Raw genomic sequence first — 121,896 nt, forward strand, 5'->3', positions numbered from 1 at the left:
AATGCGAATTCTGGTTGAAGAGAGTTCCTTTCCTTGGTCACATTCTGTCAGAAAATGGAGTTTTAGTCGATCCAAGTAAGGTGCAAGAGGTTATGGACTGGAAGGCACCGACCATAGTTCTTGAGATTAGAAGTTTTTAGGATTAGCCGGTTACTACCGTCGTTTTATACCAGACTTCTCGAAGATTGCCAAGCCTATGACAAGTCTACTACAGAAGGATCACAAGTTTGTGTGGATAGAGGAGTGTGAAGCAGCTTTCCACACCTTACAGAAACTGTTGACCACTGCTCCTGTTCTAGCACAACCAGATATCGAGAAACCATTTGATATGTTTTGCGACGCATCGAAAACTAGATTGGGCTGTGTTCTTATGCAAGAAGGAAGAGTCATTGCTTATGCCTCACATCAATTGAGAAAGCACGAGGTCAACTATCTGACACATGATCTTGAACTTGCTGCAGTCGTGCATGCCCTAAAAATTTGGAGACATTATCTACTTGGTAATGTGTGCAACATTTTCACAGATCACAAGAGTCTCAAGTACATTTTTACTCAACCAGAGCTGAATATGAGACAGCGAAGATGGTTGGAATTGATCAAAGATTACAACTTGAATGTGCAATATCATTCTGGAAAGGCCAATGTAGTGGCAGATGCTTTGAGTAGAAAGTCACATTGCTTGAATGTGCAGCCATTACTTGAAGATGGGTTCGATCTGATGCATCTTGCTATGTTACATAATATTCAGATTAGTTGCTCTTTGGAGAATAAGATAATAGAAGGACAGAAAACCAACAAGGGGATATTCCACATCAAAGAGAAAATAAAAGAAAAGCCATCAAAGCACTTTAAAGTGGATGAACAGAGCGTGTTGTGGTTTGATGACCGTCTTGTGGTTCCCAAGGATTGAGAGCTTAGGAATAAACTCATGGATGAAGCTCACCTTTCTAAGCTATCTATCCATCTGGGAAGTAGTAAGATGTATCAAAAACTAAGACCTCGTTATTGGTGGACCAAAATGAAGAAAGAAGTTACAGCGTATGTTGCTAGATGTGACACGTGTTGTAGAGTGAAAGCTATTCATATGAAACCTGCCGATTTGTTGCAACCTTTGTTCATACCTAGTTGGAAGTGGGATAATATAAGTATGGATTTTATCTCGGGAATGCCCACTACTCAAAAGGGACATGATTCGATTTGGGTGATTATGGATCATCTTACCAAGACCGCTCATTTCCTACCTGTCAAGACAACTTATCGACCACCTCAATATGCCGAGAAGTATATTGCAGAAATTATGAGGTTGCATGGTATACCAAAGACTATAGTATCTGATAGAGGGCCATAGTTCACGGCTCACTTTTGGGAACATTTGCACAAAGGCTTAGGAACTAGTTTGATTCATAGTACCGCTTATCATCCTCAGATAGATGGTCAGACTGAATGAGTGAATGCTATTTTGGAGGATATGTTAAGAGCCTGTGTGTTGTCTTCTAAGGGATGGGAGTCATGGTTACCCTTAGCTGAGTTTGTTTACAATAATAGTTATCAAGAAAGCATCAAGATGGCTCCATTCGAAGCTTTGTATGGCAGAAAATGTAGAACACCATTGAATTGGGTCGAGCCAGGAGATAGAAGGTATTATGGTATTGACTTTGTAGAAGAGGCTGAGAAGAAAGTTCATATTATTCAACAAAATATGAAGGTGGCCCAATTGCGTCAGAAAAGTTATGCAGACAGAAGAAGGAGACCCCTTATGTTTGAAGTTGCTGACTATGTTTATCTGAAGGTCACACCAATGAAGAAGAAATGGTTTGGAGTTTGAAGAAAGCTTGCAGCTAGATTCATAGGACCATACAAGATCTTGGAAAGAAGAGGTCCAGTAGCTTATAAGTTAGAGTTACCTGAGATAATGAGTACCGTCTTCCTAGTTTTCCATATATCACATCTCAAGAAGTGTTTGCGTGTTCCAGAGGAAAGAATAGAACCTCGAGGCATCCAACTCAAATCAGATTTGGTGTATCGTGAGCAACCAGTCCGAGTGTTAGACACTAAAGAACGTGCTACTCAGAATAGTGTGGTGAAAACATACAAGATACAGTGGGATCATCATGATGAGGGAGATGCAACTTGGGAAACGGGAGAATATCTACAAAAAGCTTATGAAGATTTTTATAACAAATGGTTCGTAACTCAAATCTCGGGACGAGATTTTTATAAGGGGGGAGGGCTGTAACACCCCGGTGTTATGAAAGCATTTAGGCACTACAAATCATGCATATTGTGCATCATCAAGCATCCTAATCATACATACCTAATCATGTAAATAATAACTAAAACCATGCTTCAAAACATATGAAACATGCTCATGAAACATAAATGTTGCATACACTCGTTTAGAGTTATTTTGCCCTAATTATGCTTGCTAGGTTAGTAAAACATGTTTGGCTATGATTGTAAATCATCTAGAATTATTTAGCACAAATTTTTGGAGCAAAGTTTGTATCTAAATTATTGCCAAATTTTGCTTTAAAAATAATTCTCCAAAATTAGGGTTTTGAGTTAAAATTGACTTTAATTTTATAATTCAAAATCTAGCAAGAATTGGACTTTGGTCATAAAAGAAAAAGTTGTAGAGGATTAAATTCTAAGCAACTTTTATTTTTGGGCCATTTTCAAAAGAAGTCATTTTCTTATTCAAAAGGGTATTTGAAAATTGCTATTTGAAATTTCCTTGAAAATTGAAAATTGAAAAAAAATGTTTCTATCCTTTCACGGGCCGCCGCCTCGCTTCTCGGCCCACGGCCGAAGCCGGCTCGGCCTGCCTCCGCGCCCGCCGCTCGCCTCGGCCCAGCCCAGCTCGCGCGTCTGGCCTGCTCTGTGCCGCGCCGTGCCTGTTCCCGTGTGCCACGCCTGACCGCGTCAGGGCACGCTTGCCGCGTGGCCGCCATGCGCCGGCGACGCACGCCGCGTGGCAGCCACGGCCTGCCTCGCCCTCCAGTGCTCGCCTTCTTCTGCCCAACAACGCTGCGCTCTCCACTCCATTCCCTCACTCACTCAGCAGCAGCGACCGCAGCAGCAGCAACGACCACACGCGCCACGAGCTCTGCCACCAGCTCCCTCGTCGGATTTGGCTCGCCCGGCCACCACAGCTCGCCGTCGACCACTCTGTCTCGCCAACAGCTCCGCCTCCACCCCGCGCACCCTGTGCTCGCGTTACTTCACCATGGTAAGCATCCCTTCCTCGGGAATTGCTCGCCAGAGCATGGCCAAGCTCACTAGTGAGCTTCGCTCCCATGGACTCCCCTGCTCTGCTTCCCTTCTCGCCTTTCCTTCGCGCACACAAGCACCGCACTACGACGTTGAGTCTCCCGAGCGCCTCCTTTCACCATACCGTGGTCGGAGACGCTCCACCGGCGATGACCCGTGCCGCCGCTCTGCCATTGCCATCAGCGAGCCTCTCTCCCATGAACCGCCCCTCCCTATTCACCTCTATCCGACGCGGTTTGTCATGGGGAGCATGTTGGTGCCCTCTGTTTCGCCGGGGACCTCGCCGTCGGCGAGAGCCGACCGGTCAACGGTGGCCCTGCCTCGGCTCTGGCTGACGCGTGGGTTCGGCCTGACCGCGGGTCCCATGTGGCAGCCCCTCTGGGTGTACAGCACCGGGTGCACCTAGCAATTTTGTCGGCTGGTTTTAAAATGAATTTAAGAAATGCTTTTCAAAATTCTGTTAAATGCTTTGGAAATTTATAAATTGCTCAAATTTGCTCCAAATTTGTTGAAACAAATTTTGTTGTGTTCCTTGTCACCAGATCTACATGATAAAAATATTGCATGTTATTTTTGAGATACTTTTCTGTAGAGCTTTATTTAATCCTTGATATTGCTGATATCTTGTAAAATGTGTAGTAAAACTTATATGCTTCATAAAAATATGCTTCCAAGTGTGTTATTCTTCTTATGTAATGTACTTCCTAGGAAAAATATATGCCATGCATGTCCTGTAGAAAAAGTATGAGGTGTACTTCAAGTGCCTTTAATGGCTGATTTTTGTTATTTTTGCTAGAGAGCAAAAATTTTATAAAACATGCATGTGATAATTTTTGTACAGTGATTGTATGCTATGAAGATCATAGGAAAAATACTAAATCTATTGTTTGACACTTTTCACAATACAAAGTATTTTCATGCTCATATTTAGGTCCAAGCTTGTCATTTTTGTGTAGGCTATTTCACTTATTCAAATGCCATAAAAATTTGATGGTAGACTACTTAGGGCAGTACTGTGCTATGGTAATTTTATAAGATTTTTCTAAGCTATAGAAATAGATGTTGTTATTTAAACCTATTATTAACTAAAGTAATCAAATGTTGCTTTGTGTATGTTTAAGAAATTAGTGAAGCTTTGATGTATCTTTGAAGCATTTAATGAGATGTGTTGACTTAGCATATTAGTAGTAGAAGAGAATGCAATAGATGACATGTGCTTGTAGTATATGTTCTTGGATGATGTTGGCTACCTTGCATTCAAGCATATCCATTGTGTTCATTTCATCCGATGCACTTTTTGCATAAGCACTTACACACATGCATCATACAGGATCACAAACTGAGAGCCCAGTCGTCATACCCGAGGAGCCTGAGGAACAGCTCGAGGTGCAGCCGCAGGAAGTGACCGAAGCCGACGAGGAGGACATTGAGGAACTTCCGGAGTGCCCCCGATCACCGCCCGAGCTCCTTCGAGAGAGGCAAGCTCCGGAGCATTTTCTCCCCGGTTTGCAATTATTAATTAAATGCTTTACTTTAATTGATGCATTACGTTCAGGAGTTGTTTGCAACCGTTGCTGCATTATACCTTGTCTACCTTTGTTATACTATATCCTTGTTACCCTGGTATCTGTAGTCGAGTCAATACTTAGCTGGCTTAGACCGGTAGAAGTCGGGTGATTTCCTGTCACCTGTGAGCTATAGGTGGTTACCTAGATCTGCTTGGATAACTATGTAGTCATGGTATAACAAAGTGTTAAATGAAGTTGAGACCGGACGGAGACTTATAGAGTTTTGGACTGTAGTGCTTTCTGTCTGTGTTGATTAAGGACCGACCGTTGTTGGGCCTTGAGTCATGTTGAACGCATGCCTTACATTTAGTAGGCCAAATAAAGTACCTTTCGACCGTAAAGCTGGGAGATTATTCGGGCCGAGTAGATTGCCCGCAGCGCACTGTGCCAGAGCAGGTGTGGTAGGACATGGGGGCGAGATGATAAGACCAAAGTGCAGTCAGTCGGCCCCCGGGTACATGTGGTTTCTGGCAAACTCAAGATTCCTGGATAGTTGACTCGGTGACCAATACCTCACTTTAGCGGGTGAGTAAGGTTTGTGTAAGGAATAAATCACCAGCTGGTTAGGAATCGATTCGAATCGCCATCGCTCCTGGATAGTGAGCACTTGACTTGAGTGACTTCATCGTAGTAATGTTAATGGAACACTTGGACAGTTATAATGAATATGACATTATGGAAGTTGTTAATGATCATGGGTTATCATTATTTGCTTAATCATATGTTTGCTCTAGTATAGGTGCAAATCTAGCCGACAGATTAATAATAATTAACTTAACAATAATGCTTTTGGAAAGGTTCTTGAAATAATAAAAATGCCTCTTTTTGCAAATGAGTCAGCTACCCTACTATAAAGCCCTTCATAATCCTTGGTGTCACCTTATTTTCGGTTATGTCGGGTAAATCTAGCTGAGTACCTTCTCGTACTCAGGGTTTTATTCCCACTTGTTGCAGATGGGCAGATGTATTACGGCTACTGTATCAACTGCCTTTATCCTACGATGGGTGATGCTTAGGACCATGGGCATGGTCACTCCTTACGTCTCGTCTGATGCTTTTGTTGGAGATGATCATTAGCTGGCACTGTATTTGAACTCCGTATGAGTGTGTGTGGTTTGAACAAATGGCTTCCGCTACTTTTATTCGAACTCATTTTGTAATAATTATGTTTAAACTCTGATGTATCTGAGATGCGAACTTTTATGTAATATGTGATGGTGACCGCTAAACTTATTACGATCTTGGCTGGGATGTGAGTTGGTTTGAAATCCTTCGTGATTTCACGGACTACCGGGTTATATGGGCTTAAGTTTGCTAAATCGTCTGCTCTGGCGGATGATTTTCTTACTTAATTTCATATAATTGGTCGGTTCTGTTACAGATCTCGCCTAGCGGCCAATTTTGCGAGAAAATCAGCGGCATCGTTGTCCATTCGGGGGACGTGATGCAACTCGATCCCCTAGAATTTGTCCTCAAACTTGCAGACCTCCTGGTAGTATGCTACCATGAGGGGGGGGTTTGCAGAAGGACTCCTTCATGACTTGGTCAACGACCAATTCTAAGTCGTCGTGGATGTAGAGTCGCATAGCGCCGAGCTCGATGACGATGCGTAGCCCATTCATGAGGGCCTCGTATTCCACAGCATTGTTTGAGGTCAAGAAATGGAGGCGGATGGCGTAGCGAAGCCTGCTCCTGTCTAGGGAGATTAGAACCACTCTAGCCCCCGAGCCAGGCGCCATTACGGACCCATCGAAGTACATTATCCAGTACTCATGGGTGACGTCCAAAGTCGATAGCTGGACCTCCATCCATTCGGCAATAAAGCCTGCGAGAGCTTGAGCCTTAATAGCAGTACGGGGGATATACCTGATGTCATGGCCCATGAGTTCGAATGCCCACTTGGAGATCCGTCCCATGGCGTTGCGGTTGCAGATGATGTCTTCGAGCGGGTATGAAGTGACGACCATGACTTCATGGTCGGTGAAGTAGTGCAGGAGCTTTCGGGTCACCATCAACATGGCGTATAGGAGCTTCTGCACCTAGGGGTACCAGACCTTGGGGTCGGTGAGTACCTCCCCGATGAAGTATACGGGTCGTTGGACCTTAAGGTGGCGTCCTGGCTCCTCCCTTTTGACGACCAGGGCGGCGCTCACCACATGGTTTCTTCACTTGACTTATCATTTTATTAAACATTATCCATTATAATTTAATTCACTACGATATTGGAGATTATTAGAAGTGTACTTTGATTTCATTTCACTTTGGTCATCGATGAACTTAGGAGTAAAATTCTATTAATGTATGTTGAATTTAACATTATACATTTTAAGTTGAATTCAGTAAATATTCGATAGAAATCTAAATGCGAGACATCCGTTTTGTATTTGTATTAAAAAATAGCTACATATGTATTCGAATTCAAATTTAAATATGTTAAAAAGTGATATGAATCTGATTTCATATGATTCCAATTCATTTTCAGTCCTAACTGCGTTGGTGGTCTGTAACCTACGCTACGAGGGTTTTTTATAGTCAGGTCATGTAATTATCTTTCTTTTAATAAAATACTAAGTTTGCGGGAAAAAAAGACCTCGGAGATGACGGTGTTTCCATCGGCGTGTTCAGCAAGACCTGCATCTCCTCGATCTTGCTGGACGCAGGACGCTGGTGTGTGGAGTCGTCACTCTAGTTCGATGGACCGTTCTACATCCCATCGAACATAGGCCGGTACCTAGCGCGTCAGCCAAGGGGAATTGCTGGTGCCTCGACATCCGATGGGATAGGATTTCATCGGACGTCATCGAACGGCCCAGCAGAAGCGCGCCACACTCCCACCATATCGCTGCAGTCCGGATATTCAACATCCGATACCGTATCTGTATCCGAATACTCAAATCGCATATTTATGATGTCGATATCCAATCGTATCCTATCCGACATTGTTGACATTATCCGTATTCGAATCCGAATCCGGACAGAAATATGAAAACAAATGTAATATCGGTGATATCTGTCCGTATCCGATCCGTTTTCATCCCTAGTCCTTCCTCATATGCCTCGTCTCGCCATGCACGCGTACCCCGTCCCCGTCCGTCTCACCCCGCGCGGACGAGACCTGGGAGCTGGCATGAGGACGGGCACGCCCCGTCCGCAAGACCTAGGCGCGCCGCGTGCCCCATCTACCGGCCCCCAGCTCGCCGCGCACCTTCGTGCGGCGCCCGGGCCGTGTCTCCATGACTCTAAACAAAGTACCTCTAAAACACAAAATACTTGCAACATGAAAAACTTGAATGCAACATACCCCTCCCTCCCAAGCTCTTGCCTTCTGGTTGGATGGATGAAGCGGAAGCGGAACCTAGGCGGCGCGCCACGGGTGCGGTGCTTTGTAGCCAACTGCCACCGCCCACCCTCTTCAAGGCCCGGTACGAAGCGGTGCGGTAGCTTGCCCGCCAAGTCACCAGGGAGAACCTAAGCTGCCAGCGTGGCTCTCAAGTATCAAATGGTATAATAGTTTGCCGGTGCCCAGTGTAAATCTATAGATAATTTTATTAGACGGCTCCCATCGGTGTCTTTAAATAAAAAAAATTAAAAAGTGACATACATCCTGCTACTAAAACTTCAAAACACCAAAAGAAGAAAAGGTTCAAGTTATAATTCTCATTGTTCAAAGGCAATCATGTATCCCAAAAATGACATCCGATGCACTGTAATGAAATACGCTCAGCAGTTTCAACCACTTCACAAACAGAAATGCAACTCCACGTGCCCTGACTACGAGGATTATTAACATAAATATCAATATTAGTATTTTTATAGAATTAATCAAAGCTTAAACTGATTGATTTTTTTTGAAAAAAAAACAAGAAGCACATTTTCTTTTGATGGAGAAAGTAGGTCCCCACCAAGGAACATGTTTGGTAACACAAAATGAGGGTCCATTTGGTTCGCCGGCCTCCAAATTAGCTCCCTATCAGACATGTCGTCCTGGCCTCAGGCTGTGATCTAGGCCCCAAGCCACCGATATCAGACGCCTATCGTCCTTGCCTCGGGCTGTGATCTAGGCCTTGTTTATATCACCTCCAAATTCTAAGTTTTTTCACTTTCTCTCTATCACATCAATTTTTAGCCATTTGTATGTAGCATTAAATGTAGGTAAAAAAAATAACTAATTGTACAGTTTAGTTCGAAATCACGAGATGAATCTTTTGAGCTTAGTTAGTCCACGATTGGATAATATTTAACAAATAAGACGAAAATACTACTATTCATCAGTTTGAAATTTTTTGCAATCTAAACATGGCCCTAGGCCCCAAGCGACCGATATCAGACGCCTAGGAGTGATGTCTGAGCCAGACAGCTCCACCAAGGAGAAAATCAAACAGGCCCCTATAGAGAATGCTAGGTAACAGTGTTCTTACTCTACCAAGAGAGGATCTGCAGTGGTTGCATCGGTTCAAGAGGAGAGAGAGAGCAAAGTTGTCAGAACAGAGAAGTCGACTTAGGCCCTGTTTAGATTTAAAAAATTTCAACTTAAAATGTCACATTGAATCTTACGCCATATGCATGGAGTACTAAATATAGACGAAAAACAAAACTAATTGCACAGTTGGGTGAGAAATCGCGAGACGAAACTTTCAAACCTAATTAGTCCATAATTAAACACTAATTACCAAATACAAACGAAAGTACTACGGTATCCAAAACCAAAAAATTTTGTCAACTAGACGCGCCCTCTGCCAAAAGAAAGCACAGTGGGCCCCATGTAGTAATAAAAAAAGTATTTCTCTGTCCACAGCCTGGCCTAATGGCCTTGTTTTCTCACCCGGCCCAGAGCAAAGTCTGTACTTTCCTCTTTTGAAACTGTTCTTTATTCAACAAGAGTCGACGTACGGACGTTTGTCTAGAGGAATTTTAGAGAAATCTGAATAAATTTAGAGAAATTTATGAAAAAAAAAATTATTCTAGATTAAAAAAGAAACAGATCAAGCTAAATTTAAAAGCACATGAACGGGGCCATAATCTTGCACTGGTTCATTTTCTCTCTCCTTCATGAGTCGCCTGCTGCAGTGGTTGAATCGATTCATGAGGGCACCACATCAGCCAATGAGTCGGTTTGCCAAGCCCCGTGGAGAAGCCCTAACTGTGCAGCAAGTAAAAGAGAAGCAATAAATGCTCTTTCTATTCTAAATCATGTCATTCTAGCTTTTATTATGTATCTAAATATGAAATGTATTTAGGTACATAACAAAAGCTATACAACGTGTTCGCTGGTTGGTTTCTGAGCTGGTTTAGGCTGGCTGGTGCTGGTTTGTTGTGAGAGAAAAACACTGTTGACTGGTTGAATAAGTCTGGCTGAAACCAACGAGCGAACAGGATGGCCAGAGCTATTTATAATTTAAAATGGAAGGAGTAATATTTTTAATTCTTAGCCCCGGTGCCAGGCATTTCTAAGGTAACTCCGCAGCTCCAATGTATTGCAGCCGTTGTAGTTCCATTCATTCTATCTCTTCGTCGCACCTCGTTAGAACTAACGTTGGAGCTGCTCTTAATCATCGTTGGCGTAGATCGGACGAAAAGATCGGCCGGTTCATCGCCTGACGGCCTGAGGCCTGCCTCGACAGCACCACGAGACACGCCCTTCTGTCTACCGGCAACGGCTGCTCCGCGCGCGCGGCTGCCGTCGTCATTCAACACCCTCCGCTACAAGATTCACTCATAGACTATTGAAAACAATGTGTTTAAAATTCCAACACTGATGGGTACTATTGCAAACTTGTTTCTCCCAATATGCACTGCCCTTTTTAATTAACACATCCAGCGAAAACTATACAGTGTGTTTAAATGCTGATGGAAAGTTACCCGTTCCCTAAACTACCAATTGCAAAGTTGCCTCTTCCAGATATATTCTCCGTGTGCCTGTCGAAATTCGATGGCTATGCAAATGCACAAGGGGGGGGGGGAAGTCTACTTTTGAACACCTGTGATATTTCTAAACAACATTTCTAAGCAGCCAGTTTCCAAGAATTGTTGTCCTTTACAAGCATAGCTCCCAAGTCTTGGAGGGGTGAATATTCACCAGGCAGCAAACATTGTCTGAGTTTCCAGCGGCTTTCATGTCCCTACTCAATTTAGTGTACATGAGTCACGTCAAGGAGCTATCATTTTACATCTCCAATTCCCTGGAAGAACACCATAATATGATCCACAACTTCAACATTTGCACTGTTTGCTTTGTAGACATTCATAAGAAGTTGATTTGGAAGAATAGTTATATGTACCTCAAGCAACAGGGCTGCCCATGTCATGAAAACTGACATTTACATGGCAACATCATCAGGTTGTTGGGGGTTGGCTGCTGCGACTTGACGCCTTTGACGCTCTCGCAAGTAGAGGACAGTTACAAGGCAAGCAAAGAGAGTCAAAATTGTTGCATTCCCTTCATCCATGAGAACATCTTCCACCCATTCCTTAACAACAGGGTATATTTCTGGAAGTGAATCGATAAAATGAACCTGAAATTTGGAATTTTTTTAATCAAAACAATTGCCGATATTGTAACAAGAACGAATGCAAGCACTTGCCATGAATTGACTAAAACTACAAAGCACATCAACATGCAACAGGACCCAGGCTCAATATCGCCTTGTTCATGCAGTGTAGCCTAAACAAGACAACATGTGGCACACCATACTCGAAACTAAAAGCAGCTCATGAATTGGGGCTTGTTGGGTCATTTTATTTTCCAAAAAACCTTTGAAGGGGAAAAATTCTTGCATTGTACTATACAAGAATAGAGTTGACCCAAACCTTAGAGCTACAAAGTTAATTAGAGGAAAAATAATCAAAACCCTGAACAGAAAAAGTAGTCCAAGTGGCCTGCAACGCTTGAAAATTTGCCCAAAACTTTCTTGGGTTGCTTTAGAAGTACTTTCCTATCTTAGTGCTAAAACTTTCACCAAAATTCCAAATTAATATATTTGTGCTGCGTCGTATCTTTGGAATCATAGACTCACATTTTGACTGTTTCAAATCTGGGATCAAAGTTCTTCCAGTCTGCACAAGACACCTTACTATCCATAGATCTTCTCCAACTTCATTACACAAGGGGTTATTTGTTTTTTTGAAACAAAACAAGGGGTTGTTTGTTTCACTTTTATTTCCACAAATCCATCAAAGTTCATCAATTGAAGACTATTAAAGGTATCTTATCACTGCCAAGGCATCAACACTACTGCTTGTCTCGATAGAAGGTTGAAATCCCTTGGATTATGCTAAAGAGTTAACTATCCAAACCAGAACATAAGGGTTACCAAATTCTTGAATACTCCCTCCATTCCAAATTATAAGCCGCTTTGACTTTTTTTAGTACATAGGTTTTGCTATATATCTAGATATAGTATATGTCTAGATACATAGCAAAATCAATGTACCAAAAAAGTCAAAGCGGCTTATAATTTGGAACAGAGGGAGTAACTTTGAACTTTGAAGTACTGGAAACTGGATAATAAAGGCTAAAGAACATAAAATCAGAATAAAGTGCCAAAATATGGGGCAACAAAACGACAATATTCAAGTATGCATGTGTCAAGGACAGGAAATTCGTTGTAACCAGCTTATTGTTTTTGCTGAGTCCAGTCCAAGGCAATACTTTGTATACCAGTGTGTTTAACATCAGTATGTGGCAAGTTAGTCCCACTCGAAGTAACTTTAGATTAACAGTTTTAAACCTTTTTATTATAATCATGACACTTGACAACTCCAAATATAGGAATAACTTAGAAGGCTTTCCCAACATATCATTTAATGGACTGGAGACTAAAGTTCATTGAATACATTTGATATAAGTTACTGGGAACTGGTCGATAACTACAAGGTATCAGTAGCGCAACCCATTGGGAATTGGTACAGGAAAGAGTTTTGGCACAAACTATTAATAATTATACATGTTTCAAGTGAAGCCGTAAAGCACAAAACAAGGTATCCCATGTGAAAGTCACAGTAGCATGTCACTTGTACTTACTACATACAGAAAATAATGTCTTACCAGAAAACTGTCTGCATAATTCTTCCTTAGCCACAAACTTGTTAGTGCAAGCATGACAGGGAGCTTAGCAGCTGAATCCACCTCAACAGCTTGATCATAATATCTTTTTGCCAAGTGCAAATCAAGGGGAAGTCCATGACCATGCTCATGCATGTACCCAAGGTTAAAAATAGCCTGAGCATTAGACTGTGACCGAGCATGCATATATGCCTCTGCTGCACGTTCGTAGTCCCTTGCTACGCCCTGTACAGAGAAATACAGGTAGGTGATGCCATATTGCCAGTTTCTCAACAAATGCAGATTCTCCAAGTAATACCACATGGAGATATTTCACTTTCTTATCCAAATATTTTGCTTCTGAAATTTGCCTAAGAAAACTTTGACATTTTTTTTTTTAGAATTACACAGTACAACGCAGACGATCACAACACGCACGCACCCTCACCCCAATGAACACACGTACGTAAACCCTACCCCTAAAAGCACCTCCGAAGGACTGGTTTGTTCAAATGCATAAGTTGCCAGAAAAAAGGTATTTATATCGATGACATCAGTCATAAGTAACTGCAACATATATTCAAATAATTTCCAAAACTCATAATTTCAAATCAATATATTATTAACCGTATTTTAAATGATTGTACAAATAGTCAAATACACGATGGTCATGCTAACAGGTACACTAATAGTGTTTTCCACAACAACAAAAAAAACTTTAGCCCAAATACTTAAAAAACATATGTGAACCCGCTGAAGATACTAAACAAAAAAGCTACAGTCCAAAAGGAGTGCATACAGATTCAAAATTCTAGCACAAGCGGCCCTAACCAACTTATGTATTTTAAAAAGTCAGATGACTGTAGTACATACCCGACCATAGTAGTAGGCATCGCCAATCAACAAAGCAGCATGCTCATTACCCTGCTCGGATGCTTGCCACCACAAAGCATGTGCACGAAGATGTCTTTCCATATCTGTGCAATAACTAGATTCTCCCATGCAAATACTTTGATCACCATACCTATCCAGAATCCAGGCAGCATTGCTCTGTGCAACCTCATATCCAAGATCTGCCATTCTGGAATACAAGAGCAATGCTTTTCCAACATCGCCTTTCAAGTAAGACTCCAGAGCCCATCTGGACAGTGAACTCCAGGGTCCCCTCTCAGCAACAGACTTGTACAGCATTGTTGCCTGAAACAAGAAAATAGTAAGATGATTATATACTTGATTGAGGCATCAGAAGTTATTGCTTTAGTTGGTTCATGTTTCCCTATTTGTATTATTAACAGATTAGTATCAAAAAGATCAATCAAATTGGCATACTAGAGGATTTCTCCAAGTCTTATTAATTGAGATATGCATTTCAGCATGTATGCCTTCTTTTTTTTACAAATCTAATTCAACTATAACTATACAAATGAAAAAAAATACAAATGGGAAAACACATGTGCAGTCTTAAAGGTAAAGGCATGTACCACTATCAAGATACAAAAATAGGAACAGGAACAGGGGCTTATTGCTGCCTGATGAAACAATCAAGACGGCATATCTGAAGAAGGAAGTCAGTGTGCATATGACCAATGGGTGTGCATGTGACAAAATTCCTCACACCATGGTACTTCAGCGATTAGCGTAATGTCTACGGGCCTGTTTGGCATGGCTCTGGCTCCTTTAGAAACAGCTCCGGCTCCTCTAAAGAAGCAGCTTCTTTAGTGGAGCTGAAACATGTGGATAAACGTTTGGCAAAACAGCTTCTCCTGTTTTTTTTTTAAGAAATGGGTAGAAGGGGTCAAATGTCCATTGTACCCTTACCTATTTGACACATGAGTTATATATTTGACCTTAGTTTTCAAAGTGATGTTCATACGAAATAAGCAAATGTTCATGATAAGAAAATAATGAATAACCCATGATTGAGTTTGAGAGGCAACTACAAACTGGAGACAGTATGTGAAATGATTTTTTGGCACTGTAAACTCAATGACTGCTTTTAAAAGGCGACTGGACACTTAATGACTACTATTAAAAGACCCTCATTAGGATTGTTTTGGAGGCATGTAAGATGGGTCAAACAATCACAAAAATCCCGACCCACTATAATTCCTTCCCTTAATCCCATAAAGCAGCCCATTGGCACCACATGTCCAAATAAGCGCAGGAGCAAGTGTTCTGCTTCCATTGGCCAGACACCCAGACTTCAAGTTACCGTCGCTGCTGATCTTTCAAACTGCACCAAAGCTCACCTCCAACAACAAAGCCTTTAAGTCCCAAACAACAACAACACCAAAGCTCACCTCCAATGGGGAAATAATTGTGTGTGTGTGTGTGTGTGGAGGGGGGGGGGGGGGGGGGGGGGGGGGGGCGTGTCTATAGAGCCTTGATAGCTGACAGGACCCCTCCCTGCAACTCCACATGTCTGTTGCTCGGCTCCACCACCTCATGCCAACTTTGCTGGCTGCTGCTACTTGTTCCCCCTGTTCCCCCTCCATGGGCTGAGAGAGAAAAGAGGTGCGCTGAGAGAGAGACGAGGGCTGCACCCATCTTTTACCTGTGGGGGCGGAGCTGAGCAAAGCCAGAATTTTTCGCTCCCTCGTGCTAACACAAACGGATTTGGCTCCAGGCTGCTCCAACAGCAAAGCACTTCGTTTGACCCTCGTTCGGTACAGCTTCATCCAAAGCCAGAGCAGAAGCTCTTTGAGAATGAGGAGCCATACCAAAGGAGGGCGTAGTGGTACTATAAGAGATAGGTCGCAGCTGGCAACAATAGCATCACCAGAAAGTCACTAGGCTGCAGTGGGCTGCTGCTCCGGCAGGAAGCAGGCAATGATGCTTGCAGGCATATGTCAAGTTTTCATAGCCGTTTAAATTCTGAAATATTTACACAAGACTCTTGAGGCATATACATAAACAGTTCTGAACAAAACAACTTATGTTATTAAGAGGAGTGAATGCACTGCAAACTTTGGATTATCCTCGCGGGGGAGGAAGGACGAAAATAGAACTTCTGTTTGTCTTCAACCATTTATGCTTTTAATGATGATATTGCTACATATGTGATTTTCTATTCTCAATAAAGTATGTACATATACGGATATACCTATGGTTACATAACAATTTCTAAATTTTTTTGGGGTGTTTTACTTTGAGATTGCTTTATTAACTTCAATATTTTCTCTAGAGTACCCACTGAATACATTCTATGTTTTATGGAAGAATCTTGTCTCTACACACCAAAACATGAAAACACTACGCACAGAATCAATGTAAGCAAACAATTCCTACCCTCAGGGGATCAATCAAGAAAACAAAAAAGACCTATCAATATCAAACGTGATTAGCCAACGTTGCACACATTCTTCGGTCTATATAACTCATGAACCAAATTTCTACCTAAAGCCTTTTTACCAGGGATCAGGATAATCTGATCACACAAAGCTCATGGGGCATCCTATTTACCAGTCGCAATTTAATTTAACCAACAATGCAACAAAAGAAGCTTAGTCATTTACCATATGGAGATTCCTCTTAAGACCAATGCCTTTCTGGAACAGCTTCGCCACCTGATAAATAGCTTTTGGTTGCCCAGCATTAACTGCATGAAGCAAGAGATTGCATGCTCTAATTACATCCCTCTTTACGCCAATACCCTTAAGGTACAACACACCAAGGTTATAATGTCCCCCGGATTCCTTATTCTCGGCTGCAAGTTCAAAAAGTTCCCTTGCCTGCAACAACAAAAAGGATGGCAAGTTCCTAAGTTCATGAGCATTTGGACTAGATATATTACGTGAATCATTTTTTAGTTGCATTTTATGCCTCTGTTGCCAAACCTAGTGTACTAGTATACGGTTTAGCCCCCCCCCCCCCCCCCCCCCCCGCGCCCCCCACCCACACTCTTTTGTTTCCTTTATCTTCTTAATAATGAAATGATACACAGCTCTCCTGCATTTTTGAGAAAAAAAAAAGTACATGGTTTCTTTCTTTCTTTCTTTTGAAAGAGTGGTTCTATGTATTTATCTCAAAAATCCATAAGACTCACCCGCTTCTCCATTCCACTTTCAAAACTCGTTTTCACATGACATGCCATGCCATAGATTCAGTATGTGGTTGACCACATGTCCCATGTAATTGGTGTTTGCTTGTCAAGTTAGCATCAAATTTGGTCGATCTCATGGCAGAATGGTATACAATTAGTGCTGGTAGGACTATAACAGATAAAGGTAACACTAATATGACCGCCTGTGCAAATATACTTGTGTATTGAATGAATTCACAAACACTAGCAATTATTCAACAGCTAAGAGTGCATAACTGAAAGGTTTCTCACAAGAACGTGTCTCCATGGAGACCTAAAACAGGGGACACCCCAAACTCTAAGACATTATAAATATGACCCCTAAATATAATCTACTAGCAAGAGAATCCGGGGACATGATATATCTGTAACAATACATGTTTTAGCCTTAAACTACTAGGATAAAATGATGGAAGCTGGACACCATACATTAAATATGAAAAATAAACAATACCACTCAAGTTTTGCTTCATAACAATTATGCTTTGTGATGTTAACATGAAAAATCATGTCGACAAGATCAATGGTACTCTTGTGGCGGGTTCCATTGCTATTAACAGGTCACTCATTTAAGTACATCTCTACGGATAAGTTACGCATAGAAGTATATTTACCAAAATAAAGTACAGATAAAGTTAATCACCTACAAAATTTAATGACAATTAAGAAAGGACAGTAGAGGCTAAAGAGAAGTGTAAATGGGAAACATTTAGTTCCAACAGTGTTTTAAGTTTTCTAATGCTCAGCTATAGATATGCAATTGTATCAGAAGTTCTTATACAGCATACTTACTTTTGTCAAGTTTTTCTTCTCCACCCCATAGCCTTTAACATATAGATAACCCAATCCATTGTAAGCTGAGTAATGTTGCTGCTTTGCAGCAAGTGCCAACCACTTGTATGCTTCGGTATAGTTCCTTTCAACTCCAGCACCTCTAGCATAGATCTCACCCAGAAGCTCCAATGCTCGTGTCTCGCCTTTCTCAACAGCCTTAGAAAACCAATGAAATGCTTTTCCATAATCACGACGGAGCCCACGTAGTCCATAGTAATACAGAAGCCCTAATTTGTACATGTTAGCAGCATTGCCTCGCTGTGCCTGGTACTCTGTGATTTGGAAATCTTCATCGTCCTCACCCCGGGACTTCCTCAAGGCCTCTTTATTTTCTTCAGTCCCACTGTGAAGACGGATTGGTTCAATCACTGGTGGCTCCTTTGATATCAAGGAGCTTGTTAGGGCAGCTTCTGCAAGCTCAGCGTATACTATAACAGCTTCTTCATACATCTGAAAATTAAAATGATAGGATTTGACAGGTTGAGCCCAATTTAAACACCAATAGAGTGGACTGGAGTAGAACAAGCTACATGACAATAATTGGGTTAAAAATAACTAGTATAGCATATATATGACAATTAACAAGGGTAGAAACCGTCCCAAAATGATAAATCCAGAGGACTGCAAAGAAATTATACTGAATCAGATTGAGCAACCCCTATTTTTTTATATGAAGTAAAGCTTATTGCGATAACCACTGATTGTGCAATACATGCAAGCAACCAAAAAAAATTAAAAGCTAGGGCAAGAAGCTAAACTCAATATTTTTAAGGTAAAATACTATCCCTCATTCTGTTTCATCAAAAGAAACACAACAATTTACAAGAGAACAATGCATCAGACATCCAATGTCTGGATGCAAGATAAAAAGACTAAACGTGGTTAAAGCAGGCTGCTCACTGGTACTCATCAAGAAAAAAATCATCATGGTTAGTAGTCATAAATTTCGTCAGCTCGATTATTGCTTCTTAAATTACCTCCAACTTGTAAGATGACTTTGTGTCACGGAAAGCATTAGTTCTAGAGAAGAATTTGTAGACCTACCATTACATACAACCCTACAATGATGAAGAGGGAATCTGATTCTCTAAGGTGTAATGTTTGTGCACAAATTAAAAAAAATGATGTAGTAAAAATAAGAACCGCGCTACAAATTGGCAAAGACACTGGCCTTGCAATTTCTACCAGCAAATAATATCGAAGTCTACACCCAATTTCAGCAAGTGTGACTACCAATTGATTAACTGAAACAACTTGCAATTCTGATGCCTGTTCACCCCAGGGAACTTGCACTGTTCGCTTGGCTAATAAGCTATGGTTGAAAGTACCGTTGGTTGATTCGTTGTAAGAGAAAAATACTGCTCGTTGGCACGAAAGCTAACAGGGCGACCTTTAACAATTTTATCTACCCCAAGCACGAAAGCTAACATCTGACCCTAAAACCTCGTTAATTTGCAAGTTCGCCAACAAACTCAAACATTCAACCCCCAATTAGAGTACGCAGATTGTGCGAGTGATTAAAAGCAAACGGTCTTGACCACCTCACCTCCTGGCGGAAGTAGGAGTACGCGAGGGCCATCTTTGACTGGAGATCTCCCGCGTCGGCGGCAAACTTGTGCAGCAGGAACGCGAGCGATCGGGATGCTGGGCGCGTCATCCCGGCGCCGGTGAGGAACGCCAGCGCGGACTGCGCGCCCGGGTGCCCCGCCTCTGCCGCGGCCTCGATCTGCGCGGCGGCCGTGGCGAACGCCGCGTCGTCCCCGTCGGACGCTGCGGAGAGCATCGCGCGGGCGCCCGCGACGAAGAGCGCGTCGGCCGGCGAGTCCGTCTCATCGCCAGAGGGGGGAGGGCTGGTTGGGTCGAGGAGGGGGACCCAGGATGACGGGGAGAGGAGCGGGTCGGCGGCCGGCGAATCGTCGGCGAAGTCGTCCCACCCGTCGTCGTCGGCGGAGTCGGTAGAGGGGAGGGACGGGTGCGCGGCCGAATCCTTGAGGAAATCCTCACCGGAGAGAACCAAAACGAAGGGGCGCACTGCGGCAGCTGGGCGAAGGAGAGAAGCGGCCACGGCGAAGGTGACGGCGGCGACAAGGAGGAGACGGCGGTGGAGGCCGCGAGCCATCGGGGAAGGCGTGTGTTTACGAGAACACGAGATCCCACCCCCGTTGTACAGTGGGTTGGGACTTGGGAATTAGGAGCAGGGAACCGCGTCGCTGGCAGGTGGGGCAGTCGAGCGAGCAGCTTCAACCTTCAAGGATTGTGACGTGGAGATAGGACACGCAGTGGAGACGTGTCCGTGCTCCGTGATTGGCTGGACGTTTGGGCCTGGGGTGGATCCGAACTGGAGGGATTTTGCTTGGGCTGTGCTCTAGTGTCTTCGATATGGCCCATCGGCCGATGATTACTTCCATAGTTTTGCTTGGGGCTGGGCTGCGTATTTCGCAATGTATATATATATTTTGTCCTTTTATTTTTTATCAATATATACAAAAAAAGGTATCTGGGTCCTTTTTCATTTTTTCATGATTTTTGCGGTAATGCTCAGGGGCAAGGCGTCCGTGTGACCGGACGCCGCCTTTCTAGGTCTGCGCGTTACTGTCTCCCGACTCGTTCGCCTATCACGTGCTTTTCTACGTCGTGTGGCCATCTGCCCATCCCAATCTACATCGCCGCCGCAGCTATCTCCCCCACACACGCCCCCATCCTGCGCCGCGCTGCCCCACTCCGCCTCGTCGCCGCGGCCATCCCTCGCCGCGTCGTCCCACTCCGGCTTGCCACTGCGGCCATCCCTTGCCGTGCCCCACTCCATGCTCGCCCGTCGCGACCACGGCATGCACCACGCCACCAGGAGAAGGTCGTCGCCGGCTGGGACAACGTCTCCCACGATCGGCCAAAGACACCACGACAAGAAGAAGCATATGTTGCAAGCGTATACTTCAAGTGTTCAGATGTATGTTGCAAGTGTTTCACATTGATGTTGCAAAAGTAGATCGGGATGTTGCACATGTTGTAATGGCTATACCGTATGTTGCAAATGTTTGTTCGAAATGTTTCATCTGTTTCAAACGTATGTTGCAAGTGTTTTCATGTTTCAAGTGTTGGATGGGACGGCCGGAGTCACGCGGCACACAACCGCTTGTGGGGGTGCGAGCGCAATACAGAGCAGGTGCGGGAAGCAGATGTAGACGCGGGCGGTCCCTGCCTGCGTGATATGAAGCGGGGCGCAGGTGGTCCCCGGTTGCATGCGGGAAACGGAGTGGAAGCGGGCGGCCCTGTGTGCAACTGGTGGCGCGGCGGGGCGAGGCGTCCGGGTGATGCAAGCACGAGAAATGGAGGAGGCGTGGGAAACAAAGAGGCACGTAACATAGGGGATAGGAGCGTTGTCTGGATGTCTGGACGCTAGCATCCCTGTTTTTCTCCTTTTTATTTCTTTTTTTGCGCATTCCAGCTTCAGCATTCAGCGAAGATTATAACACAAAACCAGTATCCCACTGTTCCATTCCATGCAAAGATGCCATTTAACAAACAACATGTTCGCTTGCTGGCTTCAACTAAAGTTTATCAGCTATGGCATAGTATTTTCCTTTTACAACAAACCAGCATCAGCCGAGCTTATCAACCCAGAAACCAACCAGCGAACGGGCTGAAACAGAAGAGGCACACTGCTTCGATCGAACAAACAACAAAGCTGTAGTACGCTTTACTAACATGCCCATTACCCACACGTACATCATGCCTGACCTACCAGTTGCATACATACAGAGCACATGAACCGTATATCCATCGAACACGCTGCGTGCGCTGCCACACGATTGAGTTCTTGCACGATCTATCGGACCACCGATGATACAGCACTTATTCATGCGTGGCCGGCCGGGCATGCACTTCTTCAGTGCTCAACTAGCGTTGACGGTCATCTTCATCCCCATCCCGCAGTGCCCGTTGAGGCTGCAGATGAAGTAGTTGGTGCCGGGGCCAAGCGTGACGCGGTCGCTCCCCGAGCTGTACGGCGTGCCGGAGGACCGGCAGCCGGAGTAGCCGCCGGCGTCCACGGCCACCACGTTGTGCACGGAGGGGTCGTAGTTGAACTCTGCATGCAGGAAGAAAAAAAAACCATAATAAGCGTTTGTTTGGACTTTGGAGTGGAGACCACCAAAGCTGCTGCCTGTGATGAAATGGTATTGGCTTGCTTGGCCACTGCTCACCGAGGACGTCCCCGGCGCGGAAGCTCTTGCCCTTGGACCAGTTGTCCGCGTTGAAGGACCAGTCGACCCTGTGGGTGGCCGCGTCGGCGACGCCGAGGAGGAGGCAAGCGGCGAGCAGGCCGCCGAGGGCAAGCCCCCGCGTCGCACTGCCGCTTCCCTGAGCCATAGCGATCGCTCCTGCGCTGTTTCTTCGGGCGCTTCTGTGCTTAGAGGCAGAGCAGAGGAGTGTGCTGCTGCTTTGTGTTTGAGCTGCTGTGATGGCTGGACAGAAGGTGGGGGTGCTTCTATAGAGGCCAGAAAGGGGCCAACCGGGAACCTGGATCCATCACGACAGCCTCCGGTTATTATATACCAGAAATGCGATGGTGGTTGTACCGAATGCTACACGGCGCGCATGAAATGTCCTTCCACAAAAGCTGAGTGAGGACTGAGTTGAGCCTAAGCTCTCAGTCTCTCGCTAAAGAAGAGCCATTGCTACATGCAGCAGTCAAAATTTAGAACGCATTCCCTAGCCTGTTCTCATCGTTTACTTTGGCCTTTGGCCAAAACCAACAGCAACCTTTTCACGGGTTTTCTGCTAGGGTACCTCGATCAGATTACCCGGCAATCTTTGTACTGCTCAAATTATACTGGATCTTTCACGTCACATCTAGCTAGACTGGTGAATTGGTGAGTCACAAGCGCCAAAAAAAAACTGCATGGGGAACCGGCGAACATGTGCATTGTATTGACGAGTGTTTCTGTGGTTGGTGAACAGATAACTGGTTTTCGGGAGACTGCACGGCAAGGGCCAAACACAAGTCTTTGTAGTCTTATGAAAATGCTTCGGTTTTCCACTTTCCAGTCGCTGTTGCGAAGAAATTGTCATACTTGCATTTCGCAAGGAAGATGTCATCGTTGTCGAGGTAACTCAGCTAGCATGATTATGTCATCGTAGCAACTAGCAAGTTGTGTTAAAAATAATAGCAATTTAGCGACACATAAATTGATTCCGAAATTGAGAAAAAGAACAACAACATGTTCACAGATGTGTGAAGTAACGCTAGCACTATGATCTGATATAAACTCAGACTCACTAGTGCTACTAGCAGAAGAAATATTAGAACGAACAAAAAAAAGTATAGACATTCCGTCGGCGCTAAAGATAGCGCAAATGTAGACGAAGCAGACCGTCGATGGAGATCCGCAAAACATCGGCATAGAGGGAAGAAGACGTTCAGCAAGCAGTCGCGGCGGCACTTCCCAAAAACCTGATACGCCCCTACCCCGTGTAGGGACACGGGGAGACTTAGGCTTCGGAGACCTGCTCTCCCGACGCCGATAACATGTCGCCGACGGGGTGGGGAAGACGGCGGCGGCCCAGCACAGTGGTAAAAGGAGGAGATGAATTGTTTATATCGAGGACGACGTCTCGTCCCAATATATACACGTGTCGTAGCTAAGGAAAGTTAGTTGACTAGAACAGTTAAAGCAATCACCATTAATACGAGAATAATTGCTTGCCAAAATAGGTCAGCGTAATTTTAATTTCTCCATACATGCAAAAAAATTGAGTAGCAAAAGAAAGCTGCGCACCTGCAAGAACGAAGCGAGAACATTGCCCCGTCCCGCGAGACGTGTCAAGGCAAGCGTGTGTGTTTCTTCATTTTTCTCTCCCCAATGGTTTCAACTAATGGGAGACAATTCAACTATTTAAGTTAGCCTCACTCCTAGAGTAACAATGTGGACTAAAGTCCCCCACCATAGTACCATACCATGCATGTGTGAGTGGACATTTGAAATTTATTTAGAATTATTATTTGAGCCAGCCCTGGGTTCGAGTCGCGGTCTCCTCGCATTGCACAGGCGAGGGTAAGGCTTGCCACTAACACCCTTCCCCAGACCCCGCACAGAGCGGGAGCTCTCTGCACTAGGTACGCCCTTTTTATTATTTGAGCCGGCCCAAGTCTTCTAACAACTTCAGTTCGTTGTGTCGAAGTACACAAGCATGTTTCAGCAAATGTCCTTCGATCAACAGTATATGTCGTGAGAAATGCACGTGGCTCTTTGTCCAATCTGCTTGTTGTTTTAGCTCACGGAAACTGGCTCACTCGAACAAAGTAGCTAATGCAATGACGGCTCAAGGCTACTTCACTCATTGGCTACCTTTTAGGTAGTATCCCAACTTTGTCAAGCTGTTGCCCACTTTTTTTTTTTTTTTGACCAAACAAGCTGTTGCCCACTTGCCACCGAGAAAAAGGTTTTTTTAAAATGGGATAAAAATTAGACGCTAACGCAGCTGGTTTCTCAGACTCAAGTCGCTTCAAGTTTTCCTCTTTTTTTTGCGACCCTTTTTTTTTTAACAAGCACTCTGTGCGTGATTGAGTGTCCAGGCGATAAAACACACTCAGTTTTCTGAAAATATAAATAACACCAAGTGGCTCAGTGTTACTTAGCTTGTTCAGATAGTCAGGTCCCAAGTTGACAAGTTCTCAAATTGGACTACCATTCTACCAAGCTATGGTTGATTCGTTGGAATGGATTTGATCAAGGGAGGTTGCCCCTGATGTAACCAAAATTGTCGTTTCGACGGCCGCGAGATCACAAGCGTCTGGACCAACGGGTACCATCGATCACAGGAGAGCATACACCAAAATCTCGCATCCTCGCGTACTAATCAGGATTTGGCCCAGTGCTAAGGTCGAGATTCGAGAAGGACCCTCCATAATTGTGTCGAAACAGGACGAGAAACCCGTGACATGCCTCGACGCCACAGGTGACACAGGGCAGAGCCGATCGGTGAATGTGAGTCCCCGTCCTGTAGCTTCGTATTGCTGCCATTTCTGCCCTCGCACTTGTCCTGTGCGAAGGAAAACAAAGAGCTGAAGATTCTTCGGAATCGATCAAGTTCCTGCGATCATCGTGACGATGTTAGGACGACAGTACAGTGAAGTTTTTCAGGGAACCAGAGGCTGAGAAGCTGCCATGGTGGCTAGCTGGTGATCACTGTTCAGTTCAGAGAATTTGGCGCTGGCGAGGAACAGGAGCATCAGGTTAGGTGCGCCGCCCTGACGGCCGCTCCATGAGCTTTTAAGCTGTTCACGTGTCTGTGCTATTTCGGGGTGTACATGCGCCATCTTTTGGTAGGCTCGTAAGGCACTTTTTGGTGGTTATTAATCCTGTTTGTTCTCCCGTACAAACACTGTAGGATGTGTTTGGCGCGGCCTCTAGCTCCAGATTCCTTGGTTAGCCTGTGGCCTTGCGGGGCTGTGACAAGGTGGACCTGCTCCAGATTCCAGGTTTTCTAATTCTGGTGTTCTGAATCAACATGGAGAACCTTTTTGTTTTTGGGAAATGTTATCCCCAAAACGACTTGCAACATGTTGCTAAACTAAAATTTAAGAGTTTAAATTAAAAACACAGATCGAGAATGACACCTACTCAGGCCACCAAAAGTAGAACGCCCCAATTTCTCCTCTCAGGTTCTTATTCCTGGAGATTCTATATTCACATAGGAGGCCTCTACTTTTTAGTTTCGGACATTTATCTCTCGACGCCTGTCCAGGACCATGCTTGCCCGAGCGCTGAAGCCACCGCCCTACACTCCACCGATTTTTTTTAATTTAAACACTTTTTAAAAACTAATTTTAAATCTAACACGGCTGTTTTTTTTAAACTAACATTTTTGATCGTGTCTATTATCCTGGCGCGGCCAAATACCTGTGCCGCGTCATGCATGGTGACGCGGCACAGGGCTGACGTGGCGGTAACCAGGTCCGCTGACCGCTGATGGGGCAGGTCCTGCCGCGCCACCGATCTTGGCGCGGCAGTGCCGCGCAACGGAGCATGGCGCGGCTGCGCCAAATAAAACCCCGCTGCCAGTCATGCCTGCCCGAGCAGCAAGCAAGCCTGGCCGCCGCGCCCGCCGCCATCCCGGAACGCGTCGCGTCGATAGTGGGAGTTATTATAAGTATTGCTTAACGTAAAGTCAATAATGAATTTGTTTCTATATTTTGTTAATTTTTTTCATGGCCGAATAGAGAATTTGATAAGCCAATGATATTTTTGGCCCCATATTGTAGGATCGGCGGCGACGCGATCATGGACCCCGGCTTCCTCGACCCCTCGCGCAAGACGCCGGCCACCGGCGTCGAGATACCCTGAGACTGCCGGTTTCCAAACTAGTTGCTACTTAATCTCGCAAGCAGTGATGACGCGACGCATTGAAACGGATATGAAGCAAATAACATAAGTTGACAAGCTGCCACGTAATATTTTAATTGGTTTGACATAAGTTCGACATAACATAACCAACTAAGCCTGCAAGTTTCGGACGCCAATAATAGTTTGACCTAACAAACTAAGACCCAGGAGTGTAATGATCCCTCGGACGCCTTTGCCTCTTTGGATTTGTTGGCAACACATTGGAAGTGTAGCCAACATCGGTGTGGTCGCGTTGTCGGTGCGTACGGCTCGTACCCTGCAAGTATGTGATATGCACGATTACTTAGAATTCTTTATAATCGTTAGTTCATGTAGCCTACGTATTTAAAGAAACTACCTTTGTTAGTACCTGTGAGGCTCCTTGGGTACCAAGCGGGGCACCACCTAGCTGAGACATGCCGATCTCATCATACGGCCAATCTTCCCACTGGTCGTCGTCGTCCTCCTCGTCTTCGGTTGCAGGGTCCTTGCCAGCGCTATGATGTGATGGTGTACGCACCGCGAAAGTGGCACATGTCATCTACTGAGAAGAGCCGGCTGGTGTCCTCAAAGAGACTGAAGACGTGGCACCCGACCGCGCTGAGAGTGACGGTTCCTCATAAATAGTGTCCATGCAGCTCAACTTCTGAGCTAGCTTCCTGCATCTCTTCTTCACCTTCTATATAAATAGACGTTAAAGTTAGTGCATTTCTCAAACGCATATACACTGAACAAATATTTTCGGAACGGACAAGTTTATATTTACCTCTACAAAAACCGTGAGAACGCCTAGCCCCAGCCCTCTAGACTCGTGAAGCCGGTACGCTGCTTCGTTGGACACCCTCGACAATTATGTCGCCTGGGTACAGAAACGCGGTTGAACAGTTTGAGTATACATACTTAATACCAGATGGATAATAAATTATACCATTTAAGTATCTTACCACGTATCTTTGTAGCGGGGCTCTCTGTAGCTGTGTGTCCTCTCTAGTGGCAACGTCGTATACATCTTCGATCATATCTTCCTCCAAATCCTCGTCAATCGCTTCCTTAGTGTACGGGGGCTTGATATGTGTCTTCGTAGGCCTGTGAAGCCAGCGCAGGTACTCGTCAAAGGTGTGTTGGTCGTGTGGAGGACCCACATGGACCGGCTACCGTTCCCTGGTCTCCCATAAGTGGATGTGCGCGTTGTGTGTCACGCGCCAATTCTTAGTCTTGTATCTCTTCCTGCGGTCATACCTGCAACAAAATGATGTTAGTTGTACCACACACACCTCTGAATTGTAGCTCTATTATTAATCGATAACTCACTCGTGCAATTCTTGGTTGGTGGAGTAAAGCGGTAGTGGGCAGCCTGTCATTCTTCCAAACTGTATGTCGACCCTGATGGGCAAGTGAATCTCGACCACATGGAAGAAAATAAAAGGGACGTTGCAGCGATACTCGTCTGACTCATCCCTAGTGACATGACTGAGATAGTACTGGAGCTCTGGAGCATCCCAAGGACACCAATGCACCTAAAATTTCGTAATTGAGTTAGGTTGTGATATAGTGTAGATCGAATAAGACATAGGTATGATAGTAAAGAGAGCATAACCTGGTGCTGTGTTAGGACATCGAGACCGTCCGTGTACTCCTTGTACTTGCGCCTCGTATTCCCTCTAACTAACTCTGATTCCGTCTAGATAAACAGAGCTGTAGGGAGTGTATCCTGCCCGTTCCATTGCTGCATTGAACACGATAATGAATTAGCCATTACTAAACTCATCATATGTAACCATATCGAAGAATATAATGAACCAAAGTACTTACCGGTAAACTAGTACTAAGTGGCCTCCGAACAGGCCATCGTTCCCAACACCGAACCTGGAGTAGGTACGAGCAACCCCAAGGTTCACGTACACTGAGGTGTGATGGCAGGCAATGCATAGCTATCGATACGTCCATGCCAGGACTGCGTTGCCCTAGCTATACGCTGCTATGTTCTCCCACGGCTGGCGTAGTATGTCAAGGAAGATCTAGCTGATAGTGTTGCCCGAGGCGTCTGGGAAGAGAAAAACACCAAGAAAGTGCCAGAGCCAAACTCGAGCGAACCTGTCGGTCTGAGCCTCCTCATCCTGTGGGTCCAAGTAATCAAAGCGCTCCGTGATCTAGGACAATGAAACATCGGAAGTTTTCCTGAAATTACCAAACAAAATGAGACCCGATGGCTATAGGAAAGCAATGCAAGTATTAAATAAGCTTTAATTTCTCACTTATTTTTCTTGGAAGCCTCGTCATCCGGTGGAAGAAAGCCAGTAAACTAAGACACCAACTCTCTCCGGTGATAGTTGTCAACTATCCCTATCACTAGAAGTCCCCCCAACCGAAGGCCAAAAATAGCCTTCACGTCTTGCATGGTCAAGGTCATCTCGCCACAAGGTAGGTGGAACGTGTGGGTCTCAGGCCTCCACCTGATATAAGAATAGAACAACTGTTACTTGCCTGAAATTTGTTACAAGAAAGTTTACGTACAAAGAATGTACTCGCACTTGTCTACAGCTGCAGTAAGTAGAGCTGGGTCAAGGGGCGAAAGACCGTGGTTGACAACACGGACAAGCTCGAGGAAGCCGGCACGCCGTATGTACGGCGCGTAACACTCGTCCCACTGGTGCGCCCTGGTGTGCGTGCGGGACCTCAAAGGAGGCAAGGCCACCTCTGCGTTGTTGTCACTCAAGATATATGCTCGGTGCTGGTCGTCGTACTCCACCTCAAGAATGGGGTACAACGGGTGCTGCGTGGGTGGGGCCATCCTGTTACAAATTGATAAAAAAAAGCATTAGAGTATTCAAATTAACAAAATTCAAATTAACATTATATAGCATTATAAAATTTGAACTACTTGTTATGCAATACGAACACAATATGAAAGCACGTGTATATATTCAAAGTAACATTAATATACATATCACGCACTTGTAACATAAACAACTTCACTAGGAATATAAGCATTTGACGAAACTTCATAAAGTCATCAAAATCGACGTATCACGCACTTGTAAGTACCGACGTTTGTAAACTAGTAGGTATACCCAAAATCTCTAACTAAATAACTAACTATAAACTAATTAATAAATACCTAATCAATCCCTAAACCCAAATTCCTAACTATACTAGAACACACAACCTCGAACCTAAAAACTACCTACGTAAATCACAAACAAATTCACTAACGTAACTATCCTAAATCAGTAAGTATCCTAAATTTGACAAACTATCATATATCAATAACAATCATAAAACCCTAACTATCCTAAATTACTAACTATCATAAATCACTAATTATCCTCAATCACTAATTATCCTAAAATAATAATAATCAAAATAACATGAAATCGAGAGGGAGGTACATTAGGAGCTGACGGCCTTGACGTGCCGACGCTCGTGGCGCGGCCGGCGCGGGTGTTGCGCGGTGGGACTGGCGGGGTGCGGCGTGGACAAGCGGGCGTGACCGGCGCGGGCCCTGCGCGGCAGGAGTGGCCGGGCACGGCGTAGGTGGCCGCGGGAGCTGCGCGGTGGCGGGGTAGAGGCGGCTGGCGGTGGGCGGGCGGCCTCACTATGGGGTTTTATTTGGCGCAGCTGTGCCATGCTCCGTGGCGCGGCACTGCCGCGCCAAGATCGGTGGCGCGGCAGGACCTACGCCGTTAGCGGTCAGCGGACCATGTTACCGCCATGTTAGCCCTGTACCGGCGCGGCACAGACATTTGGCCGCGCCAGGACAATAGGCACGGCCAAAAGTGTTAGTTTTTTTTAAAAAACCCGACCGTGTTAGATTTAAATTTAGTTTACAAAAAGTGTTAAAATTAAAAAAAATCACTCCTCCCGCCCGACACCCCTCCCACCCACCCGACGCTCCTCGCGGCTCCCATCATAGTCCGCCTCCACCGGGCTTGCCTGCTTCAAGCTGGCCTACCAGCCGTGCGCATGAGCACGTGGTCGCTCGCCGGTCCCGCGCCCTAGCTACGCTCGCCTGCTCCGCGCCCCTGCCGCACAACTAACCTACTGGCTCAGATGCCAGCGCGCCAAGCACACGCAGACACGCTCACGCTGCATGCTGGGCTCACGCTGCGTGGAGGCGATGGCGCTGGTCACGCCCATAGTCTGATTAACGAAATGCATTGGCAGAGCTACTTCAGAGTTTCTAGTCATCACGCCACATCAGTATAAGAAGACAACGTGAAGAGATATGAACCTAAATGATACAACATAAAAAGTTTATGAACCTAAAAATCCACCTTCAAAATTGATGAACCTAACTGAAACTCGCTCGTAAGTTAATAGGCCTCTAGCCCAGCCAGAATGTGAGCATGCTACAAGTTAATGAAACTTTATAGGGGCCTTCTATCCACACTTTTTTAACGAAGGATTTTTTGTGGACCTAACCTAACTGAAATCACGTCAATCAAAGATCTATAACTAGCTAGAGATATAAAATAAACTCAAGATATAAAATAAACGAGGGAAGGGAGGAGGCGCGTTGCGCCCGCCACCGTGGAGTTTTTGGTAGGCAAGTGGAGGCAGCAATTTGCTAGATGCAGAGCCGCTGACGTGTGGGGCCTCTACCGCAGAGCAGGAGGTGGGAGTGGGAACAGGCCCGAAGCGCAGGATGCGGATGGATGTGCAGGGTAACAGTAGCAATGGTGCCATACATCTACGCATGTATATATCTTTATTTAATTTATAGACAAGCTCTCTTATACAGAAAGACGAGAATTGATTTAGCCCTAACTTTGTGACCAAGAGCGGACCTAGGATACAAGGAGCGGAGGCACGTGCCCCTACTTAATTCTAGGTTTCTAAAGAAAATATGTCTTCTTTTGTGTAGTTGTAGAGGTCCATGAGTAAAAGGTCACCGCTCAAATTTTATTGTTGGTGCAGAAAGTGACCAACTAGTAAATATTTGTAGTTTTGCTGTACGTTGTGATCGGAGGTGGCCTAGCGCTCAATGGCACAGGATTTATACTGGTTCAGGCAACATGCCCTACGTCCAGTCGGGGTCAGTCGGTGACTTTATTCCTGAGCCTAGGCGCTCAAAGTCTGTAGTGGGGGTACAAATGAGAAGGAGAAAGAAGGGGGTGTACACGAGGTTCAGTTGGCTCCGATCAGAAGGGTTGGAGTCGAAACTTGGTGGTCCTACAGTTGTAAGGTGTTGATGTCGATCTAGTGAGTCTGAGCTTGAAGAAGTCGACTTGGGTTAACTGCCTCTGTTTGGAGGGAGCACATCCCCTTTTATAGAAGAAGGGGATGGCTTTACAAGTGGGAGGGAGAGAAAGTACAGACGTTTCTAAGCCTTGTTGCCCACGCCGATGGGGACGGGACAATGGTGGGCGCTCGCAATACTATTGATGTCACTACAGAATGTCAGGTACATGTGGGAGGTTGAACTGCTTTCTTCAAGACTAGAGGACGTTGGTACCTGCAAAAATGCTATCTCGCCGACTGGAACATGGCTTTACCATGTTCACTTGATAAGGTGAATTCCGGCACCCACAATACTGTTGATGCCCAGAGGCACGTAGGGGGTCTTACCGTATGGGTGTTTTGATCGGCGCCTACAATACTATAGAGGTAAATGTTGGCGCCTACAATACTATTTGTGGTAGGGCCATTGTAAAGCATTGTTCCATAGGGTATTGTCCCTGGTGCCATGGTTTGACTTGCGAGCCCCGTCTTGTCTTCCTTAGTACGCCTTCTGGTTCTTTCTGAGTGGGCGTCCTCGGTCGGATGGCCCCAGTCGGTACTAGCGCACCAGTTGGAGAACAGCGATGGGCAGGATTTTCTATGAACCCCGGTCGGAGACACAGGGTCAGAGTCGGAGGCGGTCCTTAGGTCAAGCTTGCCGAGTGGAGGCCGTGCTAAGGCGGTCGGGGCCTGACACTAGTGCTCCGATCGGAGAGGCCATTCGGAGTTGGCCTGAGCCAGAGCTAGTGCTCCGGTCGAAAAGATAGGCTGGAGGCGACCAGGGCCTGAAGCGAGTGCTCCGATCTGTTGAATTTAGACTCTTGGGCCGGTCCAGAAGAAAAAAAGGCCATCCTCCTGGGCCGAGCCCTAGCATGGAAGCCGGTCTCCGAGGGACCCTGGGTTTATGAACCCGACAGGAGCCCCCAAGCCCCCAGGCGATTCGGGTAGAATCGTCCGGGGGATTTTTGTCTTGCCCCCATGGGTGTAGCCCCTAAGCCCCAGGGTGGTTCGTGCTGAACTGGCTAGGGGGTGTTTCTGAGTTTGTCAACGGGGGATGTTTTTTCTGTTTTGTCGGCGGGTGCGCATGAGCGCACCTGTGGGTGTAGCCCTCGAGCCCCAGGTGGTTCGAACCGAACCAGCTAGGGGTGTCATCTCAGCAGGCGTGTATGCGTGTTTTTTAGTTTTGAGACAAAATTTTGTTTAACCACGGTGTTGTTGCACGCCGTGGGATTGGGTGAGTCGGAGTGGTGAATGGACCATGGCGTCGGTGCGCGCCGTGGATAGGATCGAGGTGGAATCGTGAGTAGACCTAGGCGTCGGTGCGCGCCGTGGATCAAGAGAGTTTTAGTTTTAGTTAGTGAAGCCGTTACGCGAGTTTAGGAGTCATGGTCCCAAGAGCCATAGCCGGATGTCGCCGATCCTGTCGACGCGAGTTTAGGAGTCACGGTCCCAAGAGCCGTAGCCGGATGTCACCGATCCTATCGACGCGAGTTTAGGAGTCGTGATCCCAAGAGTCGTAGTCGGATGTCGCCGATCCTGTCGACGTGAGTTCAGGGTCGCAGTCCTAGGGTTTATTTAGAGTGCAGTGAAGCTGTCTGGAGTTGTTATGAAGATGTTGTTAGTTTAGTTAAAGATCAGACGAGGCAGTACTCGTGGGTCCTAGCGTCGGTGCGTGTCGGGGACTAGGTGAGTCATAGTCGTGGATCTAGCGAGTTTGAGGTCGCCATCCTTGGCTTTTTTCTTGAGCCCCCGAGCCCTGTCGGGCCTTCGTAGGGGTCAGCATGAGTTTATGTGTGTTTACCCTATCCTCGGTTCCTCACAACCAGAGGGGCTGAGTTTTGTCTTCTGTCCCGATCGCTCGGGCTCGAAAGACTAGCTCGGTGAGTTGTTAACGGGTGTGATCGAGTGGAATCCGGGTCCGTCGTTCGTGATGGGGTCGGCATAGCCCTCTTGTGACATTCCACTACTCGTTTACCTACAACCTAATAGATGCCTAGGTTGTTCCGGAGACCAACCTGGGTGGCCTTTCGGCCTCCCCTCGATGGAGATTCTATGGGCTTGGCAAGAGGTTTAGGATCAAATGAGAAGGTTGTGATGACCTAGTCTGCCAGACCGGGCGAGTGCCACACAAGGCTCATCTATGGTTTTCTCCCCTAGCTATATTTCGGTTGCTCATATCGAATGAGGCAACCGCCACTTCGTGACGTAATCACAGAACGTTCTGATGCATTTCACTGCATGTGCGATGCTTAGTTCTCGAGCCCCTGGGTGGTTCATGCCCTAACCATCCTGGGGGTTCAGGCGTATGGTATGAAATGCGTGTATGGATGTATGAAATGATTATAAAGAAATAGAGGGGGTTTTACAGTGTTTACCTTTGATAGTTTTGAGTGATAGGGCTCAGAGAGCTTCAGTCAGAAATGTCCGACCGGGACCCGAGCTCGTCATTCATGACGGAGTTGGTGTGGCCCACATGGGGCGTCTCTTCGCTTCCTACCTATGTCCCGGTGCTTATCCTGAGTGAATCGATCGACTTAGGAGGCTGGTTGATCTCTCTTGGTAGAGATCTCACTGTTGGATCTTTCCAAGTCTGGCTTTGACAACTAGAGTGACGAGGTTTGGAGAGCTCCAGTCGGAGACGTCTGACTAGGACCTGCGCTTGTCAATCATGGGTTAGCCCTTGTGTGAACAGTTTTGTTTTAATGAACACATGCTCACCTTGGTGACCTGAGAGATGGGGTTCGGATAGCTTCAGTTTGGAAATGTCTGACCGAGACCTGTATCTCAGGTGCTTATCCTGAGTGAATTGATCTACTCAGGAGGCCGACTGATTTCTCCCGATGGAGATTTCGCTATTGGATCTCTCTAGGTCTAGCCTAGGGAGATGGGGAGTCATCCGCGTGCGGTGGCGCTTCGGTTTTCATGCCCGTCGTGCGGTAGTGGTTGGTCGTGCGGTAGTGGTGGGCCATGTCCTAGTCATGTCCCACCTGATCAGGAGTCATTTCGTCACGCTGGGCACGTCCCGTCGGTTAGGGGGGCATCCCATCTGCATTAAATGGAAAGAGAGAGAGAGAGAGAGAGAGTTTCTTGCCCTGCCGCTTCGCCTTCCTGATCGGCACGTCCTTTCCTAACCGCTACTCCCCTTCCTTTAAGTAGGAGAAGAGAGAGGGTGTTTGCCTTGTTCTTTTGCCTATTCGTCGTCTGCTGCCGCCGCCTTTCTTTTTGCTCCTCATCGAGAGCGTCCCTGAGAGCTGTGGAGGTCTCTAGGAAAGGAAGGGAGAGAGAGCGAGGGAGAAGAGGAGAACTCACTGATCCTTTTCGCAAGCCAGAGCAAGATGTTAGACTAGAGGTCATCCACCATGAGGAAGTCGGTGCTGGAGTCTTTCGTCGAGAAGGGTTTTCTACCATCGCAGGAGGTGGTGCACTGGAGGGTCCCTGGGGGAGAGGAGTTCCCGCGACCTCGTCCCGGCAAGGTGGTGTCCTTCCTTACCTTTCATGAGCACGGGCTAGGATACCCCATGCACTGGTTTCTGCGCAGGCTCCTTAATGAGTGGGATTTGGAGCTGCAACACCTCAATTCGATGGGGGTGCTGCATATCCCTAGTTTCATCACCGTCTGTGAGGCTTTTCTCGGGATGGAGCCACACACGGATCTCTTCCGACGGTTCTTCTCTGGGAGGACCTTAACGGCGGGGAGCTCGGTTGAGGTCACGCCGGTGGGGGGTTTCGCCCTTCAAAGGAAGCCAAGCGTAGGAGGTTCGTACCCTGTGTACACCCCTTGTAGTTCCAACTAGGGGTGGCATGGGGAGTGGTTCTACATCAGGAACCCGGAGGCTACGCCATTCCCGGCGTTTACCGGTAGGAGGCCAGAGGAGCGGGAAAGCTGGTCATGGGGTTGCGGCCATAAGGAGAGGCACAAGGTGGAGGCCATCGAAGAGGAGCTCTAGAAGCTCATGAGGCACGACCTTGACAAAGTGCGGGTGTTCTACACCCTCTACCGCTGCCGGATTGCGCCATTGGCGGAGAGGACGCAACTGATGTGGGAGTACGGTGGCCGATCAGACCCTAACCGTGCGTCACCGGAGGAGTTGCCAGATGATGAGGTCTGGAGTCGTGTCGGTCAGGTGCTGCAGCTGAGGCCTAGGGAGATGGTTGCAGGAAAACCCATACCGCTCAATGCCTTGATCGTGTCCACATTGGTGCGTTCCCTTGTTTTTGTTCGTGCTTCTTCTCTGCTCTTTCCTATTTCTTTGATCTGGTTCATTCGTTCCATAGGGGCTTGGGAGGTATAAGTCCCGACTGTACCTTCCTAAGGGTTTGGAGGGTGTGGCTCGACAGATCGCTCAGAAGAAGGCAGTCGAGGCTCGGAAGAAGAAAAAGAATAAGGAGATCCTGCGGAAGCAGGAGAAGGAGCAGGAGATCGTCCGGCGCACAAGGGCCGGGGAACGTAGGAGCAACGTCAAGTCAGAACTTTCATCAGATGATCCTATGGATCTAAATGATATGGTCTTCTCCGGCGAGGTGGAGAGTGGGGGGATTGTTGCGACCTTGGCGGAGCGTCGCGATACCGCGATGTCGTCCGTTAGTGATGAGCTGGTGGTCGCGCGTCATGTGGCGGATCCCTCATCGAGGAAGCATGCAGTGAGCATCGAAGTGGACACGATCATCATGCCCCTTGGCAGCATCGCTGGCCCTGTCCCCACCTATCGTGGACGTGGCGGAGCAAGGCGAGCGGTCTGCTGAGGGGCAGACTGACACTCGCACGTCGCTTGGATCGGTGCCAATGCATGACTCATGGCCAGGGGAGGACCTACCTGCTGCGGGCGTAGTCGAGCATGCCGAGCAATCTAAGGGGCGGACTAGAGCATGTGTGCCGCGTGAGTCGTAGTCGGAGGATACTACGCCTGTTGCTCCGATCGAGGATTCCCGAGCTAGGGGTCTGGATGACCTGCAGCTCGGGTAGGAGCTGGTAGGGATGACTTTGCCCCCTACCAAAGTAAAGGAGCATGGGTCGTGGTCCAGGAGCGGTCCTCGACATGCTGGCGCGTCGAGGTCGAGGTCAGCCTTCAGAGTTGTGCCAGTCGCCACCCGGTATGTCTTTGTCCGTTGCCTTTTGTTTTTTTGCTGGTTGAGCTTTTTTTGGAGTGTGATTGACCCATACCTTCCGTCAGTGGCCTGGGGATGCCGGGGATGAGTATTGCCCCGACTACCGTGCAGGAGACATGGAAGCCCATTCTACAGCGTGTCATAGCGGCAAGACCTTCTGTTCCAGGGATGGTGCCCTCTGGTTCGGCTGTTGATGAGGCGGCGACTATGGCATTGGTGTTGGCGGTGATCCCGGTGCTGATGGCAATGGTGGCATCGGAGGTGACTCTTGCGGCAGAGGCAAGGGATACCGAGCTTCCTGCCTTGCCGAGTGGAGGGTCGCGTGGCTTACCCTTGCCATCGGAGCCGAAGGCACCGAGGGAAGATGTGGCCTGGCCAGGGTCAGGACGCCCGACGGTGGCCCAGGCCAATGAGGTGGTGGAGATCCCATCTGATGACGAGGCGGATGTCCCGGCGGAGCCATCGGTGCCGTTGCGGCAACCCACCGGTGATGTCATGGCGGAGCCATTGGTGCCGTTGCAGAGCCTGGCGGTGGTCTAGTCAGTAGCTAGGACCTCTGGCGGGCTGGTGGTGTCACCACGGGACCTGGCGGTTGCACGGTTGGAGGCTAGGCCCTCCAGCAAGGTGTCGGAGGGTGACCTAGAGTGGCCCTGCCCTAAGCACCCAGCGAACACGCGGTTCATCCTCTGGGACTCCCGGGAGCGTTAGCTCTAGGACATCTTTTGGGGGCAAGGGCATGTCACGATATCTAAACTCACCAAGCTGACCGCGTAGCTTGAAAGCACCCAGAAGCAGGCTCTGTTTGCCCGGCAGTTGGTTGAGGGCGACATGCAGCTCGCGGCGGAGGTCAGTTTTTGGTGCTTGTCCTTTACCCTTTGGATCCGTTGTCGGTTGTTTTTAGCGTGCTTGCCTTTTGTAGGAAATAAGGAAGACATCATCCTGCAAGTCCCACTTCCTCTGGTTGGAGTACGCCTGGATGGCCGAGCTCGAGCGTCGGGCGGAGTCCGCTTGTCGTGAAGCCCAGGACCGGACGATCGAGGTGGCCATGGCACTGGCGAAGGGGCAGCGTGCGGAGGAGCGGGTGACTATGGCCGAGCAAGGGCTCGAGGCGGTAAAGGCCCACCAGGCGGAGACTGAGGCAGACTTGTGGGCATCCCTAGTGAACACCGAGGTGGTGCTTTAGGAGGCTTTGGCGGCCCTTGATCCAGAGCGCGCCGCCCTCGAGTCGGCAGAGAAAGCCCTAGAGGTGGAGCGGACGGCCCGGTCGGAGGCGGATCGAGAGGTGCTCGTGCTCCAGGGCTAGGTGATGGAGACGGAGGACGCAAGTGCTTGGCTGCGTGAGCAGGTGGCCCAGCTACGCGAGCAGGTGGCTCAACAAGTGGAGGATCTCTCCACCCTTGAGGCTTCTCACGTCAGTATGTACCCTTTTTGTTTTTTATTGTGTTGGCTTTTCCCTCAGCCTGTTTCTGAGCTCGTTGCTCTTCTTGCAGAGCTGGGAGGAAAAGTGGAGGTGCTGGAGCGGGACCTAGAGACGACCAAGGCGACGCTTGGCCAGCGTATGGAGGAGCTGGCCAAGTCTCATGAGGAGCATTGTGCTCTTGAGGGGGATCTTGACTAGATCCACAGCGTTGCCCAGCACGTCATTTCGGAGATCTTTGGGTCAGCGCCGAGCACCAGCGCACCCGCTGTCTAGCTGGTGGAGGTCCCAAGGGTGGTCTGGGATCTTATCAGGTCCGAGCTATTCTACGAGGCGTCGGGGGTGCTGACCGCGGTGGGGACGCACCATCTGCACCTAGACTTTGCCACCATCTATAGCAGATACGCTGAAGGCACGAGCTTGGTGGACATCTAGTCCATCGGGGAGAGCTTGCTGCCATACGCGCGCGTGGAGAGGATGGACGTCCGCCGTGAAGACCTGGCCAAAAGCGCGCGTGGAGAGGATGCTACAGAGCTCTCAGATGGCGAGGAGCCTAGGTCAGGGGTGAATGTCGCCCTAGTCTTGGTCGAGCCAGATGCCGTGCCATCGGGAAGTGAGCAGCTCGTGCCTTCGTTGATTGCACCGTCGTCGGATGTCACCGGGCCGGCCCAGTAGCTTGTAAAAATAATAGTAGTTTAGTGGAAGTAGATAGTTTTAAGTTTGTGGGGGAAGCCCCCGTATAAAATGTTCGTGTGCTTAACAGTTATAATGCTATTTTGTTTTCTGCGATGGAGTCACTCCATTCGAGGAAGCTTGTTTCCCTTTGTTCCTTAGTTTTTCCCTTAGCATAATTTTGTTTTTTAGTTCTTTCTTTCTCGTACCTACCCGTTTGTTCCATAGATTGCGACCTTGTGAGCCTGGGGTGTGGCCCGCGAGGCTCAGCTGTTCATAACCGTAGGAAAGAGCGGGGTGCGATCAGTCAGAATTTTTAAAGCAAAGCTACGTAAGGTAAATTAAAGGAATGAACTACCCCTTCATTAGGGTAGGAAGGAATTTCTCCATACAACAGTAAACAATATAGAGAGGTAGTAGTGCCCCCCTAGTGGAGCCCCCGAGCGTCCCGAGCCGAAAAACGTTCGGGTCAGGGTGCTCTTACAGGAGCATACGTTAAGTAAATAATGGTAAGACTGAAACTTAGGGGAAAAGAAAACAACCTAGCTGTTCCAAGGTGCTTGGTGAGAGCGTCGTCGTTGTTATCCTTCAGTCGGTAGACGTCCGGTTAGATCACTTCAGTCGTCTGGATCCTTGTCCGTTGTGCCCCCTTCTTCTTTTTCTTGGCCTGCCAGCCTACATTAGCAGGCGCTTGAGGAGCAGGCAGTCCTTGTAAAGGTGGTTCACGGGGTAGTCGTGGTTGGTGCATGGACTCTCCATGAGCTCGTGGAAGTGGCCGGAGGGGCCCTGCTGGGGCGGTGTGCCCGCATGATCAGCCGTGGTGACCAACGCGGAGTTGGCCGGTTGGTGGCGATTCTTTCTATTCTTTTTTCCCTCTGAGTGGAGGGGCCCTCATCTCGATCCTGGCACTTGGCCTTTTCCTTTGCTGTGGCCTCCGTTGAAGCATGGTGGGAACGGTGCTTGCTAGAGGTGTTGGGCGAAGGTTGGTGGCCCTAGGCTGTCAGGGCTAGGACTCCGGTCGACGCCGTGCGTGCCTCGGTTCGGTCCAAGGCGTATGTAGACGGGTAGTTGGCATGGAGTGGTCATCAAGTCAAGACGAGGTGCCGTTGCGGCTTCCTGTGCCACACTTGGTGGTTGTGACGGTGATAGGGCATAGTGCCCCATCTGCTGCGTCTCTGTTCCCCAGATGGGGAGCGAGGTCGCGAGTCGGCGTTGCGATATGGAGCTATCCGCTTGTTGAACGGCGGCGGTCTCCACCAGTGCCCGGAGGTTCTAGTGGATCGCCTATTCGCGAGGGTGGTTCGGCTCGAACAAACTGCGTAGGAGCATTGTCGCGGCGGCAATGTTCTGGCTGGCTCAAGCGAACTGCGGGGGATTGGTTCCCCTACATGGGGTGTTGCACTAGACCCGACGGGTGCGACCCCGAGTGCCGTTCGCCAGTCTATGCGCGTGGGGCATAGCATGGTGCGCCGAGCGCGCTGGTGCAGTTGGTGGCCGATGTGTTCGCTATCGTTGTAGATCCTTCCTGTGCTCGTGAGTGAGCTCGGGGGTCTCCGCATGAGGGCCCAGAGGGGCGTGAGTCCGTGCGGACTCCGTTACCCCTGGCGGTCGTTCTGGAGCGTCCGTCATAGCGCACTCATGGGACAGACGGTGGCTTGGTGCCACGTCGCCGATGCTGGAGTCGTCACTCTCGATGTCGTCATCCATGAAGTCGAGACAGCTGGGACTGTAGTCTGCCATCCCCATGAGTTTAGACGTGAGAGGGGGTGGCGCCGGCATTCGCTAGGGCCCTCGGGTGTATGTGTCCGTGGGAGACACGAGGCCATAGGGGGACTGGCCGTATGGCGGCTGCGACGGGAACAACGGTAACCCACCGAGTATTCGGCGGAAGATAGAACGTAGTAAGTAAATAACAGCATGTATATTACTCACAGCGGAGTTTGAGCATAGAGTTTGCTTGGAATGAAGTGCAGATGCCGAGCCGTTGGAGTCACGCATCCCAGAGTCAATGGAGAACGTCCCTCCGATGGGTGCCGGGTCACGAGTCTCCTCACGGAGGTGGAGTACGCCGAGCTAGACGGCGGCGAAGTCCAGGCTTCCGAAGCGGAAGGCCTAGGAAGGCTCAAAGATGGGTGGACAAGCGGGCGAGAGTGCGGGAAATTCCATCGAGCCGAAGCAAATCGTATCGCCCGAGCCCGCCGTGGTGGCAGAGAAATGGGCTATTCGATTACCAAAAAAGTGTTGAACGTACAACGTCCTCCCCATGGACGGCGCCAACTATTGGTGCAGAAAGTGGCCAACTAGTAAATATTTGTAGTTTTGTTGTACATTGTGATCGGAGGTGGCCTAGCGCTCAATGACATAGGATTTATACTGGTTCAGGCAACGTGCCCTACGCCCGGTCGGGGTCAGTCGGTGACTTTATTCCTGAGCCTAGGCGCTCAAAGTCTGTAGTGGGGGTACAAACGAGAAGGAGAAAGAAGGGGTGTACAAGAGGTTCGGTTGGCTCTGACCGGAAGGGTTGGAGTCGAAACTTGGTGGTCCTGCGGTTATAAGGTGTTGATGTCGATCTAGTGAGTCTAAGCTTGAAGAAGTTGACTTGGGTTAACTACCTCTGTTTGGAGGGACCACATCCCCTTTTATAAAAGAAGGGGATGGCTTTACAAGTGAGAGGGAGAGAGAGTACGGACGTTTCTAAGCCTTGTTGCCCACGCCGACGGGGATGGGACAATGGTGGGCGCCCGCAATACTGTTGATGTCACTGCAGAATGTCAGGTACATGTGGGAGGTTTTGCTGCTTTCTTCAAGACTGGAGGACGTCGGTACCTGCAAAAATGTTGTCTCGCCGACTGGAACATGGCTTTACCATGTTCACTTGGTACGGTGAATTCCGGCGCCCACAATACTGTTGATGCCCAGAGGAACGTGGGGGGGGGGGGTCTTACCGTATGGGTGTTTTGACCGGCGCCTACAATACTATAGAGGTAAATGTTGGCACCTACAATACTGTTTGTGGCAGGGCGGTTGTAAAGCACTATTCTGTAGGGTATGGTCCCTGGTGCCGTGGTTTGACTTGCGAGCCCCGTCTTGCCTTCCTTAGTACGCCTTCTAGTTCTTTCCGAACGGGCGTCCCCGGTCGGATGGCCCCAGTTGGTACTGGCGCGCCAGTCGGAGAACAGTGATGGGCAGGGTTTTCTATGAACCCCGATCGGAGACATGGGGTCGGAGTCAGAGGCGGTCCTCGGGTCAAGCTTTCTGGGTGGAGGTTGTGCTAAGGCGGCCAGGGCCTGACGCTAGCGCTCCGATCGGAGAGGCCGTTCGGAGTTGGCCTGAGCCTGAGCTAGTGCTCCGGTCGGAAAGATGGGCTGAAGGCGACCAGGGCCTAAAACGAGTGCTCCGGTCTGTTGAATTTAGACTCTCAGGCCGGTCTAGAAGAAAAAAAAGGCCATCCTCCTAGGCCGAGCCCTGGCGTGGAAGCCGGTCCCCGAGGGACCCTGGGTTTATAAACCCAACATTTATGCTAATTTCGTCCCGGTTTGTAATTAAACAAAATTTATAAGAGATTAATCAATGAAACTTCTTAGATCACTAACTTGATGCCTTAGCACATTTTTTAGATAGATAAAAACAAGTTTGCGCTTGAGAATATAAAACCAATCTGTAAAACCAAAAGCTAGGCTTGCAAATCAAAGAACAAACAGAGAAAGCAAATGAACAAGATGACCAACCCCATCACAAAAAAACCATCAATTAGCAGATATCGATCTTTATATTGCATAGGTTTACAAAATTCATCTTACACATTAGCTTCTGACAAAAGCTCATAATCCCCAACACCCCCAGAATAATACAAAAGCTTCTGACAAATCTTCAGCACCTCCATAGAATTTGCCCCCTCAGAAGCAAGCTGCTTTGGTAGAAGAGGCCCTGGATCTAACATGCACGTAGCTCATTAATGAGATCAGTATCAGAGTCATGCTAGAGTCAGAAGACGGTGATATGAGGAAGACTTATTCTCCTCTGACAGCTGAAGAATTGGCTGATTATAATAAGCTTGTTGATTCACCTAACAAAATCAACCCTTCTTCTGTTTTTTTGTCATCGCCGACGACGTCGACTGATCATGCTGAGTTGGGGGGCTCTACATCGCCTACGGCCCCCCTTCTCGCGCTGGAGTGCGCTGTGGCCGCACCGACCTTGGGTACCTCACTGTCGGGCTATCCTAGCCCGACGGTGGATCCACTGGCCGCGGAGCTCTCTACCACTGCGACGGACAAGGCTGTTGGGGGGGGGGGGGTGGGAGTGGGGGGGTGCTTCATCAACCAAACCCATATGCTTCCTCCCCTACACTACCACACCACCTCCGGAGCTGCTAGTGGCCGCGCAGGGTGATGGCGAGGGCAGTGATGCCACCCTCAGCCACTCCCCCGCGCCGGCCATTGCTGAGGACCACGACGACATCATGGGTGGTGAGGCCCTGTGCCGCCCAGGTAGCCCACTCATGTCTCCCTTGCCTATAGTGGGAGACCTTGAGGTTGATGCAGTGGCACTACCTGGCTCAGGGGGTCCATCACTGGCACCTACCCCCCAAGCTGGCACAGATCTCCTCCCAGCGGGATCTGAGGACGCTGGATCCCTGCCACAGGCCACACTGGCCTCATCGACGCCCTTGGCCAGGGCAGTAGAGATGCATGCGGTTGGCAACCTCATCTCATCAACTGAAGAGCAACCCGCACCACCTGTGCCGCCGACTGCGACCTATACAGAGGAGGTGACCATATCCGTGGACACTACTACCCTGGCAGTGGGAGATATGGCACCTGTAGTTATGGCAGCGCCCATCAAAGCGCCGCGTCGAAGCTCCAGGAATGCGGCAACGGCGGACGTCCATACACTACACAAGGCTGAACGGCTGGCAGCTAAGAAGAACCTTGAATTCCTAGGTAACTCTTTCACTAGCTTTCCAGATTCCAAAGTCCTTTCAAACCTTGGTAGGGTAGGCATCAACCTAGGTACCTCAGATGTAGTTACAATCAAAAACTTAGAGGTAGACAGGTTAGTTTTATGTGCTAATACAAAGAAAGGTTCTGCTAAATCTAAACTCTCCAATCTTGAGAGTGATGATGAGCAGGATGACCAAATTGATGCAATTCTCAGCCACGCCTGTGGAAATCTAAATGAGAATTTGCTGGAGGAGGAGAATGATCAAATCTTAGATCTCTCTCCACTCTGACGGAAGAAAAAATATAATAATGCCAAGAATATAGTTAATGGCAAACTTCCCAAAAAGCCAAAGACCCCCTCAAAAATTATTATAAAATGAAGGGTGTTTTCTGGAATAGCAGAGGTCTTGGAGACTTGGCTAAGCAAAGGTTTTTGGCTGAATTAGTGAAGGAAGAGCAAATTAATTTTATTGCTCTATCCGAAACAGGACGGGACTCGTTCCCGGATCATGTTCTCAAAAATCTTTGTGGGGGACATGATTTTCTTTGGCACACCATGGCACCCCACGGTAGGTCTGGGGGCATCCTTCTAGGTGTGGACTTGAATGTTTTTGACATTGGAGCCATTGCTGAGGGAGATTTTTATGTAAAATTCACCCTAAGAGTCAAATCAAATGACTTCAAATTTGTGCTATATACGGTATATGGACCAGCACAACTATAGAATAAGAGTGCTTTCTTAGTAGAACTCGCCAACACGTGCTCCAAAGAAACCCTTCCATATATGTTAGGAGGAGATTTCAACATAATGAGAGGCCCAGAAGATAAAAGTACTGGGGACTTTGACCCTAAATGGCCAAATCTTTTTAATGCTATTATTGAATCTCTAGATCTTAAGGAGATTACAATGGCAGGCCGTCAATACACATGGGCGGGGCCAGGGGATAATCCAACCTTTGAGAAGTTAGATAGAGTTCTCGTTAGCACGGAATGGGAAATCATGTTCCCATTGACAACAGTAGAACCTAGGGATAGGAATATCTCTGACCATACTCCCCTAATTCTTAACACAAGTGCTTCAACCCACCAGACCCACAATCATCCTTTCAAATTTGAGAGGGGATGGTTGATACGAGATGGATTTTATGATATGGTTGCAAATATCTGGCAATCTCCATGCTCTGGGTCAACCCCCCTTGAACGTTGGCAGTTCAAGATCCGCAGACTCCGACAATATCTAAGGGGCTGGGCGAAACACACTGCAGGGTCATATCGAAAAGAAAAAAAAAGACTCTGCTAGCTCTTTTAGAGAATCTTGATAAGAAAGCTGAGATCTCTCCCTTATCTGATCAAGAGATTAATCTGAAGCATTATCTAAAAGAACGTTTAGTTAACCTTCTGAGAGAGGAGGAACTAAAATGGTATGAGAGAGCCAAAGTTAAAACCCTCTTGGAAGGGGATGCTAACACTTGGTTCTTTCATCTAGTTGCCAACGGGAAACATCGCAAGCAACATATCTATAAACTTGAAAATGATCAAGGTGTTGTGATCGGTGATGATCATCTCAAAAGTCATATTACGACTTATTATAAAGAACTCTTTGGCCAGCCGGAGAATTTCGATATCTCCCTTAGGGAAGACCAAAACCTGGATATTCCATAGGTATCACCGGAGGAAAACGACATCCTCATCAGCCCGTTCACTAAATCTGAAGTGAGGGAGGCGGTCTTCCAGATGGAGCGTAATAAAGCTCCAGGGCCGGATGGTTTTCCTGCGGAATTCTATCAGGTGTTTTGGGGAGTGATCAAGGATGATCTTCTACCCTTATTTGCTGAGTTGCATAGGGAGGCTCTTGATCTCTACAGTCTTAATTTTGGTATTATTACCTTAATCCCAAAAGTGAATAATGCCATAAAAATTCAGCAATACAGGCCAATTTGTGTTCTTAACGTGAGTTTTAAAATATTCACTAAAGTGGGCACAAATAGGCTTAATATGGTAGCTAAAACTGTGGTGAGACCAACGCAAACTGCCTTTATGACAGGTAGGAACATAATGGAAGGGGTCGTTATCTTACACGAAACCATCCATGAACTTCACACCAAAAAGAGAGACGGTGTCATTTTCAAGATTGACTTTGAAAAGGCATACGACAAAGTGAAGTGGCCTTTCCTACAACAAACGCTACGAATGAAAGGTTTCTCCCCCAAATGGTGTCGATGGGTTGAAACTATGGTCACCGGAGGAAGTGTGGGAATCAAGGTCAATGATGATGTAGGACCCTATTTCTAGACCAAACGTGGACTCAGACAGGGAGATCCAATGTCACCAATCTTATTCAACATCGTTGCAGATATGCTAGCTCTACTTATTAACAGAGCAAAAGTCGATGGTCAGATAAGAGGTGTCGTCCCCCACCTTATAGATGATGGTCTGTCCATATTACAATATGCAGATGACACCATTATCTTTATTGATCACGACCCAGAACAAGCACAGAATCTAAAACTGTTGCTTTGCGCTTTTGAACAGCTATCTGGGCTGAAGATCAACTTCCACAAGAGCAAAGTCTTCTGCTATGGTGCAGCTAAAGAGATGGAATCCTTTTATACTAGTCTCTTTGGATGCAATGCAGGGGAATATCCCTTCAGATATCTAGGGGTCCCAATGCACCATAGACAACTCCTGAATTCTGAATGGAGAAAGGTGGAAGATCGTTTCGAACAGAAACTCTCTTGTTGGAAAGCGAAATACCTATCATATGGGGGTAGACTAGTTCTGCTTAATTCAGTCTTAAGCAGCCTACCTATGTTTATGATGTTCTTCTTTGAGATCCCTAAGGGGGTCATTAAAAACCTAGATCATTATAGATCAAGGTTCTTTTGGCAAGGCTACTCAGATAAACATAGATATCGTCTTTCCAGATGGGACATCCTTTGCCGTCCTAAGGACCAAGGAGGATTAGGTATCCTAAATTTACAATTACAAAATAAATGCCTTCTAGCCAATGGCTAGTTAATCTGCTAAACTCAGAAGACATATGGCAATCTCTTTTACGGAATAAATACTTAAGCTCCAAGAGCCTAACTCAGGTGACAGCCAAACCCAATGACTCTCATTTCTGGAGAGGACTCATGCATATCAAAGATGAGGTGCTGGCTAATGGTTCATTCGATATTAAAGATGGAACCAATACTAGGTTTTGGGACGACACATGGGTAGGAGATAAGCCTCTGAAATTTAAATATCCATCCTTATATAATATAGTGCGGGATCCTCACGCAACAGTCTCAAAAGTGATGACTACTAGCCCACTAAACATCTCTTTTAGAAGGACTCTGGTGGATAATAAACTTATAGAATGGCTTAGTTTAGTAGCACGGATCTCAAATGTCGAATTGGTGGAAGGTTCAGATTACTTCAGATGGAGTTTAACCAAATCTGGGTTATTCTCTGTCCGCTCTATGTATCTCTATCTTATAGATACACAAACACCTTTTCGTCATAGGAAGATCTGGAAGATAAAAATTTCTCTAAAAATTAAAATCTTTCTTTGGTTCTTGCAAAGGGGTGTCGTCTTAACCAAAGACAACCTCGCTAGGAAAAATTGGAAGGGGAGTCAGAAGTGCATCTGCTGTAATGGGAATAAAACTATTCAACACTTGTTCCTAGACTGTCCCCTTACCAAAATGATATGGAGGATTATATTTTTTGCTACTAGTCTGACCCAACCAAGATCAATCAGCCACATGTTTGGTAATTGGCTAACTAATCAAAATAAAAGGATTAGAAATTTGATTTGGGTGGGGGTGGCTGCCATGTTTTGGGCTATTTGGAGATGCCGTAATGATGTTGTTTTTAATCAAATGAGATCTAACTCTATGATGCAGGTAATTTTCAGATGAACGTACTGGTTACGCTCTTGGGCCCAGCTGCAGCGTGATGAGATAGCCAAGGACGCGCTCTCTACGATGAGCAAGAAATTGGAAATAATTGCTTTAGAGATATCCAATAAAGGATGGAAACATTTATACTATTTGAATTAGCGTCCGGGTCGATCTATAAGACTGGCTCTCTCTTTTTCCTCCAAAACTTTGTAATAATGGGCTGTGTACATCTATGGATGTAGAGGCCGGATATTGTTTTATCCATTATCTAAAAAAAATCTCTTATGTCTATATGTTATACTTTCATTTACTATGTTGGTCATGAGAGATGGAGAGGAAAGGTCCTAACCGCTGGCAACATGTTTTATAACATGTTATCAGCACGACAAGCTCTACGTCGACATCACCGTTGAAGCTGTCGTCGACCTCGACACGGATGCTCGTGTCAACGTCTACACCGCGACTTCTTCGACGACGTCGACATCCTCGACGTTGTTAGCGGAACGGATCTACTACCTCTACTTGCAACTAATATGCACTGTGTCGACATGTACTGTCACCGTCAAGTGGGTAGATCTACGACAATACCAAAACGCCCTATGTTGTATGTATCTGCCCTACGCGGCAAGTGGAGTAGATCAATTCGGTATCCTCTATGAGGTATGAAACACATCTCGTACATTGTTTTGTGCCGGCCATCAAGCTGGATTAATCTACTCGATGTTTGCACGGGTAGCTAGAAACCCTGTTTTCCCAATCGAGCTAGAGTACATGAATTGGATGGGAGATCACGACATCACCGTGAAACTGCATGTACGAGTGGTATTACATGGACATGCAAGTAGCACTTGAACTACAGACTAGAAGTCAATTATTCGTTGCATTAATTAGCAAGTAAAGAAAGCTAAATGGCATGCATCATTGATCACCTGTACAATTACATCGGACCGGTCATGTGTTTGACATGCAGTCAATACCGTCCGGATTCGGTGACCTTGCATTGGCGCCGGCTCGCCTTTCAGGTTTTAGCTACGTATATGAACACATAAGGCAAGATTTTTGCATAGAATCCGAGTCGCACTCGCATGTGCCATATCTGGAGTTCTGGACACCTTTGCTTGCTGGTACATGACATGTAGTCATCGAGGCGAGTACAGAAGATTGTATTCTCGCCGGCCTGAAGTCAGGGCGCCGCCGAGGTTTGCATGCGTACTAGGACTCGTACACCTTATTTCCATTACCAAATTGGTCGTCGCTGGCACGAAAGCTAACGACAGTGCGATCACACGACATGAACGTCGTCGACGCTGTCATCCACGATTTATTTGGTGTGTGAAGTTGTCGGGGCCAAGACCAGTAGTTCTTGTCTAATTCCGACCTCTACACAGGCTCTTTAGAACGGCCGATGGCTTATTCGCATGCTTGCTATGCCTCGCCAGCAGACGAGCATTGAATCTAGAACAGACATCAGATTGAATCTGTGTTGCATCAGCTTGAAGTTGATGGGGATCCAACGAGATCTGTAATTCCATTTATAAACTCGAACTCCTTACGAGCTCCACTATTTTTCGAATTGTTGCATCTTTTGGACATACCTGTAGCTCCCTGCAACCTCCAACCACTATATGCTAGAAGCACCGGGACAGACTAAAAAATTTAAGAATTTCAGAAAGATAGGGCCCGTAGTCCCTCTCATCTTAAAAAGGTGCATCGGTCTTGGAATTTCTAGAAGAAAAATATGTTTATGTCTTACAGTAAATTATATACGTTTACAATATTTGTCTTCTGTTTATGTATAACGTATGTGTGCTGATATTTTTATGCTATCTTGAATGCATTTATTTATCACACATTATGAATTATATACCATGCAGTTGTAAGAATAAAATCTTGAATTATTACACTAGAAATATGGGATAATGTATATGTGCTCTCTAAATCTTGCGGACCTTAGACTTATCATCTTTGAGAGGCTCATATTTATTTTTCCTAGCATAATGAATTTATGGGATGAACGAATACTTGGTATTAATTCTGAAAATTTACATATACCATAATCCTAAAAAAATGCTAGGATGCTTCTAAGAATATTTTGAATAATCATCCACTACTTTTTTTGCACCTTGCTACTTGTTTACATGTAGTAAACATATATGCACATGGTCCAATTTATGTTGATATGCATGCCTTAAAAAAGAAAGAAATATCCTAGAATTATTTTGAACAATAGAATCATTTGTTATGGTTATTACTAAATCCATGTAGGATATTTTGCTACCATTGAAGTGTAGTGAACTCAGGATTTTCTGATTACTCTCTAAAATGAGTATATGGCCGAGATAAATAACAAATGCATTGTGGGACTCACTGCATGAGAAAAATCCAAACTTATGATTATTACAGAATATAATATTGCATTGAAAGTTGAATTTTCAAGCTTGTATGCCTATGGATTGAGGTATAGTGCTGCACTTTAAACAATAGCTTGAAGCTTTATATTAAATGTCTAGAATACAAGATGGTAAATAAGATTTTATCAATGAATGTTCTCGAAGAAATATCTCTTGTGTATAGAATATCAAAGAGCAATGCAATACATGAAGTATTTGAATTTATCATCAGAAATTACTCAAATAAAAATTTGAGTTGGAATTTTTAGACAGCTTTATAAACCAGGATATTGTTAGCTTGCATATATTACACCCCTTGAAGGCTTGTGACCGTATATCATAACTATTGAATAAAGCATGAAGCTACCGCCTCTCATGTATAGAAGTAAAGACATGAGAGAATGGATATTATTTAGAATATTTAAGGGTTTTTCTTGACAAAGAACTTGAATCACGTGCTTACATATTTGTTTTGTCTTTGAAATTACTATCATGAAGTATTAGTAGTAGTGGTGGTGCATTAAGTTTTAATTCCCGTTGAATTAAGTGGTTCTCATATACTCATAGAAGAGTTAATGGTTAATCTATTGTCTTGGAGACTAATGTGAAGCATTTAATATTCTTAGTTATAATTTTTTACTTGCAGTAATATATGTTAATCTTGCATGGAATGAATTATAGAGTTATATGTTTTGCATATAAACAATTGCCTAGTTTGCCTAAACAATTGGAGTATACTATCATATTAACTGATCTTAGAAGGATCAATTTAGCCAAGAAATTGTATAATCCTAAAACTAAGTATTTAATACTTTAGCCCAAGAACTAGAAGTTTATGTCCTATCTTGAATGTGTTGTTGTACACTGAATAGTACCTGGATATGTGAATTTCATGCCAATACCAATGAATAATAGAAGTATGATTGAATTCTATGGAACATTAGAAATGATTATTCATAGATGATGCATGTAGCATATTATTACTTGAAGTAATTATGGCATGAAAAATGGGAGGAATTTTGGGTGAAGGCATGAGAAAATTTGGATAATATATATTTAATAGGCACAACCTTCCTAAATCTATCTTAAGTGCATGTATCAGGACTTGAAGTCCTAGCCACATCTCTTCTGGCCAAGTTAACTTTCACTACATTGTACTAATTGTAAGTAAGCTTGTAGCTTTGCATTTTGTTGTTATCTATTACGTTGTATTGAATATCAACATTCCACATTACACTCGAATGTGTATCACTATATTGTGCTCTCGTCGAGCTGCAACTATCTCCACTTCGGAATGTATATTAGCATAGCAGCTATGTTTATAGCTAGTAGCTATCTTGCACTTCCCTCGGAATTAGATTGGCTAGCTAGTACACTATGTCTATAGTTCCCATTGAACTAAGAAATATCTTGCTTTCAATAGATCGCATGTATAAGCAATGAATTGGTCTAGGGCCAAGTAGCCTAAGATCAGGGAAAGTTGGTTAATCTGAAATTAGCTAAATAGAGAAGTAATCCAATTGATGGGGTGAATAATTATGGAATTAAGATGGTAGATAACACACTTAGATGATTTGGGATTTTTGAAGAAAAGGCATTTGGAGAATTATGTATTAATGGCAATTAGAAATTTCTAGAAGAAATTCCATGTGAATTTGAATGTTGTGTATTTTATACATTTAAAGTGTATGATCTATTTTTTTAAAGTATGAGTACTTGGATGAATTTTTTAGGCTAAAGAATAAAGAAGCTAGATAATAAAATAGTTTTATAAACTATGATATGTGCAAATTAGGGGAGAACATCCCTAAGTTTGTAGGAATGCTAAACATTATTAAGTGCACTTTATGTATTCTAGCTCAGTGCATATAATGTATAATAACCTCCGTATTTAAATATGTACGTGAAGATTTCCCATAAAATTTTATCATAGCATACATGAATGGGCCTCCGCTCGTAGTCGGAGATACATAAATTTGAATTATTTTAAGCTCATGATAGGAGATATCTTTTGAAGTATGCTATTAAAGATTTAATGTTGGCATTAGGGGGAGAGAAAGCCTATTTTGAGTGCCAAATATTATTTCCATAGAAGGAAAATGATCTTAAGAGAAAAATATTCCTTAAAGCTTAAAGCAGAAATAGTATCACACACTAAATCAAACAATAGTTTGACAAATGCTCTTGTGAAGCATGAAGCGGAGCATATGCTAGATATTTTTGAAAATGAGAGGAGTAACTTGAAGTTATAAAAAATTAGAAGTTGTGTTTACTAGTAGTAACTAAATGTTATATACTATCAAGCTAAAATCTACGGGATGTCTATGGGTTCTAGTTTAGTGTATACTTGTTAAATAACATAAGAACAAACTCCATTCTCATGAAAAGAACACCTCATGAAGAAGGTTAAGCACCTCATAGAAGAGGATCATCATGAAGATAAAATCCAACACACTAAGCGCGCGCATCATAGTGTTGGGTACGCAGAATAATAAATTATCTCTTATTTGGAAAATAATAAAGAGATAGAATGATCTCATATTGTGAGAATATTAGGAGAAAATAATAATTGTCGACAACGCTACCTCTATAATTGCAAATGTTTCTCTTATGAGAACCTGGATCCAAAAAACAAAGTCCATAGCAAAGTCACTTGTAGCGATTATATCGGGTCAATGAATAAAGCAATTGAGGTTGAATCTCCTACTAAAAAGAAATAAATGTTATGCTATATATCTGGCAAATAAAATGATTAAATTTAAAATATGTAGTTAATAAGTGGATTCTAAAAATCATAATTCTTGAAGAATAGAAATCGTAGCATATAGAAATTAAATATCATACTAAGTATTAAGAAATCTAAGGTAGAATATATTTCTGTATGAATATTTAAGTCTCAAGAAGAGCATGTTCTAGAAGGAAGAGTCATCAAATGACTTTATAGTGAATAATACTATCTTATTGTGCATATCACATAACAATCTCTCATGAAGTAGAGAATATATCTCATAGATGAGAAATGTTATTCACCGAAAATGAGAACATCATTGAAGAAGTTAATCCATGAAGGATTTATCAGTCGATTTTAGAATAAACACTATTAATTTCTGAAGTGAATATAGATCCGAGAGAAAAAAAATGAGGAATCATAAATACCATGAAGGTGTCATACAAACACTCAGAAAGTGTATATTGGAAGCTAGCAACGAAGTGTTGATATCCTCTAAATACCATAGAAGGTACAAGAATAATGGTGACTTTGGCAATTGAATTATCTCCTAAATGCCAAATGCAAGATTGGATTTATTATTTAGTGGTACAATTAAAATCCCGAAGATTTTTAGAACACATATTTTGAAAATCCACTAAGGAAGAATTATAAGTATTCGAACTCTATTATAAGTTTGATACACTATCTAGAAGATATTGAATATTACTTATTTACCCCCATAATCCTCAGAAAGGATTTATTATCCAGAATGATAAATTTTATTTGTTTTGCACAACTAATAAGTGATCATTATACATGAAGTATATTGCTCTTGTTTATACTCATATAATTCATAGAAGAATATGAGCAAACTTTTAAAACATATAGTATTGTGGTACTGCATACCATTAATTAAGCACAAGTTTATGAAAAGTGTGGTTTGAACAATAAAGTTCAAAATTTAGCTTTACGAGGGGGAGCATATTTTATTGAATCTACCTTGAAGGTTAACCAATAGAATTACAAAGACCAAGTATATTATATTTGCTAAAACACTGGAGTTTATGCCTGGATCATGAGGATCAATATCTATTTATGAAGAATACATGACAAAAAGGTTAAATGTTGTACTCTTTTTTCCTATGTGAGTTTTTACTTGAAAGTTTCTCACACAAGATTTTTAATGAGACACATGTGCAATGCAATTAACGAATGTGATGTATTCTTTTCTCTGAGAACCGTTTTTTCGCTGGGTTTTCGGATGGAGTTTTTAACGAGGCATGTGTATATCATGGTAATCGTCCAAAGGGGAGTATTGTAAAACATACAGACTCTCTCCTAGAAGGAAAGGAGAGGGAGAAATCCTAATCCTAGTCTGTTTGTATGTTGGCTCTTACTAAACTCTTAGATCTTTTTTCTCGAACGTGCACTGCTAAACTCTTAGATCTTGGTAGGACTATATATACGTGGAAGCTATATGTTGTAATTATCAATATTCAGATAAGTAAAGAATAGTCTCCCTATCTTTTATGTCTATGTGTTATATTTTTATCTACTATATTGGTCATGAGAGACGGAGAGAAAAGACCCTAACCGTTGCCAACATATTTTATAACCCAAACAAGCCACGCTCACACATGCATAGCACAATACCGTTCTAGCTGCATGAAAGTCCTAGAAGCTTTATGACATGGCATGCAAGTGCGTAGTGATTGGGTTAGCAAAAACGCTCACGTCATTGGCATAAAGGGAGCAACACAAATGGGCCGCTTTGGCAGTACAGCTCAAGAATGTTGAATTGCGCCGTCATCTCAAAAAATAAAACGAACGTGTCCTTATGATACGTGTTTCATTAGGCACAAGTAGAGTCACAGTTGGCTACAACAATCCAAAGTAAATTACCACGGAATGGAGCAGCTAACAAACACACAAACACAGATAAAAGCTCATCCCTGGCCAATTTACAAGAACGATTTGTGACGAGTTTGCTAGAACTAGCGGCTGCAAGGTTTGCAGGTGACGGAATCCTGCCGAAATTAGCCAGGTGACGGCTGCCGAAATTACAAGAGGCACAATGCGAGGTCTGCAATGAGGCCGATGAAACTGCGGACCACATCTTCTCAGGCTGCTCGTTTGTCAAAAGCTTCTGGGAGAGGATCGGCTGGCAACTGGAAGGGATCGCCAAAGTCACCGAGCTCTGGAAGACACAAGTGCCGCAGCGGGTGCACAAGAAGGTAGCTCACCCCCTAATCCTACTCTGTTGCTGGGAGATATGGCAGCAAAGGAACGATGTCGTGTTCAGAGGGCTAGAGCCAAGTGTTGATCGCCTGGTCGCCACTTGCAAGGAAGCCGACTTGGAGCTGTCAGATCCCGCGGAAGGAGCTCGCAATTGCGAACAATTGGAGAAATCCGCTCAGTATGTAATATTTCCCCTTGTAAATTACTGATCTTGTTGTAAACTTGACGGGCTATGCCCCTCCACCCCCCGGATTACCGGCATCAGTGGAAATTAAATCACGTGGGGATTACTCTTGATCCCCCGAGAAGTTGACCTCAAAAAGGAATCCTGCCGAAATCCAAAGGCTGGCCTCTTCAACTACTGGTCGTAGTAATTCCGGTGGCGTTTTCGCAACAAGATACAACTTCAATTATTTTTCACATAGGGTCTATTTGCTGAGATGAATAACATTGGTGACTATGGGTCTCCTTGTCTTAGACCACCAACACGTTTAATGGTTCTACAGATATTTCCATTTACACAATCACATTGGAAGATGAGGTCTGTCAGGATTGCAGTCATCCAGTTTCTCCATTTTTGCCAAAATCCAAAAGCTTCTAGGACTTCTAGTAGATAGGACCAATTTATGGAGTCAAAGGCCTTAGAATGTCTAGTTTTATGAATAGGGTTGATCGTTTTTTTGTTGTGTAGGCTTCGAATCATGTTCACATAAAGAAAATTATGGTGTATAAATCTTCCTTTTATGAATGCATTTTGTGAACATGAGACTAGCTCGTTAAACCTAAACGACAATCTTTTGGCAAGAACCTTCATAATCATTTTCATGAAGCTGTTCATTAGGTTGATTAGCCCATAATCGCCCAGTGTCATTGCATTCACCTTCTTCAGTAGCATAACAATGTTAGCCTCATTAACCAGGTGCAACCTTGCAGTTCTAGATTGAAGAAGGCAAAAAGGGCATGCACTAAATCCTTTTCTATTATGTTCCAACATTCCTCTAAAAAAACAGATGAAACCATCCGGTTAACTGAAGGAGATCTCAAGGTCACGAAGATCTCTTCGATGATCAATCGAGTATGTACATCCCGTCCATTGTTGCCTCGTTCAACAATCTTGTTAATGTTTTGCCAAAAGATGAACGAGAACGATGAAACCATCCAGCTAAGTGAAGCATAGCTTACGTCCCATCCCGCCCGATGCATCGTGGCCGCGCCCATCCCGCTCCACATCCCGGCCGACACGGCATCCTGTCCCCGCCGCTCTCTTGTCCGCGGCATCCATCTTCACCACATCAAGGAGCCATAACAGGTGGACCACCGAGGGCTTAGACTTCCTCCACACCTACATCCAGATCTATTTTTGCAACACTCGGAATAGATGAAATATTCGGAACATACACTTGCAACATATGCAACATCCAGATAAAACACTTGCAACATATGTCTGAAAACAGATGAAACACTTGAAATATGCTCTTGAAACATGCGTGTATAGCCATAGCAACACATACAACATCTAGATGAAACACTTGCAACATAAGTCTGAAAACATCTGAAACATTTGAAATATACGCTTAAAACTACGTGTATAGTCATAGCAACATATGCAACATCTAGATGAAACACTTGAAACATACGTCTGAAACAACTGAAACATTTAAAACATAGGCTTGCAACATGTCCGAAAACGCCTGAAACGCTTGAAACACAGCGTCGTCGTCAGTCACGGCCTACCTGGTGGGGAACTGCGGTGGCGCAGGCCTCCCCTTCCTACGGAAGGCGTGAGTTGTGGTTGGGAACGCAGGCGCAGGTGCAGGCGCAGGCCTAGGCGTAGGCGCGGACCTCCCCTGCCTCCCCTTCCGCGACGAGCGAGGTGGACGAGGGCACGGGCGGGAGTGAGCAACGGCATGCACACGGGTGGGCGAGACGCACGGAGCGGTCCGTCCAGATGGGACGGACGCCGTGGCATATCATTAGTGTTAGTTTTTCAACCTGTGTGCTTCAAACCGATGAAGTTTTTCTTTTGACGGACGTCTGCATGTAATTGGAAGAAGCGAGAGTTCGTGTCCCCTTCCGGATCCAAGTTAATCTCTAGCATTGACGAGCACATGCCCTCTGGATGGAGGCAAGATCTAGGGCTCTTGACTAGAGATATCTTTGGAATTGCAATTCTTCCTCTTCCGTCGTCAAAATCCGTGTTCCTTGTGTTCTTGGTAGCAGCAAAAAACAGGACTTGCACTAAGGCCAACTGTAAAGCAATATTCCCAATGTTTTGCCTTCTCCATATATTGATTGCCTTAGCCGTACAATGCATTTTGACGTGCATGCACAGAATTGCGTCTATGTTAACTGGTTGTTGCCAGGTGTCTTGTACAGTGTCCATGGAGCAAGACATGGCGGTCCAGAAGGCTTCAAAACGAAATTGATGATAGAAGTCATGCATATTCGGTTTTGCCTTGCATAAATAAGCTAGGGGGCGTTATCCGAGCTAGAGATGCAAGCTCGTAAGCCATTGTTGGGGAAAAGCTTGTGCCACTCTGACTCTAGTGAACACCGGTTGGTACATCTACTCCTGCAAACACACACAAAGAACACTAGCGCATACAGTTAGCTGCAAAGAAGCGTAGAATGGTAAGTAGCTCGACTAGGACGTCCACTCCGCCAGGCGGCAGAGAGCACTAAACAATCACAGAAAGCATGTGCAAGCAAAAACAACGAACTGTATGAAATTAGCAACTGAATGATCATGCACGGGAAGTGTTTTCTGCCAAGTGCCAACGATCAGAATGGCCGTTTTAAATGTTTTGTACTTGACATTTGGACTTGGGCCGCCAGTTTTTTTTTTTTTTTTTTTTTTTTTGTGTGTGTGTGTATATATCGATCGATAGTTGAGAAAACAGCCGGTGGCGCAAATTAGTGTTCTGCAGTTAAACTCTCATTGTGCCGGATTCTTTAAAATCCAAATGGGAAAGATCTTCAAATAGATCGACATGCATGGGAAAAAAAACGACAGTCTGGTGGAGAGAAAGGGATCGAGTTGGCTTGATTTTCGTTGGAATGTAATAACCGCGTGAGAAAATCAGAAAATGAGTTGGCTTATTTTCGTTGGAATGAAACCACGTGAGAAAAACAGAAAATGATCGAGCTTCTGATATCTTGTTGGGTAGGTGCGGGCCGTGCGTACCTTGCTTCTGGTGCTGTCCAACTGAATCCGCAACCCAGCCCAGAGACCCATATCCGCCACAGCCATCCTCCGTGACGACCACCGTCCTCCCAAAGTCCCACGTCTCGTCAGCCGCGAGCACACGAGTTGCGCCCGCGCCCACCGGCTGGCCAGCGCAGCGCTCACACGAACGGCGCACGTACTCGGTTCAGAATTCGGAATGAATGCTTGCAACCGAACGCATCGCCTGCACGCGTAGCCTATGTACGCTATCTCTTTCTCCGTGGCTAATTAGCCAGATGCAGTCATGAATCAACACAGCACAGTCGCTGATTTGGTTGCCCAGACTCCGTTCGCTGGGGATGTGTCTCCGTCGCACGCTGTCACTGCTGTGTCTGTATTTGGACCCAGATCCCCTCGCTGGGGATGTGCCCGTTCACCACGAACAGCATGTAGTACCCCGGTGGCGCTAGCACCGCCGTCGCCGGCATCGTCACCGACGCATTGAACGTGCCGGCTCGGCCCCGCACCGCCACATTCTTGGTCACGTCAAGGAACAGCAGCCGCTGGTTCATCGCGAACGAGTGCGTCGTGAAGGACGGCGCCACCATCGTCACCGACACGTCTCCGAGGGCCGCGGCGCCGCCACGCCTTCTCCGCGCCGATGCTGGGACCGAGAACTGGAGCGCCACCGTCGCGCCGTATGCCACGCTCGTCGCCGCGCCGGTGGGGGACGGCTCGAGGATCCTCCGCCGGAGCATGTCATTGGACGCGTCGAGGTACTCCGGCGAGAAGGCCTCCAGGCTGAGGTCGGTGGGGAACTGCACGTTGCTGAAGTTGTAGTAGGTGTGCGGGTTGCTGCCGCCCACCAGCAGGCGGCCGTCGCGGAGGAGCACCGCCGAGGAGTGGTACAGCCGCGCGACGCCCGTCGCGGTCTGCTCCTCGAACCGGTCCCCCGGCGAGTGGTCGGGACGGTAGACGACGGGCGCGTACACTACTACAGAATAATATTTCATTGTCGGGCTCATCACTGCCGGAATTAAGAGAACCGGCAGTATTAACCCTTCACTGTCGGTTCTTCGCTCTAAAAACCAGAAATTGATTTGAGATGTGACCGAACCGACAGTGATGACAACTATCACTGTCGGTTTGTGTCTCTAACCAGTAGTGGCTTGATAGCCACATATTACTGTCGTTTCTTGCCAAGAGCCGACAGTGATTGAGCTCTATCACTGTCGGTTCTATCAATGAATCGCCGACGGTGATAAGCCTATAGCACAAAAATGCTGCAGTCGTCCTCTCCTTCCTCCTCTCTTTCATCTCGAGAACAGAGGCGCGTGTTTGGGCCCTTCCCTCCATTGTTGCGGCTGCTCTTCACCATAAAGCTAGTGTTTGGATTGTAAAGAATGGCTTGATCTTTTTGCTTTCAGGTTAGTAACAAATATCCACTCCTTTGATTTTGTTGCTTAATTAGCTTCGTTTTGATGGCTATATTGCTTGATTCCCATTCTAGTTCTTTCTTCATTCTAGAGCGCACTTTTTTAATTGGACATTTGTGTAAGACTCAAATTATGGTAAATCCATCATCCAAAAGGTTGGTGTCTATGAACATATTTAAATTCCTAGCTAATTATTTCATGGTGGTCAAGATCATCATTGTTAGTGTGTGATGCTATAATTAGTTCTTAGAAGTAGAGTAGATTCTTTTATAATTTGTTGATAAAATTAATCTATGTGTCACATAACAACGCATTGTTTGGAGTTACATTGTTGTTCATGATCATGTCTCCAATTTTAAGCTTATTTTTAAAATTAGTGTCTTTATTTTTATGTGGCATGGAGTAGAATAATTGTTCTTTGTTATTGTGCAATAATTTTTTTATGGGGCTAAGTTTTTCAATTTATATGGGCATTGTTTGGAGCTACATTGTTGTTCATGATTATGTCTTCAATTTTAGTCTTTTTTAAAATAAGTGTCTCCATTTTTATGTGACATAGAGTAGAATAGTTGTTCTTTATTATTGTGCAATAATTATTTTTTTACTACAATTTTTAATTTACAGGGTCGGGGCTACCAATTTTAATTTTTCAATAATTAGTGTACAATAATGTTTTCAAAAATGGTACTTTCAAGCTACAATTGTTGTTCATGAAGCTCGTTTTGTTATTAATTCTTTGTAATTATTGTCTCAATATTTTTTTGTGCAGAGATAGATCGAGAGTGGATGCATCTGTTCTGAACAGACAAGTGGTACATGCATGGCGTCAGCCAGTTTATCACCGATGCCAAAGCCCATGCTGGAAATGAAAACCCTGTCTTCTGCCCATGCAAAGATTGTAAGAATCAAATGAACTTTCGTCAAGCTTGATTAAGCTTGACCATCAATTGTCCTCTGATGATGAGGACGGCTGCGAGTCTTCGCCCACCCACCATGATCACTCACCATCTCCCAACAGAGATCACTCCCCTCCTCATCCCTTGCCATCACTCCCGAGAAGACAGAGGTCTTCTTCTATTCCTCCTCGTTCAACTCCATCTTCATCAGCCCCGAGAAAAGAGAAGACTCCTCCTCATCCTCCATCTTCATCAGCCCCGAGAAAATAGAATTCTTGTCGTCATCCTCCTCCTCCTCCACCTCAGCCCAAAACAAGATCAAAGGCATCCTCTCAGTCATAGAAAAGGTCCTTGGATTCGATCGCTAATGCTCCCAAAGTGGACCAACAAAAAAACAAAAGGCCGTTTAGTGGCAGCGTTACAAACTTGATGAAAGAAAAATTTACAGCACACATCTCGAAGAAAGATTATGTTAGTTTCTTCAATCTTTGTGCCTCACTGCCTTAGTGTTTGTTGAAGTCCAAATTCGAAAGATAAACACAGAATAAGTATGCTACAATAAAAGCCAAAGAAATATACAATGAAGATTTAAGGAAGATACAGAAGTACGTCGAAGACAACCCCGAATTAACCATGGAAGAGGCAGTGAACATCTATTATGATGTATAAGGGACGGGAACACCGGCACTGAAGTATGAAAGGGGCAATCTTTTGGTTCCCAATGACGAGTATAAAAATTTGACAACATATATGCGCCATTTGCATGAATATTACATGGCTCAAGCAACAGAGACGGATGACTTTGATTTTGAGGTTATTATCCATTCACCGCATGTTTTTCATTATCCTAAAGAAGAGAAGTTTGATATCGAGTGGGAGTGCTTGTTCTAGCTATATCAGAAACGCTCTCGATTCACAAATGTTGACGCTGTGGACTATATAAGTACCCTACACGTATGTATTACAATTAACTACTCTCCCGAGACATAAATTATTAACTTTTGAGCACTTTCCATGATTTTATTTAGGTGTATAGCAAAATTTTGCATACTAAAAAGTAAATGGGATAGCATAGGCTTCTTGACCCTGGGTGAGTCAATGAGAAGACATGTTTAGGCCTCCATTGTGGCAAAACTGCCTAATCTAATGCCTCCCAAAGTCTCAGGAGTGCTCGTCTTTCATTAGACACTAAGCACTCAAGGGAGATCACCAAATCACGCGGTCCCATCGGGCACACCCCAGGGGAGAACCCAAAAATCCAATTTTTTCCATTAGGATCACAAATGAGAGAATAAAGCTTACATCATTCTTGACTATTTCTTATATCACTTTTAATACAACATCAGGGTATAATAGTTATTGTATAACAACGAAATATAATCATATTATCAGAGTTATGAACAATTTAAGTTACAACAGAATATAAACATGTTATCAGAACTATAGCGGAAATAAATATCTATTCACGACATGATGAAGCATTGATATATAAACTATGACAACATATTATAAAATTTTTATTTAGAAAATATTTAGTGAGAGTTATAATTAAAAACTATGATTACAGCATAAAGGAATCCTCTCTAAGCCCACCAGAAAGAATCCACACACAAAGGTTAGCTCTAGCCTCCACCTGTCCTGCAACAGGGGGAAATAAAACCCTGAGTACTCAATTGTACTCAGCAAGACTTATCCGATAGGAGAAAAGAAAAGACTCCAAGGATATATAAGGCTATCTGGCTTATGGGTCTATTGCATCTGTAGGAAGCATTACTAAAGGTGCGTCCTTATAATCGATTGTTATTAGCAGTGTGTTAGTTTATTAACTAACCATTCTATGTAAGCACCTGTACTACTTTCAAGCAGGTGGTAAGCAATTAGAGTTCTTTTTTCCATCTTTCATCTTTTAGTTCTTACTACGGTGCTAGAGTTAAGACAAGTCATACCGGATTGCCCGGCGATTCGCGAATCAATGCTCCTAGCTGGGTACTCCAAAAACACATGCCCCGCTTATACCTCAGGCACAAGCAGGACCAACCCACTACCCTCCTGTCACGATGTCTAGGTCCCTGTCCAAATTGGGACTCTAAGCCCCCACCCCTGAGTCCCGGACTTAGTGTGGTGCAAGGACATCCTAACCCAGAAACCACCAAGACGGTCGATCTGGAAAGAGCCGAAACCCATGATATGAGAGTAACAAGTCTTCCAAGCGTCCATATCCAAGTATGTGCTCGGGATAATAAGTCTATGACTTGCCTAGCGTCTTATGCAATGGCTGGTCCTTAACCGACACAAACAAGGAAAGCAGTGTAACCAAGCTATGCCCCGTGGTCGTAGGACACAACCCCTTACACCCACCAATACCCAAACCATATCCCTACCCGATCACCATTTTTCTTTCCACCATTTATATTTTCCAAGTGATAATAATATAGTAATATATATTTCCTATCTCTCGCGAGTGACAGGCAATCACTCGACTTCTGTCGGAGTCCTATAGCATAGCAATCTACACGATCCTATCATACTAGTAAGACTCATAGGATAAAGATATATATGCCAGTGGGTTTCAATCAACTCCTTAAAACTTAATGCACAAATATAATTTAGACTGCAAAAACATAGGGGTTATGCACCGGGGCTTGCCTGGGTAAGATATATATTAAAAAGTTAGTATCTGCATCTTCAGATCATCCACCATCAACTGAATAGAAAGCCCATTGCATCATCTCCTGGAGAGAATAATATTACACCATCCTCGGATTCCCAATCATCCTTCAATTGATTCGTTGACCCATCATCATACCTATATGATATGCATTGATGCAAATGCATAGATGTAAATAACCAACGACAGTCGAAATGCTTAGAAATCCGATCACGCCTCACAAGCTAACGAGATAGGTCTAATGCTAGTCTACGTATCAACATCATCGAGAAAGGTGTCATTTTCCAACAAGTGTTTTAGTTATAAAATTTCAAGGTGTTTCGTTATTCTGTTCTATCGATTTAATCTTTATTCGAAATAGGACATTATTATCTAACTAGCAAACTAATTATTCTGGAGCTACAGAATTATAGTGAGTAGCTAACAATATTTGGAATTTACTATAAAATTTTTAGAGCTAACACTATCACCAATTTATCACAATAATTCCTACAAGTTTATATTTTTACAATATTAACTATCTCAAATTAATTATATAGCTTCCAAGAATATTATCTAACTATGTGAACAAAATATACTAGCAGATAGACCATGATTTTAGAAGACTAACAAAATTGGTTTGGCATTTTTATGATTTTTCTATGATTTACTACAAATTTTACAAGTTTATTTCCGAAGCTAAATCAACAAATGCTTAGAAACTAAAGGGCCAGCAACCATCAGATCGGCCCGGCAGTCCGCAAGCATGCACACAGCCCACCGTGGAATGGGTCATGCTGTAGGTGGCCCAGACAGTGGGGCACGTGTGGGTGCGAGCGGCCCAACCAGAGCGGCGACAGGCCGGCCCAGCGAGGCGCGCAAGCGGCCCAAGCGGGCAGACATCGACCCAGGCACGGGCATGGCCCAGGAGGTACCAGACTGGCCTAGGCGCTAGACTGGTGGCCCACCGACATGCATGAGGCAGCGGCCCACGTGGCCAGCCCAACGCGACGGTAGTTTTGCAAAAACATCCCTACGTTTCTATCTATTTGTTACGCTACTGTTCATATGAGTCATCCAATTCGTAGCAATCACCCTGAAATTACTCATTCCTTACCTCAGGGTCCCTCTCTTCATCTTTAAAACAGGGCGGGGGAATCACCGATCGGTGGTTAATCCCGGCCGGGAAGGCATGGCGGTAGCAGGAACTCGCCGGTGAGGGGTACAGGAGCCCGCACGACCACGCCTAGCCGCGGCAAGACCCGAGACGACCCCAGCAGCCCACCCACGCGAGCCATGGTGGCGGGCACGGTGGCTGCGGTGGCATCGGCCGGGCGCGTGGCGGCAATGGCGCAGGGAGCCTATTGGAGGCGAAGGAGGTGCCTGAGAATGACGACGCCGCGGAGCAGCAGACCTAGCGCGGCCGAGGGGCTTGCGCTCATAGGGAGACCGACAGCGGTGGGCACGGACAGCGGCTAGCGAGGCACGACTTCTCAATGGTGCAGGCATGGCTCCTGTGGGTGTAGCCCTTGGCAGATGTTGTGGGGCAGTGCCGCTGGCGAGGGTAGGGAAGAGGAAGGCGGCACTGTAGGGCAGCTCCACGGCTCCGACGGCATGGTGCGCCCGTGCGCGCGGTGGCGGTGATGGAAGCGGCCATAGTGGGTGCAGGGGAGCAAGTCGAGCGAAGCCATGCGTGGCTCTGGTGAGCGGCGTGGTGCTATGGCCGGATAGCCCTGCGGTGGAGGCGCGCCAGCGGGTGAGCAGTGCGCGCACGAGGGCGCCAAGTCGACGGTGGTGCTCACACTCGAGGCTCGTGGCCATGGCGTGCTGTGGGACAGCGACGTGATGCTACGGTCCAGAGCGGGGAAGGGAGGGGCAGCACGGCAATTGGGCATGCGCGAGCAGCGCGAGAAGCAGCATCGGAAAAGAGGGGAAAAGGGAGAGACAGGTTTGGCACGACTTGACTCGGCCCGGAAAAACACTCAGAGACAGAGGCAGACAGAGGCCACAGGAAAAACAAGGAGACACGTGCGGGCTAGTCATCAATTTCAAGCACGATGAGGGGAGTAGGACGGGATGGCATGACGCGTCTAGTAGCGGCCAGCACAAGAAGGTGAGAGGACCCAGTGTGGGCAGGGTTAGAACCACGTGCACCAATTTCAAACGCCCAGCGTAGTGGACCAATTTAGATGTGATTGGATGCGAGACTTTGCAATGCAGAGAAATGCAGAGCCACGACGAGAAGGAGACAATGATCAATAGCAATGCCAGGTGAGTATGCTACACGCAGCTCCAAAAAAGTAAATGAAGCATGTAGAGCTGCTGCGCTACCTCTTATCTACTATGTGCTTTCACACCACTCACATGAATTTATGAAGCGGCCAGATGGGCAGCTGCGTCATGGGTGCGGGTATGTTACCAAATTATCATAGGAACTAAAATGAGTCTATATGTAAAAACATAAATATTCCACTAGACCAAAACTTTTCAACTGAGCGTGCTTATCAAAATAAACATGTGAGTATGTATATATATACCTACAGATATTTCTATCGGTTTACTAATTTTGACAATTAACAACATTTTGGCACAAGGAGATTTTCAACAAGTTTGAATTTAAAATAGATTCGAAAGCTATATATATCGTTCTATTTATTAATGGATTTTATTTTATTTATAAAAGTTGCTTTTCATGCTTAATCTAATAGAATAAACCGTTCGCTATTTATTTGCCAGAATTATTGTCAGACATTCCTAAATATCTCTACGCGCTGAATAATTTCACCTGGGCGTTTATGTGAGTCCACTAAACTAAGTCACACAGGATTCGCTTATCGCCTCAAGTATGTTTTAAATCCAAAAGCCGAGAAAACTCACTTCGAAAATTTTTCTTAGGCCTAAATCACGGTGCTAAACAAGCTCGTAACACCAGGGGTGTTACAATCAACCCCCCTTAAAAAGAATCTCGTCCCAAGATTCGAAACAAGAATCAGAAGACGGGAAACACGATTACATTACATAGATCAGGGATTACACGACTTCGAATGCTAACCACACGTGTATCTAGAGATACATGGTTAAAAGCAACCTAATACAACTGAGACTTAATCCAGAAGTCGAGATAGACAAGAACAATAGAGAAACAATAAGATGATGAGTATCCAAAACATGGTGTAGGTCCAACAGATCCAGAAACAGTCGACTGAGAAGTCAAACATCGGGAACCCTAAGATCAAACCAACCAAAGGGAACTTAAACTTCTTTGACGAAACCAGATCCTTCTTCTTCTTAGATTACACCATCACCTCCGACTGACGAACCAGTTCCTCGGATGATGACTAGATTTCTTAGCTCTACTCTGAATGCTAGGGAAATGGGGATGGAGAAGAAGAGCAAGGACCAAGGGTATTTTATAGTGGCGAACAGAGGTGGGGCGCAACACATCGGAAGTGGATGCGGCGGGGATGGGATACATAAACGGTTCATGCTGTGGAGATAAGGTCAGACATGGTGCGCTTCCTGTGTGAGCGGGTAGAAGATAAGGGAGAGGAGAGCAAAGGGGGTTCGCTCGACAAGGTAGGCGTGCAGGCGGCCGTGTTCCCAAAAGGAGAAAGAAGGGAGAGGGAAGAAGGGGGGTCCGGTATGGGGACGATGGCGCAGGAGTCGAGAGCCGACCAGATGCTAGGAAAAAGGAAAAGCGCACAGTGCACAAGGACAGCGAGTGCGGCACGATGCCGTGGCCACGCGAAAATGAGGTGCTAAAGGGCCCAACACAAACGGCGTCCACAGGGCACGTAGCGAAATAACCCAGCATGCGTAGCATGGTCAATTAAACACAGGGTTTGGGACATGACGTCCACTCAGGCTTTTACAATTACTCCCGACTATCCACTACTAACTTTCCTTACTACTCTTCTTTCCTTTCCTTGTCCACCATGTGTACTAACCTTTGTATGAACTGAGAGCACAACATACACACTTCCTCCAAAACCATGTTCTCTTGCTTTATTTGAGAGAACACTATTTCATCAACCCATTGTGGATTTCCCGTTTTAACAGCTGAATATTTTTAAAGAGAATATTTGTAGCAAAAGCGGTATGACGGTGTAACTTGGTTAACAACCTCGATACCAGCATGTGCCGAGCAATGTCACCATGTGGTAGCTGTTCCACAGGGAGCCCTTGGTTTCGTTGCGGCATCGTAAGCTATTAACCAGACAACTACTACCAACTTACACGCCATGAGGGTGGTAGGGTCATAGACCACAGAATAAGGGGAGTGTTGCATGGGAAGATTCAAACAACAAGGGTTCCCTTCACAACAAGAGACAAGGAATTCAAATCCAACGACGGATTTGTTTTAAAGAGATTCAAGTGTTCTACTGGGACATCTATAATTAGTCTACATAGTGTCCTATGTTATCCAATCACGGCTGGTCTGCTGGTATCTGAATGGCAACTTCTCTTATAACCCGCTTAATATCACCCCTAAAAACTTTAAGCACGTCTAACGAACTTAAGGGTAGATGGACGCAATAAACATAGCAAAGTAACAAAAGGCATATTCCAATGGTCTTATATAGGTACATCATACAGGCATCCAGTCTCCATTCACGACACATCATTCACCTACGGTCGGACGATCTCAACAACTACGGATGACAAACAAGAGTCAAGAGTATAATACTGGAGACAGCGACGAAAAGCACTACTATTATGGGTACAGCATCTAAAGGCCACTAACCTACTCTAGGCCATGCATCTTCATTCCTGGCTCGACGGATTCTTCTACCGCCCTGGATACGGATCTGCATCTTCTCGTGGCAATGGCTGAGTGAGAGGAACCAAGGGTTCTACTTCTGACACTTCTGAGGGTGGGGGTGCTAGCAGCACTGCAACACCGGTTCTCCTTCTTTTAGGCAGGTGGACAGGGATCCCCTCCAAGATCAAGGGATCCTACCATTCTACAACCAGCGTCCTCCTCTTAGCCCTAGTGACAAGATAGGCCTCACCCAGTTGATGAACATGCCAATCTTTAGCCTCCTTCAGAGCTTCCGACATGGCAGTCTCCTAGTTCTCAACAGCTGTAGCACTGGTATGCGCTTTGGCAAGATGCACCTAGAGCATCTGGGTGAAGATCTCGGCTTCCTCGACCAGCCGGAGGCAAATCCTCAGTTCCAAGGCTTGTCGGTCATATTGCTCATCTAGAGCAAGCAGATACGTGGTCAAGTGCACCATGGTAGGACTATCTTCTTGTGCCTCCCACCCTTGCAAAGCCTCCATGCGAGCCCTCCATGCCCGCCGATTCTTGTCCAAGGGTGGAAAGAACCTCATGGGGGTACAGGCAATGGGCTCTTCATAGATCTAGCAAAGGTACCGCAGGGCTTTGCGGGCCAAAACCTGGTAGGTGTCGAGGAAGCTAAACCCGGTTACGGTCACATTCCATGCTTTAGTGAGGTTGGGGAACTCTTTACTCTTCCCGATGTAGATGTTAACCTCACACCGCTCAGTGCCACGCTCCTCATACTCACGGCCCTCATACTCAGGACGATCTTTGACTTCGAGCTTTTGCAGGGTGGCATGTAGGATTCTGGGAAAACCGTCAATGTTCAGGCAGTAACTACTAACCTAGGCTCCTACCATTTCTAGCGGCGATTGTGAGGAAGGTTGAGTGAAAAGTTGGCTCAAAGGAAAAGCTAAGCGAGCTAAAGTGCACTGAGTGGTGGTACCGATGGCTAAGTCAGGCTCTACTTATAAGGCGGAGCGTTTTGACGCGGTCCACCGAGGTTCCTACGTGGGTGAAAGGTCCTTGTGTGGTTTTGGTAATTGAGTGACAACCCTAGGTGGACTAATTATGTTTGTGTAAGATACATAGGTGATTAGTCCACAAGTACATGTGTGTGAGCAACATATGCTGTGAAGGTGAAAATAGTTTAGAGAGGTTACAAAGCTCACACATGTGATGATGAAGGAGCTTATTGCACATGATACATGACATTGAGTCATGTGATCAAGGTGGAGAAGATCAAGACAAGACTTGGCTTGATGGACCAGTTGCAAGCGTGAAGGGCAAGTCGGAGGCTTTGGAGCGATGGACCGTGTGGCGGTGAAGCTTGAGCAAGACTTGGCACTGATGGATGAAGGCAATGGTGAAAAGCAAGTGAGGTTAAGATCGATGAACCAATATGATCTCGTGATGATATGAAGTGGATCATATCATTGTTGATCATGTTGGTGCATGTGTTGCATCGACATTGGAGGAGATGGAATGGAATGCACAAGGCAAAGGTATAACCTAGGATATTTTATTTCACTGGTCATAGGTGTGTAGAGAAGTTGATGATCAGGTTTAGGATAGATGGCCATACTATCAAGAGGGGCAAACTTGTTTGTATATCGGTCATCTAGTACCACTCGAGTAATCTAACTTTGCATCATCGCTAGGATCGAGTGGCGTGGCAAGTTGAGTGACTAATCCTTTGGAAAATGTTTGTGAAAAGCTAACACACATACACATGGTGGTGCACACTTGGTGGTGTTGGCACATTTGCAAAGGAGAAGAAGTTAGAGTTGTTGTGAATCAACTTAGAGAAGAGAAAAAGGTTTTTGGTGTACTCCAAACTATAGGATGGTCCTTGGATTAGAATACTGCTTTGATCCATTGTGATTTGGATCAAGTATGCATATGGGATATGTAGCCCTCTGGGTAAGCTTTCCAAAACGTCCAAGATGATCAAAATCAGAGTTCGGAGCTAAGAGTTATAGCCGCTTTAGCGCTGAAAGGTCTATGACCGGACTCTACGACCTGCGCGTCTGGTCAGCACCTGTGAGTCCAGTCACAGCATCTGGTCAGTGTTTTTAGCATGTCCAAAAGTGACTAGATGCACGGAGAGTTCGATCAATGATGACCGGACGTGTCCGGTCGCTGAAAAACGTCTCTAGAACCTCTCTGTAAGTGATCGGACTCTACGACCTACGCGTTCGGTCGTTATGACCTACGCGTTCGGTCAGTGCGTGTTTTGCTCAGTGAAGGGGTAATGGCTATTTTAGCCCTTGGGGCTATAAAAGGAGTGTGTGGCCGGCCTTGGGCTGGTTGCTGAGCACCCTCACACCTATGTGGCTTGTTTAGGAGTGCTTGGATGCCCTCTAACTCACTTGTGCTTGCAAGAGTGTGAATCGATTGTGAGTGAGTGTGATTCTAGTGCGTTGCATTGTGAGATTGCATCAAGTGACACTAGGTGATCGAGTTGCAAGATGGTGGTGCTTGTTACTCTTGGAGGTTGCCACCTCCTAGATGGCTTGGTGGTGGTCTCCGTCGAAGCCCGCAAGAAGCTTATGCGGTACTCCGAAGAAGAGCTTTGTGAGGGGCATTGTGCTCGCCCCGCGGGAGCCACAAAGAGCAACTCTAGTTGAGTGTGTCATTGAGCTACCCTCACTTTTGGGGTAGGTTCTTGCGATGCCCTACGTGCAGGCTTGGTGGGTGATGCCAATTAGCCACCGAACCACCAAGTGAGCGATTGACACAATGAGGACATAGCGTGTTGGCAAGCACGCGAACCTCAGGAGAAAATCACCGTGTCAACCTTGTTCTTCTTGTTGGTTTGCAATCCCCTTACACAAGCTTGTGATTACTTTTATATATATTGTGCTTGTGTAGTTGCTCTTGTAATTAGTTAGCTTGTGTAGCTCACTAGTTACCTTCTTGCTTGTGTAGCATAGAAGTAGCTCCCTTGCGTGGCTAATTTGGTTTGTGTAACCTTGTTAGTCACTTTGCTTAGTTTGTGTAGCTAAGTATTTGTGCTCTCTAATTTGGTATTGGTTGCCTTGTTATTGAGCATTGCTAGTGAGTTTAGTTGGCTTTGTGCTTTTGCTTACTAGCATGTGTAGGAGCTCCCTCATTGCTTGAAATACTGTGGCATAGGTTTGTGTGACCTTGCTCATAGAATTGGTTAGGTGAGCTCTAGTTAGCTCGGCACCTTTGTTGCTTAATTAGGATCTTTGTAAGGTGCTAGAGAACATAGATAGAGGGGTATAGTCTTGGCTAGACCGATAGTTTTAATTCTGCACTTGTTTTGGTTAGCCAACGCGTTTAAGTTTTAGAAACAACTATTCACCCCCCTCTAGTCGCCATCTCGACCCTACAAGTGGTATCAGAGCTAGGTCTCTCAATTGTGGTCTTTACCGACCCGAGAGGATGATGAACTTTGGGCTTGAAGTTGTTTGTGACTCACACATTTTTTATGGCACACACTATGCATGGTGGAAACATCATATGCTTGATCATTTCTGTGAATTGGGTCCCAAGGCATGGTGGATCATTGTTGTTGGTTTTTCTCATGATGCTTTGGATAAGGACAACCTAACCCAAGTGCAAGAGGATTGCTTACAACTTGATCATCGTGCTCTTTATTATCTAACGTGTGCTTTATATGATGATGTTTTTAGACATGTGTGGGACTTAGAAAGTGCTCATGATATGTGGATGGCACTCCAAGCCTTCTATGGTGACTCCTCCACAAGTGATGATGGGAAATTCAAGGAAGATGATCATAAGGTGGAGGCACATGAGTGTGTTGAGCATAACCACAATTTGGTGATTGTGGAAGATTGCTCCACCTCATGGTCAAGTGATGATGATGATGATCGATCCACTATAAGTTCACTTGACAAGGTTGATGATGATGCCACAAGTGTTGCACATAAAGATTCTACCTCAAGCACACTTGGTGGTGATCTTGATGATGTTGGTTCATGCTCAAGCCATGATGATGATGCTACTACAAGCTCTCCAACTACACCGCATTGTTTCATGTCACAAGGTGACACCAAGGTATCAAATGCTAATGTGGTTAATCATGTTGATTCATATGATGAGCTTGTTAGTAGACTTGCTAGCATAACCATGTCTTTAGAAAATGAGAAAGCTAAAACATTGAAATTAGAAAATGAAAACTCATTTCTAAAGAACTCTTGTGAAGAACATAAGAAACTACTTGATGCTTTTAAATCTTCACATGATGAGCTAAAATTGAATCATGAGACACTTCTTGCATCTCATGATAAATTATTAGAACAACATGCTCCTCTCATTAAAATATTTACAAAGAAACTTAAAAATAATGAGAGCTCATCACATGGATCAAATGATAAATCATAAATTGTTGCTAACCCTTGTGATGTAGGCAAGAAGCATATATCCACCTCTTGTGATGATTTATTAGATATGCCATGCTCTTCACATATAGATGCTAGTTCTACTTCTACGTCTTGTGAAACTAACCTTTTGAAGGAGAACAATGAGCTCAATGAACAAGTGAAAAAAATTGAGCAACAAGCTAGAGAGGTGCTACAACTCAAAACTCACCTTTTAGCACATGTTGAAGCCTCAAAGAAACTATGGTGACAAGTATGGCCTTGGCTTCAAGAAGAAGATGACAAAGAGCAAAATAAAGAGAGAAAGAAAGATGAAGAAGATACAATAAAGAAAGCTCTCTCATATCATGTGCTACCAGTGTCATGAAGCGAGACACCTTGCAAATGGTTGCCCTAACATTGAGAAGCTCAAGAAGATAAAAGAAGAAGAGAGGCTCAAGCATGTGAAGTGCTTCAAGTGCCGCACTTGGGGTCACCTTACCTCAATGTGCCCAACCAAGCAATTGGTGAAGCAACTAGAAGAGCCTCAACCAAAGCCACAAGTTGAGCAAGAGAAGACACCCCAAGAGCAAATCAAGATCAACCATGAAGATGGTGGTGATTTGATGATAAAGAAGAAGAAAACTAGAAGGGGTGGAAAAGCAAGAGAAAGAGCATTGCGTCTAAGGATGAATCAAGATGCAAAGCAAATGATTTGGTAGTTACTTTGCTTAGTTTGTGTAGCTAAGTATTTGCGCTCTCTAATTTGGTATTGATTGCCTTGTTATTGAGCATTGCTAGTGAGCTTAGTTGGCTTTGTGCTTATGCATACTAGCATGTGTAGGAGCTCCCTCATTGCTTGAAATACTAGTGGCATAGGTTTATATGACCTTGCTCCTAGAATTGGTTAGGTGAGCTCTAGTTAGCTCGGCACCTTTGTTGCTTAATTAAGATCTTTGCAAGGTGCTAGAGAATATAGATAGAGGGGTATAGTCTTAGCTAGACCGATAGTTTTAATTCTGCACTTGTTTCGGTTAGCCAGCACGATTAAGTTTTAGAAATGGCTATTCACCCCCCCCCCCCCTCTAGTCGCCATCTCGACCCTACAGCGGGGTCACTAGGAATGAATCGACCAAATTTTTCATGCGTTCGAGGCGAACGAGGTTTGAGGCCATTACTGACTGGTACGACTATAGGGCAAGTGTCTGACAAGAGCGCAAAAAAGAGGTAGGGGGGAAATGGGTCATGACTGGCTTGAACCATGGGCGATCGCGAAACATGAAGCCACAGTGTAGACCTAACTCTAGAACAGGAACGAGTCAGTCATGCACAATACGACACACGTGACACTTATGGATGGCGTATCTACAAGCAATATGGCACTACAATGCACAAACAGGATATGTATGAATGCACGTCCTATACGCCCTTTCACTATTGCCAACATATAGGCAACCATTCTTGGATTTTTGGCACATCGTTCTCTCTGTGTAGCAAGTCGATACTATCGGACTATGTGCCATCTATAGTCAGTAGAGTGCCATCGTTCTCTCAGTGTACCTACAGAAAAATTGATTAAGCCTACCTAAGTCCGTAGAGTGCCATCTATCATGGATACATAACTATAGTAATAGGGCTACTTATATAACTTCGCATAAAACATCCTAACTTTTTGAAAAGAATTTGTTGTCAAATTTTAGTTTAGAGAAGGTTTTCAAAGCTTTATTTTCTCATTTATAGCTCTGATACCACCTGTGATGGAACCTCCTAATCTAATGCCTCCTAGGAGTGCTCGTCTTCTATTAGACACTAAGCACTCAAGGGAGATCACGAAATCACGCGGTCCCATCGGGCACACCTCAGGGGAGAACCCAAAAATCCACATTTTTCCACCAGGATCACAAATGAGAGAATAAAGCTTACATCATTCTTGACCATTTCTTACATCACTTTTAATACAACATCAGGGTATAATAGTTATTGTATAACAGCAGAATGTAATCATATTATCAGAGTTATAAACAATTTAAGTTATAGAGGAATATAAACATGTTATTAGAATTATAGTGGAAATAGATATCTATTCATGACATGATGAAGCATTGATATATAAACTATGATAACATATTATAAAACTTTTATTTAGAAAACATTTAGTGAGAGTTATAATTAAAAACTATGATCGCAGCGTAAAGGAATCCTCTCTGAGCCCACCAGGAGGAACCCACACACAAAGGTCAGCTCTAGCCTCCACCTGTCCTGCACATGGGGAAATAAAACCCTGAGTACTCAATTGTACTCAGCAAGACTTACCCGATAGGAGCAAAGAAAAGACTCCAAGGATATGCAAGGCTATCTGGCTTATGGGTTTATTACATCTGCAGGAAGCATTACTAAAGGTACGTCCTTATAATCGATTATTATTAGCAGTGCATTAGTTTATAACTAACCATTCTATGTAAGCACCTATACTACTTTCAAGCAGGTGGTAAGCAATCATAGTTCTTTTTTCCATCTTTTATCTTTCAGTTCTTACCACGGTGCTAGAGTTAAGACAAGTCGTACCGGATTGCCCGGCGATTCACGAACCAATGCCCCAGCTAGGTACCCCGAAAACACATGCCCCACTTGTACCCTAGGCACAAGCAGGACCAACCCACTACCCTCCTGTCACGGGGTCTAGGTCCCCGTCCAAACTGGGACTCCAAGCCTCCGCCCCTGAGTCCCTAACTCAGTGCGGTGCAAGGACCTCCTAACCCAAAAACCACCAAGACAGTCGATCCAAAAAGGGTCGGAACCCATGACAAGAGAGTAACAAGTCTTCCAAGCGCCCATACCCTAGTATGTGCTTGGCATAATAAGTATGTGACTTGCCTAGCGTCTTATGCAATTGTCGGTCCTTAACCAACACAGACAGGGAAAGGAGTGTAACCAAGCTATGCCCCGTGGCCGCAGGACACAACCCCATACACCCACCAATACCCAAACCATATCCCTGCCCGGTCACCATTTTCCTTTCCACCATTTATATTTTCCAAGTGATAATAATATAGTAATATATTTTTTCTATCTCTCGCGAGTGACATGCAATCACTCGACTTCTATTGGAGTCCTACAGCATAGCAATCTACACGATCATGTCATACTAGTAAGACTCATAGGATAAAGATATATATGCCACTAGGTTTCAATCAACTGCTTAAAACTTAATGCACAAATATAATTTAGACTGCAGAAAAGTAGGGGTTATGCACCGGGGCTTGCCTAGGTAAGATATATATTAAAAAGTTAGTATCTGCATCTTCAGATCATCCACCATCAACTGAATAGAAAGCTCATTGCATCATCTCCTAAAGAGAATACCATAACACCATCCTCGGATTCCCAATCATCCTTCAATTGATCCATTGACCCCATCATCGTACCTATATGATATGCATTGATGCAAATGCATAGATGTAAATAATCAACAACAGCCGAATTGCTTAGAAATTCGATCACGTCTCACAAGCTAACGAGATAGCTCTAACGCTGGTCTACATATCAACATTATCGAGAAAGGTGTCATTTTTCAACAAGTGTTTTAGTTATAAAATTTCAAGGTGTTTTGTTATTCCGTTCTATCGATTTAACCTTTATTCAAAATAGGGCATTATTATCTATCTAGCAAACAATTATTCTAGAGCTACAAAATTACAGTGAGCAGCTAATAATATTAGAAATTTACCGTAAAATTTTTAGAGCTAACACTATCACCAATTTATCACAATAATTCCTATAAGTTTATATTTTTACAATATTAACTATCTCAAAGTAATTATATAGCTTCTAAGAACATTATCCAACTATATGAATAAAATATACTAGCAGATAGACCATGATTTTAGAAGACTAACAAAATTGGTTCAACATTTTTATGATTTTTCTATGATTTACTATAAATTTTATAAGTTTATTTCTGAAGCTAAATCAACAAATGCTTAGAAACTAAAGGGCCAACGGCCCGCATGCATGCGCACGGCCCAACGTGGAATGATGCATGCAGTCTAGAGGAGCTGGCGGCCTAGACGGTGGGGCACACGCGGGTGCGAGCAGCCCAACCAGAGCGGTGATAGGAGGCACCAGACCGGCCTAGGCGCGGGCGTGGCCTAGGAGGCACCAGACCGGCCTAGGCGCCAGACTGGCAGCCCACCAGCGCGCACGAGGCAGCAGCCCACGCGGCCAGCCCAACGCGATGATAGTTTTGCAAAAATGTCCCTACGTTTCTATCTATTTGTTATGCTACTATTCATATGAGTCATCCAATTCGTAGCAATCACCCTGGAATTACTCATTCCTTACCCCGGGATCCCTCTCTTCATCTTCAAAATAGAGCATGGACAGGGAATCACCGGCCGACGGTCAATCTCGGTCGGGGAAGGCACGGCGGCGGCGAGAACTCGTAGGTGAGGGGCACGGGAGCCCACGCGACCATGCCTAGCCGCGGCAAGACCCGAGTCGGCCCCCAGCAGCCTGCCCGCGTGAGCCGTGGTGGCGGGCACGGCGGTGCCGGCCAGGCGCGCGACGGCAATGGCGTAGGGAGCCGGTTGGAGGCGAAGGAGGCGCTTGAGAATGACGATGCCGCAGAGCAGCAGACCTAGCACGGCTGAGGGGCTCACGCTCGTAGGGAGACCTATGGCAGTGGGTGCGGACAATGGCTGGCGAGCCATGGCTTCTCGACGGTGCAGGCACGAGCGCCTGCGGGCGCAGCCCTAGCAGATGCTGTGGGGCAATGCGGCTGGCGAGAGCAGGGAAGAGGAAGGCAGCGCTGCAGCGTGGCTCCATGGCTCCCACGGCCTGGCGCGCCCACACGCGCGGTGGTGGCGATGGAAGCAGCCACGGAGGGCGCGGAGGAGCGAGTCGAGCAAAGCCACACGTGGCTTCAGTGAGCGAAAGGAGAGCGGCGTGGTACTGTGGCCGGACGGCCCTATGGTGGAGGCTCACGGCCATGGCATCCTGCGGGACAGCGATGTGATGCTACAGTCCAGAGCAGGGAAGGGAGGGGCGGCACGGCAATGGGGCGCGTGCGAGCAGCGCGAGAAGCAGCAGCAGAGAAGAGGGGAAAAGGGAGAGACAGGTCTGGCACGACTTGACTCGGCTCGGAAAAACACTCAGAGACAGAGGTAGATAGAGGCCACAGGGAAACAAGGAGACACGTGCGGGCTCGTCATCAATTTCAAGCACGACGAGGGGAGCAGAACGGGATGGCATGACGCGGCCAGCACAGGAAGGTGAGAGGACCCGGTGTGGGCAGGGGCAGAACCACGTGCACCAATTTTAGACGCCTAGTGTAGTGGATCAGTTCAGATGCGATTGGATGGGAGGCTTTGCAATGCAGAGAAATGCAGAGCCACGATGAAAATGAGACAGTGATCAATAGCAATGCCAGACGAGTACGCTGCACACCGTGCTAGAAAAGTAAATGAAGCATGCAGAGCTGCTGCGCTACCTCTCGTCTACTATGTGCTTTCACACCACTCATGTGAATTTATGAAGCGGCCAGACGGGCAGCTGTGTCGCGGGTACGTTACCAAATTATCAAAGGAACTAAAATGAGTCTATACGTAAAAACATAAACTTGCCACTAGACCAAAACTTTTCAACTGAGCGTGATTATCAAAATAAACACGTGAGTATGTATATATATATAGGAAAAAGTCTAATTCATCCCCCACCCTTCATACTTGGTCTACTTCACCCTCTCAACTATGAAACCGTCTGTTTTACCCCCCTCAACTTTTCAAAACCGTCTATTTTACCCCCTGGGTGGTTTTTTAGCGGCGGTTTTGCTACAGTAACGGTGGATTTGCTACAGTAACGACGGTTTAGATTAATTGGAAAATCCAATTTTGTGGTGAAATTAATTAGAATTTATCTATAACTAAGTTATACATAGTCCAATGAGTACGAAATTTTTACTATAGTTCAAGCATACAATAATTAGCGTAGCATAAAAATTTCACCACAGTTGGACCATAGAAGCTGCAGCTATGAATTATTCCAATTAATTTCACCACAAAATTGGATTTTCTAATTAATCTAAAGCTACAAAAAAAATTTATACTAAAGCATACTGTATTATATATTTATTGTGTAGATCTACTCATGTGGAGTCCAATAAAATTAGATTTTTCATTTTATAATTTTTCTATGATTTTTCAAAAATTTATCGAAAATAAATAAAAAGAAAGAAAATTCAAAACTGACGACACTGTATCAAACCACCGTTACTGTAGCAAAACCATCGTTACTATAGCAAACCGCCGCTGAAAAACCGCCCAGAGGGTAAAATAGACGGTTTTGGAAAGTTGAGGGGGTAAAACAGATGGTTTCATAGTTGAGGAGGTGAAGTAGACCAAGTATAAAAGGTGGGGGTGAATTAGACTTTTTCCACAATGAATATATAATACAGTATGCTTTAGTACAAATTTTTTTTTTAGCTTTAGATTAATTGGAAAATCTAATTTTGTGGTAAAATTAATTGGAATAATTCATAGCTGCAGCTTCTATGGTCCAATTGTGGTGAAATTTTTATGCTATGCTAATTATTGTATGCTTAAACTATAGTAAAAATTTCGTACTCATTGGACTATGTATAACTTAGTTATAGATAAATTCTAATTAATTTCACCATAAAATTGGATTTTCTAATTAATCTAAAGCTACAAAAAAAAATTATACTAAAGCATACTGTATTATATATTCATTGTGTAGATCTACTCATGTGGAGTCCAATAAAATTAGATTTTTCATTTTATGATTTTTCTATGATTTTTCAAAAATTCATCGAAAATAAATAAAAAGAAAGAAAATTCAAAACTGACGACACTGTATCAAACCACCGTTACTGTAGCAAATCCGACGTTACTGTAGCAAAACCGCCGCTGAAAAACCGCCTAGGGGGTAAAATAGACGGTTTTGGAAAATTGAGGGGGTAAAACAGACGGTTTCATAGTTGAGGAGGTGAAGTAAACCAAGTATGAAAGATATGGGGGTGAAGTAGACTTTTTCCTATAGATATTTCTATCAATTTACTAATTTTGACAATTAGCAACATTTAGAAACAAGGAGATTTTCAACAAGTTCGAATTTAAATTAGATTCGAAAGCTATATATATCATTCTATTTATTAATTGATTTTATTTTATTTATAAAGGTTGCCTTTCATACTTAATCTAATAGAACAAACCGTTCACTATTTATTTGCCAGAATTATTGTCAGACATTTCTAAATATCTCTACGCGCTGAATAATTTCACCTGGGCGTTGATGTGAGTCCACTAAACTGAGTCACACAGGATTCGCTTATCATCTCAAGTATGTTTTAAATCCAAAAGCCGAGAAAACTCGCTTCAGAAATTTTTCTTAGGCCTAAATCACAATGCTAAACAAGCTCGTAACACCAGGGGTGTTACATCCATGGATGTGACGTGGAAGACCTGAAAAAGAGATTGATTGCTGTTTTTGATGAATTCAAGATAAAGAACAAAACCCACATACTTCTAGCCTACAACTGCGAGTATGTGTTCTCAGCTTTTAATTTTATGCTTCTTTTTTTGTTAAGATTATTCGATAATTAGGATTCTGTGATTGCAGCAACCATTTCATCTTCATGTGTGTCAATCTTGCTAAAAATCTGATCGAGGTGTGGGACTCGAAGAAAAAACTATTTCATCATATGGATGCACTGGTGGCAGTGCTGAATTAGTAAGCGATCCTAATAACATATTATTTTCTAATCACGCATATTGCTTTCTAATGTTTCTCCTTTTAATATTGCACAGTGTTCGAAGATGACATATTGGTGGGACGCATGTCCCATTTAAGGTTGTTGAAATTGAGGGGAAGTACCTAAAATAGCCGACGAGAACCAATGAATACGGGTTTTATGTAATATGGACAATGCTTCACTACATCGGCGGGAAATCAGAAGAAGCAGATAAGTTGGTGTGTATAATCCTCATTTTATTTTTGTCTGTTAATAATTCAACAAAATGATTTACTGATTACTCTTTGGATATCATCTTTTTTGAACGACAGCGCAAGAAATATAACCACAAAAGGCTAGTAGACATGGAGATCGTCATATAATCTAAGCTGGCAAAATTCATCTTAGCCGAGGTATTAGAAAAAGATGGAGTATTTTTCATTGCACAATCCATGAAGTTCAAGGACCAGTATGGCCCAGAGCGACTCGCTAGATTATTGTAAGAAGTCCGAGAAACATGCTTCATCTTATCGAATAATTTCTTTTTTATTTTGAGTGATCGAGATCTTGATAAGAACATTTGAACTGTAACTGTAACATTTGTAATGTTTAATATTGATGGACATGTTGTCTACGTAGCATATATAAAGCGAAATCCGATTCCACGAAAAAATATAAATTAAAATAAATTATAAAACAATAAAATGCGAACGGCAAACCGACAGTGATGGCCAAGATGGCACTGTCGGCTTGAGCCATAAATCAGCAATGTTGGATTAGCCATCACTGTCGGATCTTGTCACAAACCGACGGTGCTGGTTACGACAACATTGTCGGCCAAAAACATAAACCGACAGTGATGTTCGAGGTTACACTGTCGGATGATCTCATGAACCGATAGTGTTGGTGGAACTGAACTCTATCAGGTTGTATAAAGGACCGGCAGTGAAATTAAAGAACACTGCCAGTTTGTAGGAACCGACAGTGATAGCTAACCCTCACCACTACCGGCATGGTTGTGCCGGTTTAAAATTCGACAGTGATGGGGTTTTTTGAACTGGTAGTATTGTCCTGATCTGGAGTAATGGTACGCCGGGGTCTTGGCGGACTCCCACCCGGTGGTGTCGTCCGCGGCGCCGTTGATGATCGCCACCTCCACACCGTTGGGTAGCAGGATCATGTCGCCCATCACCCGTGGTAATGGCATTGTCTCGATGACCTACGCCGGCGTGGCGTCGGTGATCTTGATCCGCCCGCACGTCGTCAGCGCCGGGACGAGGGTGCCAGCGCCGCCCTTGGTGGCGTTGTAGGAGCCCACTGGCGTGCCGCCGTAGACCATGTTAGGAATAATCATGACTTGGTTATTTGAGTTATTGCATATAGGCCATGCACATGTGTGTCATGTACGTAGTCTGTGTCATCCAAAACGAGATGTGTTCTCGTGGAGGATTCAAGAGTCATTTGCATGTAGATTAGGCTAGTTAGCAAGTTAGAGTGTGCGTGTGTTGCACAACAGGTTGTTAGCTAGTCTCTAGGACTTGCATATGTTGAGTATACGGTAGAGTAGTATTAGCCACTACATGTTAGCCAGACACATTTGGAGGCGTGGCTTGGTCAGAGGACCGTTTCATGCAGCGTACGTGCAGCATATGAGTGTGTGGCTCGGAAGCTATGGAACGTGCGAGCACGCATGAGACCCAGGCAGTAGTGGCTCCCATGTGCATGTGGGCAAGGCTATTTAGCTGTGTATCCTGTTTAGTTTAGGTGCATCGAGTTGTGTATCTTCCAGTTAATAAAGCCAACATACAGGCTGTCCGGCGGCCGGGGCGTTCGTCGCCAGCAAAACTCGCGTCCACTGTTCATCTTCCACCTCCGTCTCCTCTCGTGTGTGAGCGTGTGAGTGCAGTTCATGCTGTTTAGGGCCAACAATTGGTATCAGAGCCGGTGTATGTACTACGGTGGTTCCTTCAGTCCACCACGAGAGCCACCGAAGAAGAAGCGCGTGATCCCACGCAGAGGTCCGACGGCAACGACGATGGCCGGTGGTGATGTGAAGGAAGGCACCAGCTCGCCGCGTACGGTCGTGGTGGAGCGCGGTTTTGGTGGCGTCAAGATCCCAAAGCTGACAAAGACGAACTACCACGAGTGGGCACTTGAAGTGCAGTGCAACCTGCAGGGCATGGAGCTTTAGGATGCCGTGGAGGGCGACAGCGCTGAGCGCGGCAAGGATCGACGGGCACTGGCTGTCATTCTACGCGGTGTGCCACCGGAGATGAAGTCTAGGCTCGTCGCGAAGAAGACGGTCAAGGAGGCTTGGGAGGCGATCAAGTCGCTGCGCGTGGGAGACACACATGTGCAGGAAGCCAAGGCGCAGCACCTCCTCAAGCAGTTCGAGAACGCGGCGTTCAAGGACGGCGAGGCGATCGATGACTTCGCCGTGAGGATCGGCTCCATCACCGCGGAGCTGCGCGAGTTGGGGGAGGACATGGAGGATGAGCACGTCGTCAAGAAGATGCTGCGGGTTGTGCCATCGAGGTTCAACCAAATTGCATGCTCCATCGAGATGTTCGCCGACTTCAAGAAGATGTCGCTGGAGGAACTCGTCGGTAGGCTGCGTGTGGCGGAGGAGCGTTGCGGCGGCGTCGAGCTTGGAGGCGAGCGCACTGGGCAGCTGCTTCTCATGGAGGAGTAGTGGGAGGCACGTTGTCGTCAACGACGCAACAAGGACCATGCACGTGCGGGCGATGCGCAGAACGGCCGTGGTGGTGGCTGCGGCGGCGACAATGATGATGACGGGAGTAACAGCTCCTACTCTGAGTACGGCGAGGGCAAGTCAAAGAACAAGAAAGGCAAGTGCTACAACTGCGGCGAGCAAAGACATTTCTCCCATGAATGTCCAAAGAAAAAGCAGGAAGAGGCGCTGCTTGCGAAGGCCGATAACGAAGCAACCCTTTTGTGATGAAGCGTTAAGTGCGCAAGTCAAGATTAGGGGAGGCAATGTTAGGAATAATCATGACTTTGTTATTTGAGTTATTGCATATAGGCCATGTACATGTGTATCATGTACGTAGTCTGTGTCATCCAAAATGAGATGTGTTCTCGTGGAGGATTCAAGAGTCATTTGCATGTAGATTAGGCTAGTTAGCAAGTTAGAGTGTGCGTGCACGATAGGTTGTTAGCTAGTCTCTAGGACTTGTATGTGTTGAGTATATAGTAGAGTAGTATTAGCCACTGCATGTTAGTCAGGCACGTTTGGAGGTGTGGCTTAGTCCGAGGACCGTTTCATGCGGCGTACGTGCAGCATATGAGTGTGTGGTTCGGAAGCTGTGGAACGTGCGAGCACGCATGAGACCCGGGCAGTAGTGGCTCCCGTGTGCATGTGGGCAAGGCTATTTAGCCGTGTATCTTGTTTAGTTCAGTTGCGTCGAGCTGTGTATCTTCCAGTTAATAAAGCCAACAGGCCGTCCGACGGCCGGGGCGTTCGTCGCCGGCAAAACTCGCGTCCACTGTTCATCTTCCACCTCTGTCTCCTCTCGTGTGTGAGCGTGTGAGTGCAGTTCGTGCTGCCCAGGGCCAACAGACCAGCACCTCGGCCTTGGTGGGGTTGGGTTTCAGTTGGAGCAGCACCGAGGAGCCCGAGCTGGGGTAGTTCCGCGGGTCGCCGTCGCCCAGCACGGGGTACGTCCGCACGATCTTGTTACTCTTTTAGTCCAGGAGGACGGCGCGGTTGTTGGAGAAGATGAAAAGGTTGCCATCTATGTTGAGGTGTACGAACGGATAAAGATTGTTCTCCTCGGAATCCTTGGTCTGCACCAAAAATGGCATTTGGACGATGGACGTATCCGAAGGGCCGGCCTTCGGGTAGAACTCGTAGCTGAACTGCCTCCGGCCACCGAAGATGAACGCGTAGCACGCGGGCATGGTGCGCGCGTTGCGGAACCCGTCGTTCCAGTCGCCGGTCTGGACGAGCGTGCTGTCGGGCGTGACGGTGCCCGGGGAGCACCAGGTGTCGGTGAAGATGGAGAGCGGGCGGAACGCGTTGGCGGCCACGTCGTACTCGGCGGAGTGCGCGGTGCAGTCCCCTCGAGGGAGCACGCGCTCCCGCGGGTTGACGCGGCAGTGGCCGTCGGGGAGGGAGAGGTTGGAGCGGCCGAAGTCGGTGCGGTCGAAGATATTGACGCGGTCGTTGTGCAGCAGCTGCATGTGCATCGCCGACACCCCGATGCTGCGCTGCAGGAGGTCCCACCTCCCGCCTCCGGCGCCGCTCGCGGGCACAATGCCGCCGGCGCAGGCGCAGGCGAGTAGGAGAAGAACCACCGCGGGGTGGCGGGCACGGTTCTTCTTGTTCTTCGCTACTACCAATGTACTAAGCTCCATGGTTGATCGAACGATGGGACAGGCACAGGCTTGTACGTAGATGTAACGATACTACGTCGTTTCAGGGACAGGTTTCTTCTTTGATTCTGTTTTCTAGGTTAAGCGCGGGTGTTTAGCTCCTGAGCAGCAAAACTTAGATATATATATATGCAGCAGTGCACAAGGTTTGACCATTTTTGCCCCCTGGTTTTCATTTTCACACGGTAACAGTAATAAACCCTCCAGCTAGCTAACGTGTTTACGATGGAATTTGGTTCAGACGCTCGAGTGAGCTTTGGCCAGGTTGGGATTTTTTTTTAAACAAATGCTATGCTACACCTGGTTGTTTTGGCGCCGTGCGACACTCGGATTTTGGGGCCGCTGGATCAAGACTCGTCCGTCCGATCCGTCTCATTGCTTTGTGTCTATGATGTGCAGGGCCCACTCTCAGGACTACTGTTTTGTAATTGGGGTCATTCCTGTTTTTTTGTGATTGTTTCATTTCCCCCTCCGTCTTCTTCCTTGAGAGCTGCTCTCCACTGGTACTGGCGACAGGCGATTCTAAAAGCTTGCAAGGTTCATTGATTTTTCTTGCTTCGATTCCTAGAAATCTTCGTTGTTAGGGTTCGCTCTCGTGTTATTTCTCATCCCAACCCTCTTCGTTCCGCCTAGGCGCCCAGGATGGCAGGATGCGCATGCGCCATTGCTGTCGCGCGCGGCACCCACACGTCCGCCCACCGATTAGTTGCGTTCAGTTCCACACCATGCGGCCGTGGCAGCCCACCGATCACGAGGCCTGTTGTCCACGCCTCCGTGGGCTAAGGCCGATGGGACGGCTAGAGGTCAGGGTTACAGTTTATTGCTTGGATCTGTTGTCTTATGTGTTGGGGATGGATGGAATTTCAGGCATCCTTGTCTACCCTAGGGTTCGAGCAGGCATTTCGCATTAATGTGGAGGTTGGATTTGTGTTCGATTTGTTGCTTTGGTTTCTATCCTTGTTGATGTCTGTTAGATTAGGGATCTGCATTATAGGCTTGTCAATGCCCTGTCCTAGTATTCCAATGTCGTTGCTGCTGGGTAGTTGCCCTGTCTGGTGTCGGCCAGATTAGCAGCCTGTTCGGGAGGCCGTATCGTATCATGGATTATTTACTGCTGGCTGGTTTGGTGTGAGAGAAAAACACTGTTCCCGGCTGGAAATTTACGATCGTTTATGAGCAAGCGAACAGGCTGTAGGAGTTGATGCCATGGAGCTGGAATGGTGACGCATCTGCCATCTGGGCCATCCATCCATCGCTTGCATCTTTCATTCGCGCAGGCACAGGTAAATCTAATCCAATTCCAATTGGAGGTCACTAGGAATATCAGGAGGTGGGTTGGTTTGAGGACCTCTAGGGTGGTGTTGTCCTCGGGTTTGGGCGATTTGGTTGCTTGCTTGTTCTGAGGAAATTTGCTTCTATGGAGCTCCAATTGCTTGTACTAGGAATCTGGGATTTGATTTGCTTGGTCTTAGGAATTTGGTTTCTCTAGAGCTCTATTTCGATGTATTGTGCTCTAGCTCTCATATGAGCTGTTGGGTTGCTTGGCAACGGCTTGGGATTATGTTTCTAACTTCTAAGCTTCTGGTGATGTCCAAGTTGCGGTGGGATTTGAGCAGGCCAGCGGAGATAGTAGTTTAGTAGTTCAAATTGGAGCAACAAATCATTGGGTGCGGTGTGTAACAATGTTTCATTAGTTAATTCAGAACTTGCTTGTCGCTCTGGTTGTTCCATTCGTGATATAGGAGTTTTTGAATTTCTATGTTTCTCCTCGTTTGCTCGCTTTCGTCGTATGGATATGCGTTTTCAATTCAAGTGTTGGCTCGATGCACTTTGTTTCATTAGGCAACAACTGGCAACCTTTTTCAGCAAGATAGCCAGATAGGTTAAATTTAGTTTACTGTGCATTGAAATTGGAAGGCACCTTTTTCCAGGGAGGTAGGTTTGATCAACTGTAGGTTGTATGTTCTATTGCTTGTATATTCTGTTGAGGCGGGGTGAGCTTTGGATCCCAATATTATCGAGATGGTAGCTGGATAGTTGGTTATCTGGTTGTTAATGTATATGGGATGGCTAGTTCTAGCTAGTTGTGGATTGTGTTTTAGTGCCTTAACCTTCTAAATTTGTAGATGTTCTGCTCCTATTAGCTTGGTTGGGAGATGTGGTGAATCATTTAGCACTTCCGAGAATTGGATCGTATGATGGTGAATGTGTCCTACTGAATTATAACTAGATGTTTCCTAGTAGACTTTGTTTAGTTAGACCCTTTTCTTGTACTAGAGTATTTCTGTGTCGAAGCATAGAACAACTCTTTTTTTTGCCTTTTTTACTAGGACTTTATTCTATTTTGGGGCTTCCTAAAGCTAATCGTTTTTCCTTTTCGGCCTATCAGTTGTGCTGCTGCACCTTTTTTTTTCTTTTTTCACTCTTCTGTTTGTCAGTGAACAATTTTTCCTTTATTTTTTTACAGTTGTATTTATAAGATTTTTCATCCAGTTGTCCTTTTCCATTGACACTTTTTTTTGCATGAATTGTTTCCAGGGGGCTCAACACCTCAGTATACTTTACTGGTAGGGTGATGATCTGAATGCAACTGAGGTACACCCAAGCCCGATATACAAATGATTAAAGGATAAGTTCATATCTATGCAAAAGATTACTTTTTGCTTAGGGCACCATTTATATATTACCATCACTAAGTTTACACCGTAGTATGCACTGTAAATTTTTGTACTTGGTGATGTAAGGGCGTGTTTGGCCTGCACCTAAGCACGCCGATCCCCTGTAGTGAGGCACGAACTAAATGCGCCCTAATTTTAGTATATCTTGTTAATGTGGCATATGTCTCTAGGACCTGCATTCTTTTGTTTGGATAATATGTTTCTTCTATGAACAATGTGGCATATATGAGAATAAACCTGTTGGTTTATTGCTTTTGTGGCATATACACCTCTATGATCTGCTATTTCTTGCTTAGCTCTTATGGTTTGCACTTTAATCCACCAAGCAGAGTGAAAGAGCATGTACACTACTAGTAGTTCATATATAGCTCCACTTGTAACAATAATGCTAGTGCATGTTAAGTAGCTATTTCTATGCCGCTTGTAATAGTGTCCTTTGCTCGGATGCACCCTGAGCTACTGGATGCAGCAACTATTTTAATTTGTATCCCCAACTTGTTTGGGACTTAAAGGCTTTGTTGTTGTTGTTGTATTTGGGTGGACGGATTATAGTAATACAATATTGTTGTTTCATTTCTGTGCACACACTCCCTTTGTTTAGTCATGTCTTGTGCTTTTGCTTTTGCTCATGTCAGTTTCTGCTATCTGCCCATTGATGTTCCTATTAATATCTGCTCTTGATGAAAACCAAACAAATAAAACATTGAATTACATAATTGCAATCAGCAATAATGGAAATTGCAACTATCGGGCACCGCAATTGTAGCTATGAGCATATGCAATATGTTGGTGTTGAACCATTTTGCCTCCTCATGTTCTTGTTTTTCTGCTAGTTGATCTATATATTATGCAAGTATACACTCTTTGACTATTTAATTTTTAATTTGTGTTCTTTTTATGTATAAATGTTTGAACATGTGTATTTTATCAACAGGCACAGCGGTTCTGCAAACTACCATGCTCACAGCCACTTCTGTTCTGGAGCTCACCTTCTAGGGTGTCAAAAGGGGCTATGACTTAAGCTTCACATTCCCCTTCCTGTTCACCTAGGCTATGATCCAATATGCAATGCCTATGAGATGGTTGTGGTATGGATGCAGAACCAACTTGCAAAGAACAAGACATAGGAGCTCATCCTGAACTACATTAATCAAGTGTGCTTAACTGACATTTAGTGTAGGGCGTTTTTGTACACTTAGTACTCTACTCTGCTTAACTGTTTCATTATGACAGCTTTGTGAGCGTCTATCTAGTACCATGGGAGAATCAGCCATGGTTTGTGCCAGTCTTTGGATCCATGCCTGACATTGTGTTCACTATTGGAGGCAAGAAGTTCAAGCTAAAACCAAAGTAGGTGTGATCCCTTCTCCATTATCACAATTTGGTATTCTTGTTGCAGTATCTAAAATTGACTCTCTTTCTCTTTTGTTATGCAGTACATTCTGAAGGTAGGTGAAGGACAAGCTGCCCAGTGCATCAGCGGATTCACAGCTATGGATATCCCAGCACCTTGTGGCCCCCTCTGGTAAACTATGCACCGCTAAGTTCCTGATCTTGGCTCTCACGATTCCTAATCTTTGCGCATAACATTTGGACCATTTGCAATTTAGATATTTGTCCTTTGTTTATTGTGATTTGTGGCAGCACAAACCACTTTTTTGTCCTTGTCCTTTCATAGAAAAAAAATATTTCTTGTGATTTGTGCTAACACACCTTGTTCTTTGTATATTGTGATTTGTGCTAGCACACACTACATTTTTGTCCTTGTCTTTTCATAGAAAAAAATTGTTTCTTGTGATTTGTGCTAACATAACTTTTTCTTTGTTTATTGTGATTTGTGCTAGTCCACATCAAATTTTTGTCCTTGTCCTTTCATATAAAAAATTGTTTGTTGTGATTTGTGCAAACACACCTTGTTCTTTGTTTATTGTGATTTGTGCAAACACAATCCACATTTTTGTCCTTGTCTTCCTATAGAAAAAAATTATTACTTGTGATTTTGTGCTGACACATTTCAATATTTTTCTTTGTGTTTGTATAGGATAAATTGTAGTTTGTTAATTGTGATTTGTACCAGCACACACCACATTTTTGTGATTCTATTTTATTGTGATTTGTGCCAATACAGACCCCACAATCTAAGCTCCTTGCTGCTAGCCTCTATGACAAATTTGTCATGCACAAGGGATTCCGCAAGATGGCCAAGGTTGTGAAGAACCCGGTATGGAACAACTCCATTCCATGCTCAATCTTTTATGTAGTTTGGGGCCTCTGGTGTAGTTCTAGATGAAGCTGATTTGAGTATAGAATACAATTTTGCCTTACTATATATCAGAAAATTTAGGAAGCATTTCTGGATTTTTAGGGCACAACAGGAAAAACCTGATATGTTTTTCCTCATCTTTTGTGCTATGGTACGCCTAGAGATATAGGCCTCAATGGCACCACAGAACATATAGATGGTGTTTGATCATGCACCAGTGGGCTTTTCTATATGCACATTTCTCTAAACAATGAACCATATATATGATGTTGAAAAATTATGATTTGTGGCAACACAGACCCCACAAACTCAGCTCCTCCTCCCTTCAAATATTCTCTCTCGTGTGTGGGTCAGGCCACTACTGGCCTAGACCTAGACCACTGGCTGGCTCTCTTCTTCCCCACCCACCCACACACTCTTTCTCAATCTCGCTTTGTCTCCCTGCCCTAGCAGCAGCTAGCCAGAGGACAACCAGAGCTCTATCCTCTCTCACTCTCATCATTATTTATGCATCTGTTGTAAGATAGGGCTTCACAAGAATATTTTCCTTATCATGTGATCTGTTTGCGGTGGAATTTGTGCAAAACAGCTCTATCCTCTCAGTTTTTCTGTTTTGTGCATGATCTTATCACATTGTCATATACTGTGGTTACGCTTGAGTCAACTCCAGAAAAAGAATACATTATTTTGATCTGTTTTGTTGTTAATTTCATGTGCCAGCTACTATAAGGTTTGTATTAGACGGAGAAATGCCGCCCTATTTACTTATGAAGGATCTGATTTTGCAAGTAAGCTTACAAGATCTGATATTGCATTTTTCAATACTAGAAATTGCCCTAGTTGAAATGCGTAATTTTTTCATTATTGTTTTATAATTCGTAATATCTTTTCATTTTTCTTAGTATGTTTGGCACCATGAACTATATTGTCTGTCCTATTCTCTGCCATTGCAGAAGGGGGAAGAAACGTGTAAGGAAATATAAAGTAAGTCGTGAGGACAACTTCTGAAGGTGCTTCTACAGAGAAGGTAATATTTTTTGGTGTTTATGTATAGACCGAGTTGTCTATTTTGGTATCAATAAATAGATTTCCAAAATGCTATTTTTGGTCAATCATATATAGCTGATTGAATTGGTTGTTTATGTGTCAAATAGCTGTTTCAAATGACTATTCCAATAACCAGATATGACAGCTTGGATTGGCTATAGATTCTCATGAACTAGTCTAAGTATCTAATATTTTGGTGTGTTACCATTGATTATTAGTGTTTTTCAAGGTTCTAAAATGTTTATAAAATTTGTAACTTTTGTGAACAATTTGCTATAATTTTATCTGAGATTTGGACTACATAGAAAACATTTGCAATTTTTGTTTCTGTAAAATGTGGTAATTGTGGTGTGTCTTTTCCAATCCATAGAATTTTTTTGAGAAATGTATGGCATGTTTTCTGAGATCTGTATTCCATAGAAATGTTTTTTGTCCTGAAGAATCTGGCATATGTGATCTGATATTTGCATTGCTCTATAGTGTCCTTCTGGTGCAGGATTACATTAGTTTTTGGTCAGCTCTTGTTGTGCATTCGTAGTGTCTGTGCGAGTATTGCAATAGTACCTTTGAAGATGTAATCTTTTCAATCCATAGGTTTCTATTCAATTGGTTTTGTTTCAGTTGCTTTTCTTCCTTTGAGGTGCAGGTTGCACTCTTAGTTCTGCTGTTTAAAATTGGCAGTTGCGCCTGGTTTATGTGGCTGTTACATTTCTCATTGTTTTCTTGCCCGTGTTGCTTTGCACTGTTGAGAGGCAATTCCATCAGGTTACAAGGTTTGCTCCCTTTGCTTCCTTTGCTTTGCACTGCTGTGTTTGGGGATGGATGCAACTGGTTCTATGGTTGGAGCAGGGATTTGGTACTGATCTGGAGTTTCAATTTTTGTAAGATGAGCTATTTTGGTTGATCTACTTGTTGCCCTTGGTAAATTTTTTGGTTTAGGATCCTTGTTAGATTACATGGGTATTATCCTTGTCACAGCTTTGGTCTTTGAAGAAATTTCAATTCTATCTGTTATCTTGTACCTGTTTTTCAGTTTGTGAGTTGAAGCATTTGGCTGTTTTTAGGCAGGCCAGTAATTCATGTTCTGAGCAACTGGTCTTATCCTTTAGCATTTCTTCAGAAACAGCGATTGAGCTCTTAGCAAGTTGATGTTCTATTATTTTTCAGTTTGTAAGTTGATAGTTTCAGAGTTGGACTTGTGCAGTGCTCTGCTTATGTGCTCTTTTGTTGCTTCTTCTTTCTTTCGGTTTTCGTGTTGCCATTCTGTTAAGCTACGTTCCTATAGTTGTTGGCTATGCAGAGGGATCATGTCATTTTACTGTTGTTACTTCTTTCTTTCTGTTCTCGTGTTGCCATTCTGTTAGATGCCTTCTAGAAGAGCATCTACAAGAAGCAGAGGTCGGCGTGCTCTGGCTGAGCCTGCGGCTCAGGCATCCGCTGTGCCTGCCCTTGCGCCTTTGGTGCTGTACGGTCTCACGCATCGCGTGCCCGCCGTTGCCGGGCCACTAGCGTTGTTCGTGCTGCGGCGGAGTTTGGTCACCTCACGGGTATGGCTTTTCCTTATAGCAGCGCCTGCTATTTTTCTCTATTGCTATCAGTTGGCCTACGCAGACCTCAATGCCGGTGTTGTTTCTCAGTTGATTACAGTTCTTATATCGTGCACGGGGTAGAAATGCTTAGGTTTTAAAGTTCGGTATGCCATTTGGGTTTCTTGCTTAGTGTCTGCGATTGGAACCTCTCTGTGGCAGGTGCTACTTCCCCAGGAGTTGAAGCATTTGGCTGTTTTTAGGCATGTCAGTAGTTCATGTTTATATGGTTGCTCTGAGCAACTAGTCTTACCCTTTAGCATTTCTTCAAAAACAGCGATTGAGCTCTTAGCAAGTTGATGATCTATCATTTTTCAGTTTGTAAGTCGATAGTTTCAGAGTTAAGACTTGTGCAGTGCTCTGCTTGTGTGCTCTTTATTCTACCTGTGCTCGTGGATGTGTGTTAGGGTGTTAGTGAGGTCATCACTCAATTGTGCAGGGTCACTTATATGTTAATATTACTAATTTTACATCCTAGGAGACTATGTAATTTTTTCCTAATTTAAATGTAATTTTAGTATTTTGTTAGTATAAGTATTTTAGTTGTATTTAATATATGTTTTTTTATTATCTGTCAGTATGATTATTGGTGTGAGTGTTAGCATATGTCAGATAGTGCATATCAACATTTGTTGATTTCATGTTGGTGTATATTATATGTCACCATCAGATTACGATACGAGGTTTTGTATTTCATGTGTTTTTTTGATTCTCTATCACTCAGATTTGCTAGTTGAAAAAAAATCGGGTGTTTTAAGGTCTGCCAACACCCGAGTCCGAGTGTGGATCCCATAAAACACCCGATTGTTGACTAAAAAACAATGTGTGAAATGCCCACGTTGCAAACGACGCCCAAAATATTTGACACCCAAGTGCTTGTAGCAAGTCAACAAAGTAAAGGCAAAAGATGGCCCTAGCAAAAGGACCTGTGTCCATGCCAACCGCAAGACACACACAAGTAGCCAATTTAGCTAGGGTACGGCCAGGCCGACAACGGACTTGCTAGGAGCATCTACCTATATTAAGCTACCTAGGCCGACGCCCACTTGCAGATTGACAGGCGAAGAAATCATTGGCGGAATTCATGCTGTCCATGGATTCGCTTGTGCAGCTGTGCGTACGGGGGGAGGCACCGGCACCGGAGCTGTCGCCCGGCGCGGCCGTTCCCGACCGAATCACTCTCCCCTCTCCCCGAGTCCCCCGGCCCGGATCCGCGTCTATCCTCTCCAAAGGCCACGGAGCAGCCAGCAGCAAGTCAGCGACACGCCGACACCGCGGTGACCGGTGAGCTAACGTTTCGGTGATTGCCATCGAGGAATTCGTTGCTGGCCATAGAAGCTTGTGATCTCATCCGAGTGGCGCGGGGTCGGGGGCCCTGGTCGTGAGTATGCTCCGGCACCGCGGCGTTGCCCTGCTCGGTCCAAAAGGCGGTGGGCCGGCCGGCTGGCAGCCCAGTGGAGTAGTGGACAGGACGGACAGCGGTGAGGTCTCGATGTGCAGCTTCCCTTTTTTTTTTTTTTTTTTTTTTTTTGCTTGGGACCGAAATGACTGAGCCGGGACGACCTCGCTTTTGTGATTAGGGGGGAGTCTGGGAGGGGATCACGTCCACGCGATAGCCGATAGGGGATAGGCACCTAGGGCCTGGCAAGGGCTCCGGCGAAACCAGCTCGTGTCCGGCGGTGTAAATGGCAGCGTTAAGCTGGCACTGGCCAGCAGCATGTATAAGCCCTTGTTTAGTTGCTACCCAATTTCTAAAAAGTTGCTACACTATCTGTCACATCGAATGTTTGCGGCCCATGCATGGAGCATTAAATGTAGACGAAAAGAAAACTAATTACACAGTTTGGTGGGAAATTACGAGACGAACGTTTTAAGCCTAATTAGTCAATGTTTGGACACTATTTACCAAATAAAAACGAAGGTGCTACAGTAGACCCAAAATCCAAATTTCGCGAACTAAATCAGGCCTAATTGTATATGCATGCAGGCCAGGCAGGTCAAAAAGGCCCACGAGGGTGGCTTGCTTGCTTGCTGCTTTCGCAAGTGAGCTCAGTGGTAGGAGCATTAGCCCGTTTAGGATGGACCTAGCCTAAGGAGACCAGCTATATCTCCACTCACCTCATCTCGAAGGATCAACCGGCACACACAGAAAAGGATATTTATATGGTTCAGTGAATCTTGGGAAAAGGGCAAAATGAAGGAGCTAGTAGTGCATCAAATTGCCGCTAAAAATGTACGTAAAGTCGAAAGGAAAATATTCCTAGTAGTAATATTGTGAGACTTGGGCCGGCCTTATTATTCTTGGGCTTAACATGAATCTTTTATGGCCATTAATTAATTATTCGAGTACTTTCAGGCCCAAAGAACCCACTCATCAATAATGTCGTCTGAGGAACCTCAGTAGTTCGTGTAGACCAGTTGTACCACTGTACCAGCAATTGCTTGTGACTGTCTACCAACTGCTTCTGGTGCACAGTGGCCTTATGGGTGACGAAAATGGTAATGCCTGGCAGTTGAAAATTGCAATTAACATAGGAGTATTCATTTTCTTTCCTCTTTTTCTACACAAAAAGACGACAGTTTACATATGCAGTCATGTGTAGTATGTCTGAATCAACAAGTCTTATCGATCATGACAGGAGGAAGGTTATCGGACAACATCAGTGACTAATTTTATGCCATCACTTTCAATTTCCAAACAGAGCAGACGGATTTAACTTCACGCTGCATCTGCAGTGCCTAGTCATACTTTGGAATCTCTCCTGTCAGGAACGTCGTCAGTGGAATTTTCTTTCAAATAATATTATTTTAATAAATAATTGCAGATCCGAGTGTTCTTTTTACAAAATTACAAAACTAACATCCTGTCGGCTACCCGATGGCCGACAGGGCACCTGTCGGCTATTGAATTGGCGCCATCCTATGTGCCGGATGGATACTGTAGTGCAGAGGCCAGGTTAGCCGACTAATTTCTTATCGGCCTTCCTGCAGCCGATTAGTCCACTCGGCTCTCCATTTGTATATCCGCACCGGCCTGCCACGGTAACCAGACAAGTCCCGTCTCTTTACTATTTTTTGCTTTTAGATTTTTTTTTATATTAGGCAAATATCTAAAGATCTCAAAAATTGTAAATTTCTAAGTAGAAGCTGGCTGTCCCTTATAACCACTGAAAGTTTTTTTTTTGTTTCGGTCCTTTTCTATCTATTTATTTTGCAAGAATAAAAAAACAATCATGGGCCGTTGAATCCTGAACTTTCTCTAAAATATAAAGATTTTCATCACCAAGTTGTTGATGTAATTTTGATTAAGAACAAAACTTATCTTATGGGCCGTTTGAATCCTTTTATTTTGAGGAATTGAAATCTACTTAATAAATTAGGCTATTTGGCTTGGAATTTGGCATTCCACTATTTTCCAAAGTTCACATATAAGCCTATCTCAAATTCATAAGGTGAGAGATATAAATTGATTCTATAGATCACCATTCTATGTTTCTACTTTGCAACTTATAACACATTCTTCAACTCGCTCCCTACGGTAGAGATACAACCCATAGGTATCTCTCTCGTATAGCCAATAACAATATACAAATATAATCCATATACAACCATAGTAGCTTAATTAATATGTATCTAAATTATGATTATTAAAATGAATTCAATTCCAAGGATCCAAATGGGGCCTTGTAATTTGATTCATTGATGGTTCAACTAATCAAACGTAAATAGTATGCATGCGTTAGTCGAACCCCCCACGAGTGTTGCCACGTGACAAATAGAGAGAGTCTCACATCATAATCATTAGTTGGCATACCATTATCTGTCACCTCCTACATGAACAGTCACGAGCTCTGTTTTTTTTATTTTAGCACAAAAAACTAATGTTTAAAAAAACATATCACAACCTAAAATTTCCGGAACTAGCTCTTTTAGACGCGTCAAATTTATCCGGCGTCCATCGTTCCTTTTTTCAATCATCCGTTTTATCCGCCGAGCATCTGCCATTTTTCTTATAAATATAAAAACAAATAATAAAAATATTCCTCCTATGCCTGCGGGTAGATCAAGCGGCAGGAAGGTGCACTGGTCCGGTACCAGCCTGATCTAGCCTCACTTCCTCTACCTTCATCGATTATGCATTAGCAAGAGCGCAAGGGAGGGGGCGCCGACCAACGCAGCCCAATACAGACTCTGTGAGCGGCCCTTGATCCCTGCCATGAGGACTCTGATATCACAGTAGATTGCCATCTATCCGAGCTGCCCTCCGGGCCTTTCGCTCAGCCTACGACTTCGTCAGCTCCACTACTCCGAGACGTGTAAAGTGTTCTCTGGATGTGCTAGCATAGTTAGTTAGTCACGCCGATTCATTTAGCACGACTATAGTGACGAGTCGCGCTATGACATTTGGCGTGGTAAGGAAAATGGATTCCAAGCCTATTTACTTTGGATTTTGGTGTTTGATGACCAACACAACAAAATTGGACTAATGAATTTGCAAGTGTGTATTTTGCAGTCCAATAGGGTGCAAGATGTGACTTGGACGAAGGCGACGTGATGATCCGATGATCAACACCATAAGCAACACCCTAGAAGCACAAGAGAAGACCCAAGATATCAAGCAAAGTCCAAGCACGAAGATTGAAACCAAGCCGGACGCAAGATCGCGAAGAAACGAGCTCACAGAGGTGACCAGACGCTGAAGGCACAGAGATCGGACGCTCCGATCAAGAGACTCGACAGCAGCAGGCGTCAGCAGCAATGACCGGACGCTGAATAGTAAAGTAACCGGATGCACCGATGTCACTGTTCATCATCCCGGCAACACGTTCAGCACTGACCGGACGCTGGCGGCAAAACGACCAGACGCAGGACTGCAGCGCCTGATCGAGTACAGAGAGGTTCTAGAGTGGTGAAATTATGACCGGACGCATCCGGTGGCATGTGACCGGCTGCTGACAGCGTCTGATTAGTTGATCGCGGCTCTAACGGTCGGGACGACCGGACGCGTCCGATCAGGACGACCTAAGCATCCGGTCAGTAGCAGAAAAGCGAAATTTCGTCCCCAACGGCTACTTTCTCAGTAGGGCTTATAAATAAACCCCCCAACCAGTCATTTGAGGTGTGTGGAGCTGAGAAAACATATCGAGAGTGTTGATACACCATTTTAGTAATCTCCATTTGTATGGTGCTTAGTGATTCATTAGGTGATTAGCGTAGATACTTTTGCGAAGTGCTTAGGTTGATTAGACCACCACTTATGCGCTTGCTCTAGGTTTAGGCCTAGTGTTTAGTGAGGTTTGCATACCTCTTACCACTCGGTGCTTGCGCGTACCATTGTTGTACATCGGAGGGGCTTGTAGTCTTGTGAGATCACACCAACCGCGTTTATGGTGTGGCCGCCACCGTGTACCAGAGGGAACAAGGCCCGCAGCGTTTCAACCAGAAACTTAATAGTGAAGATAGCGGAGAGCATCCGGGAGAGCCTTGCCGGAAGGCACGTCGAAGACCCGCTTGCGCGTGGAGAAGACCCGAGGCTATCCACGGAGTTATCCGATCGGGAGCTTGGCCCTTTCGAGGGATTCCTTGCGAGGGGCTCCAACGAGGACTAGGGGAAGCTTGTGCGCTTCTCGATACCTCGGTACAAATACCAGAGTCGTCGACGGGAGTTTGCATATCTCTACCTTGCTCTTTAGCTTCTGCATTTACATTGTTTACATTACTCCTTTTGCGGTAGAGATAGCAACACACTAACAAAACCATAGTTGTACATTTAGATAGCTTATCTTTTGCATAGATTTTGCTAAGGGTAGAAAAAAGAGGCCATAGTTAAGAAGTATAATTTTAAGTTGCCTAATTCACCCCCCTCCTCTTTGGCATCATGGTCCCCTTCAAGTGGTATCAGAGCCAGTTGGCTCAATTTGGACCTTTGTCTTAACTGTCGTTGAGCCGACGCTATTTAGAGTGGTTGGGATGGATACCTCTAGGCATCCGCACTTTGACGGCACTAACTTTCCTTACTATGAAGCTAGAATGGCTTGTCACCTTGAGGCGGTTGATTTGGGTGTTTGGAGAGTCATTTGTGACGGGATGAAATCCATTAAGAATCTCGATAAACCCACAAAGAGTGAAGAAAAAAAAATGCATTTCAATGCTAGAGCTAAAAATTACTTGTTTGAATTTTTTAGCATGGATATGTTTAACCAAGTGTTCACTTTAAATACGGCACATGAAATTTGGTTAAAACTCCAAGAGCTCCATGACGGCACATCCAATGTCCGTGAGCAAAAATATTGTCTAGCTAAATAAAATTATGATTCCTTTACAATGAATTATGATGAGCATGTTCGTAATATGTATTCTCGGTTGAATCTAATTGTCAATGAGCTCCATTTAATAGGATTAACAAAGCTAGATGATGCAGACATCGTGAGGAAGATCATCTCCGTGCCACAACAATGTTTATCCTATTGAAATATTAGTTTTTGACATGCTCTTTTTAAAATATTAGTTTTTTATATCAATAGTCATTAATCATTTGCAATGTTTAAAATCTCAATATATCATAAAATGAATATGAATATGGATATGGATACATATATCCATATTCAAATTTTATTGGATACGAATTCTTGAAAATTGAAACACTCGCCCAGTTCCATCAGGTGTCGCCTCTTTGCTGGATTCCAACGGAGGCATCTAAATGCCAAAAGCACATGCAACAGTCACAATAGAGTAGTATACTAGTATGCAAAGGCAAAGAAACAAAGCAACGTTGTAAATGTAAATAGGATTGAAGGAATGACTGGACCACTGAGTACCTGCTTCGGCAGAGCGGCGGATCCTGAGCCTAAGGCTTATCGGCCACAGGACGGCCGACAGACTGTAGTCGGCCCTTGGCATGCCGATATGCCTATCAGTACAGATAACTTTGACGTGGCCATTCTCAGATTTACGTGGTGCGACTAATCAGGCATCCAAGCCGCCGATATGCCCATATCGGCTAACCAGTAGCCGATAAGTGTCCAGTCGGCTTTCCAAGTGTCCGATAGACATCTATTCTTGCAAATTTTTCATAACACCATCTAGATTTGCAATTACTTATTAAAATAATATTATTTGGGAAAAAAATTCCGTCAGTAAACCCGACCGTTGTTCAAACCATCACCAACCATGAGAAAGAAACCGTTGACGTGGTTGGCAGGCACGACACGACTTCACGAGACTGCCAGAGCTAGGGACTCTAACATTATTTATAGCACAGAAGTAAGTGCCGACAGTCAAATAAACCTTGGCCTCTGTCCATTTTGTTGAGTCAAACGCAGCAAACTGTACAGGCAGACCTGTGAGCACTGCACTCATCTGTTTTCAGGCCAAAAAAGAGAGCTCTGTATCAGTTATTACAGTGCTAGTTTCTTGAACTCGCCGTGAACCTGATCAAGCCATGCTGCCTACATTCTTCCTCTTCCTCGTCACGCTTGACCACCTCGTGGCCGCCGTGAACGAGACGGTGTTCACCTTCAACGGCTTCTCCGGCGCGAACCTCTCCCTCGACGGCATGGCCACAGTCACGCCGGACGGCCTTCTCATGCTCACCAACGGCACCACCGTGCTGAAGGGGCACGCCTTCCACCCCACTCCGCTGCGCTTCCACGGCGGGAACGAACAACAGCACCGTGGCGTCCTTCTCCACAGCCTTCGTGTTCGGCATCATCGGCCAGTACCCCGACGTGAGCAGCCAAGGCATGGCGTTCGTCGTCTCCGCGAGCAGGAACCTTCTCCACGGCGCTGCCGGGCCACTTCCTGGGTCTGGTCAACGCCGCCGACAACGGCAACGCCAGCAAGCCACCTCTTCGCCGTCGAGCTCGACACCGTTCTCAACGCGGAGTTTCGGGACATCGACGACAACCACGTCGGGGTCGACGTCAACAGCCTCACCTCCGTGCGAGCGGCCTCCGCGGGCTACTACGACGACCAGACCAGGCTCGTTCAGAAACCTGAGCCTGATCAGCCGGAAGGCCATGCAGGTGTGGGTGGAGTACGATGGCCGGGCCATGGAGCTCAACGTGACCATGGCTCCCGGTCGAGATGCCCAAGCCAAAGAAACCTCTCCTGTCCGCCGTCAGTCAATCTCTCGGAGGTGGTCACGGACCCCGCGTACGTTGGCTTCTCCTCGGCAACGGGGATAATCTTCTCGCACCATTACGTGCTCGGCTGGAGCTTCAAGATGAACGGCGAGGCCCCGGCTCTGAACGTGTCGATGCTGCCAGCTCTGCCGCGCACGATCGGCAAGACCCGGTCAAAGGTCCTCGAGGTCGTTCTGCCAATCGCGTCTGTGGTGTTCGTTCTCGCACTGGCCACAGCGATCGTCGTCGTCGCCAAACGGCGAGCGAGGTTCGCCGAGCTGCGCGAGGACTGGGAGGCTGGCTTCGGGTCGCATCGCTTTGCGTACAAGGATCTGTTCTACGCGACGGACGGTTTCAAGGACAAGAACTTGCTTGGGAGAGGAGGATTTGGGAGGGTGTACAAGGGCGTCCTCCCGAAATCCAAGGCGCAGGTTGCGGTCAAGCGGGTTTCGCACGAATCCAGACAGGGGATAAAGGAGTTCGTCGCGGAGATCGTGAGCCTTGGACGCCTCCGTCATCGGAGCGTCGTGCAACTGCTCGGCTATTGCCGGCGGAGAGGTGAGCTCCTCTTGGTCTACGACTACATGCCGAACGGCAGCCTCGACAGGTATTTGCACGACCAAGATAAACCCGCCTTGGATTGGGGCCAGAGGTTCAAGATAATCAAAGATGTAGCGTCAGGCCTGCTGTATCTTCACGAAGATTGGGAGAAGGTCGTCATCCACCGGGACATCAAAGCCAGCAACGTGCTCCTCGACGCGGAGATGAACGGCCGGCTGGGTGATTTCGGGCTTTCAAGGATGTACGACCATGGCACGGATCCGAACACCACCCACGTGGTTGGCACGATGGGGTACCTCGCCCCGGAGCTCGGGCACAGAGCCAAGGCGGCACCACCCTACTGATGTGTTCGCGTTCGGCGTGTTCCTTCTCGAGGTTACATGCGGGAGGCCTCCCGTCGAGGAGGACGCTCAAGGGAGTCAGGCCGTGCTCGTCGACTGGGTGCTTCACCATTGGCGCAACGGCTCCATCATGGAAGCAGCTGATCCGAGGCTCGGAGATGACTATGCCGCCAAGGAGGTGCAGCTGGTGCTCAAGCTTGGCCTGCACTGCTCACATCCACTGGCCAGCGCGAGGCCTACCATGCGGCGAGTTGTCCAGTGCCTTGATGGCGACATGGTCTTCCCGGAGAATGAGGTGATGCCCATGAATTTCAGTTTCAGTATGGCGACTCTGATGAAGGACCAACAGCTTGAGCTGGATGCCGTGGCGTGTGAGTTGTCTTCAGCGTCAAGCGCTGGCACTATGTCTAGCACTCTGTCGGGAGGAAGGTGACGGGCTGACGGCATAATGGCATATGCAAGGGTGCGTTTGGTTGGTCTTTTGGTTTTGGCTTTTGGCCCCAAAAACTAAAAGCTCAACCAAAGGAATTGTTTTTGAATGCTGCTTTTTTAGAAGCAGCTGTTTTTTCGTAGTATATTTTTGAAAGCTGGTTTGATCCTGCTTTTGGCTTTCTACTTTTTAAAATTGGTGGAATAAAAAGCTCTTCTACAGTTGTTTCAAGAGAGATAAAGATAGAAGGTATATTTTATACTTGTTTAACTAAACAGCTTTCAGCTTTTCTACAGCTCACAGCCCACAGCAGCTTTCCCACAGCTCACAGCCCACAGCAGCTTTTTCTCATAGCCACAGCTCAACCAAACACACCCTAAGGCTCTGTGCTTCCGTGGCTAAGTAAAATGGCCACATGTTTTCTTGTTTGGTTATCTCAGACCGCAAGGTGTATGCCGCCGACCCATGTCTTGCTCTTGTAAGATATATAATATATATGCAGTAAATGGAACGATACAGATCAAGTTATCTGAGAGCTTGAATTCCCATAACTAATCTGGTAAACAAAAATATATTAGTGACAAAAATCTGAAATTGTCCCCCTATCATGCATGATAAACTAAGCATGTGATACGAAATATTTACGTCAAAATCCTGTGGAATTTGAATGACTAGCTGACAAATGTTTCGCTCGCTGCTTACTTTTTTTTAAAGCTTCTTACATTACACGTCTGAGAATGAGTCAAGGAAGATGTCCTGGCCGGCAAAGTAACGAGACAAGAGTAGCTAGTAATAAATACTTTATCTTTCCCTGAGGTGACATGAGACGTTAAGTTTGGCAGTGTAAAACATTCAAAGAACATCCTTTCCAGGAAGGCACATGCGAGAGAACAGTATTGGTGATGGCATTACTTTGTTGAATTGACTTGGAAGAAGACTTCCGCCGAGCACTGCTAAGCGTCCAGTTCAACAAAATAGACTACTGCCTCCCCAGTAACAAATGTTCGAGAAGTTTGCCCAGCTCATGCATCACGGCAGCCATGGTTAGCGTCGGGTCCATCTCCATCCTTCTACTCTTTGTCCTCCACAAAATCGAGCTGGTTTCATCTGCCAGCGACGAGCAGTTCGCCTATGAAGGTTTCGCTGGTGCAAACCTCACCCTTGATGGCGCTGCCGCTGTCACGCCAAGCGGCCTGCTTGCTCTAACCAACGACAAGCACACCAAAGGCCATGCGTTCTTCCCGGATCCTCTCCAGCTTCCACAGGCCAGTGAGCAGGCGCCGCCCTCCAGTCATTCTCAGCCACTTTCGTGTTTGCCATCATCTCTGAGCACGCCCAGCTGAGTGACCACGGCCTCGCCTTCGTGCTCGCACCCAGCAGCAACCTCTCGGACGCCACTGGAGCACAGTACTTGGGGCTCCTCAACATCAGCAACAATGGCAAGGCCAGCAACCACATCCTCGCTGTCGAGCTTGATACCGTCCTCAGCCCCGAGTTCCATGACATAGACAGCAACCATGTCGGCATTGACGTGAACAATCTCCAGTCCATGGAGTCTCACACTGCCGGTTACTACGAAGACGGCACTGGCAAGTTTCTGAACCTGACGCTGATGAGCCGTAAGGCCATGCAGCTGTGGGTGGACTACAGCGGCCAGGCCATGGAGCTCAATGTCACCTTAGCTCCTCTGGATGTTGAGAAGCCCAAGGACCCTCTGCTGTCAACCGCCATCAACCTTTCAGAGATAGTGAACACTACAGCATACATCGGGTTCTCATCGGCGACAGGTCTCTCCATAGCATACCATTACATACTTGGCTGGAGCTTCAGTTTGAACGGAGCTGCACCTGTCCTCAATGCATCTAACCTACCTGTGCTGCCAAGATTACCTCACCAGAAGCGCTCCCTATCTGAAACTTTGGTGATAGTGCTGCCATTTGCCACGGCTGGTTTCATCATCGCATTGCTCATTGTTGTGTTCATGTTCATGCGAAGATGGTTGAGGTATGCTGAGCTCCATGAAGATTGGGAGGTCGAGTTTGGGCCGCACAGGTTCTCTTACAAGGACCTCTTCCATGCTACAAAAGGGTTTGTGAGCAAACAATTACTTGGGACAGGAGGGTTTGGGAGAGTGTACAAAGGGGTCCTTTTGGAATCTAACTTGGAGATTGCAGTAAAGAGGGTGTCGCATGATTCTAAGCAAGGAATGAAGGAGTTTATCGCAGAAATTGTTAGCATGGGGAAGCTTCGACACAAGAATCTAGTGCAGCTACTTGGATATTGCCGTCGCAAAGGCGAACTTCTATTGGTCTATGACTACATGTCAAATGGTAGCCTAGACAAGCATTTATATGACCAGAGCAGACCTGTTTTAAGTTGGAACATGAGGTTCCACATCATCAAATGCATTGCATCTGGTTTGTTGTACCTCCATGAGGATTGGGAACAGGTTGTTGTTCACCGAGACATCAAGGCAAGCAATGTTCTTCTTGACAGTGAGATGAATGGATGTTTAGGTGACTTTGGCCTTGCAAAGATGTACAGTCATGGCACCAACCCAAGGACCACAAATGTCGTTGGCACCATGGGGTATCTCTCCCCTGAGCTGCTCCGCACAGGGAAAGCATCACCAGGAACCGATGTTTTTGCATTTGGGATGTTTCTATTGGAGGTGACCTGTGGACGAAGACCACTAGAGCATGACCAGGTTGTGCTGCTAGACTGGGTGCTCGAGCACTGGAACAAAGGAGCAATTCTTGACACGGTGGATGCACGGTTGAGTGGTCAGTACAGTGCAGAAGAGGTGAGCCTGGTACTAAAGCTGGGGCTCCTATGCTTGCAGCCAATGCCTAATGCACGGCCTAGCATGCGGCAAATCTTGCAGTACCTCGACGGTACATTGACAGTCCCAGAAATGGCAATGATGAACCTGGACTATAGCACTCTGATGTTTCTGCAAAGTGAGGGGTTCGACTCATATGCCATGTTGGATGCGTCATCACGTGCGACAACAAGCATCGGTCCTGGATCTGACCTCTCAGGAGGACGATGATGTTAACTTGATTTACTATCGGTTACCAGTCTTGGCCAGTAGTGTCTCCAGTTCTTTTTTTTAATCAGTAGCTTAACTTGGACCGGAAAATGTAACCCCGTCCACTACTTAGCTTTGTATTACTCCCATAAACTCAAATATGCCTATGCCCACATGATTTGTTATGAAGCAAAATATGTAATCTTGGTGGAACTAGAGCTAATGGTAACAGGGAAACAAAAACACAACTGCTTTATCTGCATCCACACAAAATCTATTTGGGATGAAAACTGCAACAGAAGAAAACAACTTGTATTGCATATTCGACAGAAACAGAAACATTGCCGACCAGTACTAGTATCAGGTTATGCATGGGGCAGAATCAATGTTTGCAACACTGCCCATGAATAGTATCTATCAAAGGCAACAGTATACGTACGAGCAGGGAGAACGTGATGCACATTGTGCAATGCATTTTGTTTATTGGTTCATCTCCTTGCTCTCTTGCTCAATCATATAAGCCTTCTTCATTTCTTCCAGGACTGCATCATTTGTGCTGCCAAGGCATACAACGCACATGGTGAATATCCACATGAATAGGATGTGTTGCTCATGCCAACATTAGTTTTAGTAAACAAATGCAATATGCAACTTCTTGAAAGAGAGTAAAAGTGAACATCTTCCAGGCTACAGTGAGATGTCCCACACTGAGGAAAACAAAGCACTTCAACCAAAGGAATGAAAATCATTAGCATAGTCACTAACTTGTCATCACGTGAAGACACTCACATTCTGATCATGATGGATAGCAGCACAGCTCATTTTTTATTTTCCCATACAAATTCATCAGTACTCCCTCCATTTCAAATTATAAGACGTTTTGGCTTTTCTAGATGTATACCTTTTGTTATGCACTTAGATATACACTATGTCTAGATACATAGTAAAAGCAATGCATCTAAAAAAGCCAAAATGTTTTATAACTTGGAAGTTGGAACGGAGGGAGTAAATAATACTAGGATCATCAAATAGCAAACACAACATTTGGATTAACAGGGAATCAGGTAAATTGTCAGCCATTAACGTTGTCCAGTGTTTTAGCATCATTCCCCATGAGACCATGCTGTCACAAGCAATAAGATCTGGTTACTCCTGGAATTCTTGACAGGGAAGTACACTGAACTTGGCTATAAAAATTGGTCACGTGTAAATATTAGAGAAAAGATTAACCATATCTAAGTTAAATTATGCCTGGTGCTTACTGATAAGATAAAATTGTAGTAACACGTACTAATCACCTAGCATGGTATTCCAAAGTCAAATCAACCTCCAGAAATGCATCTTATGAATAGCTAAATGAAACATGTTGCTGTTCGTAACCTAAAACAATTCTAGAATTGAAAAGAGGGAAAACTTGCACATATATTTTAAACCATATTATTCTGCTACTGAACAACAGATAAGAGGCATCTATTTCTCTAATTATAGGCAATATGCAAAATTTTCCCTTTTCGGGCTGGGTCATGGTTTGATGTCAAAGGCGCGTTTGTTTCTGGTATGAGTTTGTAAGAGTGGGTGGGTGGGTGGGCTGGGGGTGAGGGGTGGGTGTGTTGTAATTTATTTATTTATTTATCTCCTTAATGCAATGATGCACACCTCTCCTACGTATTCTGCAAATAAAATATATATTAAAAGGTGAATAGTGCGGCTACATGCAAGCAGGCTGTAGACATTAAATATGAGTGCAATTTTATCATACACGACAAAAATCAAACAAATAACAGAGATGCCACCTGGATGCTTATTCTAACATAACATAGTGGAACTTACAAGACTGGAATGTAATGAGCACTTACTATTGATGAAGGCACTCATTCAACTCTTTTGCTTGTTTGCGGCATTGCCATACCACGGAAAATGTTCTTCCTCGAGCACATTCAGCATATTTTGAACAATAGAAATCACATTCCTTAAGGGCCTTTTGTTTCATTTTGCTCCGCAAAGCTGAAAAGAGAAACAAATAATGGGAAGAGCTAACTCTTAGAAATAGATACAAATACAACAATCTTTAATGGGTTTCCTCTTTCCAGGGCATAATCTAAAACTCAATCTCAATGAATGCTAAAGAGCATCTCCAACAGGGACATGCCAGTAGACTACAAGCAAGGTTCAAAAAGGCGACGCCTCATCCCCGCCTAGGCGTGCCTAATCGCTGGGCGACCGGTCTCGCCTGGCCAATGGGGGTAGGCGGACTCCAAGGCGGGTGCAGCGCCTAGGCTTCGTAAGGCGGCGCGGAGGTGCGATTGGGCGGCGCGGAGGCGGGCTGGGCGGACGGCGCGGGCGAGCCGCGCGAAAATTTTGCCGCCGCGGAAGCGCGCGCGCATGAAGCTGGCATCGGGCCCGCGCTCGGGCGCGGGAAAAGAAAGTGAGGAGCGCGCGCAGATGGAATCGGGCGGCAGAGTATAAGAGGGAAAGAAGTCGTCGCGCCCGCAGCTTCTCTCCGCCGGTCGCGCCCTGCCGCCTCCAGCCGGTCGCGCTCATCCCCGCCGGTCTGCTGCTCGAGCTCCCGCCGGCGGCTTCCCGTCCCCACCGGTACTGCTCCAGCCGTCCGCTCCCCTCCCCGTCGTGTGGCTGGCCGCCTGCACGACTGCACCAACCGGCCGCTGCCCTCCCCTGCTCGGCTGCAGGTAGCCAGGTACCCTGCCTTCCCCTGCTTGGCTGTTGCTGTCTACTCTACTCACTGCCTCCTCTGTCCTCTGAATGAATCTGAAATTCTAAATGCATCATGTATGCCTGATCTGAAGATAGAGAGGCTGATCTGTCTGAATCTGAATGTATGCGTACTCTGATTCTCTGAATGTTAGATTGTTAGCTAATATGTTTACTCTGAATGCCTGCTGTCATTTGGTAATATTGCTGTCACTTGTTAATTGTTATTTGCTCTGACTGCCTAATTTCAATGCATGAATGCCTGAATGTTACTCTGAATGCCTGAATGTAGGATGTGTGACTGATTGTTTTAGCTGATTTGCTACATGTATGTATTGGCTGAATGTTCACTGAACTCTGAATGTATTGTCACTGAAATCTGAATGTATGTATAGGATGTCGACAACAGAGGTTGCACCTGAAACTGAGGGAGCGAATCTCCTGAGAAGGAATTCGGATGATGTGGGATGGGAATATGGGGTTTTTGTTGATGCTAACAACAAGGAAAAGGTGAAGTGCAAACTCTGTGACAAGGTGATGCAAGGAGGGATTTATCGGTTCAAGCAACATGTGGCCCATGAAGGAAAGAACGCGACGAAATGCAAGGCCAGAACACCGGAGGCTCTGGAGGCTAAAGAGAAGTGCAAGAAAGCACTAAATGATGCAAAAAGGAAGAGGGAGGAGAAGACTGTTCGTGAGCTAGAACTAGTGAATGTTTCTCGGGTTGGAGGAGGAGAGTCAGAGGAAGTCACTTGTATTGGAAGTTCAGAGCCTCACAAATTAGGACCCATTGACAAATGGACGCGTGCTATTGATCCTAAAGCAACCAAATCTGAATCTTTCACTCAACAGAAGCTGAACAAGGAGCTTTGGAAAGAAAGAACACATGAGGTGCATAAATATATTGCAAGATGGGTCTATACACATGGTAAGTTCATATTCTGTATTTATATTTCAGAATTCATTAGATGCTATTATGGCTATACTGAACACTAATTAACCTTCTTGTTTTGTAACATTGGAAGCAATACCATTCAATGCATGTGACAATGATGAGTTCAAACAAATGGTTGAAGCAATTGGACAATTTGGGGCTGGACTTGAACCTCCAACTCAGTATGATCTGCGAGAGAGATTGCTGGAAGAAGAATATGCAAGAACCAAGAGTTTGCTGCAAGAACGTGAAGCCGAGAAGCTAAAGAATGGGTGTTCTATTATGACTGATGGTCAGATAGGAAGAGGAGAAGCATAATGAACCTGTGCACTAATTGTGCTGATGGAACCAGTTTTATCAGCTCAAAAGGGATGTCAAAATAGAGAAGGACCATTTAACAAGAAGCTTGCAAGGACTTTTGAAAACTTTGATTACAACCTAGGTAGAGGTACTTGTTATTACAATAAATTTGATTACAACATGGTTGTTTGCTGTTTTCATCTAACAATAAATGGCTACTAACTAATAGAGGTGTTTTTCATTTATTTCAGCATCATGGTGGCGGCTGTATGGAACTGAAACACCAGCTTTACAGAAGATGGCTACAAGGATCCTATCTTTGATATCAAGCTCTTCTGGTTGTGAAAGAAATTGGAGCGGGTTTGAAGGGGTTAGTACCTGTCTACCTGAAAATTGCAGCAGCATTACAATTAAATTGCAGACCTGAAAATGCTCTTATTTTAAATTTATAGGTACACACTAAGAAGAGAAATAGGCTTACTACAGCCCGCCTGAATATATTGGTTTATATTCAATTCAACTCCAAGCTGATTAATAAGAAAGAAAAAATCAAGTCAAAGAAGATCAGTGATGTTCTCTTGTCTAATGATACCACTGAAGCTCAAGGTTTTCTGCATGAGAATGGAGATGATTGTGCATTAGTTGTCTATAGAGATGAGGAAGATGAGATGGAAGGTACAGGGATACCTTGGTCTGTTATTGGAGATGCAGTGGGAGCAGAAGAACAACTTGAGCCGCGTAGAAGTGCAAGAGTGAGACAGCTTTATGAAGGAGAAGAATTTGACTCCGAAAAAGAACAGTTTGATGAAGATGAGGATGATTATGTGGAACCCTATTGAAGAAGAAAGATGATATGGTAGTGGGGCCTTTTTATCATGTCATGGTTTATCTTTTATCATGTATGTCTGAAACTTATGAACTGCTGCTGTGTGACTGTGTTTTTCTTCTTTTGTGAGAACTATGTGGTCTCTAAACAAGACCTTTATTTATGAATTGTGTTGTGCACTTGTACTGCTGTCCTGTCCACTTGTTTGTGCTTTAAAATTTGTAATTACTAGCTGCTGATATGGTTTGTTCATGGATGGGAGATGGCTGAAATCATTCAGATAAGTGTCAACTTGCTATTTTCTATTTTTTTGATGAACTGCTTGCTGTCTATTGAGTATTTACAAGCTGTCAATCCTTGCTGTAGGAACTAGGAACAAGCTGTCTATTGATTATTGAGCCTAAGCCAGTAAGCCACTAAGGTATGTCTACTGCCCTCTCTTTTATATACTGTACTCAGCTACTCTATGCTTCTATTTAACTAATTTATTCAGCATTTTCTGCTATATATATATATATATATATATATATATATATATATATATATATATATATATATATGTTGTGTGCTAAATTGGCAAAACGCCTTGAAACGCCTAGGCTGGCCTAGGCTAGCCTAGGCGCTAGGCTATGGGTCAGCGCCTAGAAAGTGCCTAGCGCCTTCTTGAACTTTGACTACAAGCCTTGCCATGTCATCAGTTTGCTCACAGTAGAGAGAGGAAAATTGCTACTTGCTACTACATAGCAGAGAGATGGGTGTTAGCTATTAAATAGTAGCTAGCCTAACAGCTTCAGCGCAAATTCCAGGTCACGAAATGATAATGTGAGTCAAGGATAAATACAATAAGAATTACTGAAGGTTTGATAGATATAGTGCATATAGTCCCTCCGTCCCAAAAAGAGTGCAATTCTCGCCTTTTGAGTCAAAGTGTCAAACAGTTTTAAATTTGACCAGATCTATAGAAAAAAAAAATACTAACAATTATGATACCAAATAAGTATCATTGGATTAATCATGGAATATATTTTCATAGTAAACCTACTTGGAGACATAAATGTTGTTATTATTTTCTATAAATTTAGTCAAAGTTAAGAAAAAATGACTTGGCTCAAATCTAGAATTGCATTTATTTTGAGACGGAGGGAGTAAATTAGAAATGTTTTCTATACACCATAGGTGACATGGACACATACTATGGTACTGTTTCTAATGGAGACGTCGTACGACGATAATCCATTGAACAAAAAACTGTTCACGTGAGAAACATTCTGGACACGATGAACAGTACTCCATTAGTCCAACCATTTACATCTTTTTATGAGATTCAACATTAATTAATGGCTTGCTAGGAGAAAATCAGTAGAGAAATTTCCTCAATAATTAAGAATAGTTAGTTCATTCCACCGGGCATGGGATATATTGTGTCCACTTCTGTGAGAAAATATTCTGATATTCATTCCGTTACAGTAAAAAAGAATGCACTAATATTCAGGTGTAACAAGCTGGTAGATAAATGTTCTTAATTTCTAATGGCCTGTGCAGCTGGGTACTCTACTACAAAGCTCGAATCTGTTATACAAACTGGTAATAGACTAAAAATTGATAACTAATATGAGTTAACAACACCACATCGATGGAAGTTCATGCAAACAACATATCGTCGTGCAAATACCAACTACCACATAATCAGGTGAAGCAAAGCCGAACCAATGGATTTAACCTTGTAGTCAACTATCCATCTAACATAGAGAATCAATAGGAGCTCCGCACACTCCAGGACGCCGAAATCAACAAATGAAAAATGCTATGAGGCACGGATGGGATGGTGCGGGAGTCACCTTCCTCGACCTTCTTCTTGACGTGATTCTCCCGGGCCTCCTGGAGGTACCCCATGTCGCCGGCTCGCGGAGTAGATGCTGCCGAACTGGATTGGGGGGAGAGATCGAACAGTTGGGGGTTAAACCCTAGCGCCCTTGGAAGACATTGACGGCGAGGTTTTCTCTCTCCTCCTGCTCCGAGTGGGTTAACTGGTGAAGTGCTCGCACGTGGAGGAGTTTGCTAAAGTCTAACAAATAAAGATGAACAAAATTTCAGATCGAAGCACATCACATGATGAACAAAACTACAAGGATGGTTGTTGGTTGGAGTAGGGGCGCATGGATGCAGCTTACCAACTGTAGGGACACCTGACTTGTCGCCGCTTGCTGCCCCGCCGCCGGTCGATTCGATGATGGCGCAGGGCTGCAGGGGCTGGGATTTGGGATTTCGGAGAGGGCGTCTCCGGCTCGCCGCCGGCTGCTTGCAGCCCGGCCGCCGGTCGCCGGTCGCCGTCGCCGCCAAGTTTCCAGTCGAAGTGGAAGTGCGGGAGTCGGGATGCGGCGCCGGCGCCGTCTACTGCGAGCGTGCGGGGGAAGGGAGTAGGTCAACCGTGGGAGAGTGGGAGCTGGGAGGTAGGTTGGGCCATTTTCATTTCATGGGCCGTATCCAAATCGGTCCATACGTATCTGATACTCGTATCCAGGCTATTACGTATCCAGATTTCCTAGTACGCCCCGGATACGTATCCGCACCGTATCTGAGCTCTATCTGTATCCAAAACATGTCGGATACGCGATACGGACCCCCCGGAGTATCCGCGCATCGTTGGTGCTCGCACGTTGAGGAGTTTGCTGAAAGTTGGGTTGTTGAGCCGTCAGTCGGCGGCCCACGCGTTACATGGGCCACATCGGTTGGATCGACATGTCTAAAACTTTTGGACCAGGCCTATACGTCGGACGTCCAATTTGGGCTTTAGAATAGTTTTTCTAAATTTGCTTATAAAAAAGAATTGTGTTGGATAATGGGATGAATGAAGGTCTGAACTCTAAACGCATCATTGTCGTGGGACCAACGGTGGTCTCAAATTTCGGGATTGCTCGTAGCTCCACTCGATCACACGAGATTCTTGGATGGATTCCCATAGTTGGGCGATGAGGACAACTCCACCAACACCAGCAACGACCGAGTCATCACAAACAGCCCTGGCAGGTACGGCAAACTGACGAGCGAATACAGCTGGTCAGCTACCGAGCTCGACGCTTTTGGCAAACTCCCTGGGTATCCGACGGTTGTAAAGTGCGGCCCTTTTGTGGAGTCGGGCGGGCTTTGGAATGTCTGCTGAAGTCTGCCACTATCTGGGTATCCGACGACAGTGAAGCGGTGGGTTTTCACTTGGACACAAGCACCTTCTGTGCTTGAAGGGTGGCGTTAGGGGTCCGAGAGGCGCACTTTGCAGCAAGACGCGTGCTACGGCGGATGGTGGCCAAAGTTGGAGAGCGATGGGGTCGACGTCGGGGTGGCGCCTTAAGGATGGGAGTCTTTAGTGGGGCAGAGACGCACCTAGCAAACTCCCTGGTGAGGGTTGAAGGAGAACGTCGTCGTCGTCGGTTGTCGATCCCGCGTCGACGTAGAGGTAGGTTGTCGGACCTCACCATCCACCTCCGACGCCTCAACATCCGTGAAGTTGAGCTGAACCAGTCATGGTGGTGAACGAGTGTCCGCTAATGATGCCTGAACCTCCAGAGAGGCAGTTATCGAAGTAGACGGGCGCCCAAACGTTGGTGCTCCTGCTAACCGACTCACGACAAGCGAGGCAGCAAGCTCATCGAGCATCGGGTCGACCCAAGCGGGAGGCCCAACGTCCTCGCTTAGCGCCACCGCTAGTGGGTCTGACTCGTGGTAGCAGTGTGCAGCAGTAGAAGTAGCGGCGTTGTTGGCGTAGAAAGTAGTCGCGGCGATGTTGATCTCCCTTGTCGGCTTGCCTCGGCGTCGCCGACGTCCTCGACGGATGCCGTTGGCACCCCCCACAACACCCTACGCAGCGCCATTCGAGGTCGCTGGCCCGCGTTGGTGTGTGTGCTGGGAGGCCGGTGGGTTGTCTCCACGAGCATAATGCCATCGATGGTCACCGCCCTTTTCCACCATCGTCGTAGCCGACCTAGACCGCTTGCAATCCTTTGTGAGGTGGTGGAATCCACGACAATGCAGGCAACGTCGTGGCAACCGGCAAGTTGCTACTCGGTGCGAGTAGGAAAGACAGTTGAAACATCTGTCGTGAAACAATGCGGGGATGTTCTTGGACTGCGGTAGCTGCTCTAGGCCACGGCAAGGCCCTAGGGCGGCCACATGTCGCGTCTCCTGCCGAGGGAGGATTTTCTTCGACCCATTGGCGTCGAGGGCGGAGACCCGTCCATGACGACCAAGGCATTAACGAGCAGGGACGCGACCTTCCACTAGTCGAGCCAACAAGCCATGCACCAGCTGAAAGCACGGCTGGCTACGCTTCTGTAACATCTTTGGTGTTACGCCCTAAACAAATTACTAAACCATGTCATGAGCATCATGTTTATGTGATAATGCATGTGATGGAATGAATAGATGAAGTATTGCAACTTAAAATGATCAGTAAAAATGCTAAACGAGAAGCTATTACATAAATCAAGCAATTATCAAGTAGGGTTTTAAACCAATTTTTATGGAACAAAATACTATAGAACATGTGTGTGATGCTTAAATAAAGTTTGAAGTACAAACTTTATAGATGACAATGAAATACTTGCTGTGTAAAAATAACATTGCTAGCTAATATTTCTAATAGCCTAAAAATGGAACTTGAAATCAAATTCAGCTCAAGACCTAGAAAAAATCTTAAGTCCAATAACAGTATGACAATGTTATGTTGGTGAATTAATTCTGAAAATTTTAGCTAAAGGTCAGTGCTATGTTTTTGCTCCTTATGGTAGCCTGATGTACCTTCTTCAGCATGGTCAAGGTGGTTTAGCCGCAACCTAGTTGGATTAGTGTTGAGAGACACTTTAAAATTCGTGCACGAACACAGTCTCGGGCTGCCTGGCCTGTGCGCTTGGTCACCACGCGTGGCCGCTCTGCGTCGTCGTGCCATGCTCGCCCACGTTGGCTAGCTAAGGTCAACCTGGCTTAGATGCGGCTTGGCTACGGTCTAGCTGTGGCTAGCCAACGCGCTAGCCGCTGGCCGCCTGCCCAGCCAGTTGCTAGCCACTGCGCCCGACAACCGCCGTTGTCGCTCTGCCGATCTGCTGCCCCACCCGCTGCCACACTGCTGCTGTCTTGCTGCCCTCCCAGCCTCGTGCTGTGGCGCAGCCGCTACCGCTACTGCTCGCCTAGCCGCGCACGTGGCCTTGTCCCTGCTGCTGGCGCCGTCGCCTCACCATTTATGGCACTGCGGCCGCACATGTCGTTCCCAGTCGTGGGCACGCGCATGTTCCCTCTGGCCGTGATGGCCCGTAGCCCTTGCACGTGTGCTGACTCGCTAGTGGCCAGTCGTGCCCTACCAAGGTGAGGATAAGCTGAGCTCTGACCTACCCCCTCCCATCTCTCTTCTCTGTTGCCATGGTGAACTGAGCCACGCCATTAAAACAAGCAGGGAGAAGTCATCATCATCCGATTCGTCGCGTCTCTGGCTCTGCCATTAAGGCGCCTAGCCACCCACTCCTACCCCACCTTCAATGGTGCCCGGCCGAGCTTCAATTTTGGAGCTTTTTCCCGCCACCGTGCCGATAGGGCCGAGTCCGCCCATCACCGAGGGTAGCTCCCATCTGAGCACCTCGAGCCAAATTGGTTGCACCACTAGAATCGCCTCGAACCTCTCTTCGCCTTAGCCGAACCTCTACCACCTCACCGTCGTTGCTAATGTGACCGTGCCGTCGCGGTGTGCCACCGCACGGCTCAGCCGCACGTGGCCAGCCCTCCACCGTCGTCCTTCGCTCCAACCGTCGCTTCGACCTGGTCCATGGTAGCCTTCTAATGCTTGTGTGCTAACCAATTAGGTCTGTAGTTGACCTAGCTCACCGAAATAGTGGCATCGCCATCGCGGATGGCCGCGCGCTGCTGCAGCCTTCCCCTACAAGTCATGTCACCCGCACCGACGCTTAACTTAGCCGCTTGGGTCGAAGATGGTGACCGGCCCGTTAGGTGGGCCGGTGCAGGTCCTAGGTGGCCGGCGTGGTCGCGTTGTGTCACCACCGCAGTGCGCTGAGTCGTCAGGGGTGCGCGCGGGGAAATTTTAGGAAAGTCAGGGGGTTAAGTGAGAAGATTTGAGAGAGGGGAAAATAGTATTGGGCATAGGTGTGATTCGAAAGAAAATCGGGAACTCTTTTGCAAAAACGCCAGCGCACAGGCTTCCCCGCCGTGGGTCGGCCTCACGTGGGCCGCGAAAGCGGGCCGCTGCAGGAGATTGGTTTTTCTTTTTCTAGGAATTTGTGAATGGGTTTCTAATTTAATTCTAAGCTGATCTTTGGTGATGAATATAAATTCGTGTAGGTGTCCTAAAATTGCGAAACAAATTTGTATTTAGTTCATGTTTATATGTGTTGACACTAGGAGCTATTAAATTATTTGAAAGTGCTTCATAATATTAAGTTAATTATTGTAGGAATTTTTTTGGTGAATTGATGATAGTTTTGATCCTAAAATTTTTATAGCAGTTCCATTATATTATTATGTGCTCACTATAATTTTTGTAGCTTTAGTATGGGATGAAAACGGTACGGATATTTATTCGACCGTCCGTTTGACCGAACAAATATGAACATTTATCTGGATAGTTACTCGGATATCCGTATTTTTTCGGATACGGATAATAAAACGGATATCTTAGGCGGATATCAAATACGGATGTAATATCATCGATATCCGGTGGATATCGGATAATTCGATTAAGTATCGGATATATCCGGATATTATTCAAACGACCTTGGATGGAGAAATGATCTAAAATTTGAACCATCCAAACTTTCTCAAATGAAAAGTTGACCAAAACAACAATTGTAGATCTTGATGAGTTGAGCAAACTTGGTATTTAAAACTTTTCAATTTGAAGTCATTTAGAGTTCATAATGCTAGAATCAAAGTGTTGTTTTTTCATTTGACCAAATTTGACTTGGTCAAACTTGCTCAAATAAGACACTAAATGACCTCAGATGAAAAAACTCTGAATACCAAGTTTGATCATCTCAGCAAGATCTACAATTGTTACATAGCTCATTTTTCCATTTCAGAAAGTTTTATCAAACACTAGTCATAAATTATTAAATCTCATATAGATTTTCTAAAACTATGTCACACACTTGTGAAATTTGAACTACATTTCATTCAAACTTTCTCAAATGAAAAAATGTCCTATATAAGGATTGTAGATCTTGATGATCTGAACAAACTTGGTATTCAAAACTTTTCAATTTGAGACAATCTAGGATTCCGAAAACTAGTTTGTAGATGTCGAAATTTAAAAATCACAAATTTGAACCATCCAAACTTTCTCAAATGGAAAGTTGACCAAGACAACAATTGTAGAGCTTGATGAGTTGAACAAACTTGGTATTCAAAACTTTTCAATTTGAAGTCATTTAGAGTTCATAATACTAGAGTCAAAGTGTTGTTTTTTCATTTAACCAAATTTGACTTGGTCAAACTTGCTCAAATGAGACACTAAATGACCTCAGATGAAAAAACTCCGAATACCAAGTTTGATCATCTCAGCAAGATCTACAATTATTACATAGCTCATTTTCCCATTTATGAAAGTTTTATCAAACACTAGTCACAAATTCTTGAATCTCATATAGACTTTCTAAAACTATGTCACACACTTGTGAACTTTGAACTACATTTTGTTCAGACTTTCTTAAATGAAAAAATGTCCTATATAAGGATTGTATATCTTGATGATCTGAACAAACTTGGTATTCAAAACTTTTCAATTTGAGACAATCTAGGGTTCCGAAAACTAGTTTGTAGGCGTCAAAATTTAAAAATCACAAATTTGAACAGTCCAAACTCTCTCAAATGGAAAGTTGACCAAAACAACAATTGTAGATCTTGATGAGTTGAACAAACTTTGTATTCAAAACTTTTCAATTTGAAATCATTTAGAGTTCATAATACTAGAGTCAAAGTGATGTTTTTTCATTTGACCAAATTTGACTTGGTCAAACTTGCTCAAATGAGACACTAAATGACCTCAGATGAAAAAACTCTGAATACCAAGTTTGATCATCTCAGCAAGATCTACAATTATTACATAGCTCATTTTCCCATTTAAGAAAGTTTTATCAAACACTAGTCATAAATTCTTAAATCTCATATAGATTTTCTAAAACTATGTCAAACACTTGTGAAATTTGAACTACATTTTATTCAAACTTTCTTAAATGAAAAAATGTCCTATATAAGGATTGTAGATCTTGATGATCTGAACAAACTTGGTATTCAAAACTTTTCAATTTGAGACAATCTAGGGTTCCAAAAACTAGTTTGTAGGCATCAAAATTTAAAAATCACAAATTTGAACCGTCCAAACTTTCTCAAATGAAAAGTTGACCAAAACAACAATTGTATACCTTGATGAGTTGAACAAACTTGGTATTCAAAACTTTTCAATTTGAAGTCATTTAGAGTTCATAATGCTAGAGTCAAAGTGTTATTTTTTCATTTGACCAAATTTGACTTGGTCAAACTTGCTCAAATGAGACACTAAATGACCTCAGATGAAAAAACTCTGAATACCAAGTTTGATCATCTCAGCAAGATCTACAATTGTTACATAGCTCATTTTCCCATTTGAGAAAGTTTTATCAAAGACTAGTCACAAATTCTTGAATCTCATATAGACTTTCTAAAACTATGTCACACACTTATAAAATTTGAACTACATTTCATTCAAACTTTCTCAAATAAAAAAATGGCCTATGTAAGGATTGTAGATATTGATGATCTGAACAAACTTGGTATTCAAAACTTTTCAATTTGAGACAATCTAAGGTTCCGAAAACTAGTTTGTAGACGTCGAAATTTAAAAATCACAAATTTGAACCATCCAAACTTTCTTAAATGGAAAGTTGACCAAAACAACAATTGTAGATCTTGATGCGTTGAACAAACTTGGTATTCAAAACTTTTCAATTTGAAGTCATTTAGAGTTCATAATACTAGAGTCAAAGTGTTGTTTTTTCATTTGACCAAATTTGACTTGGTCAAACTTGCTCAAATGAGACACTAAATGACCTCAGATGAAAAAACTCTGAATACCAAGTTTGATCATCTCAGCAAGATCTACAATTGTTACATAGCTCATTTTCCCATTTGAGAAAGTTTTATCAAAGACTAGTCACAAATTCTTGAATCTCATATAGACTTTCTAAAACTATGTCACACACTTATAAAATTTGAACTACATTTCATTCAAACTTTCTCAAATAAAAAAATGGCCTATGTACGGATTGTAGATCTTGATGATCTGAACAAACTTGGTATTCAAAACTTTTCAATTTGAGACAATCTAAGGTTCCGAAAACTAGTTTGTAGACGTCGAAATTTAAAAATCACAAATTTGAACCATCCAAACTTTCTCAAATGGAAAGTTGACCAAAACAACAATTGTAGATCTTGATGAGTTGAACAAACTTGGTATTCAAAACTTTTCAATTTTAAGTCATTTAGAGTTCATAATACTAGAGTCAAAGTGTTGTTTTTTCATTTAACCAAATTTGACTTGGTCAAACTTGCTCAAATGAGACACTAAATGACCTCAGATGAAAAAACTCTGAATACCAAGTTTGATCATCTTAGCAAGATCTACAATTGTTATATAGCTCATTTTCCCATTTGAGAAAGTTTTATCAAACATTAGTCACAAATTCTTAAATCTCATATAGACTTTCTAAAACTACGTCACACACACTACATTTTGTTCAAACTTTCTTAAATGAAAAAATGGCCTATATAAGGATTGTAGATCTTGATGAGCTGAACAAACTTGGTATTCAAAACTTTTCAATTTGAGACAATCTAGGGTTCCGAAAACTAGTTTGTAAGCGTCGAAATTTAAAAATCACAAATTTGAACCATCTAAACTTTCTCAAATGGAAAGTTGACCAAAACAACAATTGTAGAGCTTGATGAGTTGAACAAACTTGGTATTCAAAACTTTTTAATTTGAAGTCATTTAGAGTTTATAATACTAGAGTCAAAGTGTTGTTTTTTCATTTGACCAAATTTGATTTGGTCAAACTTGCTCAAATGAGACACTAAATGACCTCAGATGAAACAACTCTGAATACCAAGTTTGATCATCTCAGCAAGATCTACAATTGTTACATAGCTCATTTTCCCATTTGAGAAAGTTTTATCAAACACTAGTCACAAATTCTTAAATCTCATATAGACTTTCTAAAACTATGTCACACACTTATGAAATTTGAACTATATTTTGTTTAAACTTTCTCAAATAAAAAAATGGACTATATAAGGATTGTAGATCTTGAATCCATGACCATGACTCCATGAGACCCATGAAGCCATGAGCTTGGCTATTTCTACTCATGCCGTGAAGATTGGTGCTTATATGATGTTTGATGTATGATGTATGTGTATCTTTATCTTATTTGTTGCTTTACTCTTTAGTCTTTCAGCTTAATCTAGATGGATTATGGACTCATAGAGTGGTGTAATGGTTTGTGCACGTGTGTGTGTATATATATATGCTGCTTTTACTCAATATCCGAATAGATATTTGTATCCAACCTTCTCCGAATCCGATTCATACCGTATTCGATACTCATTATTCATATCCGTAACGAGTCAATCCGTATTCGTATATGTATCCAAACGCTATCCATGTCCGAATCCGAATCCGAACAGAAATATGAAAACAAATATAATATGAGTGATATCCGTTCGTATCCGATCCGTTTTCATCCATAAGCTTTAGAATAGACTAAGCATTAGAGTAATTAAATGCTCTTTATTTCAATATATATTAAATCACTAGTTGAAATAAAGATATATCCTTAAATTGCCAAGCTAAGGGTTTGTTAGTTGAATCCAACACTTTGCTTGATGAAAACAATAGTTAGCTTAGTATCTTAGTCATTAGAGCTATGCTAGTAGCATAGTATGCGTATTGTTATTTTAAGAGTTGTTGTTGCCTAAATGCTAAGTGTTGTATTATCATCGCATGCATATAGAGAATGAGTTGGCAGAGATCGTGACCACCGACGATCACGAGTTTGAGAAGATCGTCGAGGAGTATGAGGAGGAAATTCTTGTGCAGACGAAGGTCCTAGAGCCGCCATTGACGAACTCAGCTGACACCGCGTCTGCCCAAGGCAAGCCCCAATACATAACCTCTATTTTATAATTCACCGTATATATGTGTTGTGCATTTACGTTATAGAAATTTTATAGAAACCACATGCATAGATATACCTGTCCTAAGAGTCTTACTAGTGCAGGTTCGAGTAGATACTATGCTTAGGTCATCGGTAGCGCGAGTGACCTGCCGTTGCTCACAATAGGGGATTATTATTACTCTTATAATAAAATTATGAAAGAAAAATGGAGATAGGGTAGGGATATGGTATGGATATTGGTGGGTGTAACAGGTTGTGTTCCACGGCCAACAGGGCTTAACTTGGTTACACTGTTTTCCTTATTCGTGTCGATTAAGGACCGTCCGTTGCTGTGGATGGTAGTTAGGTCACATATTTATTATCCTGAGCACATACTTGCTTATGGGAGCGGGAAGGCTTGTTACGCTATTGTCGTGGGTTTTAGCTCTTTCTGGACTGACTGATTGGAGGCAGGGAAAGGTGGAGGTCTAAGCACCATGTTGAGACCGAGTCTCGAGTGTGGGGGCTTGGAGTCTAACTTTGGACGGGGACCTAGACCCCATGATAGGAGTAGTATGGGTTGGTATTGTTTGTACCTGGGGTACAAACGGAGCGTGTGTTTTGGGTTAACCAGCTGGGATATATTGGTTCACGAATCGCCATTTCCATGAGACGGTATGACTTGACTATGGTCAAGCACCGTAGTAAGAATTGGAAGATGAAAGTTGGTGAAATAGTTCTGATTGCTTAACCCTTGCTTGAAAGTAGAACATGTGCTTACCTAGAATGGTTAGCTAATGAAGTAATCATAACTGCTAATAAAACTTGACTGTAAGGATGAACTATTAGTAATGCTTTTCGCAAACAAAAGGAAAACATCAAACCCATATTGCCTATCATATCCTCGAGAGTCGGGAAACCATTCCCAATAGTCGGGTAAGTCTTACGGGTACATTGTGTACTCAGGGTTTATTTTACCCCTGTTGTTGGTCCAGCTTGAGGAATAGCTCTTGTGTGGAGGATTCTTCTGATGGGCACAAACGGATCCTTGTATCGCTTCCGCTAAATGTTTATTTTTATCCCACTGTTTAATTATCGTACTCTGAACTCTGGTATTGTAATAAATAATTTTTAAAAACTCTTGTTGTATAAAATAGACTAAGTATCGTAAGCTCGTACTCATTATTGGATTCTGGATGTAAAACGTGGATTGTTTCGAGTTCTTCCTTGAGGTGTGCTCGACGGAACTGTTCGATGTAGCTCACTTTCGAGGTGCTTAGTGTCTAGTAGAAGACGAGCGTCTCCGAAAACGTGTTATTTCGGGCGGTTCTACCACAGCTTCCTCCGTCTTCGCATTGGTCCTTGTCGCCCAGCATCTGCTCTGTCGCGGCCTAGAGCCATCCCCGCGGCGGCAATAGCAGGGCCCTGGACCACGACGGAGCGCAGCCGTGGCTGTACGGGCCAAGGCGACGCCGGACGGGGCTGCCGACGAACGATGTCGAGGTAGGTGGGAGCCTTAGGCATGCTGCCCGCGTCGGAGCAGTCCTCATCGGGACAATCGAAGGAGTCCTCATCGTCGGTCTCGTCGCCGTCGTCGTCCACCCACTGACGGTGCTTTCTGCATGCTCCCGAGCATCCTGGGAAGAATGGTACCGCGGCTGGTGAGAGGGAGGACGAGCTGGGGGCTGCCGGTGACGCCACGAC

General features: G+C 45.1%; 3 protein-coding genes, 1 long non-coding RNA gene and 4 pseudogenes across 4 annotated transcripts; 4 read left to right on the forward strand and 4 right to left on the reverse strand.

Moving 5' to 3' along the window:
- Positions 1-10,596: 10,596 nt before the first annotated feature.
- Positions 10,597-19,966, reverse strand: LOC136502168 (ERAD-associated E3 ubiquitin-protein ligase component HRD3). Its single transcript, XM_066497645.1, has 7 exons — positions 19,341-19,966; positions 17,753-18,244; positions 16,395-16,610; positions 13,753-14,076; positions 12,883-13,125; positions 11,117-11,350; positions 10,597-11,017 (listed from the first exon to the last, which is right to left on the reverse strand). The coding sequence occupies exons 1-6, from the start codon at positions 19,911-19,913 to the stop codon at positions 11,156-11,158; spliced, it is 2,043 nt and encodes a 680-aa protein (XP_066353742.1). The 5' UTR covers positions 19,914-19,966; the 3' UTR covers positions 10,597-11,017; positions 11,117-11,155.
- A 1,298-nt stretch (positions 19,967-21,264) lies between these two features.
- Positions 21,265-22,301, reverse strand: LOC136502179 (basic blue protein-like). Its single transcript, XM_066497651.1, has 2 exons — positions 21,997-22,301; positions 21,265-21,881 (listed from the first exon to the last, which is right to left on the reverse strand). The coding sequence occupies exons 1-2, from the start codon at positions 22,160-22,162 to the stop codon at positions 21,688-21,690; spliced, it is 360 nt and encodes a 119-aa protein (XP_066353748.1). The 5' UTR covers positions 22,163-22,301; the 3' UTR covers positions 21,265-21,687.
- Positions 22,302-41,541: 19,240 nt separating this feature from the next.
- On the forward strand, positions 41,542-47,582 carry LOC136467136 (uncharacterized; annotated as a pseudogene).
- A 10,725-nt stretch (positions 47,583-58,307) lies between these two features.
- LOC136502191 (aldehyde oxidase GLOX-like) lies at positions 58,308-84,329 on the reverse strand (annotated as a pseudogene).
- Positions 83,234-89,894, forward strand: LOC136502200 (uncharacterized). Its single transcript, XR_010770446.1, has 7 exons — positions 83,234-83,463; positions 86,719-86,775; positions 87,793-88,012; positions 88,092-88,208; positions 88,295-88,383; positions 88,987-89,079; positions 89,842-89,894. It is a non-coding gene; the product is annotated as an uncharacterized lncRNA (long non-coding RNA).
- Positions 89,895-99,195: 9,301 nt separating this feature from the next.
- On the forward strand, positions 99,196-101,247 carry LOC136502208 (L-type lectin-domain containing receptor kinase SIT2-like; annotated as a pseudogene).
- A 984-nt stretch (positions 101,248-102,231) lies between these two features.
- LOC136502218 (L-type lectin-domain containing receptor kinase SIT2-like) lies at positions 102,232-104,383 on the forward strand (annotated as a pseudogene).
- A 279-nt stretch (positions 104,384-104,662) lies between these two features.
- On the reverse strand, positions 104,663-111,389 carry LOC136502227 (uncharacterized). The gene is made up of 4 exons (XM_066497691.1): positions 111,181-111,389; positions 110,848-111,074; positions 106,097-106,244; positions 104,663-104,796 (listed from the first exon to the last, which is right to left on the reverse strand). The coding sequence occupies exons 2-4, from the start codon at positions 110,900-110,902 to the stop codon at positions 104,721-104,723; spliced, it is 279 nt and encodes a 92-aa protein (XP_066353788.1). The 5' UTR covers positions 110,903-111,074; positions 111,181-111,389; the 3' UTR covers positions 104,663-104,720.
- Between the last annotated feature and the right edge of the window lie 10,507 nt (positions 111,390-121,896).

The sequence above is a fragment of the Miscanthus floridulus genome, chromosome 1, assembly GCF_019320115.1.
Source record: "Miscanthus floridulus cultivar M001 chromosome 1, ASM1932011v1, whole genome shotgun sequence".
NCBI lineage: Eukaryota > Viridiplantae > Streptophyta > Magnoliopsida > Poales > Poaceae > Miscanthus > Miscanthus floridulus.

What these genes read in the sequence shown, in the direction of transcription:
- LOC136502227 (XM_066497691.1), bottom strand. Translation starts at nt 110,902, where the DNA reads ATGGGGTACCTCCAGGAGGCCCGGGAGAATCACGTCAAGAAGAAGGTC. An exon ending in CAAGAAGAAGGTCGAGGAAG is followed by an intron (nt 106,245 to 110,847) that starts GTGACTCCCGCA and finishes TTCTCTTTTCAG; the next exon opens with CTTTGCGGAGCAAAATGAAA. An exon ending in AATGAGTGCCTTCATCAATA is followed by an intron (nt 104,797 to 106,096) that starts GTAAGTGCTCAT and finishes ATGCCTTGGCAG; the next exon opens with CACAAATGATGCAGTCCTGG.
- LOC136502168 (XM_066497645.1), bottom strand. Translation starts at nt 19,913, where the DNA reads ATGGCTCGCGGCCTCCACCGCCGTCTCCTCCTTGTCGCCGCCGTCACC. An exon ending in ATGCCTACTACTATGGTCGG is followed by an intron (nt 13,126 to 13,752) that starts GTATGTACTACA and finishes TTCTCTGTACAG; the next exon opens with GGCGTAGCAAGGGACTACGA. An exon ending in ATTATGCAGACAGTTTTCTG is followed by an intron (nt 11,351 to 12,882) that starts GTAAGACATTAT and finishes TCCAAATTTCAG; the next exon opens with GTTCATTTTATCGATTCACT.
- LOC136502179 (XM_066497651.1), bottom strand. Translation starts at nt 22,162, where the DNA reads ATGGCTCAGGGAAGCGGCAGTGCGACGCGGGGGCTTGCCCTCGGCGGC. An exon ending in CCGCGCCGGGGACGTCCTCG is followed by an intron (nt 21,882 to 21,996) that starts GTGAGCAGTGGC and finishes TCCTGCATGCAG; the next exon opens with AGTTCAACTACGACCCCTCC.